Here is a 141193-nt window from a genome sequence, read left to right as displayed (position 1 = left end):
CATGACATCCGAGCTCTTCCCCAAACCCTCCACGACTCTGAGCAGCTAGCAGCAACCTCAAAGTTTCCTCAAAAAAAAATAAAAAAGCTGCAGGATAAAGAGGTTTCTTTACCAGTTCAGTAATTCCCAGCATTTTCACAGAAGTAAACAGGACACAAGCCAGGCAATAACCCTCATCACTTGAGAAAGCAGGGAACCTTCACTTTAGGAGACAACCCAAATCCCGTATTATGTTGCAGGGATGGTTTTAGGTGGCCGGGTGACTGACCACTACCTAGCACAGTCAGACGCAGCACATTTTCAATATCATAGTAGGCAAACAAACACGTTGAGTTTCTTCAAATTCTGAAATCTTCAGGTTTAATTACAGCTTACTTTAGGACGCCTGATGACACCGGGGTGCTGGAATCGAGCATCCGTCACCGCTGCCCTCCAGCAGTATTTAAAATGCATAAGCCACACTCATGCTCAGGGGACATTTAGCCCTTTTTTACATCTGACAGCCATCAACAAAAGCCAGAAAAAAATGCTTCGATTCAGCCAAAACCTGTGCGTGAGAGGGGCAGTTCGTTCACCTCCTTGCTACTAACCTTGGTCAGAATTTTTGGGGGAAAAAAAAAAAAAAAAAAAAAAAAAAAAAAAAAAAAAAAAGAAAAAAACCAACACACTCACTGCCAAGCACAGCTCTCCAAAGAGAAGTACGCTGAAAAGTTGTCTCAGAAGTTTCCTGTTATCAGCTGTTGACAGCAAAGTCTGGTGAAATTTTATGGAGGGGGGAAAAAAAAAAAAAAAAAAAAAGGAGGGGGTGGGGGAAAAAGGGTGGGAGTCAGTTCCTGAAAAGTTCCTGAAAGAGGCCTGCAATCACAAAGGGTTACAGCACACGGCCTTCTTGGGAAGTGCACTCGCTGCCCTTTCTCCTTCTCCAGCTTGTCAAACGTGCTTGATGCATGTTCAAGCTCCACAGCCAGCCCTCGGAGCATCAGCACGAGGCCGCGATCCTGGGGTCTGCTCAGGCCTGGGCTCTCAGCCCCTCACTGCTGCATCAGAGGCGACAGGATCTGGCAGAAACTGAGATCTGCACAAACGCTGGCGCTGAAGTTAACAGCTCACAGTTCTCAGAAAGATGCTATCTGACGACTCGAAGAGCAGCGCGTGCGGCACCCTCGTTAACATTAAATTTTCATTAGCAAGTTGAGCATACACTTCAGAAATGCAAATGCCACGGCCGCCGCCGTAAGTTTTCATTTTGCAGAAGGCCTGCCAAGCACTGGGAGCAAAAAGGTTACCTCTGGATGGTGTGCTCGGGGTAAAAGAGGCAGCTAGCACAGGGCAAAGTGGCAACGCGAAAGGCAGAGATAGGCATCGCCATCTAGCAGCCCCCCCGATCTGTTCCAATCTGTAAAACTTGTCAGGAGATCGCATCGCAACGCGGCAGCTTGCTGCTCGCATGTCATCCTCTTACGGCCAGGAACAGCACCAGGAGGGGGAGTTGAGGGACAACGATCATGTAGTTGAAATCCTGAAGCTTCAGCTTTTTCCTTCTTTTACATTTACAAAAGTGCCTAAATCCCGCTATGTTACGTACACAGTATTCTGAACACGGTTTTACATAAAACATCAAAATGAAAAGGGAAAAAGACTCTTTAAAATATTTTTTTTTAATCCTTAAATTGTTCCTCATGACAACAAATTTGGCAACAGAATAAGTTTCGCTGCACCCATAGCAGCAGCGCTCTTACCTATTTATGCAACCTTAAGAAAACAAATGAAACTTAACAGGGCATTTTTGACTACGTAGGATTAAAACATCACGCTGAAAAATACTCTTCTGCTCAGTAACACTTACACACAATAATATTTCCTTTCCTAAAAGGAGAATCTTCATCCAACAGCTCTCACACAAGCAGACCCATTCATTTCAACAGCACTGATCACACAGCCAAAAATTTGCAGGACTACTTGCTAACACAGCTGTCATCACAGCTTAGAGTTTATGACAACGCTACAATAATCTTTAGCATGACAAGCATGTTCTACCACACCTATACACAGAGTATTTTTTTTTTCTTCCCCTCTCAACTGTAAAAACAAGTGCTCCACTAATCACAAAAACAAGAAGTTGTTCTACAACAGCAAACTCTGTGTTTGCTGCACAGGGAGAAAGTTTTAAAAACACGGCTCTACTCCAAGAAGTGTGTTTTTGCACCTTGTTTCTTCTCTTTCAGAACAATCCCCAGATTATCATGTTTCATCACGTCACTGAATTAATCCACGAGAGCAGTAAAACGTGCATATATACAATCATCTATCATTAAAGAAGCACATAAATTCAATGGAGTGGTGAGCTTGAATATTAACAGAGCTTGGAACAAGTCACAACTGTACCTTTAGCACTTAAAGCAGTACAGAGCAAGGTTTAATTTCTTAATACAGAAACCAAGAACAAGCCAACTAACTCCCTTACCTAAAAACATCTGAGAACCTTACCCATAGTTAGCTCCAGGGTTCCCCTATTTGACATCACCCACTGATAAATGGCCTTTACAAATAAAAAATTTGCACTTTCCTTGACCAATACTTCTCAAGTTTTAGCTTACATTCTTCCAGAAAACGCTATCTGCAAGTATAAAAACCTCAGCTTCACCTCATCTACGTGCCATATTTCGACCCTGAGCTTTCACTTTGTGGTCCAGCTCTCTTTGGTGAGGACAAGTCACCAAAAATGGTACGAGAAAACAACATCTGTACCCTGCCTGCTGTATCTCACCTCACTTCAACCTGCAGTATCCTCACCTTCACTACTCTGACTGCAGAGAGAAGAAACTTTCCTGCATCCCCTAACCACGGTGGTGGAACCTAAAAGTCACAGTGACATCTGAGTATAACAATTCAATTTCTTGCATCAAATATTACAAGCATTCACCTAAATATTTTAATTATGTATATGAATTACATTCATTTGTTTTTAACAATATCATTTTAGAGATTCTAATTTTTGTAAACTCGTGCTTCAGGACGTTAAGGGCAAATCCTATTAGCCCAGGGACAGAAGTTTCAGGGACTGTAGTTTCAGATTATAATTTAAGGAAGACAGAAAGCGGTTCTTGCTAAATAATTTCATCGCTGCATGTCATGAAAACTTGCGTCTAGGTGAAAAGACACTGCCCTGCTTCCTTCTGGATGACACGACAGAGAAACAGATCCAGCTTCCTCAGCTCCAAGTTTCTACTCACTGCCTTTCATTTAGCATTTCAGGGACTTCCTCTCTGTGGTTTCCTACACAGGACTCAACTCACAACCACTCCAAGAGCCGCATGGCCTAGCTGCGTTCAGAAGCAAGAATTTGGGGCTTGTGCTTACAAATGCTTCACTTCTGCTGCATTTTGGACACCCCTGGATGCCGTTTTGAACAGAAGCAGCACTGCCCTAAAACACCCGGGAAAGCGTTGCTTTTAAATGCCACGTCAATCAGCTCAGTTTGTTAATTACAGAGGGATTTCTCACCGGATTAGTCAACAGCATTCAGATGATAGTTTAAATGTAAAAACACTGCTTGCTGTGCTGAAGAGCTGCCTCCTTTCCTCATGGTTTGAGTGCACGCACAACAAACCTACAACCCTCAGAACCGATCCCATTGTCACCCTTTAAACACTTCCCTTCCTTCAGCCAGCCAGCCCTGAACAAACCCGTGCAATTCATAGAACCGAAACCTGCGCTCTTACTTCTCCTTACCTCAGGCGGCAAAGAGGAATTGGCGGTCTGGGCTCTGAAACCCCTTCCAGATCTGAGGGCCTGCTTTCAGGCTCGCTCCACCTGCAGCACCAACCCTTAGGGTGTTGGGCACCCAAGCCCTCGGGCACAGCCTGCCCCGTACCCCCAGCACCGCCTCAGCTCCATCCCAAGGCAGGCAGGGGATGCTGGTGGCTGCTGAAGGCAGCTCCGGCTGCCGAGAGCTACGGGACCAACACCTAACGTCAAAACTTGAGCCACGAGCTATTTTCCTCCGTGGGGACAAACTAGGTGCCAGGATGCACCGCACAGCAGGCTAATTCCTTGTTTTCTCACCCCATTTAATAGTTTAGCCGTTTATAAGCACCAGTGCCCTGACACACAGCGTTTCAAGGGAGGCGAGAGGGAAACCAGGCGGCAGCTTCACACTGCTCGCTCCGCTCCGAGAGGGCAGATGCACCGCCCGCAGTCCCACAGCTTTTATTTTTTGGGGTGGTGGGGGGGACACACAGCCTCCAACACTTTTGGGCAAAGGGGATTTAGGGTTTTAGGGCCAGGCCGTGGGGCAGCTGCCGCCACTCCGCGTCCCCGTGCGGGCAGCGCGTCAGGAGCCGAGGAGTTCCAGGCACTTATATAACACCTCGAAGCTGGCTGTTGCTTGTTGTTATTTTTTTATTATTTAATTCCCCCTTTCGGAGGCGAACTGCTTTCAGACAGCCCCGCGGCGCGGCGGGACAAACGAGCGCCCACCGCTCCCCGCAACTTCCCCGCAGCTCCTTCTTCACCCCCTCCTCCACTCCCTCAATCCCTCCTTTATTCCTTCTCTCCTTTATTCCTTCTCTCCTTTATTCTCTCCTTTATTCTCTCCCTCCCTTCCCTCCGCCCCAAGCCCCTCGCTGCCGGGGCAGCTCCCCCGCCGCCCGCCCGGCTCCCAACATGGCCGCGGAGCAGCGGCCGGCGCTCGGGCAGGGCACGGCTCCGCCACCGAACTTTCCCCTCCTTCTCTCCCCGCCCGCTCCCGGCGGCCGAGCCCCGAGCTGGACAAGCGGCCGAGCCCCTCGCCGTCCCCAAGCTGGCCTCCAAAGCTCACCCGGCTCCGCTCCGGCTGCAGCCGCCGCCCGGCCCCGCCGCGCTGTCCCCGCACCGCCGCGCTCATGCAGCCGCCGGGGCCGGGCTCCGGGACACCGCCCGCGCGGGGCGGTGCCGCCGCCATCTTGGGAGGAGCCAGGCGGGCGGGAAGGGCTGAGGCGAGCGCCCGCGGGTGGAGGGGGATCCTCGGGATACGAAAACATCGCTTTTGTTTTTTTCTTTTTTCTCTTCAAAAACACGTTTTCCTGCCCAGCACGCCAGCCAGGGGCAGGTGGCCGAGGCTCCGGGCGTGATTTCCCAGCAGTGGGCGCTGAGGGTGGTCACGTTTTGTCACACAAACATTTGGCAGCGCACGGAAGGGAGGCAGCAGCTTGTTTTTAGTTTGAAGAGCTGCCAGTCGGCTCGGAAAAACCGCCCCGGCTTGCTAAGCACAAATTGTACCAGAAACACTACCGAAGGCATAAATACATAGGGGAGGCGACAGCACGGCACAGTCCTTTTGGCGTTAACTTTACGCTGGGTGGAAGAAAGGATCGGAGCCCCCCGCGATACCACAGGAGTCTGCAAAACGTGCGCTGTGTAAAGAAAGTTTCCCTCGTGTGAAATACAGCAGGGTTCCACGTTACAGCTAATTATTGGGCAATAAGGCAGCTGGCTTTTCTGGGAAAATAAATAAATAAATAAATAAAGTTGGACATGCCCAAAACCTTCTGCATGGGTGTGTGACGAGCAGCGTGGGCCACTGCCACGCATCCGCGCCAAACGTGTTGTTCAGCTCCGCTGTTCAGTGAGTGAATTTCCTCCAGAACAAAAACAAGCAGGGGAACCAAAACAAAATCCCGTCTGGAAGTTAACAAATCCGATCCCTTTCAGTGATTTCTGGAATTTCAAAACATTCCCTGATGAAGAGCCAACAATCTGTAACACAGAGAGAGAGCCTGTTGAAGGACAGTAAGTCTCCAGACAAAAAAACTATGAAAAGCCATCAGGGTCCTATGCAGAAAACAAATAATGGCCACAAAACCACGTGTGCATGAAAACCACTTCTATTAACACTTTTTTTTTTTTTTTTTTTTTTTTTTTCTTAAGCCATATTGTAACTTTTTAAGCTCTGGTGTGGACTATGCAGTCCACCAGCAATAGTTTTCTTTCCTACAGGCTTTTTGTAAAACGTGGGAGTTTTCTTTTTCACTCCTATCATTTCTTCACTCCTTTTTGGAATCTGTTCATTTAGTCAAAAGATAGAAGGGAAAATAATAATAATGTTTTAAAGCTCTATGATGCCCCAAACAGGCCTCTTATTGAAAATTAACAGCAGTCATACTAAGCCCTGTTTGACATCTGCTTAGCTTTGTGCCCTGTCCCAAACAGCGCCTACTAGTGGAGGCTTAGGAAAAACAAGTGAAAATAGAGCAATTACCTTGAACTGAGCTTCATGTAATAGAGGTTGCAATTAATATGTTCCTTAACAGACACCGAGTGATAATGAATCCTTAAATTTATCTAGTTCCTTTTCTTTCAGCTTCATAAAGTCACATGCAAAGGTATTTATTCTTTAAACAATCATTAGTTGATGATTGAATTATTCGATTCAAAATAGAATATATTTAATGATATAAAATTAGCAATATAAAATGTATAGATGATCTATAAACATATGCTAACAAAATTTCACTCCCTTTTGTAGGAGCTGGCACACCCACTGCTTGTATTCTGAAAATAATCACTGCTTGCTAACCTTTGATCAGTTACTTCCTGGCAAACCCACCACAGCCAACTCATTGACCAGCCAGAGCCAAGGATGAACTGTGGAAACATGCTGTTAATCATTTCTGAACACCTTGATCCTCTGAGTAGGATTCAGGTCAGCAGGTGGTTTAACTGCGGGCGGGTCAAGGTGGGATTAGAATTGTACTCTTGCCATAAGAAAAAAAAAAATCATTAATGGCTCATAGCAAACTGACCACAGCTGCAATGGAAATAGCTGAGTGGTAAATAAGGATTCACACATCATTTTAATGGAGCTGTATTTGACATACATAAAATTGAAAGAATATGGCTATTATTTTGCATGTAATGTTAATGAGAAGAGGCATTCAAAAGAAAATCAGTTTGATATCCTCAGATACAACTGGTTTTAAGCATTTCATTTTTAAAATATCTGAATGTATGCATTTCTTTTTTTTTTTTTTTTTTTTTTTGCTGTGAAAGAGCACATTTGTCTCTTTCATATATTATAAGCAACGACCAGTAAAATTACATCAGTAATTGTGCATCTTTTAAAAATAACTTCATCAAGTTTACATTAACAACGTGGATTTCTGTACATTAGATGTCTACAATTTTTTTTTCAAAAGCTGTGAAAGTTGCTTTAGAATTACATAAACCACTGCTGCTTACTGGAGACCTTGCACCGCTATGTTAAAGAGCCAGTATCTGTACACGTACAATAGAAACTAAACTTGGGGATTCAAATTCAAGACCTCAGGTCAATTTGTAACTTCTCTCAGTTAAAATTGCTTAAATGTGTTCCGTAAATTTAGCCAGCCCCCAGCTGTGAACTGGAATTCAGGTGGATATCTGCAATTTTTGGCCTCAGTTTTCAGTTGAGCTATTTCCATTTACATCTTTTGCAAGCATTTTACACCTTAACCTACCCTAAAAGCCACAAAGCACAAACAGATCAGTTATTTCTGAACAGAGCTCAAGATACACTCCAATGTAATGCTTTTTCTTTCTGCCCCTCTGCTGCACTCACCACACAGACGAGGCACAGCAATAACCATTTAACACCGTATCTTAACAAATAACAGAGCCAGAAAGGCTCAAGCCAAGCTCATTTTCTGATGCATCGTCTCTCCTGACACTGTTTCTGCCTGTTGCTCACCATCTGTGTATTCAAAATCTCTTCGGAACTTGAGGGCAATTTCTGATCAGTCAAGGGAAAAGCAACAAAACCCATTGTTTGTTTTCGTGTGGTGAGAATTCGTAACCAAGAGGGCACACTCACACACCAAAGGTGTGAAAGAATTTGGAAGGGTAGCAGCCGTAACAACTGATGCCTTCCCCTAATGTTTAGAAATTAACATAAACACAGAACTTTTCATTTATTTGGTGTTTGTCCCATCTCTTCAAATATTCACGTTATTTTTTCTGCCAGCTTTCATTAAGTAACCTGTAACGCTGAATTCCAAGCTTGCACTGTTGAAATCAGAAGACTGTCACCACCTCTTTTAAGAAATTAATCTGTTAAGACAGATTTTTTAAGGAGAAAGCTTCAGCAAGCCCAAAGTTTTGTCTTTTCTGGCTTTCCAAGTACCATGAAGGCACAGCATTTTTGCAGTTCAAGTGTATCTTAGTAAAGGTTTAGACTATATGATTTGTAACCATACAAATCACGTCAATTTGTCAGGAATCTGGCTCTACGAAGTGCTCTGCAAAACACCGAAGGAATCCAGTCCCGTGTGTTCATTCCTGAGTAAACCATACGCTGAAATTTGGAATTCCATCCTCAAGGTGTCCTGCTCGGAGCCGTGGGTTAAGAGGCTGAACTCTGGATTGAGCGACTCTGCCTGGACAGAAGCAAGCAATAACTCGGTGAGGAAAGCGTGGATAGCTTGTAGGGTGCTTTTACATCTCCTGACGTTAGGAGACAACAAACAGATGTTACGCTGTATTTGAATCTTTGTTGCTTTTGTGTTGTTTTTTTAAGCAGTGATAACAGCGTCTGGTTGTGGGCTGGCAAGGAAGGATTTTCAGACCTCCATCCCTGCAGCAGCGCTTCGCAGCAAAGCTTTCCAGCGGACTGAGGCCCGGATCCCGATCTCAAACGCACATAAACACCCAATTCCCAGTCTCGGGAGAGGAGCTGGCTGAGGTCTCCATTCCTGGGACACCCATGAAGGACCACAGCTGTACGCTGTGCTCTTAGGTGCTCAGCTTGCCAAGGGTCTCCAGAGGATGCTGCATACGCAGAGCCTGCACGATGTGGTCATGAGATGAAGCTCGCTGGGACAGCTCTGAGCCTACCCAGACACAGCTCCAGGCACCACGACGACTTTAAAGGTAAGGGGCTGCAGAGATCAGGGGCAGCTGCTGAGCAGCAGCTCCTTGCATCGTGGTTTTAGATTAAGCTGATTCTTTGCAGGCAAGCAGATCTCACACAGCTTCTGCAGCTACTGCTCAGACCTCTAATTTCTGAAAACTGCATCCATCATCCCTTACACATTGCCACCTTTGGCTCAGCTCCCCTAGGGAGGGTTTGGCTTTGGGTTCTTTTAAAGCTAGAGTGAAAATATCTGGGGGCAGTTGACTGAATCTGGGAATCTCACGGATTTGCACAGAGGGAAAACAGCCACCAACCTTTGCTGGGCTGTTTTGGGGAGGAGAGAGACCAGGCTGCTAAAGCAGGATGCCACATGCAAGCACTTTGAAGGCGCGTGGTCCTTCTGACACTGAAGAAGGCTGACAGTGATAGCTTAACTATTTCTCCTTCCCCCTCATTTAATTTTATGCTTATTTAAGCATGGCAATCTAAATAGGCATGGATGCTCTAAACCCCAGTGTTTCGCTCTGCCTGCAGTATCTAAAGAAGGTGTGAAATTACAAAATCTAAGCTTTCACGCTTCAGCCTTAACTGATTACACGCAGTCATAAGTCAAGAAACAGCATCTAGATACACTCTGGCAAAACTAAACACGCTCTCTGATCTTTTAAGAGTTTGGAGGGGCTTGTTTTGTTTTTTTTAAACTATAAACTGAGAGAAGTCTAAACAATCTCCCCAGCCCAGCCCCAGCATTTTGGCTTTGATTCTCCAGAGCACGGTGATTCTGATGTAGGAAACCGGAGGAGATGCTTTTGCATACAAAATTTCCCCTCCCTGCTAAAGTTCCTGTCCTGCTGGCACAGATTAGAGACCAAAGTAGGAGCAGGAAGAAAACATGACGTCTCCTTATAGATATTGCATCATTGATAGCGTTACTTAAAACATCCTTTACATTCCTTTAAAATAATCCCAGAGAATAGCTGTAAATCCAAAATGGACAACAAAAACTGAGTGCTTCCTAAACTATAGAAATAACAATAACAATAAAAATAAATAAATTAGCAAAAGGAGACCTTATAACTTCTTACAGCAACTTGTCAGTGAATATGAAGAGTAAGTGGGCACACTGATTCCTTAGGTGCTTAAAGAAAAAAAAGCAAAAGCTATTTTTTTAATAGCCGATAAATTTTTAAGGCTGATAAATTACAACACAGATTATTTAATACAAGGACAAATCACTTAGAGCTCAACTAAAGATGCCCCATCTCATCATACCACAGCTTGAAATATGAGTGCAGATTGTGTGCATTACAAACAACAACAACAAAAAAAAGGATTTCTGTTTTAAAGCAAATTCCAGCCTTTTGCAGCGACTGAAAGTGAGGTTTTTGTTGTTGTTTATTTTTAAACAACAGGCTGCACTACATGGGTAGCTGCCCCCAGCCCTTCCAGCAGGTTATACACAAGTAGCTACCGCTTACAAGCTGCCATCCACTGCCAACTTGCAAAAAAAAGCATCTCAGCCAGTTATTACTGCATGATTAAAGGTTCAGAAGTCCCCTCACAAGCATAAAGAAAAGGAGCATCCTCCATTAAAAACTCTCAGCTTTATTTTTTTTTTTTTTTAAATCTGTGAAATAGAAATGGACATCTATGCTGCATTTCAGACTTCAGGCAGGTTTGGAGAAGCCCATCTGAGAGCAGGGAATCGAAAATATCCAGAGCAGATTAACCTGCTGCATATCTAGCTTACTCCTACCAGAGCAGGTTTCTAAAGTTCACTTCAGATGAGAACATAAATCAGTGAATGATTATCCATGAATGGCTGCCTGTCTATAAAGGTAAATACCAATTAATTTATAGCCTGAACGTAATGGTTTGATTGTAAATTTTGTCCTGTTCTATGTACCTGTGGATGTTATTTTTTATTTTTTTTTAATATTTTTTTAATAATAATTTTTTAATATTTTTAAAAACACCATTCAGTGCTTAACCGAAAGGAAGCAAGACCATAAAGATCAAATAGATACACAAAACACATGGCCATGGAGGAGCATACCTGCTAGATCGCTGTTTTACAAGGGCTGGTTAACTAGCCGTGATGCAATTAGGCATGGAAATTATTTTCAGAAGTGTAATTAGCAGCCAGCAACACACTTGCTAATTTTTTTGATAGGTGCAACTGGCAGGTTAGCACCACTGTGAGGAAGTTGTCAGATCCAACAACAGGATGATTTTTTTGTAGTATGGGGAATTGTACATTGCCAGAATTGGTGAAATGAGTTTCTTACATGGCACCGACTGCAATGAAGAAATAAGTGGGGAGAGTGCAAGCAGCCACCCTACAAGCACCTTGTCTGCAGGTATTTAATGCCCCCGTTCCCAACGCTGCCCCTAAGGGCAGGATCAGGCCCTGCGATCCAGGAAAGAACTGCTTCTGGAAGGACACAGAGCAGACACAGATCGCTTATTCAGGCAGCCTCCCAGCATCTGCACTTCAACGCGCTGCTTTGCTTTCTAAGATCACCGAAAACTCTCTCGTGACCGAAGTCATAACTTGAATTTCCTTACTCCGTATCCTGTTTACTAAATTCACTGGTAAATTCCTCTCGCCATGCTAACCGTTTGCTGCCATCACATGGTTTCTTCTCCACCCTAGAACAAATCAGCCCTTCCACTGATCCCTTTGTACGCACATCGCTGAGATTTGTTCCACTCCAACACCAAAAGCGGAGCACTGGCCTCGCGGCCTGGAAGCGAGATATCAGCAAAACAACCCGATGCAGTTGTTATGCTGCGTGGCTTCTCCTCTTTCCCTCCTCCTCCATCCCTAAGTTTCTCTAAGTTCCTGCCAAAAGTTAACTTTACAGGAGGGTGATTCTTTCTCAAAGGGAAAACAGGGCTGCTGCTATTGTCCTGGCTCAGCAAGCGAGGAACAAAACGAGGAGCAACTACAGAAAGAGACATTTGTAAGGCTTTCTCCAGAACAGAAACAGAGTGAACATGCAGCTGGCCTCATAGTAGCAGCAGAGCCTAAGCCCTGGCTCTTCAATTGGCAGGAAGAGCTGTGGTGCCTACAGAGGAAGAAAATATTTTCTTTTAGCCAGACCCCTCTGCCAAATTCAAGAACACCAATGATGCGATAAAGCAGCCACCTTCAAGAGTGGATACAGACTGAATCCACTGTATCTTACTTTTAAAAACCATCCAGCCTACTCCTGATCCAGTCTACATAGATTTTTCTAGGTTCATATCACCCTTGAGTCTTTACTATTATAGATGTAATGAAGCAAGATCCAGAGCTGAGTACATTCAAAGGGAAAGAATCCACTGAAAGAAGGATTTAACGTTGGGTTCCTAAAACTTCCACCACGCTAACAGATTTGGGGATTAACAAAAAGCCACGAATTTTGTTGTCAGAGATTTGTTACAGAGCACCGTACACTCAAATACAGCAGGCCGTTATACAACCGAGCATCTGGGCAGATTAACTCCGATGAAACAAAATCTCTGGGAAAAAAAAAAAAAAAAAAAAAAAAAAAAAAAAAAAAAAAAAAAAAAAAAAAAAAAAAAAAAAGCTTATTTAATAGAACAAGGATGATGGCAGAGCAAACTACTGGATTTGTGTAACTGAATCACGCTGGATGTCAGGAAGCACTGTTTCACCAAAAAAAAAAAAACACACATCAAACATATTTTGCACTTAATCCTCAGAGATGCTAAGTACAAAGCTCCCAGTAAATTCCCACCAAAACCAGAGAAATCTTTCCAGAGAGGGAGGACTAAAATGACCTGGAACATTCAGGAATATGTTTCGTCAGACCACTGAAGAGAAGGAAATCAGGGAAGCCACGTAGGAGGGCATCCTGAGAGACACGGGGAGTATCAACAACGGGGCAGCCGAACCCACCTTACAGCAGCAGCTGCGGGCAGCGGCAGAGAGGGATAAGGGGGCAGGAGGAGGACAACGCCAAGCTAAGAGCACGGTGAGAAAGTGTTTGGCTGAGTTGGAGATTAAAATAATAAAGAAAAACCTTGTAAGAGTTTTCTTCGCCTGTTGTAAAGCGATCCTTCCACTGCCTAGAGTCACTTCAAAGCTCAATCTCAACACAGTGAAATAATTTCTGTGCTGCGGCTCTGACTAATTTCACCACTTTGAAATACTACGTAAACACTAGGTAACTGGATCAGCTGGAGCTTTTCCTGACAGTTTTCTTGCTTCCAAATCTGTGCAATCATCCTTCCAACCATGAGGCATCATTAGTACTTGCACGGAGTTCACACCTTGCACAAAACAGAACTGCTGAGCTGATACACACCGAATGCATTGTAACTGCTTCAGGGCACAAACAAAGGTGGGGATTTTTGTTGGTGTTTGTTTTTTGGCAGTGAAGAGGAAGCTATCAGAAGGATCCATTAGCACAGAACTTGTCCAAGAAGAACTCTGTCACATTGCTGTTATTACAAGAAAAGAGACAAGAAAAGTAATCTCAGACAAGGACATATGACTTGGCAGACTTGTGGAGCAGAGAGATCGGCCTAATATTCCAAGAACAAACTTAACTGCTGCCAGCAGGCTGACAGCTACAGCTCATGCACATCTGCTGCTTCCCAGGAACAGCAGCTTGCTCAAGGGTGAAGTCAGACACTTAACACGTCTATCAAGTGAAGACATTAAAGAATAAAAAAGCATCAGCCTGAGAAAATTTCATATTAAGAAAATTTTAATATGTTTTTTTCCAAGATCTAATATATAAATACAACGGTAATAATGTACTCCTCTTTTGTAAGCTTGGATGAAAGATATTGAAGTCCACTTTCCGTATATTATATAAATAAGCATCTAAAGCAACCTAGAAAAGAAAAGAAAAAAAAAAAGCTTAGTCCATATGGTGCACACAAACAATTGGGCATTAAATTTAAAAAGTGCTACATAAACCCGAGAAGGAACTGCAAAAAGGCTTGACAGTTTGCCTGTTTTAGCAAGTGGCAGTGTAACCATCGCATTTGAAGGATGCAGAGAAGACAAATTTTGAGAAGAGAAGCATTAATTTCTACTAGACCAACTAGCAATGATAAAAATAGACAAGGATTTGGCCCCTTGCATTAGACAGGCTACGAATACACAGACACCTTTGGAGAAATTACGTAGACAAAGAAGGATTGAAGCATTGATCAAAGCTACAAGGTTCCACAGAAGGGAACATTATGACTTTCAGAAGGTTTAGGATTCACATTCTCCCATAGCCACGTGAAGCATTAGTTAACAATGTTTAACGTGGTGCTCTCCTCTTCACAAACACACTTGCACAAAACCAAGGCCGGCGTTTCACCAGCGCACGATATCACACCCACCGTACAGTAAAAAGCAGGATATGCCTTCGCAGGGACTTTCTTCCTGAAAGATCTAGCCTGAAAGTAAACGGGGTGAGGAAAAAAAAAACAAAAACAACTCATCAGGAGAGTTTAATGTTTCAGATTAAACAGCAATTACTCTGTACAGATTTAGAGCCAACAGAATGAGCTTTGTCCCTGCTTACTTTGACATACTGAAGCTGTAATTTTTCACTACGTGCAAGCCAGCACCATCCCTCACATCCCTCACCCTATGCAAAAGTAATTACGCGAAGTATGTAATGCTGGGAGACGCCTGCTACAACTCTTTCATCTTTTGACAACCTTACAGTTTACGTAATAAATAATAAAACAATGTAAATTAGCATCCCTCACTCCTACAAAGTTCCAAGTTGCATCTGATTTAATAAATGTGGCAGAGCGATTTTTTTCCCAACCAAGTAATTCTTTGCATCCCAAGGGACAGAACTGAGGGAAGACCAGCAATGCCTTTCTCTGAGTCTTTTGTTCTGGACCTTTTTGGTGCAGCCTTACCATCAGTCCCAGCACTTCAATTATGCTTCATTCATATTCATGGCACTCTGAAAGTATTCAGTCAGTGCCTCAGGTCCTCAGTGTCTGTGTGTAAACAGCCCAAACCACAGCTGTATCAAATCTACAGTTTAAACACACGTACGACTCAGCTACCTCTAACAGAACTGAAGCAAACCTTCCGTAGTGCTTATTTATAAATAGTGAGTCCCTTCTAGTTTTGTCCTTTCTTTTGCTAAAACAAACTAAAAAAAGCCCTTCACAAACACTGATGAGTATGAGTGAGTTTGTTAATTTTCTAGATTTCTTCTAGAGAAATCGTGGCTGAAACTTTAGGAAGGAAAAATACCAAATCTTTTCAGAGGGCAAATTATTTTAAAACTTTGAGATGAAATAACGTGCATATATATAAAAGGAAAATTACGCTCCTTGATCTTATATTCTGGCTTACTAATTGTGAGATGAAAAAAAAAAGAAAGTAATCTTGCTTGATCTTCTTAATTCAGAACGGGTTTGTATGATTGTCATTTAGAAAGCATGTTATCTTCCCTGCTAAACTGATATAGCATAGCTGCGATAAATTATGATAAATGCTTTTTGCATTTATCTTTTATCATAAGAAGCACGGGAGACCATCCTAGAGGAATGTGGGAGACACTGCTTAAGAGAAAAAGGGGAACGAGTAAAGCCTGCTAGTACATTTCAAAGGGTTCACTGTGGGACCGACACAACACTTTTATTAGATGCTTTTATTCTAATAAAACACCAAAGTCCTAAAGAAAACTGCAATTTTCATTATCTTATTTTGCCCTCTGCTGGTCATTGGCAGCAGTCTCAGAAGAGCTGACCATGTTTCAGAAACTTCTCTCCCAAGATTCAGTGCCATATTCCTACAATATGCTTCATCTAATAGCCCTGACACTTTTTTTTTTTTTTTTTAAGCAATTTAAGATTGTTTCTTTTGATTTAGAAAGATGGATGATAACTTATCTTCATCCTCCAAAACACATGTCTAATTCTGAGCAGGTTAAACCCTCTGCAGGTTTAAGCTTCACCACCCCCCACAATTCCAACCAACACAGAGGGCAGTGGCTGAGAATCCCTTAAGCAAAACCAAATGCCACAGAATAGATGCATTTCAAGGCACTAGCCCATTACTTTCACCCCAAGTGTTGAAATCTCCAGAAAGCATTGCCTGCAAATGCCTATTTCGTCCATTAGGGGAAAAAGTATCTTTATCTTTGCATTAACAAAGACCATCTGATCATTAATGAGGCTAATACGCTACTATTACTGCCTCTTAATGCCAGTCTCAAGTAGTTTGAACCCTCTAGAGACCCCCCACTGCCCATTATTCTCCACTGATGCTGATGGAGATTGGGGCAAGTACTCAGCGAGGAATTTTTTTTATTAAGATTATTAAAAAAGGATGGGGAGAAGGTGCCAAGACGAACACTCAATTGAACAAAATGTTAATTATTGCCCTGATCTGTTTTCTTTGTGTTCATACATTTCTTTATAGTCTTCAATTACACAATCACATTGCATATTTCCATAGAAGCCTCTCAGCGTGCAGTTTGGGCAGGGTTCTGGGAATGGGGTGGGAGGGAAGAGAACTGAGGTTCTGCTTAGTTAAAGAACTGACTAAAGAACTGCCTTAAAAAACTGAATCGTCTCTGTCGCTTGTTTTCCTTGCCTCCCACCACTGATAGGAGGCATTTCAGGCCAGGTGCTCGGTGTTTCTGTAACCACAATCACAACCCAATTCAACAGGTTTTACACAGTGTGCACTGCAGGTAGAGGAGTAATGGGAAAAAAAAAAATCAAAAGGTTTCAGCTTAAATATCAAAGATAGTGGGCAGCTGTGACCTTGCATTTTCTTCCTCTGTTTTCTGCTTCAAAAATGGGATAAACAGTTTCCTTGGGCATGTGCCAACAAAACCAGAGACAGCAGGTGAAACAACATGACCAGGAATGCACCTAATTATAAATAGTCTGCATTAAAAGTAATGACTGAGGCTGCATGTCTGTGACAAAAAGAATTACTCAACTAACTGCATTTGAACAACAACAACAACAACAAAAAAATCAATCAACTAGCTAACAACTCATGGAACAAACGAGGGATGCCCCATTTTACCTTCAGAAAAATGAAAATGAAGGGCTCTCCTCCTTGGGCTGAGGGAAATACTGTAATTGTTTCAGCACAGCTGGCCAAGTTGGGGAACGAATCCTCCCTCCCCACACACTAAGCAGCAGTTAAAGCCAACGTGCCCTGCTTTCCTGGCAGCCATCCCGCTGCGCTGTGCAGATGGTACTTCACCAGTGCCTCCTGCGGTGCTGATCCCATGCTGGCGTATTCCTAGAGAAGTCTGCTGGAAGTTTCTCTCCCAGCAGTAAGGCTTTGAGGCAGTGTTTATATACATGCAACTGGACCTGGCAGTGAGGAAACTGTCTCCTCTACATCTGTACAGACGGATAAATATCGTATTCACACAGAAGTAGCTGTAAAATATTTAAATGTTTTGTGTTTCTTTTTTTCCTTAAATTTGAACATCTCTCAAAGTAACTAAGCTTGAAATATCTGAAATAAAGTATCACACAATCACAGAACAGTTTGGGTCGGAAGGGACCTTAAAGCCCACCCAGTCCCAGCCCCCTGCCATGGGCAGGGACACCTCCCACCAGCCCAGGCTGCCCAAAGCCCCATCCAGCCTGGCCTTGAGCACCTCCAGGGATGGGGCAGCCACAGCTTCTCTGGGCAACCTGTGCCAGGGCCTCACCACTCTCTGAGTGAAGAATTCCTTTCTAATGTCTAATCTAACTCTCCCCTCTTTCAGTTTAAAGCCATCCCCCCTTGCCCTATCCCTACACCCCCTGACACAGAGTCCCTCCCCAGCTGTCCTGTAGCCCCCTTTAGGCACTGGCAGGCTGCTGTAAGGTCTGCCCGGGGCCTTCTCTTCTCTAGGCTGAACAATCTCCAGCCCTTTGATGCAGCTCTAAATCTTCTAACAACACATTCACAATGTTTTGTAAAAGGTTAGCATCAATTATATTTATTGGAAAGAAAAAAAAAAAAAAAAAAAATAGGAAGGAAACTCACATGTTCTAGGTGAATATGGGCCTGGCTGGCAATGTCATAAATGACATCTCTCACATTTTTCTCTTGCTTGCCTCTTATGAAATCCTCTTGTGAAACGCCATGCTAGACACGGGAAGGAAAATCATAAAGTAAAAACCCTTCAACAAATATCAAAGCCTCCGTTTTAGCTTCACAAAAGATAAGAAACCTCAAAAGCCCAACCCAGCAACCAAATTGCAGGCATATGGCTGAAAGGGCCTAAATGTGTTTTGCTGCTGCCTCCTCCCTGCACCACCACCACCCCCTATTTTTTTGGTCACTTAGAAAATAAAATCATGAGAACAAAGAGAACAGTTGGTACTGTTTTTTTCTGCATGAACTCTGCAACGTTCAGACATGAAAACTGCACAAAGGCAGGCAGGTAGGCTCCACAGGAGGTAGAGCTTCAAGTGCAACTCCGCAGTACTTGCCAGCAGCTGAAATGCTTGCAGGATGCTCAGCCTGCACAGAAGGGACGCAAGCTGCCTGCCAGTCTCCAGATCTTTAACTATGCAGTCTCACTGTAAAACACCCTCCGCAGCAAGGATGACTGTGAATTTTCAGGCTCTGGCTGAAAACCAAAGAACTTGGAAGGCCTCCCGTACCACCCAGTCCCAGAAGGGCTGAAAGCGGGGAGCAGCTCCTTTCTGCAATCCCATAAACCCAACCTACTTCAGTGTCTGTGCCTTTTGCAGACTACTTAAAGCTAAAATACTACTGGATTTAACACAAGTTTTAAAAAAAAAGAGGGTGGGAGGAACAAGATCACCCTGGAGTTTCCTGAAGGTCACTCCTCTCTCCCCCCAGAAGATATAAAACCATGACAAATGGGTATTACAGGGGCACAGCAGAAAGTGTTGTAAGAACAGATTAAGAAAGGCATTCTGTTTCATACAGGTTGGAAAAGACCTCTAGGATCAGCAAGTCCAACCTTTAACCTCGTACTAAAACCATGCTACAAAGTTCTACATCTACATGTTTCTTGAAGACCTCCAGGGACGGTGACTCAACCCCTTCCCTGGGCAGCCTGTTCCAATGCCTCACAACCCTTTCGGTGGAGAAATTTCTCCTAATATCCAACCCAAGCCTTCCCTGGCACAACTTGAGGCCATTTCGTCTTACCACCTGGTGCCTGGGAGAAGACCCCAGCTTCGTTGCCCCTTTTTTGGGCACGAAATTTCTGTGCTAACAGAGTATGACCTATCTAGTGTTGAGACAATTATTTGAAACATTTTATTGTTCAGATCCAGAGAGCTCCTTTCTCTTACCAACATACAAATGTCCATGGGAAGAACGACCTTTCGTCTTGCGCTGTGGTAGGGAGTTGCTCTTAAACAGGTAACTATGCCATGCGCTTTCCCAACGTGACTGGCTGCGTGGTCGGCGTGGATGTCCCTCACACCTGAAAGTGCAAAAATAATGTTTAGAAACACACTGCCAGGCCTTCGGAGGGGTCTTCCTGATGTGTATTACAGCGCTATTTAACTATTTAGCTAATGAGCGTACTGATCCATGATAGAACTGCCTACGTTCGTGAGGATGTAGGAAAATTACATGGATTTATGTTGGCAATGGCAGCAGAAAGCAGACTGGGGCTTGGAGGAATCAATAGGTACAACTTACTGACTGTGCAACTCAGGCTTTGCATGTAACTAGGGATGAAAAGAAAAAAAAGTCTCAAAGAATAAGGGTTAATGACTCAGCCTAGACACTAATGTTTAATCTACATTTAGGAAGCTGCGAGGATTCAGACCCAAATTTGCAACATTCCCAAGGGAATCTTACAGGTTTGGAAGTCAACTGTTCCAAGATAGCTAGTACAGATCACAATGATACAGAACAGTAGCTGCAGAGCACTTTGTGTTCTGCCACGTGGCACAATCAGAAAATACAGGAAAGTTGAATTTACCACACTCCGTAATAGGGACAAGAAAATAGAAGACATTGTTAAGAGAAAGAACAACGTATGGAACTACACTTCAATGAACTTTCCACTCAACAGCTTCTAAGGAAAGCGCGCAGTTTTAGGAGAGCGGCAGTTACAATTCCAGGTTTACGGCTGAACATTAAGATTGTGCCTGAAGTGACAAATTCTACTGAAATTAAACCTTGGTGGAAAAAAAGCGTGCATTTGTTTGCCTTGAAACATCAATAAATATCATACCAGCACTAATGAGTCATCAACAAGACCTAAAAAGGGGAAGGCACCTACCCAGCATTTCCAAAGTGAGGTACAGGAGAGCGCTCTGCGTGTTCTCAGCATATGTCTCAAGCTCCTGGATGTTCCTGTAGGCTCTGTCATCCAAATTCTTCTCCTGCAATTTGAACGCAAACCTTTAGTAAGAAGTACACGTAACTGCTATTTCTGCAAGTTTATTATTGTACTCACATTAATTTACTATTAGAAACAAACGACAAAATTAAGAGATGGGGAACATACACTCAGGTAGAAACAGGCATTAAAACCTGTAGCTACTCTACCAGAAACTACTGCAGCTGCAGCCAAGTGCAGGTACTGGAGCAATTATAACCTTCTGCAAGAAAGACATCAGAATTTTCCAGAAAATAAAAAAGATACAGCCAAAACAAAATGATAGAGGTGCCCATTTTAATACCTTATTAGAAACTGAAGCAGAGAGAAATTTAGATAAACAGGAATATGTTCTTTAGAATATGCACACACACACAAAAAGCAATCCATCAAATACACAAGTTTCAAAGCTGTATGCAAACACCTCAAAAATATAACACCCTCCAACGTTCTTCCTGTCCTAGTAGCTACTGTGGTTAAAATACACCAGTTTTGAGATTTAAAAACTCTGAAGCCTTTCAGTCAATGACTCGCAGAGTGTTCCTGCTATTTTAATGTTCTGATTTACAGCACTGTTCAGCAAAAACTCCACAGCCACAAGAGGAATAAGCAGCAAAGTGTGGCAGAAAGGTTCAAAGGGGTCATTCCAATTTTGAGGTTTTATTTCCAAGACTCATCATAAGAGAAAGACTATTTAGGGGCAAAATGACATGGTAAAAGAGGTGAGGAAGAATAAAAAGATGCCGATGAATGGGGCAGGATCGGAATGGCACAAAAGCAGACTATGAATGAAGTTTGCTTCTTTTATATCTTCATTTCCTTTTCTAATAAAATGCAGTTTTCCAAAGTTCTTAACAGGTGAATAAGAAGATCTTACTGTTTAATCTCATCTGGTAGGACTTCCCTCACTTACATACAGAAAGGTACCCAAGCATAACTCAAAATGGATTTACAGTGGGGGAAACCACTGTAAATCACAAACAGAGGCCAACAACAGAAATCATGGGCACAGATACACTAGTTATCAGAGCAGAGAGAAAGAAAGGTGTAGACTCACAAGCTACATTATTAAAATTCTACATGGATCCTATTAGCCTTTTTGGCCAAAACGGGCAGAAATTATAAGTAAGAGCACTAAAGAAGAATTAAAAGGAAATTAGAAAGTACCATTCTCAGGAGAAATACCACTGTCTGGAAGAGATTAATTACTTAAGCTCTCATTTTTACATACAAACTCATAAAATTAAGGGGAGAAATTCTAATGTGACTGAAAACGGAATCAGACTTTGAGTGGTAAATACTTACTCTTTCATCAATGATCTTTGTGAACCACATTTTAGTCAAGTTATGCCTCTTGACAGCCTGAAAAATATCAAATAAAACATTCATGTTGACATATATAAAACGATGATAGCACTGCATTCTGAAGGTTGAAAGATATTTTTTAGATTTTATTTATTTACTTATTTTAGATCTTACTGCTGATTCAACAAATTCTGCTTTGAGAAAGTTCCAGGGACAAAAAAAAGGACAAATTAAGTTACATCTGCAACTCAGTTTTGCTTCTTACTCATTCACCTTAGGTACAATTTTGCAAATAAATCGGTCACAGAAGGTCAAGAGTTAAAGAACCAAACTGAGTTCTGCTCAATTTGCACATTATATCTATTCTGAACCACTGTCATCCAAACACACCCTCATTTTTCAAGTTTTCAAAAATAACTGCAACAGAAATGAAGAATTAGGCTCTTCTTATGTTCAAAATGGACACAGAAGCAGGAAAAAAAATATAAATATATAATTGCTATCTAGGATTACATGAAAGTCGCTGAGAGTTGAGCTATTAATAATTCTAGAAATATTTTTATAGCCTATTTATACACTTTACTGGCATAAAACTCTCGGAATCCAAATATAAGTACTCTGGAATATACAGAACTTTTTTTAAAAAAAACTTTTAATGTGATGAATTAGCGTTTTTTTCCTGGAAAATCAAAGCTGTCTTCATACAAAGTCAACAGTGAGAACACAGGATACATAAAAAACGCCGTGCCAAAGGCATGCTAGTTCTATTAACAGCTCTGCAACACTTGAAGAGTTCAGCCAATCTATTTCCCAACATTACTTTCTAGGAAATGCAATGATATTCACAGAGATTTGTGAAGCTGCACTCTTTAAATAGGTCATTCTTGGGCATTTACTGAAATACAGAAATATGATTTAGAAATATGGGAGAGGATTTTCTTGAGCGTAGAAGTCACCAGGGCAGGCTGTGCTGTTTGCTTGTTACAGGGTTCTGCAGTGTTCAGAGGTAACAAAGCTCCTAAAAATAAGCTGTTGAGAAATAATTCCGAAGTTATTTCACAACCAATTCTGTTTGGATTGCTTCTTGTTGGTCTGCCTTCAGAGAAATCACACGTAAGGTCAACTCTTACCAGAGAGATGGGCCATTTCTTTCTTCCACTTCAAAATCAATTTTCTGCTTTGTGAGAAAGGACTACGACTTTTGCAGCAGTCAGAGCTGCTGCAAAGGGCTGCAATTTGTATCTTGCTATCTGGATGATTTATATCTGAAGGATGTTTTTCCTAAGTTGAGCTTCAGCTAATGAACATTTCTGCCCCCACTGATAGACACACAAGCAGCCTGAAATTAAAAGTGATGGAAAAAGTATATACAATCATACCCAAAACTGACTTGTACCTAATCTACTCAGACAATTAAATAAGAGGACATCTTCAGAAACAAAAGTAAGCTGCACAAAAGCAAGTTCCTCCTTGGAAAGGAGATGAAGGCATTTGGGGAGAAAACCGTCTTGTTCCCTGGCAGTATGCCATAGGCTGGAACGGAGACAGAAAGAATTAAAAAAAATAAATAAAAATCAAAGGCACAGAGATAACTGACACGCAGAACTCCCAATCCTGCATTTTAATGTTTGTGTTAAAGATCCAGCCAGGGTGATATGCTAAGTCCTGTAACTTTGCAAAAAGGCTCACAACATTTGCCAGTCTTCATCCTAGCCGTACAAACATTTTGTTACAGCACAGATTTTTTATGAGCTGGAGATGCTTATGAATAGCTCTGGTCTTCCTGAAAGTGCCTATAACAGGTGTTTTTCCTTTATTTTATTTCTTGGCTTTACCTGGCTTTTCTCTTAGTTAAACAAACAGCACCTCGTTTAAATCCAATTTTAACCTGAGTGCAGGTAGACAGGAACAAATGCTTGCTTATGTTTTATTTCACATTTGAAGGAGGAAGAATCAAGGACAGGCTGCAGTTTCGGCACCGCTAAAATTCATTTAAAGATTTGGAAAGGACTCATTTTCGTGCTCTCAGAGGTGCAGCAGAGAGCAGGTGTGAAGCCAAGACGGCAACAAGTGAAACGCTCCAACCCCACAAGAACTGTGTTGTTCTAACCCCGCATTAGACAAAATTCAGCTCTTCCAGTCCAGGCCTTACAGAACTTGCATATCTTTAGAAGTTAAACTCAGCATGACCCTGAACACCTGATAGCTACCAACTGAAGTCTGACCTGCTTTGAGTGGGAAGTTGGACTAGCTGACAACCAGAGGCCCCTAAAAATTAAATTATTCTGTGATGCTGAATCAGCATCGAGGGGAAAAGCTTTGGCTTTTCCTCATATGCTATTTGCTATATCAACCTCTCTGCTTAGTTTCCTGCCTTTTTTTAAACTTATCTCCTCAGGAAGGACTAGAATTAGCTCAGGGAAGTTTACTTACACATTTCACTCACTATCAGCTTTCAGTCTACCACAATTTCCTTTGCCCTTCTCCTAAACAGCAGAGAAAAAAAGCAGTCGGTTCACAGAAGTCTGAGCCTCCAGGTAAATCCTACCTAAATATTCTCCTTTTCCAACTCTGCTCTTCGTAGGTACCTTGCAACATCACAGACAGACATACACACCCTTTACATTACCTGTCTGACATAAAAATAAAGCTGTCAGCAGACACAAAGCAATAGAATTATTTCTCAGAGCAATAATCTGCTCAAGTGAATTTTGGGACAATAAAGGTGTCTTTTACCCTCCACAGTGCTACAGCAACTGGCTGATGGGGTGGGTTATCGCAGTATATATCTTCCACAGCTTTCCTCCAGAACTGCATTCGCATCAGACCGGTGGTCTTCTGAGTTATGGAGTCCTTGATCTGGAAAGGATATACCTGGAGTGAAATTCACAGCCTCCTTAAGGCACTTGGGTCTGTCTGGACTGGAAAGACAGACACAGGACGGTCAAACTCACTAGGGGAAGGGCTCAGAATTTACGGTTACTCCTAGTAAACCATATGAACGCCGCAGAGAGTAAATAAAAATGAAACCTTCACCACAACCCGACTTTGAAACCCGTGGAAATGAATTTCTGGACAACTCCCACCTTCTTCTCTTGGGAGAAGAAGCAGAGATAAGAGTGGTGAGGGAGCAAAGCCCTGCGAGGGCTGCCAGGAGCACAGCCCACAGAAGGGTTGCTGGGTCAGCACATCTCTGGGACTGCTCCTTCCTGGCAAAGGTTGCCAACCGTTGTGGTTGCCCCAGCAGTTTCTGGCCGCCCAGCAGAAGTGGGAGGGTGCAGCCACTCCCCTCCCACAGCTCTCTAATTCCAAACTTCCCTCCTGGAAGCATTTCCCTTACCTAACTCCTGCCAGGAAAGACCTGGGACGGGTTACATCATTCAGGTTTTTGATTGACCTTTTAACACAGGGGCTAGTTACACTTCCCTGACCCAACCACTGCATTTCAAGCCAGGACATAGGTGCAGTTACATCATAGTCGCAAGGATCAGCCTGTCTGTTAACACTTCATTTCAAAAATGAAGGCATAAACGAGTCAGAAAAGCTACATACATGAGCAAAAGAAACTGGGGGAAGCTGGCTGCTTCCCAAGGGCCATTCCAAACCAGAAATTTGTATTGGCTTCTTTATCCATTGCGCTTTAAGTTAAATCTCAACAAAACGCCAGCTACTAGTGTAATTTAGGGTGCCGAAACTGTTCCTTCACATTTCCAGAGATCACAAGTGTATTTTAATACCTGCCTGAGCCAGTTCCACATTGAAGGCTCTTAAAGCAAAAGCAGAGGTTCGCGATTCCGCAGGCAACAGCAAAGAGCACAGAAACCCTTCGTAGTCACGCTTTCTATAAAAAGGAAAGAAAATACACCCGTTATTTATAGCACCATGTAAATCAGGCAAGCTATTGCTTTGTACAGAACTCCTAAAAGAGAAGGAAAGTTATAGTTCAACACTCTGACTCTGTAAAAGTAGCAGCTTTTAAGCTTATTTTAAAATCAGGCAAGCTCTGAGAGAGGGGCAATGCAAGCTGAACTCTCAACACACCTCTCAGATCCAGATCTCAAGGTATTTGGCTGAAGGCATGGAACAAACCGGTGGCAGAACTGCAAATGGAATCCAGATTGTCTGACCTCCAGGCTTCTGCTCTAAACATGAAGTCAAATTTCTTTAAAAGCTTGTGCTGGGGGGCTTGGCACTAGCATACCTGCTTAACCACCAAGTTTTTTGTTTGCTAAAAGCATAAAAACTCTGTGCTGCAGTGGCAGCTTCACAGCAGGTAACTCGCTGCCAACCCGAAGTGATATGCTTTCATTTGACCACTTGGGTGTGCCATTCAATTAAAAACAATCAGGGCACACAGAGAACGATTATAAATCGCAAAATCATTCATAACTGTATGACCAAAAGCATTTGGCCACCTCAGGAAAGCTAAACTGCTTGTTTTGAACAGTGTTTGTGTACCTTCTGATAAACCTAAAACTCAATTCTTCATTAGAAGAAAAGCAGCAATGCCTCCAGAACGGAGAAGTAGGCGTCAAGTTAAACATTTACTTGTTTGCAACAAGTCTGCAGTTCTTAAATGTCCTCCTGTTTCTTCTGAATGTTGGCTTAAAACAGGAAAAAAAAAAAAAACACCTAAAACCAGAGGTTAAAAAAAAAAACAAACTAAAACTAGAGGTTAAAATCAGGGTTGCTGCTTTTAGCACCAAACAAAAAGGAAATGAAACGTACCAGTTTCTTACCCCTACAATACACAGCAGCTTGATAGCTAGCAAATGCTTAGAAGTTTTCTTAATACTCGTGAAACTTGTTTTCCTGATGCAAAGCCACAAGCATCAACGTGAAAACAGCATTTGTGGATTTTAGCAGGCTTTAAAGGCCACATTCATAATAAACAACAGATGCATCAAACCTCCCCCAGTTCAGACTCTCTCTGAAAAGTATCATCAGCTCAAAATCCAGCATTTCTTTTTTTTTCTAAACAGACTGTAAAAATACCCAGAATTGCCCAACCTGGGCAGAGCTGCAAGGTTTACAGCCACTTTTTCCACGTCCCAGGGATGCTGCTTGCCTGGGTTGTTCACACAACACAGAAACACCACTACCTCCTGAAAATACATTTCACAAAGCAAACAGCAGCACAAGGGAGGTGTTTGTCTTCCCTCTGGTAATCTTCCTCCAATTACCCTAAGCTTAAAGATTGCAGGTACCAGAAAAAAAAGTTTTAAAAAAAAAGAAAACACAGAAAAGCGTGAATTTTATGTTGACAGTGCCCCCTTGGATATAACAGAAGAAAAGGAAATTTTTCTGGAACCTTCAGCGAAGCCTCAGCATGCAAAACAAAGTTCATAGTGGTGCAGATGATGTTGCAACCCAACTCTCTGTGTGTGTTAGGGTAAGGAATAAAGAAAGGAGGGAACTTAAGGTAGCCTGCTATTTAGTGTTTCATAGTTTCCCTCTCAAAGAAATATAAGCTTACATATTAACCCACAGCAGGAAGATTTTATTAGGACCGTTACTGGTCTTTCAGTGTCATTAAAAGTTTATAGAGTCTTAAGAATTTCTTCCACATTGTAAAACTGAGCAACATCATCAGGTTTTAAGTTTGTCTTCCAGAGCAGACATCATCAACAGCAAGAATCAGGAAAACATATCTACTACAGAAAAATATTTTGAATCAAACAGCTTAAAGTGAGTTTTAAAAGACCTATTTGAACTGCAGCTTCAATTAAATGATGCCAAAAGCATAACCACTTTTCATTTTGCTACTGTAACACTCGTGTATTTTTATAAGTATTTTTTTTATGTTTTAATATAACATTAAAACAACAAAAATGTTTAATAGGAACAACAAAAAATGCTAACCAGCTTAGCTTCGGTGACTTGGGACCTAACTATTCTGTTCACAGTTGTTTGTTACTGAAAATATTTCAACTGTATATATGGCTTGTACTCTCAGCCTTTGATCTCCTGAGTAACAGGTAAGCCCTGGGCAGAGTAACCACGAAAACACAGCCACAATCTCTAATTTTATCAACTAAACCACAGCCCAGCTATGCACGCTGAGGCACCTGAAGAGGTCTGCAGCTTGCTGCTTCACTGAAAATGTAAGGTTGTCACATTTCTCTCCATTAGCTGTCCCACTTCAACCATTACTGCTGACCACGAGTGACTTTGTGTCTTTTACACCTGTCACTTGGGAGATGACAACCCTGTTCCACTCCTTCCATACACACTTGGAAGCCTTCTCTCTGCTTTCATCAACAACTACAGTATCCAAATAGAAACCAGGAGTCTTTACACAGCAGGTGGGTTTCTTTCTCTAACTCTACCTTTGAACTCTCGGGGACTAGGAAGCAAGCAGAGGGCGTTGCACATCGCTTGCAGCTCCAGAAGCCAAGTGGAAGCGTCCCTGACCTGAAAGCCTCCGGGCTGTGCTCCTGCTCCTTGGGCTTTGACCAAAGGGAGATGTTTTTGACCAGAAATGCTTTAAGGTCAGGGCAGCTACTTCAGGTCTGTCCAGCTGGGGGATTTCCTCTGCTCATTTTTCCAAGGAGTCCTTGGAAAGTTTGACCACTTCCCAGCAACCCAGACCTGAAACCTTTCCTGCTTATTTTTAAACACCCATTTCGATGATTTCTCCCTCCATAATCTGAAACAACAAAATGGAAATGCTCAACGCTTCAGGAAGAAAAGCAGCTATGAAAGAAGGAAGAAAAATAATAATAATTAACACTGTTTACAGATTAAATCAGCCTTGCAGTCCCAATATTTATCCACCGCGGGCTTTTATTTGCGGTCCCGATATGACCGAAGGGGAAAAACACCACAAGAGGAGCAGGGCCTGGGCGCTCCGCGGGGCACTCCAGGACCTCGCACGTCCCCCAGAAAGGCGTCCCCACAGCGAAAGGGGCCGGCTCAGCTTAGGATTTCCTCAGCCCCATCCCGGGGCCGGGTCCCCCTCAGGGCTCGGGGCCGGCTCCCCGGCTCTCCCCACCCCTGAGGCGGGCAGGGCGGGCGGCGGAGCCCGACCTCCCCCCCCTCAAGCACTCACCGCAGCAGCTCGGCGCAGTACTGCACCTCTCCCCCGGGCTCCGGCCGGCTCCAGCCCGCCGCCACAGCCGCCCTCCCTTCCCTCAGCCACGGCTGCCCGCCCAGGGCCCCCGCCGCCCTCACCAGGCGGTGGCTCGGGGTTTGCCTCAGCCCCGCCACCGCCATGGCGGCGGCCGCCATTTTGCCGCCCCGCCCCTCCTGTCGCTCACCCCGGCCCGCGCAGCAGGAGGGGGACGGCCCCTTCCTCACCCCGCAACGGGGGCGAGCCCTCAGTAAAATGGCAGCTCCTCCAACAGGGCTCGAGGGTTGGGTTGATTCTTTTTTTTTTCCCCAAACGATTCCCTCAGTGAGGGTCCCGCGCCCTCCTAGCTCGGAGGTGCTGGGACGGGACCCTGAGGTAGCCCCAGGCGGAGCGCGGCTCCGTAAAGTGCTGAAGGGTCGCAGACGGCCCCGGTGTCAAAGTGCTGAAAGGAGAAAGTACCGGTAGATGGCACCCAAGAATGCCTTATTTCGGTCCGGGGTTTTTGGCCCTGCAGCCTTTTGTTGTCCTGCAAATGGCTTCCTCGGCGCCGCCCTGGCCTCAGTTTACCCCGGCTCCCGGGGCGGGCGCCGCTGGCATCGCTTTGAGCTGAATTCCCCTCCAAAAAAAAAAAAAAAAAAATCCGGAAAACCCGGCACTCACGTGTTTAAACCCTACGAATCTGAGGGATCTGAATTATAAAAATACCCCGTTGGAGCAGTCCCAAGCTCTGACGGGCTGGGCACAGCAATACTTGTCCCCAGGACATGTTCGGGCAAGGGAGCCGGCACAGCACAACACAGCGGTGGCACATGAACACGGGGACAAGGGAGCCCTGACACACTGGGATAGGGCTGACATTGCCAAAAAACACCTTAAAAGCTTCCAGGTGCAGGCTGGGGGACACTGCTTGTGCTGGATATGGTCCCTCTGCAGAGCTAACTCCCATCACAACACGGTCGTTATAGTCCTGTAGTCACAGTCATGTTTGGCCCTCAAAGTTTGGCCTGTCTGAGGATAAGCTAACAAATTAACAGAAGTGCCAACACGCTTAAGGGCTGTTTCATCTTAAAATCTTGCCAGCCCAAGCCATGGGTAGTTATTAGCAGAAATAGCAACGGGGCAGTTTTCCATCCTCAGCCTTGCCATCCTCCTCCCCAGTGCCAGCTTTGGCCTTCTTTTAATACTACAGGGAGCTGATTCAGGGGGTTAAAACAGCAAAAAATTCACTGCTCGCTATTTTCTTGAGGAAGTTTTCTAGCAGTTTGGTGCTCTGAATCAGTTCACTACGTGGTCAGGTGAGGATACATGCCAGCACAGGGAATTGGCACGATCAGGAGACTGTGAGCTGGAAAGTGAGTAGGATCTTCCTGATCTGGGGCAGTAATATCCACGTTCATTTGCTTAGCTGAAAATTATTGAAGCCACACAGTAAATATGGGGGAGGTTTTGAGTGGGCAGTGACATTCAAGTTACAAGACATCTGTTTGGAAGTGAGAGCAAGCCTTTATTTTGTGTGATGACAAGACAACAAAGGGAAGAGGAGGAGAGGAAGGCTGGGAACATCACTCCAGCATTATTTGGTTTCTCGATTAGTGGCTCCTGTGGGTTTGCCCTGAGTCTTTCTTCGTCCCTTTCCCTCACTTCTTTCCCTCGGCTCTGAGGTTCTCTTTGTCTTGAAACTCCGGACCTTGCTTTAAACCCTTGCTATGCCTTGAGCAGGATTTATTGTTTGTCAGGGCACCCAAAGGAGGTCATTTAGCTTTGGTAGATTTCTGGGTGGAGGCTGAAACTGCTGTTGTTTAAGTTTTCAGAGAGAACCCCTAGATAAATGAATCCAGCTCTTTCAGCTGCTGCCAATTCCTGGCAGAAGGGTTACATAAACATACTCTAAACCCCAAGGGTATTATAAATAAATCTTATAAAATATTAACTTTTGTTAATCTCTGAATGAACCAAAATGGTGTTAATCTGATTTAAACCCTTAGTAAGAAAAGAATTAACCAGGTATCTTATAAAAAACAATAATCCTGACCTCTTTCTCAGTTCACTGCATTTGTTTCTTGCCATTCTGTACCTTTACTGTTCTCATTAAATTACACTTTCTTTTTTTCTTTAAACAAATATTTCACATATCATGTATAGTTATTGAAAAGCTTCTTCAAGTCTGTTTTGGTTCTAGCCAGTTAGACTTTTGTTTTGCCAGTGCAGTGAAAATAATGATTGGAGTTAATGTTTTATGGAGTTACTTTTAACACTGTGTATGAAAATTTAAGCTTAATAAGGGGCTTTATGATTTTTTAATGATAAAATTGTGTTAAAGAACTCATTCTGTGGCCTTTTCCAATACTTCTCTCAGAAGCTGAAAGATAGTGCTCTCTCTGATGTGTACTTATAAATTATTTTGTCCAGCAGATTCCTCAGATAAAACTCTGAAATCCTTGGGCAGAAATGCTAGTGACAGCAATGACTGCTTTAGGAAGAAATACGTCAGTTGTTGCTGTATTATTGAGTTTCTGGAGGAAAAAGAAAAAAAAAAAAAAAAAAAAAAAAAAAAAAAAAAAAAAAAAAAAAAAGGTCAGAAAATCCTGATCAGTTATATCCAACCCTTGTTAAAAACATCCAGATATTATTTGTTACCATATAAATGATAAAGAGAGAACCTCGGTTTTCTCATGATAGCCAAACAGAGTCTGAAATACAGGAGGCCTACATTTATTCAAGTTCTTGTACCCAAAGAGTGATCTTACAGAAGAGAACGAGAGAGAAGGAGACCCACCTCAGCATATCCAGCAGGCTGGAGGCTCAGCTATTCACTGGAAAATGGGATACCAACACCAGCATCCCTAAGATGTAGTGATGAGAGAAGAAATAAGAAAAGGGATCTGACAGGTATATTCTCTGCACTTGCATGAACAAGGATATATTTTCTTTCTCTCATTTTCCTCCTCTGAATATTCCTGGATTCATTCCAGTATGAGAGTTAAGGAAAAATCTTTGTGGAGTAGCAACAGTATTTCCTGTCCAGTTGCATGCCACAATGAACAGGCACATGCAGTTATTTTTACCTGGACTCCTAAAAATATTCAACCAAAAATCTTTGTTTAAAGGAGTGCACTAACAAAACATGACTAACAAGACATGACTAACTGCAGTCATTCCACTCCTGGCCACAGAATAATGTGCTCACACATGTGGAAACAAGCAGTGGGACATTTTCAAACAAAGTTTTCCCATTTTACGTGGTTTAAACCTCTAAGTCCTTAATTGCAAAGTAGATAGAAAGTTCCAAAAGGATGTTGCAGTTTTCATCTTTGTTGCTGCTGTATGTTTAATTCTTGTGGTTTTGTCTGTAGATAAATGTGCTCATAAACCTTTGTTTATTTCTTGTTGCTATTTCACTCCCTAGCTTCAAGCACAAAAGAAGATTGTAAAAGATGCTGTACAAGGGACAACGAAGGTCTCAGAACTATGAAGTGTGAGGACCACTGTGTGCTTCCCTGGCCGTGTGCTGCAGGACTGAACTGACTGTCCTACAGAGGGAAAGCAAATGGCTTTTTTTCATATCCAACAACAACTTTGCCCTCCACTGCACTCAGAGGAATTGCTGCTCATCTGACATTCTCAAGCCTTCTGCAGTTTCATGTGAGGTTCAGTTTTACTCCCATGGGTAGATCTGTCAACGCACCTTACCTATGCCATCAAGCAAAGGCTGGATATTGCCAGCTTCCAATTATTTCTGATTCAGACTGCAAACTTGTGCATGAAACAGTGGGTATTTGGGTTATGCAACTGCTGTTGCATGACACCTTTTGATACCTATCGTTTGTAAGGATAGTCTCTTATCTCCTTTTAGCCAGTGGAGTAAAACAGGACTTTTGTAGAGAGAAATTCAGAATAAGGACACAGCTTTAGCACTCAGATCACCCTGATTAACCTCAGACTCTCTACTGGTTGTAGGTGACTGATCCTGTGACCAAGAGCCTCCCCACGGCTGCACTGCGTTCTCTGAACACACAAACAGGCAGAAGCAGAACTCGGTGCCAAATTTTCAAGAGCTTAGCACGTAACTGCCCAGCTTCCAGTTGGACATCAGAGTAAGATTTGAAGAATTGAGGAGGCATTGCTAGTTACCTACTTAGCTAGTTATCCTTTGAAAATCCAGCTCTCTGTGGGGACGGTGCGCTCTCTGTGGAGATTTGGCTCTAGCTTTTCCAGAGCCACCCTAAAAGCTGAGTTCTGTCATGAGAAGAGCTGACTTATCTGTCTGCCCTTGCGCAGCAGCGCAGGCCCACACAAACACAGCTTGGTTCCATGTTGTTGCCCGGGGTGATATCAGATGCAAATAACGTGAGCATTTGAATGGAATTCACCAAGTGTATGCTTTTAAGATAAAGTCGAGCCAAGTCCTGCTGCTGCTGCTGCTCTGGATGCAAATGTATTTGTAATGAACTCTGGTTTTGTGCGTATCCCTTATCTTGCACCTGTTATCATCTTTGTTGTAAAAAGCTCGCAGGCAGGCTTGCCAAATGATACGCCCCATCTGTGCTACCTGGATAAACACTGTTAGCAAGAAACATGCAAACCGAAAAGCCACAGGTTCTTGACGGGCAGGTACCGGTGCTGTTGCTGTGGCGAGCAAGGACAAGGTCTTTGTGTTCTTTCAACAGGTTGCCAGCCTCTTCTTGTTTGCAATTCTTGTGAAGCTGTTGGGAGGGAGATGAGAGAGAGAGAGGAAGCTGGGGGTGTGCAAACTGGTCTTTGGCACGCAGCTGAAGTCAGTCGCAAATAGAATGAGGGTTTCAATGGAATCTACAAAGCAAACGTGGTTTTGCAAGGGCCAAGATAGAGCTAAATGCTCGGCTGTGTTGGAGGGAGATGCATTTGTTGTCAGCGTTGCTCTTGTTTATGTCTTTTTGCTCAGACCCCTGCAGACTGGACCAGCCCCTGGAGGAAGGGAAGGTGAATAATGGGAAACTGCATCACTAGGACGTGTCCTTGGGAAGGCTGGGAAGAAGTGACACAGGAGATGTGGCAAGGTGAGAGTGTTCTAAGGCAATTTCAGCAAAGAAGCAACAGGAGGGGAGAACAGCTTGTTCCAGGAGCTTATCATGCTCCACTGAGATCTCTACATTTCCCTGTGTTTTTTTTTTGTTTGTTTGTTTTTTCCTTTCTAGGAACTTGCAGGAGGGAGCACTACTGAATAACCAGGGCGCGAGGCTGGTAGGTTGGATTCTGAAGTCCTGTCACTCAGTTCCTGTGCCAACGTGTGTACTGCCTGCGATGGTCACATCTAAGAGTAGCTGATGCTTTGTGGTTCCTCGACCAAGTCATTTCAACAGCTATTAACAGCTATATATAACAAATATCTAAGTTAGCAGGAACCCAGGGTGCTACGAGACCCGTCCCAGCAGGGAAACGTCCCCAGGCCTGTTTCCACTTTGCCACCGGAGACAGAGGGGATGAGAGCAGCAGATCTCGGTGTTCCTGGGCACGGACCACTCCCTGCTCTGCCATTCCCCCTCTGCCTCCTGCTCCCTGCCCAGGCGTGCTGCTGCTTGCTGCCTTTGTGCAGCAGGGCACGGGAGAGGGTAGAACTTGGCATGGTGAGCACCCCGTCCTAGGCCCTGAGTTGCGAGGGAGTTCATCCAGCGGCATTTTGCCGAAACAAGGCACAAACGGGGCATTTTCTTCCTATTGCAGCCTGCCACGTAGGGTCTGTATCAACAACTTGGAAGGGTACCACGCCTTGACCCCCCCCCGAGGATAATCAATAACCTGGTTACTCTGGCAGAGGCTGTGCTGGCGGCGTCTCTCAGCACTTCCCTTCCACGAGAGGCAAGCCAGGAACCTCCTCCTCCTGTTGCTTAGAAAACCAGTGGCCTGAGGGGATCCCACTTCATTACGGCCAGCCCCTGACCTGTCCAGGAACTTTAACCAGGCTCCAAACTCCTGCAGGGCTGAGCGTGCTGCTGGGCAGCTGAGCAAAACACCACATGGCTGCTGGCAGTGATACAGCACACCGAGCACCCTCGACACCTCACCTATCCTCTTCTCTCTCCTTCCTCCAGCAAAGCCCCTCACGGCAAGCACGAGGCTGTCCCCATTATTTAGACCAGGCAGCCTTCAGCTTAGCAAGAGAGTGCCAGAATTGATGTTTAACCTTGTCTTTTTTTCCCCTCTCCTGGCCCCGAGCACGTGAGGAAGCTGTGAAGCAGAGCTGTCACAGGTAGGAACCCTTCAGCAGCTAGCATCCCGCTGTGTTACAGGTGCTGCTCTCACTCCTCAGCCAAAATCCCTCCCAGCTCTGCTTGGCCAAAGCGATTCGTCTCATCTAGGGGGCCGAGGAGAGGGGACACATCTGGGCAGAAACTGGAGGGAGGACTTCAGGGGATTTAAGTGCTGACATCTGCAGAGAGAGGTAGAAATGTTCTCCCCCAAAAGTGCCCCTCACCAGCCAGCCATAATAACTGGTTACAGCACTGCTGGAGGAACGAGATTCCCTAGCTTTTCACCTAGCTTTTAGCCCTGCTTTTCACTTCTCCCCCCCTTTTTTTTTCTTTTCTGGTGGTGTGGATCCAGAAGCATTTCTCAAGCACCGCTTAAAAAGCAACTGTGTTCAAACCCACAAACAGTCCAGAGTCCAATTCTGAGCGTTGTAAATGGCCGTGCTAATTAAATGCAGCTAAAACACTGAAAAGAGTCGCAGGGCAGGCACGATCGATGACAAAACACCCTCAGAGAGCGCAGGAGGGGAAAAAAAAGTGCTGATGGAGAAGGGTGATTTATGGTTATTCTCTGGTTGCAGAAACAGAAGAATTATTGAGAACCTTAAAGGAGCTTTAGGGTGTAAGACTGACGACTAAAAACCAGGGGGAAGTAATCCTTTCTGCACCAGCGTGGCAAAGCTTCAGTCCTGGGAGGCAGGTCAGTGCAGGGCAAGGCTCAAACTGGAGACACGAAGCTAGGGAACTTCTCTGGTCGCCTCCTTCCCCCTCGTTGCCTCTTCCCCACCCCCTCTTTAACACAAGGAAGCCGTGCACTTCGGTGTTTTCCACTTCTCGACTCCTGGAGCTGAGCTCCCAGCTGCACAGCCTAGCTCCTAACCAAAGGCTTCAGTGGTGGGCAACCTAGTGCAGATCTACAGTAAGTTACTGTGCCCTATCCTGGAGTCAGCAAGTCATGAAAGGTGGCTGCTCTTTGCATTTTGGCATATGTAGGGGGCCATTTTCTTGTCTTTTATCCTCTATAGGACTTTGGAATCTCTTAACACAAAAACTTTTTGAGATCCATCCATTCGGGGAATTCACACACAACGGTGAGTTACTTTGTGTTGTCCCCCCTGTAACTGTGTTACAAAATAAAGCAAGGAGAAACTTTTCTACCATTTTTACACTTTCCTATAATCAAAAAACATTGTATGAAGAGGCAGCCACTCTACCCCAGAAGTAATACTCCAGCACTTCCACTGCGACACAGGATGGCGATCTGTGAAGAGCTGGCATATGGATTTTTGAAGCTTTCCCGTTTCTTTTGGTTGAATGGAGTTTGGATGATCACACTGCTGTGTTTGGACAGTTAGGTCATTATATGACCATCACAGGCGGTAATTAACGTGGTTGTCTCACTCTAAAGTTACCGTTTTCTTTGTTTCAGGAGGTTTCAGGCAGCAATTACAGCAATTGGATGGCACTCGGCTGGCCGGTCTCTAGCAAACGCCTACCATGAGTCAAATCATCAGCAGAATGTGGCAAGTGTGGTGGTGTAATGTCATGTAACAGCAAGTCAGTGTCTTGTTCTAATGTTTTAATGACAACCCTCTGAATTGGAACAAGTTTTCAGAAAGTGTTTGTTATTCACACATAATGATCTGGGCTGCAGAAATGCCCTGGGGAGGGTAGAGCTAATAAAATCAGCAGCTAGTTAGCACAAACTTCTTCATTTAATTTTATTGTGCGGAGGGCAGCACAGTTTTCTCACATGAGAAAGGCACTGCTGTTGCCTGGAAAGTTTCCATACAGCCTTGCAGCTTTTGAATTGCTCCGGTCAAAGGTGTCAGTCAGAAGTTTGCTGCAGTTTCACCGCTGTTGACGTGAGCATCCGTGTGCATTTCATGGCTTGGCTTTATTTGAAAAGCAGCGGAGAGCTGTAAAATATCAGTCATTAATTCGGCACCACTTAGCTGCAAAATATTAATCATTAATCTGGCATTGTTGCCAGGTTGGTGCCCTAATTTAGTTGTTCTTGATTGTAAAATAATGTACTGCAAATGAAATAGAAGATCACTTTTCATTTCTTCTGTTGCAGGGATGCGTTTAAGAAGCCATCTCTTCTGTTCCCTTCTGTCTGGGACGTTAGCAAACCTGCACAGCTCAGTGAGAGACGGGTGCTGCCTGCTAGCCATGACTAACCCAGCATGGCAATTACAGCAGAAGGAAGTTTAAAATCATTTGGTTAGTGTTTGGAGCACGAGGCTCATCTCCAGCCAGACCTCAGACTCCGCTTTCCACAACGTGAAGATCGCTGAAGTACTCTTATGTAAGCCTAATTGACACAATTAAAAGGCTGACTCCTTACAGATGTGTGTTGCTCTAGCAACCTGGGGCAAGGGGAGCCAAAGTGCCCTCCACACTCAGAAAAATAATATTAATCATAATAGGTAGAAGCACTTTATCCTTTTTACAAGACATTTGCTCTGGAGCCAAGAGCCTTAGCGTGTTGCAACAAGGATCACTGCACTGAAGCTGAAATAATTTGAAGGCGAGCTAAAATGCTCTCAGTAATAAGCAAAATTACACGGAGACAGAAAGATATTCAAATGGTGTCTAACCCTCCCGGGACGTAGGCAGCAGGATTAGTTGTTCAAGGTTTTGGTTCTGCTGCCATAGGAACACTGGGTGAAGGAAAACACCAAAGGCATCCGTGGATGGAGGACGAGGCCTGAACTGCTGAGCTTGGCCAGGGTTTGCCTTACCGAAGGGTCCACGGACAGGCTTTAAATCGCCCTGCAACATCCTCTGTTTCAGATGGGCTCTGAGCAGCTCCACGTTGTTGACAGAAAATGGCAACAAGTCTCCTATTTTCCCTGCAGCAAGCCAGAGCTGGAACAGGGCTTTGTAGACTGGATACGAGTGCCTTTATTCTTGACTCTGCCTTGCTTGTCCCGCTGAAACCACAGGTTTCATCCAAGCAGAAGTGTCTCTGAAGTGTCAAAGGGACCACACGAATTACCTGAGACACACGACTTAGGACTTGCTTTAATGAACTCTTTTGATGTAAAGCCAGCGATGTGTATTTTGACCAGGATGAGTGCGGCTTCAAATGTATTATTTTAACTAACACAGTTTTTAACTTGGCCTTGACAACTTTGCAATTTAAACAGAGTCACGCTGTGTTGCTACGGAGTACAAGAAAAACCTGAAATCGGTGCCGACTGGGACTGAACAATCTGATTTCCATTTCCAAAGTGAAGAAGCAAGTGAATAGCATGGACAAACAAGCAAGTCTGAAAAACAAAAAAAAAAAACAAAAACAAACAAACAAACAAAAAAAACACCCAACAATAACAAAAAAATAAAATAAAAAAATCCCAACAACAACAACAAAAAAACACTTGTCTTTTGAATGATCATTGAAAATACAGACGAGAAGGGATCTCAAGAAGCCATCTCTCCCATCCCACTCACTAGAGATGGATTCATTTTATCTCTGTCGTTACAGACCATATTTTCTCTGATCGGTTCTGAAAAAGATTTACGATCCCCAGGCAATCTAGTTTAAGGCATCACTATCCTTATTTTTAGAAAGTTTTTCCCCTAATGGCTAACCAAAGTATTTCTGCTGAAACGGAATGTCATATTAATCTCTAACATCTTTGTTTCTGAAGGCTCCTATCTCTGTCAGGTTTCTCTTCACGAAAGCACGCACCCTCATTGCTGCAGTCTTCTCTGGTAAGTCGTGTTTTTCTAGAACTCCCATCGTACTCGTGGCTCTCCCCTCTAGCCTGATTACTGTTTTATCTCTGCTGAGCTTGGTGCCCCAAGCCAGACTCTCGAAGCTCCAGATAAATTTTGCCAATATAAGAAAACTGGAAGAGTCACTTCAGGTACTTTATAGCCTCTGTGTTATAGCCTTGTCTCAGTGTGAAGTTTGCTGGGTTTTTCTGAAACAGTATGAAACCTCCAGAACATTTCTGCAGGGCTGCTCCCTACCCATTTGTTCCTCAATCTGTGCTTTGGCAGTTGACTGTTCTTGACCAAACTTAAAACCTTGCATTTTTTATTCCCTAATAGCATCTTATTTGTTTTCACCATCAATCCCAGATACGCGGTTCATTAATGATTGCATTCAGTTTGAATATTAAACTCGTATTTCTTCCAACTACCTTTTTTTTTTTTTAAGCTTTCTCACCCTGCTTTGTGCCTGGGACCTACAAACCTTCAGCCTTGCTCTAATTATAGTTGCAGAGGTACAGTGTGTTCATGTTCAGCCTGCACGTGGCCCTTCGCTTAGCCTGTTCCAGGTACAGTGGTGTGATTACAGCTGTTTGACCTGTTGCACCATTGGAAGCTCAGCCTGTCCTGATAATGGCGCAGTTATGTTTACTGTCCTTGCAGCTCTGGCAATTACATCTCATTACACCACTTTAATTATTCAAGCCCTGACGTTTCAATGATAATATTTAGAAAAATTCAGACACACAGGAAAAGAGTTCTTTCAATTCGAGTGTCTTTTACTGAACTCTTCTCTTGAACTGTCTGTTTTCTCCCAACACATTCCTCTCTCTGTCACAACCACAGCCATGATGTTTTTCCAAAAACCCTGGAAGACGCTCTCAGGCCCTGCTTCTGCCAGGATTGCTTTTATTAAAAAAACATTGCTAATACTTGGGCCCTTTCTCCATGTTGGAGTGAAAGATGCATCTTTAAAGTACAAGAGGTAGCGTGTAGTTTGACGTAGTGGCACAGAGGAGACGAGTGGATGTCAGCACGTCGGCTGTTTGGGTAGAGCCTCAGGACTACCGGGGGCTTGGGCACTGGGGGCAACAGCACTGTCACGTTGTCACACTCTGTCCCTGTCCCTCCCAGCCAGAAGTGCCGTTTTGGTGTGCATGTACAAGAACTGAATCCGATGTGTAACTCTCTCCAGGGTTCAGCCCTCACGCCAGCTGAACCGCCACCCGGAAGAATAATCCCGGAGCAGTTTCCCTAACCTTATCTCCTGCAGTTCTTGGAAAAGTTCTTCGACAGCCTACAATAAAAAGGGTTAAGAGCGAACGAGGCTCTTGCATCACGGCTGTGGCATGCCTGACTACCTGACCACATCCTACGTACGAGGAACTCGGGCAGTTCTGTAGCCTGCCCAGGGCAGCACAGCAGGTTAGCCACTAAACCTGGGGCGACAGGTCTCCTGCCGTGGTGACTGGACAAGGCTGGAAACCTTGCTGGCATCCGGGGAGCCAGGCTGGGATGCAGGGAAACCATACCTCGCTGTGAAAGCAGACTCTTCCAGCTGGGAAGGGCATGTGGCAGGATCTGTCTCTTGCCTAGAGGCTTCATTAGCACTAATCTGACAGACACTGAGACCTCATTAATTTGTTGTTGTGCATAACCAGTTTGAAAATGCGATCTGAACAAAGCTCTTCAGTCGAATGTAATACCAGATTTGCAGTGGCAGTGACTCAGTGTGCAATGATGACTCTTGCACCTGGCTTCTATGAAATGCTTAGCACAACAGACAAGACCTCCCACGGGATTTACTCATTCAGCAGAGCTTGGCTGGCACCGAGCGCTGGCATTCATCACCCATGTCCTAGGCGAGCAAGGGAACCTGTCAGTAAGTGCCTGGGATCCTGGCGGTTCCTCCTTGGGTAAAGCACATACGCATCACACGCTGTGTATATAATTTACAAAATACATACAGATACACATATATTTGTATATATAATGTGCTGAAATTAGTTCTCAACATGCTGGCTAAGGATATTGTGAAGTATCGATTGGCTTTGTTACCAACACAGTGCCTGGAAGCAGCACAGGCCGTGTCTTTTATTTTTTATCTCCTGGGTCCACTCTGAGTAATGTTGAGAAACGCTGGACTCAGAATTTGCAACAAACATCCACGGCTGAAAAGGATTCCAGAGCAGAATCACATGCGTGGTTCTTCTTCGGGCGCTGCAGAGACGGAGAGCTCTGTCGAAGATAATGGAAACTTACAACTGGGGGGAGGCTTGCGGTTGAAACGCAAGCACGTTTTAAAATGACCTGATTTTTTATGACTTGGTTGCTAAGCTGATGTTGCTAATTCCTTTGTAACTCATCGCAGCAAAACAAAGATAGCGCTCGCTATTTTAGGAAACATACGGATCAGTGGGAGAGCCAAAAGGAAACAAGGGGATCGCTGGTCGGGCTAGAAATGCCTCAGAGATGTGTACAGTGTGTGTCCACAGATAATGTGGCTGTGCAAAAAAAAAAAAAAAAATCAATAAAGGGCTTTAAGCATGGCTAGCCACACAACAAAACATGCTCTGAGCTGACAATTTAAGGAGGAAGCTCTCCGCACACACACTTCTGTTACTTCATCACCATCTGTCATTCCCACATGATTTAAAACACAGATATGCTACCAACAAAGAGACCTACTTATCCCTTCACTGAGCATTAATCCTTACGAAGATAAATCCAGCGCAGGAAAATAAATCACGGCACCAAGGTAAGTTCTCCCTGAGCTCAACTTGTAGTAGGCAGGGAACAACTCCTTACTGACATGAAGCTGCAGCAGCTGTCCCCAGCACGGGTTGAGCACGCTGGCCTGTATGCTGACTGTGGGATGCACATCATCGTAAGATGACCACTGAAACAAAGAACAGAAAATTGAAGGGTTAATAACCACGTTAATAACCCATCGAACACTGATGTATTAGGAATTTCATAAACGTAATAAACCCAAGTTCATGCCAAAGTGAAAAATCCCCGGGTGTTTTCTCCTTTGAATGACAGGATGGCTCTCCTTGACGGTCTTAGGCAGGAGGTGTGCACAAATATGAAAGAGGGCAGCCAGTCCCAATGGAAAATGACTGACGAGTGCCTCAGGGCTAAGGTGACACCGTCACTGAAGGCACCACAAAAAAATAAGCCCAGAGGTATTCGGACCAGCCTTCTGAAAGGGTTTTTATTTTGGCTGAGTCAAGAAAGATGGCTGGAAGCATGGCTAAAGCTCACCGCTATTTTTTAATCTGGCTATGATTTACAGTGGCTCCCTGCCAACAAAAATGCGGAGACAGCATCGTGCCTGGTTTTGCTCTCTAACAATAGGAGAAGAAGGATTTGCTTGCTGACAGCTTCTAAGGAAAAAAGTATTCTCCCCTGTCTAACCCAGGACTCTTTTTCTGAGAAGGATCACGGGTCTAACGCTTGCAGATAACAGTTTTTCCCCAGAAACCCGAAGGCCCAACTTGTTCAGTCTGCTTTGGAGGATCACATCCAGTAACTTCTGCTTCCTTGGCTCTCGCACAGCCAAACTACGAGGCTCCGAGTCAGGGCCAAAGCGGATTCTTGAATTTGCTGAGTTCACGCTCTAGAAATATAGGAACAGGTCCCTGACACCTGTTTCGCATAAAAATCTGGAAAGGCCTGGCCTTGCTCGAAATCTTAACTTGCTGTTTGGGAAAGCAGCGTTACGGACGTGTGGCTTACAATGGGAACGATCAACCCGGTATCTTTACACCAACATCGCAGACAGCTTTGAGCTAACCAAAGCTGAAGCAGAAAGGGAAGTGGCCATTTGAACCGAGACTGATGTTTAGGTCTAAAAGCCCTCTTTCGGGACAGAACATTTTGTACAGAGACACCAGCGCTGAGACGGGGCTTGGCTGTGCTCGGACCCGTCCAAACCACCCGTGCTTTAAACAACAGGGACAAAACAAATTTACGTCCTGAAATGTGAGGCGGGGAAACCTGGAACCTTTTGAACCTTTTGGAATCTGTTACGGACCAAGTGAAACCAGCAAGACACTTATGGGGAGAGATGAAGCGTTTGGGGGTTCCTGAAGGGTTTGGGGGTTCCTGGGCTCGCGCTTCGTGCACACGATTAATTTCTTCATACAAATCGCTCAGGGCGATGTGGGGAGGTGCGTTAGGGGCAGCTTGGGCAGGTTTTTTGCACATCTTTGTCTGGGGTTTACGCCTGGGGATCTGCTTGGTGCTTAACTCGGGCTCCCCGTGAGGGGGCACCTCAGGCACCCCCTCAGCGGGCTCCCCCCCTCCCCATCCCCATCCCCTCCCCTCAGCCTCGCGGGGGGCCGGGAGCGGGGCGGAGCCTCCACCCTCCCCTCCGCGAAGCCCCGCCCCTTTTCTCCCCCCCCTCCCCGTCACGTGCGTTAGCGACAGGCGGCGGCGGCGCCTCCCATTGGCGGAGGGGCGGGGGGGCGGGGCCTCGCGCCCCCCCTCCCCACAACAAAGGGCGGCGCGGGCACGGCGCGCGCCCGGCGCCGGGAGCGGCAGCGGCGGGAGCGGGAGCGCGCAGGTGGGCGCCGGGCGGGCACCGGGGTGGGGGTGGGGGTGCGGGTGCGGGTGCCGGTGCCGGGTTTTGGGGTCAGGGCTCTCGGATTTGGGGTTCCCAGCCCGGTGCCTCGCTGCCGGCACGGAGCTGGAGCCGCCGGGGTGTGTGTATGTGTAAGGGAGGGGTGGTGGGAGCCGCCTGGCGGCGGCGGGGCTGCTGGCGCTGCCTCCGCTGTTGTTTATTTATTTTTTATTTTATTGTTATTTAGTTTTACTTTTTCTGCCTTATTTTGGCTTCCCGGAGCTTTTCCGGGTCCGCTGTGCACCCCTCGTTTGTGGGGTCGTTGTTTGGGGCGGGGGTTGGGGTCCCTCCCTATCACCCCCCCCCCCCCAGGAGGTGGTGTGTGTGTGGGTAATTAATTTACCTCAGTTAATAATAAATAACACAGTCCGCTGTGTTATCGGAGCGGTGTTGAGCTGTGAGAGCCCTGACGAGCAGCAGGAGTTCAAATAATGAACAGTTTTAAGGTAAGTTGTATTGTAACGGTGCCGTTAAGCACCCTTGGGTGCTGTCTGAGGCACTGGGGGTCCCCCCCCCCCCCACCCCGTATCCCCCTCCCTGCCCCCGGGGAGGCCGGCGGGGCGCTGGGCAGCAGCACAAAAGCTCCCTCCTCACCCGGCAGAAGGAGGGGTTGGCGGCTGGGCAGGGCTCTGTGCGGGGAGGAGGACCTGGGAGGAAGGCTGTCCTCGCCCAGCAGGCACCCAGGCTGCCCCAGTGCCTCTCGCTGCGGGGAGAAACCCCCACAGACACCTCCGGCAGCACCAAGGGGAGGGTTTGCATTCGTTTCCCTGAGAGTGTTATTGCTGCTTGGTCATTAACAGCCTGTTTTTGTTTGTTTTCTCGCAGTGTTTACCAGCCATGACTCTGAACGTCCCGTGCCGAAGCTGATAAAGCATCCATGCACTTTAATCTCCAGTTGATGCCGCTCTGCTAGCGTGGTGTGAGCTGTGCCTTGCTCCTGGGGCGTAAAGATCCACCAGCCAAAGCCTTGTTCCTGCCTTAGTGATGTTCCAGAGGTTAAATAACATGTTCATGGGAGACATTGACAGCCTGTCCAGCCAAGAGCCAGAGTTCAGTGAGAAGGAAGATGATGAGTGGATTCTGGTTGACTTCATAGGTAAGATGGTTTGTACTTGTCGCCTTTCCACGTGAAGAAACCAGTCACTTAGCAGGATTTTAGGCTAAGAAAAAGGAATGTAGATAGAAATGTAGGTCTTCTGAGCAAACAGAAGGTGTCTTCTGAGCAAAGGCACCAAAACAGGTTATGTAAACGGATGAGAAGAGTGATGTCAGGGCTCTAGACCTGACACAGGCTTCAGCAGAGCCACTCCTGCTGATAAACCCTATTTGACTTATTACACAATTGCACTGCTCTGCTGATAACAGTTATTTTACGTGTCTGGTGTCTAGCCTGGATCATCAGGGAACTCCCTTTTCCCCTCCCCTTGCTCGTAAAGCAAATTTTGTGTACATGCTGACAGGGGTGTATTTCTGCTTCTGCCTTCCTCTATCCTGTTTCTGGCTTGGTTTGACCTTGCTGGCTGTGTCCTGCTCTTGCCAACATCCCTGGCTTCCTCCCCTGCAGCAGACACCTGCACCAACTGCTCCGCGGAGGAAGGGGACCTCGCCGAAGCGCCGGCCGCCGGCAGCTCGCCCGTCTTCCCCTGCTTACCGCCCCCCTTGGAGCACCTGCCGGAGGCCAGCGAGTCCTGCTTCATCCACTTCGAGTCGTGCCCCATGGAGGAGAGCTGGTTCATCACCCCTCCGCCCTGCTTCACCGCCGGCGGGCTCACGGCCATCAAGGTGGAGACCAGTCCCATGGAGAACCTCCTCATCGAGCACCCCAGCATGTCCGTCTACGCCGTCCACGACGCCTGCCACAGCCTCAGCGAGCCCGGCTGCGGGGACGAGGAGTTCCACAGCCCGGGTAGCCCCAGGTATGTCTTGCCTCGTTGCAAAAAGATCTGGTTTCTACTTAATCATTGTAGACACTTAATACTGAATTTTCCAGCTTATCCTGGAGTGAGTGAATAAAGCATGAATCCTGCACAAGCAGAGCAGGGCGGGCAGAGCTGCCTGCCTAGGAAAATGGGAGGGGATGACAGGGCTGTGGAGGACTTGGGGATGCTGTTTTGGCACTGTGGTGCATGTTTATGGAGCCCAATTGTTCCCTCAGGACACACTCCAGGTCTGGCAGTTAACTGTAGCTGGTATTATACACTTAAAAGCATTCAGACCCCTCGAAGCTATGGGTATTTTTCATTAGTCAGTACCTCTTCAGTCACCTTGAGGTGAAAAATATTACTTTAACAATCCTGGCAGGAAAGTCCTTTTGTTTTTCTAACCTAGTGATGGATTAGGGCAAGAGATTAAATCTCCCACGCACACCTTGTGGAACAAAATTAAATTGATGCTCGTAGATTTACTCCCCACAAGGTGAAAAAATTGCACTGTAAACTTCTAGCAGGAGCTGCGCTGTTTTAGCTTTGGGTCCTAAAGATCTGGCCACGTGGAATTGCTGCTGTAGTGCTTGGTGCACTGCTTCCTTGGTGCTAAATGGCCAGTGCATCCATCTACACAATACAGACATCTATATAATACAGCATGTGTACAAATAGAGTGTATCTGTGCCACCGTGGCTCCTCATTTGCCTGTGTTCCCCTAATTAGAAATAATGGGATGGTTTGTGAGTCCTGGCTAATAAAGACTGACTCTTCCTGACACCTGTAGCAGCAATAATTAAAAAAATTGTAGTCTAGTGAGCTTTGTAGAGGAAAACAGTGAGTGCAGTGATCAAGCTGCTATAGGTAGGTACCCACTGACTTTTCCAATCAGCCCCTTTCCACGCTTCAAGCTCTCAGTTTGAAGAACGAAGTGACTTTGAGATGGTGCACGCTGCTGTGTAACGAAGCACAGCCCTGGTATCTGTAATCCTGGGTTGCTGTAGTTACTTGGGGAGGGCAGTTTGTGGTGTAAAGCATCAAGGGCTGAGCTTACCTTGGTAGGAGGCGATGTGCACACAGCACCTCTTTAAAAATGAAGATCTGAGGGAATCTGAGGTAAGCACAGGGAGTCAGGCGTGGCCTGGTGAAGGGCAGTAGGCCAGTTTATCTAAACTGTTAATCTCCAGGGGATAGGAACACCTGAAGTCGGATACGGACTTCTCTGGTGACTTGTGAACGAGAGATGCTCCTCCCAAAGAATTTATATCAGTATCTTGTATTGTGTTAAGCTAGTTTAATGCATTGGGGAGCTGAAGCTGAGATCCTCAGCTGGCGTATCGCTAAGTTTCTTCACACTGACTTCTCAGTTGCTGCTTTATTTAGATGACCTGGGCTTGTGTGGAAAATGTAACTATTTTGGGTGGCAGAACTGGGAGCAGGTTAAAGTCTAAAGCTGAGGTAAATCACAAACGGGGAAAATCAATGACACTGCAATGAGTCTCAAACTGTTCTGCAGTCCCCAGTGATGTAATGGTTGGCCATTTAACATTGTAGGGCCAAGAAAAGCTGTTTAAGGCACGCTGGCACAGTAAGTACTCCTGTTTTGGGACAGTGCTTCTTGTTTGATCAGCCTGCTAGCAACATTGCTTCCTCTAGAGCCTTGTATGCCGAAACAATACTCATTTTTAGGACTAACCTTTGTGCCAAATAATGTGAATTGATCGAGCCTAACTCCATCTGCTTTAACAAGCCAAAATGCTAAGGGCAGAAAAATCAGTTTAATTGTTGCGGGGTCTGGATCCCAACATGTTCCTTATGAGGCCTGGCTGTGTAGTGCAACTAGCAGGATGCTTAGCTTTCTGGCAAAACAGAGGCTGAGGACACAGCAGAGTGTGTGTAGCAGCAGGCTGGCTTTAGCCACAACCTCTCTAAAATGAGATCTGTGAGGATAGGAGGTTGTCAGCCCACTTCCAAAGCCTGGGGCCCACTAGTGCCAGACTACCACGAGCAACCAGTAAGGTACAGGAGTGCATGGCCTCCTGGATAATTCACACATCTGCTATCCCAGTCTCATTTTTTCATTTTTCCACTTTTTATTACTCTTCCAGCACTGGTTTGTAAAGCATGAGGGGTGTGTGAAATGAAAACCATCCTCAGCAAGAATTTTAAGTTGGTCTTTTCCCTTTTTGTGGAGGAAATCTCCGTTTGCTCCTTCCAAATTTCTTTCAAAGCAAAAGGATGGTGCATAAACTTCCCTCTGTTCTTTAAGCTGGTCATGTTTTTCCATAGTAAATCACAATGCTTTATGTTAGCAGCCGATGCCCTTCACTTGTTCCTTGCTTCATATTTCAAGTGTTTAGGATAAATCTGTTGAGGGAAGAAGAGAGAACGAGCGTGCCATATGTGACTCTTATGGAGTCTGTAGGCTTGAGTGCACCTGTACCCAGAGAGCTAAAAAGCAAGTAGATGAAGTGGATTTTTACACTCAAAAGGTGAAAATTAGAGTGGAGGGGCAGGGTGAGGTACCACACTGACAGCACATCCCTTCCACGTGGAGTGGGGAGAGGCAGAGCTCATGTCTGTGCTGATCGCCTGCAAGGGCAAGGCTGAGAGGGTGTACCATGGGCATGGCAGCCCAGACTGGCTGCAGGCTCTCCAGGAGCTCACAGATCTGGGACAAGAGGGGCAATTAACCCTCCCCAGGGTTAACGGGCTTCACAGAGTAGTAAGATTTCCCAACAGGTACTTTGCTTGTGCCTGAGCAAGCTCCCGGCCCTGCAGACACCTTGCTGGGCAGGAAGGGGGAAGGCGAGTAGTGCTGGTGCCACTGGTTGCACTCAGACTTGGGGTTTGCTTTTTCACTTCTAAAACTGCACATTGGGAAGTTTTTAGGAAATCCAGTGGTTGTTCTGGGAAGTAGGGCAGTCCTTTCTCAGTCAGTCCCCGCTTGCATAGGCTGCTGTTCTGTTCCTCACTAGTGCATGATGGAGTGAGGGCTTGCCAAAACTGCTGCCTCCCTGCTCGTGAAATCAAGAGGGCTGGCTGGAGAACGACCCTTCTGAGCTGCTCCCAGCGTGTGCCACCACTGGTCTCTCTCCCACTCTCGTGCATGAACATTGGTTGGGTTTACTCGTGCGGCCAGTGACCCAGCTGTACGCTTCCATCCGTGTGCTTTTGTTTTCAGACCGAACAAATGATGTTCAAGGTGATGTTTTTTTTAAACCAAACTTAGCCCCGTGGATAAATCTAAGTCTTCTAAAGCTGGATCAGTGACGCATGCAGCCTTGTGGCTCTGATCCCTGCTGCATCTCGGGGTTGGGGAGGTGGGGCAGGGAAGGAAAGGCACAATAGCATAATAGCTCGAGGCTATTGTGTTCCCTCTGCAGAAAAAGTGAATTGGCAGCACTACACCCTACTTACCAATGTGATTTTTTTTTTTTTCCTGAATTGACTTGGCCTAAACTCGGCCCAAATCGTTTCTCAGTAGAATGAGGGTGCCCCTGCTTGACCTGCCCGATGCTGAAGTTCTCATGCCCTGTACAGTTTGCCTCTTTTCAATGCTAACTCGGTGACCATCTGAATTTCCTTGTGTTCTCAGACTGGAGGCCCAAAATGAAACGGGACAGCGTGTTCACTGCTACGTCGCGGCCCTCGCTACTCGTTCAGCCTTTCTGGAAAAATCCAAGAGCTTTCGTCCTACCCACTGGATAAAGGAGCGCGGCGAAAGACACTATCTCAGCAGGAACGGCCTCCGCCGCCAAAACCTCACCAGGGATTGCCACTCTCGGCAGCTCAAGCACAACGGACTCTTTGTTCACCAGCCTTGCCAGCGTCAGTTCAATTACTGACGGCTCTCGGGGGTTTTTAATCTGTGCTCTAATTGGTTCTTAGGTCGCTCCTGTTCTCGCGCGTAGGTAAGTGTGGTCAATCCGAAGCTGATTATCGTTCCCTCAGACACAATCATAGCTAGAGCTGCGTGCGTACCAAACGACACCTCTCCAGACATCTCGCTGCAAGTCCTACACGGTGTTTAATGTCAGTGTCCTGGAAGCCCAGCAGCACGACAGGTTGGGCTGTTTTGTACGCCGATGGGGTCTTAGGTGGCCTCTGAGGGCCACCTAAGGGGAGGAGACTTAACTGAGATGGAAAATCAGTTGCATCTTTGCATTAATCAAAGCGGAGTTAGAGAATCTGAGGTTAGCCATATGCTTTAATGACAAATACTTGACAGCTTGTGTATCTGTCTGTATTCAGCATCTGTGATCACCTTCTAACAAGGAAGTACCGTAGCTGCCCGTGGATTTTACATAGCAATGCTGAACTGTTACAAGAAGGACATCTCATCCAAATTGCCTAGTACCTGTCTGTGTTTGAGAGGAGTTGGCGTTGCGTTGGGTACGTGATGTGGGTGTCAGAAATGGGCTAAATGTCCCCTCGATGTTCCTGCAGTGTGACGTGGCACTGGTTTTGCAGATGTAGTACCTCACAGTGGAGTGAAAGGAAAAGTGGACCTATGGGTTAAGTGCAGGTGTGTAACCCAGAGAGCTGAACTGTTTTACCTGGTACAGTTTGAGTTCTCTTCTCCCCTTTCTCTAACTCTTCTTGTCTTCTAAGACAGACATATTTTCCCAAACCCTAACCCATTCCCTTTAATCTGTCTAGTTACAGAAAAAGATGGTGGAACAACTGTTCTTGTTCTAATCCTGTCAGTAGATGACTGCTTTTTAAAGAAGTCAGGCTGATGCTCAGCTATTTCTGAGCTGCTATTTGCTGTTAGATTTTTTTCTTGTTTACGGGTTGAGAGTTGCTCAAAAATAGCTGAAAGTTTTTTGTTTTTTTTTTTTAGAAGTTTTCCTAACTAACTTTCTCTAGTCCCCCTCTCCAATGAAGTCTGAGTTTTTAATTGTGAGTGGAAATGAAGGGTGGTGTGGAAGGGAGAAAAGAGTGCTGAAAGCCTTAACTAATCACAGAGATAACTGTATGAATTGAGACACATCAGCAGTGCTTTCTCTTCCCTTCAGCTGGGCAGAGGAGGACTGGACATGAATTCTGTAGACCAACAGGGAAGAAAAGCCATTCAAAACCAGCAAATACTTGAGAATTCTGGAAGGAGGCAGGCACTTAAACTTTACCTGTTAGCAGAGTGTATGTGGCACACTGAACCCTGATAGATATATCTAGGAAGTAGGTTAAATGGCTTTGGAGGTGAAGAAGCAGAAAAGGGGGAAATATGTAAATTTATCTCCTTTCTGTCAGTGCTCAACTGTTTTTCCCTGTGTTTAGTGCCTAGGGCATTAAAGTGTTAACGTTGCAGTCATGTCTTCCAGTAGTCCTTATACAAAAGCTAGTATAAGGAGTCATGTGGGGGGTCTCTGGAAATTGGGCGAGGTCAAAAATGTGAATTATTCCAGGCCTGCGTTGCTTTATTTTCTTTATTTTCAGTCCAGCCAAATGCCGTAGTTCTGCAGAAGCCCAACAACCTGAGTTAGCCCCAATTTAGTGTTGGTGTTGCATGGAGTGCAACTGGAATTGCTGTGGAACATACCTAGGGTATGGAGAACAGCACCTAGGATCTGTTTCATTTTATAATGTTTCACTGCAGTTTTGCTGCTTCCCTGAGTTTAGTTCTGATTGTTGCAAAGGGATATTGACAAATAGTTAAATGTGTAAGAGCAAGTGGTGCTTTCCTGGATATGCTAGATTTTTAGACACATGGAGTTCACATGGACTGTGAAAGAACAAAATTGGTCACATCGTGAGCCTCAGGTAGGGGTTTTGTTACTATTCACAGCAGCCTGTACCTGTGTCCATACAGGAATTCTTCTGTGGTCCAAATATTCTGGTTTACCTGCAAGTAGCTGTAGTTTCACCAGTCTCACATCTGTACACTGGCATAAATACTTCTACTTGTCTCAGATTATCTACCTTTTATCACTCCAACTCTTTGTCCAACTTAAACTTCCTTCTCCCCGACAGCTTTCTAGCTCAGGAAAATTCTGTGCTTTCCTGCGTTGTTTCTCTTGATGCGTAAGTAACTACTTTCCTTCAGCTTTAATTTTCCTAAAGTTAAATGAAGGAAGATGGCGTCTCCACCTCCCTGTGTTGGAAGGAGTAAGTAATCCTTTGAATCTCAGTGGGGAGATGGAGTTGAGAGTACAAAGGCTCCCAGGCATTAAAATGAGAGCCTTGGTTTGTTCTTAGCAGGCAAGTAAATGCAACTTCAGACTGCTCCTAGAGTTGGGAGAAACTGATCTTTTTTATACTACATTACTAGATAACTTTCTGGTGATGAACGCCTATATCTTTCAGGATATAAACTGTTTTGTTGCACAAAGCTGTGCTTTTCGATTTGTAATATTGGAAACCATATTATTGTGTGAGATAGTACTGCATCAATTGCTTTTTGTTAATTTGTTTTGAATATTTATGTTGGTCTAGCCCCATTTTATGCCTGGAGCTATTGGGCAATTAGATTTGTTATGGTTTTCTGTTTTAATAGTGAGCTGTGTGGCTTTTTATATGGTTTTTGAACTGTATTAAAATGTGTGTTTTTTTTCTTGTAAAAGTGGAGGCCTTGCACTGTCTCATACTGATTGATATTCATGAATCCTTCAGAAATGGTATTTTCATATGTATTGGTCAATGGACAGATTTTGCATTTTAAACTGTGCCTTCTCGGTGTAACTTTACACAGCAAACTTGAAGATTCAAAAGGGACATTTCACTTAGGGTCGATACTGTACATCAGTCTATGCATCTATGGCAGCTTCTTTCTAGAGCCACTTCTCTATTTGTAGCAGACCTTTTGATACGGAAGAATGTCTGGCTCTTACCTTTAATAGCTTAACACAAGCTGAAAACCGACAAAATACAGCACTTTGCCAAAAAAAAAAAGTAGCATTGCTTAATAACCAGTGTGCATTTACTAAAGCGATCCTCTGTATTTTGTTTGCGTAGTGCGTGACGCGCACCATGGGAGACGTGATCCAAACTCAATAAAAAAAAATGGCCTATCAAAAATCGTCAGTCTTATTTTGTCTTAAACTTGAGATGTGTGAGCACCACCCCTTGGAGCGTGGTAGGTATGAATATGGTGAGCGCAACAGAATTCTTGCTGTGGTATGAAGATTTCTGGGGGATTTGGCTTGCATTGCTCAATCAAGTGACAATGCGTGGTCTGAGGGATGTTTTGGCTACAAGGCGGGTATGTGAAGAGGATGGGGACTAAAAACATCACTTAATAAAATACACACAGGGAGAGGAGCTAAAGCCCTGGAAGGGAAGCATACTGTAGATGGGACAGGTCTTCACAAGGTGACTGTCATAAGGAGTACATGGGGAAGCACTGCACTTTCTACAAGGACTGTGTTATCTTTGTCTTAAGAATGATCTCCAGTCCCCTAGTAAGTGACCAGAGGGGCAGCTTCATTTCATCCTACAAACATCCTAATAGTATCCAGGTATACATCTTGATACCTTCCAGTGGTTATTGATATCATCCAAATATTGTCTGCTTATCTCTGATGGGTGCTGATGACCAAGCTGGCTTCATCTAGTGATGGGCCTCCTGCATCAAGATAACAAAGCCACTGCTCAGGGCTTGGAGCTGGTCCTGCCTCCCTTCTGGGAGGTTTTCCACCCTGCACAGTCTCTTGGCAACCTGTCTTGGTGCTTAAATACATTAAGTGTAATTAGGTGGATAAATACATTTAGTAAGGCATTTAATGTCTCCTGTAGCATCCACCTAAACCTGTGAATTATGGACTATGTAAGTAGATTGAGCTGGTATGTCATAAAACAGCTGGACTGTTCAGCTTAAAGGGTTGTGATCACTGGCACCAAGTCTAGCTTGAGGCAGGTTGCTGATGGTGTACCTGAGGGGTTGATTTGGGTCCGATACTGCTAAATATCTACATTAATGATCTGGCTGCTGGAGCAGAGTGAACCAACATGCTTGCAGACAACAGGAAAGTTGTTGGTGCTCCTGTGCTGACACTCAGAAGGACCACGACAAGCAGAAACCTCATGAAATTCACCACAGGGAAATGCAGACCTGTACCTGGGGAAAAATAACCACTGGCAATGGTTTAGGCTGGGGGCCAATTGGCTGGAAAGCAACATTGCAGGGAAGTGCTTGGTGATCCTGGTGGGCACCAAGTTGACCTTAAGCCACTAGTGTACGTCATGGCCTCAAAAAGTAAAAGCTTTCTGGGCTGCTTTAGGAGAAATGGTGATAGCAGGTTGAGGGAGATGATCCTTCTCTGCTCAGCACTGGTGAGATGTATGAGTGTTGTGCCCAGTGCTGGGCTCTACTGCAAGAGAGCCATGGACATAGTGGAACGTATCCAGCAAGGGGACAGCAAAATGATAATGGGGCTGGAGCCCCTGAAATAATGCAGAGATCTGGGTTTGTTTGGATGGGAGAAGAAAAGGCTCGGAGGGGGTCTTGTCAATGGGTGTAACTATCCGAAGAGGGCTGATTTAAAAAAAAAAAAAAAAAGCCAGACTCTTCAGTAGTGCCCAGGGAAAGGACAGAAGGCAATGGGTATGATCTGAAATAAAATGAAATGCCACTTAAATGTAAGAAACAGGTTCACGAGCCTTCTCTGGATTGTTCTTTTAGCTTTTTCCTGCAGTCAGAGATCCTTGATCTCCACACTTTTTCAAAACCCATGGAGAGTGGCCTTGCAAGGACATCAGCCAGCTCTCTCAGCATGTTGGATGGGGTCTGCCTAGCCCCATGGACTTGTAGGGGTTCAGTTCCTGCAAGTAGTCCCTGATTTTATCCTCACTTGCTGCTGGTTCATCTTCTCCTTCTTGAACCCTTTCAATAACCTTGGAGTCCTGGGAGACCTTGCTGGTCAAGGGTGAGGCAGAGAAGGTGGGGAGCACCTCGGCCTTGTCTGTGTCCACCAACCCTGGCCTCATCGGTGAACGATTCCAGCTAGCTGGCTGCTAACTTTGTGTGGATTCAGGCTTTTTCAATAGAAGTTTTGATTGTTCTTAAGTGTTTTTTTTCAATCCCTGGCTCCTCCAAACAGAAAATACACATCTGAAAAATCCACAGAGCAGCTTAGCTTCTTGCAGCACTAGAAATGATGAGATACGTTCTGTCGAGCCTCACTTCATGTGTAAATGAAAGTGGTGCTAGTATGAAAAGCAAACAAACAAACAAAAAAACCAACACTGTATCTACTCTCACTTCATCAACTTGCATTATCTGCAGATATGTGTGTTTCACAAGTCCATCTTTTCTGAAGAAAATCTCTTGGTCTCAGGGTTTTCTTATGCTTTTACCCCCTCACTGCCCATGGTAGGGTGGAGAGCAGGTTCCAGGTAGTTACATTTTTCCCCACATGTGTTTATCAAGCATATTGTTAACGTCAAAAGGCCACTTCTGTCGCCTGTAGTTGCTGAATTGTTAAATTTGAACAAAGCGGGGGACAAAATGATCTATTGCACTGGTGGTGTTGAAATGGAATTTGCGCAACAAAGCATCCGTCGTCCCAGAGCAAACACTGAGTAAAAACTTTCATTTTCAGATGTAGATTTTGTGACCTGTACGTTTATCAAAGCAGTGAGCGTGTGCTGAGACGTAGTTTCTACAGAAGAGAGTTCGATCTATTATTTTGTGCAATTGTTTCCATGCAGATTACACAATGTAGTTATACTCACAGTGGTCCTCTTGGGGCTTAGTTCAGGCCTAATACTCCTTTTTTTTTAATATAGGTTGGATGTTTTCCAAAGTACCACAAGAAGTGTTTGTGTTTAATTTCTCTGTGCCAAAACAAAAATGTTCATGTAAAGAGTCATATCAACAGAACCCTATTGACTGAAGTTCTCACCTTACAACCCAACTTCCTGTCCATACAAATCCTTGTACATCTCTGACGAAGCTATGATACTAATTACTGCTCTCTGAAAAGTAGCACTGATGGAAGCACTTTGTTTTCTCATCGAGTTGCTCAGTATCTGCTTTCTTTGCCTCAGTTGACTTCTTTTGGGGCATGTTTATAACCACAAAAGGTTGCCACCTCCAGAGTTCAGCCCTACTTGCAAGTAGGGTTCAGGCTTCTTAACGCATACAGAAATGACTCATCAGAAGAGCAAACTGGTGCTGCTCTGCCATGGTTCTTCCCATGGCATAGTCACAATAGGTCAGTATTTGAATAAAAAGGAATGAAGCGAGACTTAACAGGGGGTGCATAAAGTTTTGTTCCTCAGCCAGCCTTTTATTTCATGAAAATGCTATCTGGGAGCTACTGCTGTATGACTAATACTGCAGAAGTTAAAGTCTCTTGACTTAGAATGACAGGTTTGGGTTGGAAGGGACCTTAAAGCCCACCCAGTCCCACCCCCTGCCATGTGCAGGGACACCTCCCACCAGCCCAGGTTGCCCAAAGCCCCATCCAGCCTGGCCTTGAGCACCTCCAGGGATGGGGCATCCACAGCTTCTCTGGGCAGCCTGTGCCAGGGCCTCACCACCCTCTGAGTGAAGAATTTCTTTCTAATATCTAATCTAACTCTCCCCTCTTTCAGTTTAAAGCCATTCCCCCTTCTCCTATCACTCCACCCCCTGAGAGAGTCCCTCTCCAGCTTTCCTGTAGACCCCTTTAGGTACTAGGCCATGGTAAGGCCTCCTCTGAGCCTTCTCTTCTCCAGGCCAAGCAACCCCAGGTCCCTCAGCCTGTCTTCATAGGAGAGGTGTCCCAGCTTTTTGATCATCTTCATGGCCTCCTCTGGACTTGTTCTAATAGGTCCATGTCCTCCTTCTGCTGGGGGCCCCAGAGCTGAACGCAGGGCTCCAGGTGGGGTCTCACGAGAGCAGAGCAGAGGGGGACAATCACCTCCCTCGCCCTGCTGCCCACGCTGCTTTTGGTGCAGCCCAGGGTAGGGTTGGCTTTCTGGGCTGTGAGTGCACATTGCTGCCTCATGTTGAGTTTCTCATCAACCAACACCCCCCAGGTCCTCCTCAGGGCTGCTCTCAACCCATTCTCCACCCACTCTGTATATGTGTTGGTTTCAAAGTTTTATAGGCAGGTAGGTATTTGAACCCCAAAGTGCCTTAATAAGGAGCTATGTTAATTTCATGGATGACCAAAGGAAAATTAATAATAGCAAAAACAAACAAACAAACAAAAAACAGGTAAGAGTAACAAAACCAGGCCAGGAGCAGACTCCAGATCTCAGCAGACACGGGCTGTCTCTGAAGTCTATATTTTCTCCTCAAGTGCAACTTTCACTTTGTTATGTTGAAGCAACAAAATGACCCAGTCAGGCAATATAACAAAAGCATTATAATGCCCTAAAATCATTCTGAGTGCTAAAATAATCCCACATTCCCTGAAGTGGGGCTCTGTAGAGAATTGTTAGAGGTAGAGTGAGGTGGGAAGGGGTAGGGAGGCCTCAGGTTCGGGGGGGCATATGGTTAGTGGCCTACTACTAACAATTTTTGCAAGAAAAGAACCTGTGATTGTGAATAAGAAAGGGAGGACTGATGTGGGCAGAGGTATCCCTTGGCTATACTCTGTGGTAAAGTTTGCCTCTAACTCACCTATCTGTGGTGTGAAACTGAGGAATAGGAGGTGGACGTAGTCTGTATTAAATGGGGAGGAAAGAGAGGAATTGGGCTTCTGTGGCTGGTGAGAAACCAGCAAGCAGCTGAATTAATAGATTTATCTTTACCAAATATCTCCTCAGAGTGGGTTGTTTGGTGCAGTTATTATTGCCTGCGCATCATTCTTGCCTCTGGAGAGGTCCATGATGTGCCCTAATCATAGCTAAGGTCAGGGCTATGGTGAGTCATAAATAAAGTCTTAGTCCCCAGGCATCGAAAAGGTTTTTGTTACAGTGCTTGGAAGCTGGAGCATCAGCTGTAAACACTCTTCACCTTGCAGGCTTGGGAGGGAAAAAAACTGAGCTCAGGGCCCAGCTTTTGACCAGGTGATGTGAGTCACCTGCATGAGGAACTGCATCCACCCACAGTCAGAGGCTGAGCCAGGGAGGAGAGGGTCTACCTCTGCAGCCTGCTGCTCCTGGCAGCAGGGGGAAGTGGTATATCCTAAAATGCCTCATGCTGTAGAAGAGCACAGTGAGGATAAATCTATTTTGACAAAGAAGGCACTGTGTTACTGCTTTACTTGCTTTCTTGTGACCAGAGATTCCTTCTTTTTCCATACCTACGCTTAGCTCCTGCTCCAAAAGGCTTTGTGTTTACAGCCCAGTGGTGAAGCAGTGCTGGAAAACATGAGGTCTCGTTATTTCTCTGGGATGCAGACAGGAGATCGAATGCCGTGGTAGGTAAAGATAGATTTAGCATTTGGCTGTTAGTTACAGGTGCTGCTTCCTGCTGCAGAGATGCTGTCCTTACTGGAGTTTGAGTGTGGGCTTTGTTTAGGAAATCAACCATCAAGTATGAGGAGGGTTGTTTCAAAGGTGTTTCCCCCCTTTATGTGTTGAACGTGGGAGTTTAAATGTCTGGATACAGGAAAGAATAAGGATCTTAAACAGATCATGGATGGAGTGCCTCCTATATAAACGGGCATTAAAGAAAAGGTAACTAGTGAGAAAGTCCCATCATCTCAAGAAGAAAGAGGCTACTAACAAGAGTCAGAAGAACATACTCCATTAGCGTGGTTTATGACTGCTGGGAACGTGATGGTGTGTACTGCTGAACGTGGGTTTAAAAGGTTGGTAACTATATCTGGCCTTCCTCACCCCACCCACTTTTAAAAGCGTGTATTGAAAAAGAAAACCAAGGCAAAAAGGAAATCAAGCATTGTATTGTGTTATGTTGTTGTAGATCCGATTCTGCAAACAGCTAGCTTACTACTTGATCTTTCTGCTGTTATAAAAATAACTTACTGCCGGTTGCCATAACTTATCTGATTGTCATACAGGCTGCCTATCAGTAATTAGTCACTGTCTGCACTGTTGCTGGTGTCGGCCTTAGAAAGGCATATTCCTATGCTTACAATTAAGAACTTTACTCTATTTTGCTTTTATCTAACTAGTTTTAATAACTATAATATGGACTCTCTCCCCTTGAAATCATTAAGAAATAATAATAATAATACAGAAACCAATCAGACAATTTTGTAAGGTCTTAAAATATTTCTTAATGCATATTAGAGTGGATTGTGGCTTTCTGGAAAAAAAAAAAAAAAAAAGTCAGAAATGGAGCAAGCATGAAGCTAGTAGAACTTTATAGGTTCTAAGAGAAAGCAAGGATTTTGAAATCTTATGGTTTCGAGTTATCACATGCTATTCTACAGAATAAAAACAATTTGGGAAGGGTATTACTTCCTACTAAAGGATTCCTCTTTAGAAGGGGTATGAGCTTTTCATGGTGCTTTGCTTAGTCGAGGTAGCTGAAGCCATTCTGCACTAAACAAACTCAAATCTCCTCTTAAAAGCAACCTAGTTTTTCCACGTGAAAGTCCTGGTTCCCTTTCCTTTAACTGAGTTATTGGATGGCTTTGACAACATGGATGTGACTCAGAGACAAAGTCTAGCAGCACAGGCAAATTGACCATGCTAAAACTTTTACTGCAACAAGATAGGAATGCAGAGGCCAATATCCCATGTAATTTTGATCACAGTGTAGCCATGTGTGGATATTTATGATGAAATATAGCTGCCTTCTTTAGGACCAACCAGGTGGATTCAAAAGCCCTGGGAGAAGAGCAGTATTGAGCATGCTTGCTAAGCAGGATCTGGGCTTTATAGATCCCCTGTAGGCTGTTAGCTCCTTCCATCGGATCCATGAACAGGCAGCCAAGAAAAGCATCCTCAGCTGTGTAAACTTGTGAGGAAGGCCCTGCAATTCCCACTTTTCCAAAGGGGTTCACATCTTCACTGGAACATGTCTAGAAGTGGTTGTTTGAAAAACTTGAAAAACACAAGCTAATCTAAAGGGGCTTACAAGATCCCAGCACAAATACCCCTTAGTAAGTGCAGTGTGCTTCAAGAAGCTTAAAAACCATTCTCTCATTTAAACTCATCCCCTTTAAGGAGGCATCCACATAGTGAAAGAGGATGTACTGTTTGTTAACTCATTTGGAAATGTCTCAGTGTGGGCTAAGTCACTTTAGTTTTATTGCCACATCAAAAGGTCAGCACATTAGCTTGCATTAAAATCATAATTTCATTGTCTGCAGCAAGATCTTATTACAAACTAAATCTGTGGGTGGGTTTTTTGTTTTGTTTTGTTTTTTGTACTGCACAAAATTTAGGGGAGAAGTTGCTGGCAGGGCCTCAGAATGCTTACAGGACTGAGCCAGAATCACAAATACAGCAGCACACAACCTGCACCTGCTCACAGCAAAAGGCATGGAGAAACAAGCAGCAGAGTCATTGCTGCCTTTGCACCGTGACCTGTCCATGTTAGGCCTAATCCATTCAATTTTTAAATACTATTTATTCTGCACCATTCTCCTTTCACGATGTGCCACACCATTTGTTGCCAATATGCCAAAACTGCCTTGCTGTTCTCATTTTGGCTTAATTTGACATCCCCGAGGCATGGTGCTTTTTTTTTAGGGAAAAGTACTTTGTCTCTCCTCTCCTGCCTGCCTGTTTAGCAGTTTCCAGATCTCTTCAAGAAGTTGGATGTGGCAGGGCTTGAACTGCAGCAAGCCACTTACAGGCCTGAGGTGAGATTTACACCAATATTTGCCCAAGTGCAGGAGACTGTCTGAAGTCAATGGAGTGGGAGATGCATCCAGACAGCAGGACGTGTCCTGCTTGTGAAGCACAGCAGAGACCACCTAGCAGAGCTCCTTGCTGCAGGCTGTGTCTGCTTTGGGCACCGTGCACTACAGCAGAGGTTATGTTTCCTGAAACAAGCTGGTGGAATACAGACAGTTCACAAAGATTGTTTCTAAGCATCACTAGGCCTGAAGGGATGACAGTGATTTTGCTTTTCATCCTTTTTGAGCCACAAACAGAAGATTTCCTTCATGATAAATATGGGAATAGCCGTTCTGCAGAGCTGAGGAGGCTGGGCCGCTCAATGGCCACCTCATGCCATGGTCGTGCACACTGCTCTGCTTGAAGTTTGCGGGAATCATCATCTCCATGCTGCCAGGAGCTGGAAGCACCACAGGTAAGATATCACCCTGGCTGTCTAAAACCCACGATCTGTTAAGACACTGTTTGTGATGCTGTCATAATGTCTTGGTGGGCTGCGCTGCCTTTCTTCTTGCTCCATAAAATGGCAAAGCCATGAGGAGGTAAGCACCCAAACCTGGTTATTGTGGTTAATTACCATAATAGATACTGTAAGATACAGATATGTTTACTCTTTGGTAGCATTACACTTGGGAAAATAAAAAGCAGAAGTGAAGAAAACGATGACGAGGTGGATTTACTTGAAGGCAGCTGTGGCGTGTCTTCACGTGTGTTTTGCCCTGCAAAAGAGAGAAAGCACCAGTGGCTTCTCGTGCCTAAAATGGCCGCGTGCAGCCTTGTGTGGATGGCATATCTCCACGGCATGCTTTTATGAAAAACGAAATAAAACGAAAAAGAGGGTTTTCTTTGGTTTAAATAGCACGAGGCCCTTGCTTGCCAGTGGTCTGTGTGGGATTAGCAGCTCCTAGAAGCGAGGTTTAACTTGGCTGGGGGATGTTCCTGCTGGGCCTGCAGGTGCCCAGGTGTTTTGGGGTGACTCCAGACGGATGCGGGCTGTGTGTGGGGAGGTGTGGGGGCAACAGGCGCTCCTGGGGCACAGTCGGGTGTTGGAATGGGTTGTCCATGGAGGTGGTGGCATCACTGTCCCTGGGGGTGTTCAAGGAGAGGTTGGACGTGGTGCTTGGGGATGTGGGTGATACCGGTGGTAGGGGGGTGAGGCACGGGGGTGATACTGGTGGTACTGGGGTGGTGCCTGGGGACATGGGTGATACCGGTGGTAGGGGGGCGGTGCTTAGGGACACGGTTTAGCGGGTGACATTGTTGGTAGGGTGATGCTTGGAGCAGGTGATCTCGGAGATCATTTTCCGACCCTAATGATTGTATCATTCGCTGTTCCCACACGGGACTGCACTTTGACGGTCCAAACCCACATTTGGGGTGGAATGCTGAGGAGAAGCCCCCTTTTTTTCCCTCAGATCTGCCGATTTCGGGGCTGTTCGCCCAGCGGGGGAGCCGCTGGCAGCCTCGCTGAGGGCGGGGCGGCGGGGCCATGTTTACATTCCGCCGCCCGCTGCACGCTGCCGCCCGCAGCCGGGCCCCCATTGGCGGCAGCGGGCGGCGGCTCCGCCCCGGGGCGGGGGGCGGCGGGCGGCGGGCACGGCTCGGAGCGACCCCGGCACCGGGCACCGAGCCCCGAGGACGGGACGGGACGGGACGGGACGGGACGGGACGGGATGGGGGCTACCGGAGAGGGCACGGCGAGGGGCGAGCGGGTGGGTGAGGGGGGTGCAGAGCGAGGAGCGCGCGGGTGAACGAGGAGGAGGCGGCGGCAAGTGGGGTGCGGGGGGGATCGCGGGGAGCGGGGGGGGGGTAACGGGGAGCGGGGGTCCCGGTGCGGGCGGCGGGCGGCGATGCGGGGCGGGCGGGGCGGGGGCGCTGCCTGCCGCCCTCGCACATGCGCAGCGCGGGCCGGGGCCGCGCTATATAGCGGCTTGGCGCCGGCGCCAGCTGAGCGGCGCGGCACGGGCGGAGGCGGCGGAGGTGCGCGGGGAGCGGGGATTTGGGGGGGATTTGGGGGATTTTGGGGGAAACCGGTGTGAGGAGGGGGCTGGGGGGGATGCTGGTGGGGATGCTGGTGGGGATAGTGCTGCTGATACTGCTGGTGCTGCTGCTGGTGGTGGTGGTGGTGGTGATGGGATGCTGGTGATGGGATGGGGATGGGGGTGATGATGATGAGGGGGATGGGGGTTATGGGGGTGATGGGGGTGCAGGCACAGCCCCCTGAGGAGCCGAGGGCACCGCGAGGGGGATAGCGGCGAGGCGGGCAGCCCTCCCGCCCGGGCAGCGTTTTGGAGGGAGAGCGGCTGGGAGGGAGGGAGGGAAGGAGGAGGTGTGGGGACGGCTCCATCCAAACCCCCTTCAGCCCCCCCACTCCTTCAACCACCCCCCTCACCCCATCCAACCCCCCCTGGGGGTGCTGATGTGAGCGGGGTCAGCCGCCCCCCGCCCGCCTTGGGGAGGTTTTGGGGAGGATTTTGGAGGGAGCCGGGCGCGGTGGGGGCGGGGAAGCCTCTTGGCGGGCTGACCCCGGCTGCCCGCCCGCCTGCACCCCCCCCATGCTTTGGGGACCCCCCTCAGGACCCGGACCCAGCCGGGGGGGGCTCGCTCCCTGCCCCTGCAGTGAGGGGGTGCGGGTCCCATCCGCCCCCAGCCCCTTCAGTGAGGGGTCCCCATTTGGGGGGGGGGGTCTCAGCGCTGCCCTGCCCCCCCCCCCCCCCCCCCCAGGCACCCCTCACCCCAAAAGGAGGAGGAGGAGGAAGGGGAGGATGAAGAAGAGGGGGGCGGCGGGGGCTGGGCGCTTTTTGGAGGGAGAAGCGAGCGCGGGCAGCACGGCAGGGGCGCCCCCCACCCCCAGCTCCCCTTTCTCCCCTTTCTCCACCCCGGGACCAGCCGGGACCGGGACCAGCTCGGCCCACGGGACCAAGCGGGCCCCCCCCAGCCCTGTTCAGCCCAGTTTGGCCCGGCACAGCCCGGCTCGGCACGGCGCAGGCCCGGCTCTGCCTCCCCGCTCGCTGCAAATTGGCGCGGAACCGGCGCGGCGCAGCGCGGGCGGCCCCGGGGGGGGGGGGGGGGAGCCCCTCGGTGTGCCCCCCTCTGCACCATGCACAGCCCTGAGGGGCTCAGGGTGGAAGTGAGGAGAGATTTCTGCTCAGAAACAGCAGCCAGGCACTGGGACGGGGTGCCCAGGGAGGTGGTGCAGTCACCGTCCCTGGGGGTGCTCGAGGAGAGGTTGGACGTGGTGCTTGGGGACACGGTTCAATGGGTGACACTGTGAGGCTCCCTTTGAGAACACATCACTCACCTTCTGTGCTTCCTCCGGTCCAGGTAGAGATCCCAGCACCCGAGGAAGATGTCAAGGCGCAGGTAAGCTCCCTGCCTGGCCGTGCACCCGGCTGGTCCTCGCCCACCTCGCCGCCCCTCTCCTAACAGCGCCCGTCTCTTTGCAGCAGCCGACTGCAAGCCAAGCAGCAGCAGCCCCTGTCGTGCCAGGAGGAGCCTCCGCAGGAGCTGCAGGCACCAGAACACCTCCAGACCAGAAAAAGGAGAACAGCAGAGGTGACCAGCCTGGATGACTTAAAAAAAAAAAAAAATAATAATAATATTAATAATATTGCAGGTTTCCCCAGTCACTTGGATGGGGAAAATGAGAATTAATTCTCTGTAAAATTAGAAAATGGGGCAGGAGCAGCAACGATTTCTTTAGCTGTAGAGGTGGGTGTGCTGGTCATCATGGTCAATCGACTGACGTATTCCTCTCTTTTCAGCAGGAGGTTAAGAAGAAAGAAGATGGGAAAATTGCTAAAAAACATCAATATGAAATTAAGGTAACTCAGTCCTGAATGCTAGGTCAAACTAGGTGAGGGAGTCTGGTTAATATTGGTGGGTGTGAAGTCATGCATTCCGTGCTAGGAGGTATTGAACAAGGCAAGTTTATACCTTCAGGTGTAGAAAGTATGTCAGCTCTGCAACTTAGCATCTCTTTATGCATTTTTCACTTTTTACAGAGAGTTTGTGAACTAAGTTAACTCCTAGGAAACTTACTTGAGTCTGGCTACATAGCTTTAGATACAGTAAAGAAATGATACGTATCTTACGTAGCAAGGTGGCTGTGTAGGAAATGCTCCTGTGTTCAGGGACAGGTGTTGCCATTCTTTGTGCATGGGATCCCCCTAAATGCACAGAACACGATTAAAGCTCACTTGTCACCATTTTGAAGGCTGTCAGCCATTACAGCACTACGTATGCTTCACGCACCTGATGCCTCCCTACTTGTATTGGTTATGCACAACCAAATAACAGTGAAACAAGTTACATTAGCTAAAGCAATCTAGAGTTCTTTCTCTGAGGCTTTCTGCATGAAATAACTTCAGGTTGCTCTCCTTTGGAGTCATTGCATGTTTGGCATTGGCAAGCTGAGAGATAGTTCACAGCTGCTGCTTGCTCGGTGGGTATCTAGCTCTGGAGCTGAGATGGGTGGCTCCTCCCTGGAGTACTAAATTGGAAGATAACCAGTTGCTGAATTTCCACTGAGAAACAGTAGAACCTCCACCCTCTCCTTTTTTTTTTTTTTCCCTCTGAATAGATAAGTAGATAGGACCAGCAGCCGACTGTCTTGTTTTCTAGTAGCAGTAAGTACCTTTTTGTTAGGTGTTGTAGCTGTAGAGCTCAAGCAATAGATATATTGCATGTGGGTTCATGAACCAGTGACAGATCTCTCCAAGTTGAGTTCCTTGGATCTGTCAAATTTCTTTGTATGTTTTCTGTCTCTCGGCTGCAAAAGGCTTTGGCATTTAGTCTGTCTCTTTCTTTGGTTCCTCAAATTGATTCTGAGGTCCAAAAAAACTGACACACATTACAAATGTTGTTACTATAATCTACATTTCTATCCCAGTAAAACCAAGGTTTAAAACACACCTTGTTTATGTTGCAGAGCTGTTGGCCGCCCACGATAACAGGAGGCATCTCACCGTGCATAATTATCGAAACGCCTCACAAAGAACCGGTAACCACTGACTTCTCAAGATTCAAAAAATACAGGTTCAGAAACCTCTTCATAAATCCATCGCCTCTGCCAGAACTCAAGTAAGTTGACCAGATACAGCGGATGCTGATGTCTCATCACACGTGCTGAACTACTGTTGTAGCATCTGATGTTGTGTTGTGTTTGTATAACAGTGGACAGTACACAGCCCATTCTTCTACTTATCTCCTCATCCCACAAACAATTCAATGTCCAGAAAAAGACAGGATCTGTTCTATTGCTTATATTATAAATGCACTGCACAGATCACTTTTGCCTTTTGGATTTATCCTTTTATAACTTATAAGCTCTTAAGAGGCGCACAGTGGTTAAAACTGACCTGCTTTGTGTTGTTGAAACTGAGTGACCAACAAGGTGGCCAAAATACTAAGCAAAGTTTTCTGTAAGAACTTAAAACATTTAAGTGAAGATGTTGCTGAAGGGGAAAGGACAATCACTCAGAATAGAATATTTCTTGCAAAACTTTTATGTTAGTATTCAAGTATACTGACAGGAACAGTTTGCCTTCTGCAGAGGACAGACTAGCTGACTAGAGAGGATTTCAGTAGGTCTATCAGTGGCCTTTTTCACCAAGCTTTGAACTTGACTGCTCTTCTCAGTATGACTCCCAAGCCTGCTGTACGTTGCTGAACTATGTTTTAAAGAGCAATATGCTCTTCCCTATATCTGGCAAGTAACATTTCTGTAAATGTTGGAAAGCTTAATGCAAAGCACTTCTTTATTTAAAAAAAAAAAAAAAAAAAAAAGTGAAGGGAGGAATCTCATGTATGCCTTCAGAAAGTTGCTGGATCCCGAAGACGTGTTCAGGCACAGAATTCCACACAAGGAGTTTCATCCTTGATGTTCCCCTCCTGTCAGTAGGCACCTGGTAAAGCTGTGATCCAGCCTTTCCGATTACCCAAAGGAGAAGGTTGTTTACTCCCTACTGCCTTATTCATACTTTCCTAATTGCAGCAGGAAGATTGTGATAGGAGATTTCTTGATGCCTGGCCACTAAGAGAGAGCTGTGCATTAAGCAAGTATCTCTCTCATTTATTTTTTTTATTTATGGTGGCAACAGAGTGAAACTGATCTTGGTTAAAGTTTGTAGGTAGTGCCAGTGATGAGGTCTGTTCAATTTCTCTATGCTCTTGCTTGGGGAAAGGTAACTATGGAACTCCAAGAACTTCACCAGGAGATTGACACTATGTTAATTGCAACCTGTCCACCTGAGTGGCTGTAGGGTGAGGAATACTGAAGGGAAAAAAAACACATTGATTCATTATAACAATTCCAAATTAAAACCAAATTGTATTTATTATATAGGCATCTTTCTCCTTCCCAGGTAAGCTTGGCTGCTGATAAATTATGTTAGCAATAAACGAAAACTTAATTTTTATTTCAGTGGCCTGTTTCTAAGCCTCATCTGTCCCTTCATTTTTTTTTTAAACACCAGCTCTCACATCTTTCCAAAACTGAGGTGGACAACTTTGTGCCTGCTGTTTCTTAGGTGGTAGGGTGGTTGTTTGTTTGGTTTTGTTTTCTGCCTTGCTCTCTGGAAAGCCAGGCTTTAAAATGGCTGAGCTGTGTGTGTTAATGGCCACCTCACTAAGCAGAGCAAGGAACTCCGCGTGGTTGTATGTGCAACTTTTGGGATGCACGTGTTCAGTTTTATTGGCTGCTCTGTAAAACTGGGCTTGCTGATGATCTTGGCAAGCTGCTGTGGTGGTGGTAAGTGTTCAGTGCGTGCCTGCAGTTTGCTAATTCCTGTAAGGATCTTTTAGGCTGCAGAATTTTTCTTTCTGTTCATGAATATCTGTAAATCGTGTTTTTAACACTCTTTTTGTGAAGGTGCGTGTATACTTACAGTGCTCTGTAACTTTACTCCGTAGCTGGGGAAATTCCAAAGATGTCTGGCTCAACATCCTGAAGAAGGAGAACAGATACGCTCACTGCAAACACTTCACCTCACTCCACTCCAGTTTGCAACCGCACATGCGATCGATACTGCTAGACTGGCTCCTAGAGGTGTGTTCCTTTTCTTTCCTTGTGCTGTGGTATGCCTGTGAAGCAGGCAGATGTAAGCAGAGCTTCTATGTAAAAGATTCAAGAACAAAATGTACTGGAAATGCCCAAACCAGCTTGCAACAAAGGGGTTACAATTACTACTTCTGATCCTCTTGATGAGCTACGTTCAGTATCTCCTGGTTGGAGGCACCCAACGTCCCCAACAGGGCAGCAAGCAACAGCTGGAAATGTTTGTTCTCACCATGCTGCATAACTGCCTGGGAACAGGGGAAATCTGGGTTTGGGATGCTTCTATTGCAGTAGCTGTAATCAGGTTATTTGTGGAGCTTCAGTTTTACATCTTCAGGTGTACCTGAGCTCTGAGACAGCTGCATCTGCAGTGAGGACTGGGGTTATTGTCCTGGCCCTGTGTAACATCAAGAGCCTTTAGATGTCTGCCCCGACACTATTCTTTTCTGACTTACTAGTAAATGTTTAATTATATCCTTCAGAGGGAGCAGGAGAAAGTATGTTAGTGACTGCCACCTGAAGGCCCTTGCTGCAGACAGATTCTCTGAAAAGGATTGCAGATAGATCACCCCTGTCCCAGGCTGGTTGCCGTGCTTCAGCCTGTCCCAGCTGTCAAAGTGGAGGTTCTCACTCTTGGCAGCCAACCCCATGCGAAGTGGTGTGAGTGCTGCAGAGAGCTGTGTTCTGGAACCGATTCCAAGAACACTCTGTCTTACAGAATATTCGATGGCTGCTGCCAAGAGCAACCTTTGCCTCACGTAGCTCTCGCTCTCCAGCAGAAGGGATCGGTGCAGGTTTATCGGTTCTGTGACACCAAGGGCTGCCGGGGAAGCAGATGTTGGGGTGGCACGCTTGCTGTCTTGATTGAACGGTGCTGATAGCAGGGAGTTTGGGGGGAAAGAGGTGTGTGTCTTTTAAATATGGTGTGAATACAAAGATGGTTGCACTTCTGTGCTTCACTGCTTCCTTTAATGTGCAATTTACATCCAATTCAAAGGTGATACGTAACTTTTATCTTAAAATCTTGAGCTGCTAGGAAATAAACATTTTGGTTCGGAAACTGATCACATTGATCTAATTACTGTTGTCCAGCTCAGTGGTTCTGTACGCCTCAGCCGAGTAAAATCACAGCAGCTTCCAGTTCTCCAGTAGCTCCTTACCTTGTCTTCTGTGACTTCATGTTAGAGATAATACTTAACACGACCAAGTAATGTTAATTTATGCTTGGCATAAATACAAAAGTACTCTTTTATAGAACTTATACCATTTATTCGTGGAAGGGCCTGGTATAGACCTTTTTAGTTGTGACTCTTGCTTGCAGCCAGTAGTTAATCATTTCATAGTAGCTCATCAGGTTGTGAATATTACATCAGCCCTTAAAAAAAAAAAAAAAAATAGCTGTGATATTACTGCCAACTAGTTGCATTTTCAAAGGTCAGGAAGGGATGTATCCACAAACAGGCTTTCAACCTTTTCTTGGGAAATAACTAGAAATAGTGAGATTTTTATTCTGACTTTGTGTCCAAGCAGAATAATTGAGTGAGGTGGGAAAGTCAGAGCTACTTGGGATGCACTGCCTGGATGTTTTTTTAGCATGCATACATTGGGTTTTATAACAGAAAATTTATTTTTTTCTTTGTTGCAGGTCTGTGAGGTGTATGCGCTCCACAGGGAAACCTTCTACCTAGCTCAAGACTTCTTTGACAGGTTCATGTTGACACAGAAGAACATTAACAAGAGCATGCTCCAGCTCATAGGAATTACCTCATTATTCATCGCCTCCAAGCTCGAGGTAAGACATAAGGAGGGGGATATTACATTTGAAATAATTGAAGGCGGTGGTAACATATTTATTTCTTCTGTCTGAATCTTTTGAACTTGGTGGCACACACACAGCACTGCAGGTCAGAAGGGGAAATTCTTTTTCTTTTCCTTCAGCTGTGCTTGTATCAATCTCTTAGAGCTCAGTCTTTGTCCTCCCTTTCCTCTGCAGCAGGGAGGGAGACCACATAAAGTTAAAAGGTATGCAAACGTGCTTGGAGCAGTGCTGCTTTGTTTTGTCTTTTGCAAAATACAGAGCAGTTGGCAAACAATCTCAGGAATGGGTGTGGGACTTGAACAAAACCAAGGCTGTGTCTCGAGCCCATACAGCAGGTTGATATCCCTTTAAACCCATTTAGTGGGGTTTTTATTTCGAGGGTAATGTAATCAGTGCAACAATGGCGATGCCTTGCATTGCACGCTACAGCTCTGAGCCAAGACCATGTTTTCATCTGTCTCCTAAATAGGCTACAGCACATGGTAGGCTAAACAGAGAGGGAAATTTGGGATATTTTTATACTTGGAAACCCCCCAATCTAGCTGTTGCTCCTAAAGCAAGGTGCTGCACTGCAAGCAGGTCTGTTGGCAGGTTCTTGTTTACTAAAACACCTACACATAGCCCAGACCGGCCTGATTAGGTTAGGTTGGTGAAATTATTTGTTAAGTGTCTCTGCACCATTTTGCCAGCTGTGGTGGCTGTGGGATTTTCTGTTGTCATTTTCTAGCTTTCTTTTTTAAATCTGTGTGATTACATCAGCACTAGCTGATGTTATGCCTAAGCTGTGTCAGTGTGCTCTGAGAACAGGGTGGTATTTACTCTTTTATATCAAATGGTAGGGCTGAGAAGAAAGCAGTTTTAATGAAAGGTGGCTCCGATTGCTCAGCATTTATTTCCCCAAAAGCTAAAAAGGTTCCACTAAGTTTGCCATGTTATGCAACAGATAACATACAACCTACTTGTTTGATATCTCCTATCACGCAAGTTTCAAGTCACTTCATATAACGTTTTGCTAGTTAATGTTAATATTCAATATGGTGTAAGAAGCACATGCCAGCATTTTCTCAAGCTTTCCTAGACTCATAAGGCTCTCTAATCCTGACTTTTTTTTTCTTCTTCCTTTCAAAGGAAATCTACGCTCCTAAAATACAGGAATTTGCTTATGTCACTGATGGTGCTTGCAGTGAAGACGACATTGTAAGAATGGAACTTATTATGTTAAAGGTAATAGCTTTGTGTTCTTAAGTCCCAGCTGAAATCTCACTTTGGCTGAAACTTGTATTTTTATGTCACTTTCTTCAAAAAGTGGTAGGCACACAATCTACAATGAGTACTTGGGCTTGAAATTTTTAGGATCTGTGCAACAAATGGAGCTAAGTCAGAAGGGGGTGGTGTGGGGAAGAAGATCAGAGCACAAAGCAATTCTTGTGTGCTTTTAGGAGCTTAAATGTTTAATCTTTTGCAGGCTTTAAAATGGGAACTCTGTCCTGTGACAATCGTCTCCTGGCTGAACCTCTACCTTCAGGTGGATGCTCTGAAGGACGTTCCGAAAGTGTTGCTACCTCAGTATTCTCAGGAAAAATTCATTCAGATAGCACAGGTGAGTGGTTAGTTAGTAGTAGATATCTGAGAGCAGGGAGACCAGAGACACATGGATGCTTCTCATCAAACTAAGACTTTTCTGTCCACTAGAAATATTACTGCAAAATGCAGTGCTCTGGGGACAGCAGGCAGTGGAAGAAGCTCTGGAGGGTGCACAGCAGGAGCCTCTGTGGCCAGTTAACTGTTTTCCCTGTGTCCCTTGTAACAGTGTTTCTGTGTGCTTGGGCTAGAAGGTAGCATGAGGAGGGTTTGTGTTCTATCCTGAAACTACCCTGGTTCAACATTTATGGATACATGTGCAGGCTCAGGGGCTTACTACAGAGTAGATCTAATTCCCTGAGCTACTCTGTAACCTTTCAGCTTAAGCAAATACCTTCCCGGAGCTCTGCTGAGTTTAAAGCTGTGCTTCAATCTGCACAAGCAAATTGCCTTGCGTGTTAGTGGTAGAAGTGCAACTTGGGTTGCACTGCACCACTCTCAGCTGAAATTGGTGCTGCAGATAAACCAGGTGTGGGCAATTGATACCGTAAAGAGCAGGACTACAGACCATGGACTGCAGGAGGGCTAACGTATAGAGGGCAGTTCCTGGGGCACGAATATAATGAAGTTATCCTCTTGTTGAAAGGCGTAACTCTTAAATCCTCAACTCTGTTTCCTCAGCTCTTGGACCTGTGTATTCTGGATGTGAACTCTTTGGACTTCCAGTACAGAACACTAGCTGCTGCTGCACTCTGCCACTATACCTCAATTGACGTCGTTAAGAAAGCTTCAGGTAAGAAGCTGCTGCAAGTTTTTATCTCGTTAGGCTGTGGCTTCTGAAGGCTGGTACACACCTGATGCTGCTGAGAGGGTGCTGGACAATCATGCTGCAAAAGAGCAAAAGCCACACAGGCACTAATAATGGTTCATTCCTCTGTCATGTGGGTTCCTCCCACTCCCCCAAATTTTGCTTCCTTTTGTTTCAGATGTTACCAAGACTTGAAAGAGAAGGAAGCACTTTCAGAAAGCACAGCTGTATCTAAGGAAACTAAGGAGATTCTTGCTTCTGGGTTGATACTGCTCCTCTACGAATTAACTGTTTTGGGAGTCATTAACCGTACATGGTGACTTTGTCTCCTTAGATGTAATTTTAGACAGTCCTTCCTGGCTGCCAATGGCACTGAACCTTTGTGGCTAGTTCCCACAAGTGTGTCCTTTACCAAGTCCCAAAAAAAACTGCTTAAGTTCAGCACTTGTGCATTGCATAAAGGACAATGCTATGATGCAGGTATTCTTGTAGTGTAAAACAAAAATCTCACTCAAGTGAAAAAGTCCCAGTAGGGTAAGCTGTAACTTAAATTGTTCCTGATCACAGAAACCCTAATGGCCACGTTAGGAGATGTTCCTGATTTTCTTTATGTGCAGTATTTTTTAAACTTACAATACTATAGGATTTTTAGCCAGGAAAGACTGTGCAACTCCATGTTTTTTAGATGTTATTACTGTGCTTTATCCTACAGGCTTAGACTGGGACAGCATTTCAGAATGCGTGGAGTGGATGGTTCCTTTTGTCAACGTGGCGAGAAAAGTCCCTGTGAAGCTGAAGAATTTTAAGAAGGTTGCAGCAGAAGACAGGCATAACATCCAGACGCACACGAACTACTTGGACATGCTGGTGGGTGGCTTGGCTGTTTACAGTGTGCATTGCACACCCCTTGTCCTGAGGCATTTAAGACTGTCCAGACAGCCACCTGCTAGCACCTGGGCTGCCTTGCCTGACCCAATGTGGTTACAGAAATAAATTAATGCACATCCTTTAGCATAACATGCACGAGCCATAAGCAAAGACTTAAATACCTGAGAATTACTTATGAAAATGTTTAACACAGTAATCTTTACTGTGTTGTTTAGTATCTCTTTCATTTTATATTCTGTGACCTAACTGTATTTTTAAAATTGTACCAGCACTATGAGGAAAAGCTGCTGCCAACTACTAAGATTAAAAAGTAGAACTTGCCCTGGTATTAACTGTTGTCTGTCCCCCCTCCACAGGAAGAAGTTAATAGTGGCGTAGTGTCTGCTGCCCCAGGCCAGTTATCACCTGTATCAACAGCAGGAATAATCACGCCTCCCAAAAGCACAGAGAAGAAATGAAAGATGGGCAACAACCTTTGTGATCAGTTTCAGAACCCAGTCCAGGTGCTTCAAGACAAGCCCACAGTAAGGTTGACTCACTTCAGTGCTCTTTAATAATACTCAAGACTTTGGCAGTAAGACACGTCCAACAGAGCATCAGATGGAAATGGGGACCAGCATTTTCCTGCAGCCTTGATAAAAGAAGTTTTAGACCAAGCAGCCCTGCCTGTGTCATCACAGGAGGCTGGACTACGTTAGTCTCTTCTCACATAGGACTCAATTCAACTCTGAACATTCCTAATTTATGAATTTCAAGAACATGTTTTGAAAGGGCTGAGTGGCAAGGTTGGTCTGCTCAGCTTGTTTACTTGTCACTGTGCTTTAACTTGGGATAGCCATACCAAACCGGTGCCAGCTTGTACATATTTACCTCTTCTTGACCTCTCTTCTCCTGCCTGTCAGTCAGCTCCGAGCTCAGGTGCAGTATTACAGAGGTCAGTGAGGAATTAGTTTTACTGTTCTGAAACCACTCCGCTGTTGGGCTAAGCTAGAGCCAGCCCTGCAGCAAGGTTTAGTTCCATAGCAAGGGGATAAATCACCTTTTAGGGCTGCCATAAGCTTAAGATCCAGCACACCCCTGACCTCAGGGAAGAGCACAAACAGAAGCGTGCTGCTGAAGTAACTTAACTGGAAGAAGTGCAGTCCTTGAAGGAAAGAGTTCTATTTTACAAGACCCACCCACAAACGTGCAACAGTTAAAAAGTAAAATAAGGAGAACTGGAGGGTAGGAGAAAAGTGAAGTGCTGGTGTTCTACAACCACTCAGTTCCTAGGAGCAGTATTTTAAGTAGCAGGCATAGAGCAATGTTTTATCAGTGTTCATGGGCAGCATTAACTAACTACTGTGTTTTCCTTGGAATGTTTACTACCTCCGCCTGGGAGGTGCTTAATTAACTTCTGTTAATGAAGGGACAGGGCTGGGAAATGCAGCTGCCAGTCCTCCCCCTCTTTCAAGGTGCTCCTACCCGTGCCCCCTTCAGGGACAACTCAGCGCTGAGCAGTTTGTGAAGCTCTTTTCCACTAAGTTCCCAAACTTGAATTCAGAGCTTCTCCAACCACTCCCCAGTGGAAACAGCTGAAGTTGTTGGTTCAGGCCTTCTGTACAGTTTGTAAAGATACGGGGTTTTATTATAAGATTTCATCTATTTCTAAATGAAAGATACCAGACTGTAAATGTTGTATAAAAGTTTAAATGAATTTTAAAAATAAAGTTGTGGAAGAATTTTTCTCTTCATTTTCACAAATCTCGGAGTGGTCTTCCAGCATTAGCCTAGAAGTAAAGCTTTGCCATTGCTTGAAGGAACTTCTTCTTTCTTCTCTGTGCAGCGAGTTGTAGGACCTCCTCGGGGTTACTGGCATTCAGCTCTGTCTGCCCAATGGCTTTGATCTTAAATAAAAGAGGAGAGAGGCATCATGAGCAGCAGTCAGTCCAGTAAAGCTGAAACATCTGAATACAAGCTTAATTCTTAGAAGTCTGGCTGCTGATGTATGTGATGAAATTAAAACTGGAAGTGACAATTATTATTTTCAAGGACTGCTGCAGGGAAGGAAAGAAACACTCAGGAAGTCCCCGCAGCACCCTCTGGTAACTCACCGCTATCTGCCTCTTGTCGGTCTCTCCTCTTTTGTGGTGGAGATCTGAAGGTAAATTAAGGAGATACTTGTGCAGAAGGCACTCTCTCCAGCCGTGAGCACACCCCCCCTACAAGCTAGCAGCATTCTAACAAAAGGATACACGTCAAGTACTCCAAAATCGTGACATCCCAAATGTATTCATAATAGGAATCCATGGCATCGTGACTGAAAGAAAACACAAATTAGTGACACATTTACATATGGATGTTACAGGTAAGTGTCCATAATGGAAGCTGTACAGTAATAATTACCTGTTTTGTTCCTGCAGTGCCTTGAATGCAGTTTTATAGTCCACTTCTCTGAGGAACTGGCATAAAATAGCTACCTGTAAGGAAAGGCTCAGAGGTGACTTCACAGCCTTAGTGCCCCACAAATGGAAATCTGCCACATCGGTAACCCCACCCAGCTCTGAGACCTAACCAAGGGCTCCTTCCCACCCCAAGCATCTCCTAAGCACCTCAACTTCAAGGGCCTACATAGCTCCTTCTGAAATACTGACAGGAATACCTAAAGGAGGAAAAAACAAAGTTGCTTAGTCAAATTTGAAGGGATGCACCTGGCTTCCAGGGTTCTGGATGTATTTACTAGGCCCTGCTACAGGAGCTATTATAACTTTGTTACTTCCTGGAGAACAAACAGCCCCGCTGAACAACACTTGCCACGTGTGGTTATCTTGTAGAACAAGGCCACCTCTGCAAAAATTAAAAATATATAACCTAAGATAAAAATAGGACAGAATCCCCTCAGACTATTTCTACTTCTGCAACACTTCCAAGCACTTACTTAGTTGCCTGTTAATTTGAGTCCCTTTATGCATTAGATGCAATAGTGACAAAAGGTTTTAATACAGATTGCGTTGGCAAGGGAAGTCAGAGGCAGTTTTACTCATAATAAGTTCTCCCCCCAGCTTTTGAATATAGACACATTTTATTTAATATCACATTTCAGCTCTTACCTGGGTGTGACAGTTGAGTAAAGAACAACACTTTATCATTCTTTTTATCACCTACAGAATGGTTAAAAAAAAGAGTTTCAGAATGCTAGCATAGGATATAGGAACACAAACAGCAACAAATTTGTATTTATCTATTTATTAACTAAAAGGGATCAGTTAAATAACCATCTACAGTCTTCTAACCCCTTTCCCTGTCCTTGGGTTTTGTGCACACTCCACTGACCACCTGAGCTTTCACGATGCAGGAGAGTTCTCCCAAGTGTGATGTGTGCTACAGAGCAAAGCACAGCGTTTCTGGCAAAGGAGCAGGGCTGCAGCTTTGACTTTCGATAAAAGCTTCACCTTTTATCCTGCTGCCTGCAGGAGCAGCCTGACGCAAGGCTTGGATGGGGCTGTGACCGGTCAGAATTAACAGGGGAAGAAACAGCAGTGTGAAATGCTCACTTAAACACGAACAGAAACACAAGGAGAAGCAATGGGATAGGGCATGAAAACAGCCACTTCCCCTGGGCTTAGACAGTCCTGAAAAGCATGGGCCTGTCATTGTTACAGTGCATTGCACGCACACTTTCCTGTGACTTCTAAGGTTTTGTAGTTAGCAATTCTGTATCTTCAGAGGATTAGGGTGCTGACCAAACCCCAAAGGTTATTTCTGTACATCTAAATCCTATTTCAACACCCCAGCTCACCTGGTCTGTGAACACATCGGGTGGTACCATCTTGTTAAAGAAGTCTGAGCAGATAGCTCCTGCCTGCAGGTAATAGTGGAGGGCTGCCGAGTATTGATTTGTTGCTGTAGTGGGAAAAAAAAAAGCCAAAACAAGGACTTTAAAGTAAACACAGCAGTTAGTCCTAAGACTCAGATCAGATGTTTACAGAATTATTTGGACATTAGCATTTCAGCTAAATTCCCTTTGGAAGCTTCTGGGATGCTGTCCCACTTCATACAAGCACTAAATGTTATCACTTCATGACCTCAAATCGCTCCCCCATATTTAAGGGGAGAGCCCAAACCTTACCCCACCCTCAGCAAAAAATTGTCTTCTAGACAAATCCTTCTCCTTTTAAATCAACAGGCTAGAATTTCTGCACTGCAGCTTACCGCACAGCACAGCCACGTTTCCAGCTCAAAAAGAGGTTTAGAAACACGCACCTTGCCTCCTGCAACAGCCCAGAGCACCAGCTTTGCCTCTGCTATCTGCTTTGTTGCCAGAGAAGAACAATCTGGCTTCAATGCTAAATTCCCCTAGAACAGAGCCTACAGAAAATTTCGGCCCAAGAAATGCCCGCGTTCTTTTGAAGATGGCAATGACAACATCCTCCTCTAGCACGGTAGTACTGTGCTTGTGTGGCTGGCTTCTGAAAGCCCATTCCTCAGCATCTCTCTCTCAGCTCATATGCCTTCCCTGTAAGTAGCGGGAAAGTGGGAGCTGAGGACAGAGAGATAGGAAAGAGCTTCCCATCACAACCAGCACTGGATCAGGAGTTCACGCTTCCTCATTTACAAACCCTAGATATTTCCCTATATAAAACACAAAGCACCTCTACTTGAGCAGAGTAAAGCTGATCTCCACCTTAAATGTAAGCACTAGCCACAAAACCTTCATTCACTTAGTAAGAGACTCTAACGTTACAGGTTTGCATGACTGTATCACTCAAGAACTGACTGTACCCACTAAAAGAAGCAAAATTAATCACAGCTCTTACAGTAAAGTTTCCCTTACCCTAAAATCAAGTCCCCACTGAAAGCTCAGTCTGGCAACTTAGATACCTCCTCGGTGAATTCACCTACACAACCGCCCCCAAAGATTTTAAAGTTTTATCACTTAAGCTTCTTTTCATATAAGGAGATACACCAAAGGTTATGAAGGTAGGCAAATTTCAAAAGAAGAAGCGCCCCTATAGACATGCCAAAACCCAGATGTTGGTTTCACTTACCAAAATAAATATCTGCCTGGATAATTAACCAGAAGTGGTTGTTTGGGTTGATAGTCAACGCATAGTTGACCAGCTCTTTTACTGTTACAGCCACCGCTTCAAAATCCACTGATTGAAGGCTAAAGGGAAAAAAAAGTAGAAAAAATCCTAAGTAATTGTTTCTTTTTTTACAGCAGTAATCTGAGTTCACATCTAGTTTAAGTCCAAACCGCTTTTTGCATTAAATGTCAAGCAAAAATAACATCAGTAAAGATCGTGCACCTGAAACCACCCTCAATTATCACAGCATCTGCACAAGCAGCCACAGACAGCAAGCTCTAGAATTTATGGAACTAGCTCAGAAAGGAAAGCTGCTAATATAGCTTGACACATTGCTTGGGCAGCCTTTCCTAAGCGTCACATGGAATCTCCATTTTTAAAAACATGTGTTTTTTTTCTTCACCCTATAACTAAGTTCTGGTAACAGACTAAAAACCATCTTCTGCTTGGCTTTCTAATATACACCAAAATCTATACACACCAAAATATATATACATATAATCATATATACACCAAAATGCCCCCAGGTATGACACACACACAGAGGCTGAAACAATGAGGTTCTAGCCCCACAGAGCCTATGAACTCTCTGAACTTCTCTAAACTGGAGAAGCACAGCTCAATCTGGCCAGGACAAAGCCATACACACCATATGCCACTTAGTATTTTGGCAATTAATCAAACATCTCTAAAAAAAAAAAAAAGTATTTTATGTTAAAATATTACATGGCTCACAGCCATACAGCTCAGTGAAGCACCCGAAAAAAAAAAAAAAATCCTGTTTCTTGCATCTGCTTCTCTATCACTACCATCAAATCAAGAGCAGAAACCTCCACGCACCCAGACCAACTCATCTGCAAACAGGGGTCAGTGATGGCAGAAATGACACTAGCACACAGTAACTAGTCCACAGTAACTGGAACCAAACCAATTAATCTAAGTATATTTTGAAAACTGTATTTTGAGTTAGTATCGTCTTACTTGGGAATAGAGGAAGGCCAGATGGAAATGTACTCTGCTGTAATATCATTCACGATATCTTCCTAAGAGAAGAGAGAGAGTAAAAGAATTTACAAAGGGAAATGCTTCAAGAAATCCCAATGTGATCTTTATACGTACTAACCCGAACATTATGAAGCTTGACAAACAGGGACAATATCGTAGTTAAAACCAATGGTTCCTGGAAGGAAAAGGAAAAAAGAGATGGACGTTCCCATGAAATTAACAGAAATCCACTTTCTTCCCTAAGCTTTAAAGCTATGTCAGAAGTTCTGACATCATTATTTCCTACTGAAATAGGACAGTACTTCATTAAGAATCCTGCAGCACAGGAAGACAGAGAAAATTTAAGGAGTTTTCAATTATTTTAGACCTTCCTGAATAACTCCTTGAATATAAAATTTATTTTGACTTTGTACACCTCTCCCCTCCCACAGACTAACCTTAAACTTATGCTAGGTATACTACATCTTTCTGTGCATTTACACACACACACACACTGAGCAGTTTCCCTTCCTTTTACTTCTGCTGCTTAATTTTGAGGCAAGTAGCAGCTTCCTCCTCCCTCCAAAAGAAATGATTTCCCAAGAATTCCAAGTACATAAATCTGCATGATAACTGGAATAAATTCGTGTTAACTAAATTCTACTGTCAGAATTCAGGATCAATTTGTTCAACATTAAGCTATTCAACACTGCTGTGTCAGGTGAAATAAATTTAGTTCTTCAGCCATATGAAAACATCTATATTGCTATTACATTTTCTGGACATTTCCTGTTAAATTCCAGAGAGGTGTTACACCAGAAGGAAGTTCTGACTGTACACACATTCCCAAGTCAGCTCTAACTTACCCGAAGCTTTTTGATGAAGGACAGCAATTCACTCCTAAATCAGGGACACAAAGATCTGTGTAAGTAATCGACCGCCACTGACAGCATATACAAACTTAATTCACTGGAAATAATTGTCAGCAAAGCAAATTCTTCATCTGCCAAAACAACCCGTCAGCTCTAAGCTTACAAATGCAGAGTGTATAAGTGGAAACGTTCAGTCAGGTCATTCACTTTCAATACAGTCACTGAAAAGTTTGATTTTTATAATTACGAAAAGGTTAAAATAACAGATTGTGTCTTGTTTATCAAGCTACATCAAGGAATGAAAATCATTTTGTATTGAGTCCAACATTGAACTGTACTGTAAATCTCCAAGTTAGGACTGCAACAACGACCTACAAGCTTACAGAATAGGGTACACAGTGATCGTTTGTAATGCATATTGATTTATTATTTTTTGTCATGCCACATCAGAAATTGTCACCATAAGCAAGCCAGACAAGCACAGCCTGTTTGGAAAGGTTTTGCTGATTCTTTCCCCACAATAAAAACAGGGGCACTGCCCTTCACTGTCTGAATTACAGGGGTCAGAAGAGGTTCAGGATCCTAAAGTACACCTGTAGGGCCTCCTTTTTCTTGCCAGGGTGTACAATTAAGACATAAAACAAGCAGGAACCCTCTTCTACCCATCCCACATCAACGTAAGCAAAAGCAGCTGGCCTTTAGATGCATGTGGACCCGATTTACTCAAGAAAGGCAAAGGAGAAACCCATACTTTTGACAGAGGAACATTTGTTCAAGTTTTTAGTACATAAAGCCGTTCTGTATAACCACACATTTCAGATTTTATCATAACAGGCAGTTTATAGTCAGTCTTGGACTTAAGGAGAGGCTGAACATACTGTTTGGACAAATCAGAGTCCTAAATCCATCATCAGTTAACACTAAGGCAAGCAGAGATCAGGTAACTAAAAGGAAAAATCAGAGTTCTTCAGCTGCTGCCACCACTACGATGTGGAATACAGTCAGCTCTTGACTGGGACTTGGGGTTAAGTATACAAATCAAACAAAAAATCTTAAAAGTAACTTAAGAAAAGATACCTGTACATAATGCCTAGCGTAGACTCCCTGTGTTTTATCAAACTCACTCTGCCATCGTTCCCCCGTTTGTGCTGGTTGGATACACTGCAGATTTGTACAACCACTTCCCAGAGGTCTTTAGCTGTCCGTCTGCTTTCTTTGGGACCTGGAAGTTCTTTGCATGTAGCAGCCAGCAACTGTCCCAGCTGTGCAACACAAAAGAAGAAATACAGTAAGCAGACAGAACTTCTCTGAATATTGACTGGAGCAAAGGAATTATCGGTATTTAAGATGGCTAAGCAAACAATTTTAAGCTCCCAAACTACATAGCAACAGAACTAAGCTTTGCAGCAGAGGACCCTGACCTGTAATCTGGAAGATGAGAATTAAACAAAACATTATCCCTTTCCTACTTCCCTTATGGTGTATTTCATTATGACAAGTTGAATGTAAAGCTTGTTTTCAGGAGCTTACTCAAATATACAGATTTTTTTTTTTAGGTTGTATATAATATAGTTTTACAAAGACTTGATCCCTCGAATACCCATAACTGTCATATAACAATTAATCTGAACTAAAGGAAAAATGAAGTTGTGCTGGCACCCTCTGCTACGCAGAGAAATCTAAGGGTCAAAAGGGAATTTACAGGAAGCACAACAGGCAACCAGAGCAGGCCAAAAATGTGTCCTGTAATACAATCAGCATTCAGCTTCAGCTTTATTGCCTGACTGATGTAAAAACACTACTATAAAACCAGTTTGAAAGCCAGGTTTCAACAAGAGCAGTGTTTGAGTGTCCCCAGAAATTAAACACTGGTATTGGGTTCAAAAATGGAACCCTTACAGTGCATTTGGTGTCTTTAGAACAGAAAGATGACAGAGACAAAGCCTGATATCTTTACACTTCTCAGCTCTGCCACATAAACCTAGGCTGAATCCCAGCTGAGAGGCGAGTCCTTCCCCGAGGTGCTGCTATAGGGTTTCAGCAGCCAGCTCGGGGGTTGTTACCACACGTGCCTGATGCTCAGGGACCCAACCTCAGCTGGCAGATGACAAGGGCTACGATGCAGCTCGGTTCATCTGTTCTGCAGCATAGCCCACAAATCTTCTGCCAGCTGTCAAGCACATTTGTTGTTTAGCCTTGCTCTGTCTTCTTTACCAGACTTTACTCATTGTAGCAATAAAAACATGACAAACTTGTGGCAGAAATGTACGTACTTCTAAAAGTACAAGAGGCCTCAAGAAGAAAAAGTCAGTTACATCAGTTACAGTCCTACAAGGATTTGAGACAGAACAGCTGTTACCTTTACGTAAGGATTGGTTTGAACCAGAGGTAATGGAACTTGCATGGTCAAATACTCATTTTCACGCCAGTTTAACAAGAAGGCAACACATTCTTCAGCTATAACTTGTCGAAGAGGAATATCTGGAAGGAAACGGGGTCTTTTTTATTTTTGAGGAAAACAGCATTATATAAAATCAAGCAAAATCAATTTCCTTTGATTAACCATTTTTGTTTTGTATGACCTGTCACAGAAAAAATGATGCCCAGCCCTCCAACAGCAACAGCACTACTCAACTCCCTCAGTGTGAAACCACATGGGCTACTTCAATAACTAATTAAACTTTTCAGATAAAGTGCAGACACATTTATCCCCTTTGAACTCTTTAAGTGGCACTAAACAGAAACTGTCAATGTTCAGCAACACGTAGGCATCATGATGTCGTTGCTCCCATTTCCATCTTCTAAAGCTAAATGAATTTCTAAAGACTCATGAAATAACACATCAAACTTCACTGTTTTTCCAACATACTACATTGGAAAATACACTACATATTATAAGTTATATAAATATATACTGAAATGTTTTATCTAAGTACAAAGCTACTGCTTTCTCCTTCTCTTTGTGTTTTATGGTGTCTCAGGAAAAACAGCAACGCGCTCACCAGGTACTCTCATTTCCAAATATCCTCGGACTCTGCTTATCAGATCAGAAGGAGGACGCTCTCCGTTGGCACCAGGTCCAGCTTCGTGAGTGTAGATGTCCAAAAGCAGCATTTCGTTCAGCATGACTTGACGGAGTTTTGGAGAAAACTCTGTCACAAGCTCCAAGCAAGCAGCAAAAAGTTGCTTTGCATGGACAAAATCCTGCAACAAAGAGGATACACATTAATAGTTCTGAGTGGATTCATGAGGAAAATGAAGTCTAAGAGCTAAAATCCTGGCTGAAGAAGCCTTTGCATCCATTATTGTCAGCATTCCTTAAGAAACTACCAATAATCATTTACATTTTTGGGTCCTTTTGGACTTGCTGTTTAGCTTAATAGCTCTCACAGGTCCAAATCTTTCAAACAGAACAAGAAGTTTTTGCTTAAACATACCAAAAAAGTTAACTACAGGCATATTACTTAGACAGTTCAGTTCTGCCTTGTAGTTTTAACAGACTATACTATAGTCAATTACAAGGCAAGTAAAAGAGCATTCCAGCAAATTCTTTAAGTAGAACAGCCAAAAGAACATCAATGTGTCAAATCAACGTTGGGTTTAGGTGCAACGTGATTTAGTATATCCTAAACAAGACTTTGTATGAACTAAATTATCCCCCAACCCAACTCAGTGCAATGCCACTACCCTTGCTCTGGAACTTTGTGAGACAGGAATATTTAATTATGATATTACACCCAGAGCTTGTTACTAGATCTCTTTCACCTCCCGTTTCTTCAGTTCTTTTTCTCAAAAAGGGCTTTCCATATTTTTTGTTCAAACTAACTCACCAGTAACTTCAGACAGCTTGCTCACCTTGATTGCGCTGCAGTGTAATCCCTTCGCCATAAGGATGTAGACCAAGTCCCTAGTCAGGTTATCTTTGATTCCTAAAATAACATTGCCGTAAACATTTGGTACTTCCCACTGAGAGAGAAACATGCAAGACATTTGCACAGGGTTTTAGAATTCACATCTTTGCTTAAGCACTGAAAATAAAACTCAGATGTCAAAAAATGATCGATTTCTAAGTGCCGTTTGCAGAAATGTTTACATCTAATCAGCAGTAATGCATAGCTCAGACAGACAGAATTACATTAAAAATTGTTGCCTACCCCACTTTGTTCATATGCACATAGGTTTGTTTGTTCATATGTGAACATGCAGTAATTTGGAAAAAAAAAGAAAAACACAAAAAGACAAGAAATTCTTACCTAAGAAAAAAAAGTACTCCCTCTCTTGCTCCCAGCTAAACAGCTACATTCCATGACAGAATTTAAACTAAAATAATATTGCTAACTGGTCAGAGCACTGAAAGCAAAAATGACAGAAATTTACTTTTTCACAAGGCAAAGTTGTGATACAGTCAGTTTAGCGTGAAGGTTCCACCTTTTTCATTCAAAATATGAGTTTAGATACATCTCATTATTATTACTGAAGGATTGTGCAGAGAGAAAATTGAAAAAAATCCATTTACATTCCACAGCAAAATATTTACTGTTCATTGTGATATGATGCCTAACCAGTCCTCAAATTAGTCTGTCATATTGAAACAAATTACCTTGTTTGAGACTGTCCAGAATTGGCGTTCTGAAGTCATACCATGCAATTCAATTAAGATCTGGCGAATCCTCCAAGGGTCTACTGACAATATGAGCTGATGTTCAAGCTGGCCAATATTGACACTTGCCGAAGCTAGGAGCAACAACAACAAAAAAAACAAATGAGGTCTCCAGGGCACTCCTTGATAATGTAGAGCCTTATCATTCCTGAGTAGATGACATTTGACTGCTCACCAGTCACACAAACATTAGTGCTGGTGTAAGTCCAGAGGCAGGAATACACCCTCCCTGCAAAAAGCTGCTAGTCAGATTCAGTTCAAACCAACTGCCACACCTCTCTTTGGCTTGGTCTAGTAGCACACACTTATTTTAGCATATACTCACTTGAGATACAAGCAGAAGAACAATGTTCTTGAACAAGCAGGACATTCATTGGCTAAAAGTTGGAAGTATTTGCTCTAAAACCCATTCTAAACTAGTTCTAAACTAGAAGACAGATCTGAAAAGAGATCTGCACCTATTTCCATGCCTGAGGTTACTGTGTAACTGCACAGATATAAATTTATGGAAACACTGAATATTACCTGGGATATCATAAAAAGAAGTCACAGGTTTTGTGCACAGGTTGATCCTAGGAGACCTCTTCCGCATTTCATCAATGAGCAGTTTCCGTTCATCATCTTTCAGAAGTTTTATGAACAGATCGTGAGATGAAATCATGAAGACAAGCTGAAGATCTTCCAAATCCAAACACAAGTTTCTAAGTAAAGAAAAAAAAATAACAATCAGAAGGAGGAAGTTTATCATTTTTCCAGTTATAGGTTCTCAAAAGCATTTATTATGCTGCATTACATTGCTTACAACATGCAAATTCAGGGTATCAAAGCCAGTACATACTTGAGAAATGATGCCATTTTTCTCTTCAAAGATTCAGAAGCATTTTCCAAGTTTATTGATCTTGAACAAGCCTGGGGAAAAGTTAGCAATAACAACTAAGCCAGGGCTTAGAAATCTTAAAATATTTAGCTAGATACAGTGTGCTGATTCACAATTACCTATTAGTAACCCTCCATCTCAAGGGAGGCAAGACAGTTACCCGATAAACACCGCAGCTATCAGACAGATCAAAATTGCTTTCTCTGTACACAAGAAGCTTTTTCAGACAACTGATCTTCCTTGACACAATCTACTTTTTTTTTCAATCCAATTCCTGATATTTAGGCGTGCTGACTGAACACCACAGCATGAATCAGTCAAAAAGATCGTTACGTATATAAAGTCCTTTTGCACAAGTTTAAAAATGAACTGAAATTTCTGAGCACAAAACCATAAGATCCACTAGGATTAACTTTAAAGAAATACAACAGTTTAAATTCAACTGTTTAGTTATCTTTAATTGCCAGCTTACATGGTGTTGTTGTTTTTTTTGAGAAATATGCTCAATACGAGCAGTTGATGGAACAGCTTTTGCTGGCTCTGTATTTCAGAGTATTATTGGACAATATTAGCTACATACTTGAAGAGAGCAGCTGTGACTGACATGCAAAAGACAAGACTCAAATTAAGCAGAAGATATGAAACTAATGGCACAGCAACAGAAGGAGTAAGTCCAGTCCGAGCAACAACTTCTAAAAAGCTTCACTGAGAGCAAAAGTCTCACATATACAGAATGTCAGGATAGTTTCATGACTTGCTAGTTTTTACAACAAAGCTGGCAAGAGCGGTCCTCTTTCACAAATATTTTTTTCTAGTATCTCTCTCTCTGTCTTGGAGAATGTTTCTTTGTTCCTCAAAAAGAGATGTTCAGTAATATCACTATATATTTTAGTGAGGTCAGGAAACCCAGCAATTTCAAATCCCAACTGAAACAGTAAATCAACAAGGGTTCCTCCCGAACAGATGAACTAGCAACATAGATGCAAGACTGATTACATACAGCGTATTTGTGCTATCTAAAAAGAAGTTGAATAAAGTTTGAGAAGTTATTGCACAAAGTATTTTTCTGTCTCAGAAACATAAGCATTACTTGCAACAGTTACACAGTTACATGGGGAAAGAGATACCTCCTTAAATACTGTCTCGCCTTCTAGTTTCAGGCAGTAATTTTCTTACCTCCAGGAGGAAGTCTATTTTCTCTTTGTTGGGTTTCAGGAACAGCAGACAAAACTGAACATCAATTATTTCACCCTGCAATATATCACGGACGGTGTTGCACACGCAGATTTTGAAACAAACTTCTTCCAGAGCGTCGTTCCTGCATGAACACAAAACCCAAGCTCACAGAACTTCTCTGACAAATGCAGTTGGTATCAAGGCAAAGCTCCACGTGTCAGACCCCGAGACAAGTCTGGAGCATGTGCCTCTGTCCATGACTGCCCTCTAAAAAAATTTACTCAGGATCTACCTAAGTTCACCCAAGACCTCACTTTTTTTGAAAGAAAATTCCCTCCTTGCTTACAGCTCTGTTTCACACACAAGCTTCATTTTTGCTTCAGCCTGAGCACCACTGGGACTCCAACTAGAGCAGTGACCAACACACAGGTGCATCTCCTCTTCGTAAGCATTCCCCGCACACGGCTGACAGCCAAGATGACTTCAGGCATATTCACTTATCTCAGGATACGCAAACTGGGCTGGTTCAGCAGTGCACAAAGCTCCTAATCACAGGTAACTACGCTGCCAAAGTTCCCAAATGAAGTACACATCCCCTACAATATTAACGCTTAGTACGGCAGCCTGATTGGCTTTGACTTCAAGTTTTAGAAGTCCTCTACAGAGGCATTAACCTAGTTATAAATTTAAAAATGTGTATGTAATTTTTTTTTTTTTTTTTTTTTTTAAAGACTTCATGTACTTGAAAATCTTAACTCATCTTCTCAACCACCTTGAGCAGACCATTATTTAACATCTCACCCTTGTAGAGCGTTTTGGAACAGCTCTCTTTGCACCGATTGCCTGAACTGAACAGGTAAACTGAGGGCTAGGTTATCTTCAAGGAATATCTTCACCAAGTCCTGCAACACAAACACATTGGAATGAATCACCAATGGATAATTCAATAGTTACAGATAACAGATTAGATGGGATCGTCAACACATAACAACAAAAACAAAGAACTCCACTAGAAGCAGGCTTTAATTAAGTGCAATACCTGATAGTTGCCAGTTTTCAAACAGTTATCGATTTGACTGTAAGGAGTTGCCTGTTGAGATGCATCATCATCAGACGAGGTAAGAACTCCACAAGCTTGACAGTACCCAGCCAACCGTTCTTCATCTATGGTGCAGTGAAGTGATGATGACCCAATCTGAAAAGGAATAGTCGATTCAATCTGAGTGATGAAGTATTATGAAACATAAACTTAATTCTGAAGCACAAATGGAGACTCACAGTTTCTCCCAATAACAATGAAACAGTAGAAGAACATGCGTGTACACACTTATGTTTTTGTCTTTTTTGCAGCTTACACCACGTTTTGTCTTTTTAAATGAAAATTTGGGTTTTGCAGTTTCAGAAATATTAATATAATATACATAAAAATGTCATCTTTTGTAAACGGTCAGAACACAGATCTCATTTCCAATAGAAATTTACATAAACACGAATAGGAAATGCTGTATGATTACCTTCCTCAGAAACACAACAGCACTACCAGAATAGCACAGTGGGCATGGATTTAACTGCTTAGTCAAGTTAGTATTAGCACCGGAGATGTTACTCTTGCATCAGTACTAGTTGTATAACCAAATATTCGATGCACAACAGAATAAAACAGTAACACATCACACCTGATCAATATCGTTTTGAACAAGACCCAAAGTAAAACAAAGCAATGGAAGTTGCTGCCAAAATGCCACGAAGTTTCTTTTAAAAAAATGTGTGTAACATAACCTTTACACTGCTGAAGAAGGAAGTAGTGTGATTTACTTCTTTTTTCTTTAGAAGAGCTGAACATACACAGTAATAAAACACTCATTACCCTTGCAATCAACTCCCTTGTTTTGAAAAACTTCTCTTTTGCGTTTTCATGAAGTGCTGCATTCGTAGCTCCTTGTTGAAAGTAGATTGCACCCAAGTCATAGCAAACCTGTAAACAGCATTGATACAGAACATGTTATCTTGGAAATTTATATAACATTTCAAGTCAACATTAAGTATTTCAGCTCAGTTTTTACAGATATTTAAACTATTCCCAATTTATTATATTGACACACGCTGCATATCTTTTCCCCCATATTTTGTTTCCTTTGTAACTGTGATCTCAGTGTAAGTAATTCTGCACAGGCATTAAGAAAATTACAGAATGATTTCCACAGAATAGTGAGAAGAGTGCAATAAGCAGTCCTTGTCATACAGTGGTTTACTCCAGACTAGGAAAAAGCTGTTTGTGAGCAACAAATTTATAATGTTGAAAGAAGTTTTAATAACATAAAAATGACCTCAATAACATTTTACTGCAGTGAAGAAAGAACACAAAAATATCAGTAGAAAAATACTGCGGTTTATTTCAAAACATCACACAACATTTTGTCTAAAGAAACAAATTGAAAGCTTCAGTCTAGAACATAAAGTACCTGGCACTGTATCTCCTCCGCACTGATTTTCAGTCCAGCTGTGGAACTCTCTGTTTCTCCATTCACCATACCAGGCTCCATGGCTAATAAATCCAGGGTTCTGATCGTGTGGACATAGAGATCTTTATTCAATTTAAGTGCTCCTTCTAGCACCAGGATGGAATCAGCAGCCTGCTCCTTCAACTGTAATAGTTCACATACATTATAAAAAATAAATTAATGGTTTTCAAGCTTAGCTTGGTGTTTAAATACTAGAAATTTAACAGCATAGTAAAGTGATAGCAAAGAAAATTTCCTTAATACGCTTCTCTGCTCCTGTATTTCTTGTACAATAATGAAATTTCAGGTACTTAGAGAAACAAGATCAGACCCTTACTTCCAAGAGGGAAACAAAATATTTTTCTCCCAGTTTCACCTATGGCTGTTTATCCACTTCTGGAGCATTAAGTTATCCAACAGCTGAATTGTAAATTCTCAGCTATTATTTCATAGATGAACTAAAAGCAGCTTCTCTTTGAATAGCAAGATTTTTCCAGAATTTAGGACAAATTGGTGAAACAGTTAAACATCATTTTTGTTCACTTAGTTGAAAAAAAAAAAAAAAAAAAAAAGAAAGAAATTAAGTATAAATGCAAAGCCTTTAACTTATTCTAAGTACAAGAGTAGGGAAAGGAGCTAGGCTACTTCTGAAATAAAGGTTTTATTTTTCCTCTTTTCTTGCTTGTCTCAAAGGAAAATACTTTAAGCACATTCTGTTGAGCACATTGCATTCTGTTGAAAGCAACATACAGAAAATGCACCTACTAAATCCTCTTAAGAAAAGTTAAGCATTATATTTTGTTGCCATATGATTGTACACCTCAAGCACAGCATGGTCTTACTAACCACACACTCATTTTGTAGAGGCTTGCTTCATTCATATGGCTCCAGGGATGGACTGATGAAAGAATACTTCAATCTCGCAAAACAAATGCCATACTAAATTCACTACAACACTGTCCAAAACACAGCAAAACTGTTGAAAATGCTAGAAGTGGCTAATGTAACATAAATGTACCAAATCCAACAAAATTGTGATGCAATTGTTGATCTCCTGGCCATTCATATTTACATATGTACATATGTATATTTACATATACATGTTATATGTAGATTCAAGCAAAAACTAGAGGTGGATGAAGTCTTACCACTTTCAAAATATTTTCAGTTAGTTCCTTTTCTTGTTGCATCTGGTTCATCCTGAAAAAAGAGAGATGTGGTCAACACCTTAATTATAAAGCAAGCCATCCCATTATTTTACTTCATGCTCTAAAGCACAACTAATTCCAAAAACGTTTTGCTTAACTGTTTTTAACATCATTGCGCTGGACCACCAAACATTCTTGGTTATCTCTCTGAAATACAGAATTATGTAATTTAAAGATATAACGAAGAGTTTAAGAATATGATTTAATAAAATGAAAGTTTCGGTCTTCATTTCCTTGTGTATTTGTTTGTTGTTGTCTTTTTATATCAGATCGTTAATATTAGCAAAATCATCATGAAGCAATCAGCTTCAACAGCCTCAAGCTGTTGAAGCTTCACTGCTAAAACCTTCACAAGCATACATGAGGGGCAGGAGCAGGGTTTGCATGATTATGTAAAAAGTAGAAGTATTTTAAAACTATTTCCCCATATAGAATCTTCTGATTCAGGATCAGACCCAGATACAGATAGGACAGTTCAAGATCTCTAGCAGAAATATGAGCAGGGTTTCTAATCAACAAACTTATCAGACTCTCTCATACAAGCCAGAATATTATTCATCTAATACTAGAGTACAAAATTAACATAAAACACTTGCAAATTACCACTTATCTATAACTTTGTGAATTGTTGTAAAAAAACTGTACTAAGCAAGCCCATGTAAGTTCAAACAAGACGCAAAAAAATATATTGTTTCAACTAGAGAATAAGCTTTCTGCCCGGAGAAACTGCCATCTCCCTTTCTTCTGCTATTTTTCATGCCTCTACAAAGTCACAGATAACAACATAATAAAAAAGTAGAACCACAGACATACAGGTATATTGAGCATGCATGACAGGAAAATAAGAATATACTTGAAATTAATGCAAGTTTTCAATCTTACAGCTAACCATTTTAAGCAACCGTAGATGATTTATTTCAATTACAGATTCTATTTCTGATTATAAAATACACATGAAGTTCAAATGAATCATACTGCTAACTTACACGTTCAGTTGAGGTGGACCAGGTTTCACTTGCTTTACAGGAAAACTGCTTTTAACAATGGTCCTTATTGCCCTACAGGGGGGGAGAAAATTAAGCAAAGAATGGCATTAGCTTCAGAAGTGTAATAAGATGACACACCTCTTAAAAATATCAGTTTATCATTTCAGATACTTTAAACCATTACTATACACCCTCTACTATTTAAGAAATGTTCTTAAGCTGACAAAAAGCTAAATGGTAATAAGATTTTTATTTTTATCTTTATGAGATGACACTTCAAACCACTACCTTGACCATTTTGTCAGGGAACAAACCCAGCTTTAAAATCACTTTTCAGGCTTAAGCTCCTCACTACAAGCCATTTACAGGCCACAACTCTATTAGTACTTTAAGATTCTTTCTCATTCTACATACAGGTACATAGAAAGAAGAAAACAATGTTTACTTCTAAGACAATAATCTTAAAATCACTATAGAAAGAGTTTACCATCTGTTGTAGAGCAGTATGGCCATTGCAGTGGTTGGGGGTATGCTGGACAGGTCTACATCCACGTGCTTAGTCCCTGGGGGAACCTTGCTGATACACAGCAGCTCATTCAGGAGCATGTTCAACACAGGAACAGATAAACTGTCAGAAAGAAGAGAATCAGGTACTTCATACAGTAATTCTACTTCTGGAATGTTTAAATAATATACACTACTACTTTGTACTAGTTAACAAGGCATGGTTAGTATGGTTAGTATGTCTGCTTAGCATAACGAAATGCTCTGTATCTGATGATGTTCTAGATCAGAATGTAAAGCAACAACCACTATTAGGAATGACAGTAAAGCTCGTGGAAGGTTATCTTGACAGAGCTGATCTGCTTCTGTGCACACTGCATTAGTCTGTTCAGACACATCCCAAAAATAATTCATTCATTTATAGCAATAGGTCCCAAAGAGTGAGAAATTCTCCTCAAACAAGCCCCAGATCATACACCCAGAAGGTAAGCAATTTTCATTTCCATATTTGCATTTCAAGTGGAACTTCACTCATGTAAAGGAGACATTTATCTGTGCAATTATGTCTTTTTGAGCCATCATCTGCCACCAAACGATGAAGTTAATAGCAAGAACTGGAACAGAGCATTGTAGTTCCACTGTAAGCTGTGGTACATAACACCATACATTAGGTGGGACAGAACCTTCCCTGATAAAATGGGAAGGCATGCAGGCTGGATTGCATCACTCCACGCTTTTGAGGTGTAATTTAACACAACTGAAACAATATTGCTAATTTGGACATTGGTTGAAATTAGCAGTGATCTGCTACTCTGCCAAAGTACCTTGAACTTTTTCAAAGTTGCATTTTTTGCAACCAGCATTGAAAATAACCAGATGAAACCATATTTGTAGCAACTAAAGCCAGAAACCTTGTTTAATAAATTGTATGTCTTGTGTTCCATTAGACTCAACGTCTGTCACCACGCCATGATTTTTAAACTAACACACACACTGGTTTTTACTAATGGCAGGTCCAGGAATCTTGTTTGCATTGGCAAGAGCAGAACATTATTCGATTAACTATAACAGCAGAAGTTTTAGAAAAAGCTGTGCTCAAAAGCTGCTGTTCTTTTTTAAACTACCCTGACTAAAACTATGGGTATTGTCAGTTAGAAATCAAAAAGCATAGTTCTTCACTGAGAACAATCTGAGGCTTCGTGAGCTCACAGAGCGAGAACTCTTCCTAGCATATAGAGAGATGCTGAATTAGGAATTGAAATGGCTTCAGATTATTTCTCAGAATAAAAAAAATTTCTGTGCTGAATCCCAGAATCAGCCCAACATTGTCAAACAGGAAGGCTGATTTTTTAATCAGGATTATACCTATATTTCAAAAGTAAGAGGTACTAACTGACAGAAAGTATGCCACCAATAAATGCCAGTAGAAGTTCCTCCGGCAAGAAGGGAAGCAGCCTTAAAGATGCCCTCTTGTATGCACTCATATACATCTGATTTCAAAGCTAAAGTATGTATAAAAAACCCTACTGTATGCCAGATATTTCTTTTAGTACAATATTTTCATAACTAACCGCAATAAGGGTTTAAGCTTATTCTCTGCAGTTGCGTAGCACCTTGCAAAAGTACTTAAGGATGCAGTAATCCAGCCTCACAACACTCCACTACGGCAGATAAATATAACATAACAGATATGGGAAAAAAAAGGTAAAGAAGTTCATAGGTAAAAATCACGGACATCTCATCCCAAGTCATTTTATCAATCATGATAGCACATTATTTAAAAAAAACATTATGATCTTTATATATTAAGAAGCACAAAGAAAAGTTGGAGAGACAAGCCTCATCACTACTTTGAAGGAAGAGTTTTCAAAATACTTCTGAAATTAGTGAATTTCTCTAACACATGATAAGGAACATGCAATTTTCAGATTAACTCCACAGAAATAAGACAATAAAATATGATTTAAAAAACACACCCCAAAAAAATCAATAAACTGAGTCAACTTAAATTTTATCTAACAAAGAACTTTCTTCTTTCAAGGTGTCTGCAACTCTAACATACATTGAAGAAGTGGAGAACAAGTCTTGCCCCACTAAGTGTAATTCCTTAATGCTCAGCAATGCCAAAGCAAATAGTTCCAGGCCTTGCAAGACCATTCAGTAACTGAAATTATTGGCAGGAGGAGGAGCAGTTTGTCTATTGCCCATTTCAACCACAGACAGTTCAGTGATCTAGCTCACAAATATATGGAGCGTTTTGCAACTATAAAGCTGGAGCAAGAGCTCCAACTTAATGCATTTCAGAATGGGGAAACTTAAGGTGTTTTTGTCATTCTAGAAAGTATAACCTAAAACTCATCTTTACACAGTAGGCATTTGGATGTCTTAGAACAGAATGTTTGCACCTAAGCATTTTATCTTTAAATTATTAACAGCATTGGTCTGTTTATGTCTAACTTGTGGATGTAACAGAATTTGATTTCAGCTGGCAGACCCAAGACGCCTCTTAATCTCAGAAAGATACTGCCCTAATAGCAAGCACAGGAAATATCCATTTGTCAAAATAAAGAAATTAAGCCACAAGTAGATCAGGTTGATGGTTGGACTTGGTAGCACTGAAGGTAAATGATTCTATGATTCTAAGTTTAGTAATTTCCATATGAAGAGAACAGACCATACCTTTTCTCTAGTACATCCAAATCCCACTTCAAATGGGCAGCAACTTTAAGAGCAAGAAGTTTTAAAATGCGGTTTCTTTTGTTATCAGGTGGTGGCTGGACTTGGTTCTGTTCGTTCACCGATGGCTTGGAAGCTTGTTCCAAGAACTGGACGATCAGCTGTACAGGTGGTGGATCTGCAGAAAACACAACAAATTCTCTTCAAATTCCACGTAAGCCCAGAAATTCATTTCTTATTGCAGCCATGATCACAAATACCTTATCTCTTAATCATTTATACGGACAACATTGTCACCTGATGGTTCTAATCCCAAGGGGTATTTTGTTTATGCTGAATCAAATCAGATTAACTTCTCTTTATTTAAACTTCAAGTTTATTTGACTACAAAAACTGCATTCTTACACTTTCATTTATTTTCCTTATTTTGTAATAATAAAGTTTTAGTACTCATATCTACAGAAAATAACTGCTGTCCATTTAAATCAGAGTTAGCTGTTGTAAGAATACATGCCTGCTTACACTTCTTCTCTGTGCCTTAAATGTATTTATGAGCATCTTCTGTTATTTCTGTGTACATTTAGGAAAAAAAAAAAATAAATAAAAGTATGATTTTAAAAGATGTGAAAGCTGCAAAATCTCTCCCTTACAATAAGGCAGTCTCCCCAGGACCTTCGGGCTGTTCTGAAGAACCGAAGACAAAAAAAAAAAAAAAAAAAAAAAACCTGTTCATTGATATTTTTTATTGGAAAATAGCAGAATAAGGTCTGAGCACACAAGATATGGCCTGACTGTGCTTAAATCTATTTTACTTAAACCTACAATACTGTCACTGGCGTGCTTCCCATCTCCTCCAGCTGCTTGGAGAATCTAGGGTCTGAAAAAAATGATTTTTCTCTCCGATCTTCAAAAGATCAGCTACTATAAAATATTGGTTTTAAAAGTTATTTACAATACACTTTGGGTTACAGCTTTTTATTCGTTCCAGCCCAAAGCAAAGCAACTCCATCCAGTCCAGCAGGGAGCCCTCAGGGGGGCAGCAGCTCTTTATGCTCGCAAGCCGTAACTGGGGAAACCCGGCTGCACACCGCACTCATTTTACCCAGCAGCACTTTCCATTAAAAACGAAAACAACAACAACAAAAAAACCTTTCCTGTAACATTTCCGTAACTTATAAACGCAAAACGAAAACACGGCGAGGAGGGGACGGTGAAACAGCCCCCGTCTCTGTGCCTCTCCCCCCCACCCCTCCCACCTCCAGCCACGCACCGGGCGAGGGCTTCCTGAGGTGCTGCTCCAGCAGCTGCTCCTCCAGCAGGAACTCGAACCAGGAGGTCTGTGGCGGGGTGCATGGCCGGCTGGACGTGGCCGCCTCCCGATCGGCCGCCTCAGCGCTCATGGCGGCGGCGCTGCCCCGCAGCCGGGCCCCGCAAGCCGCCGCAAGATGGCCGCCGGCCGCGGGCAGCGCGGGGCGGGGCGCGGGAAGAGGCCCTGCCCTCCGCAGCGGTGGGGAAGATGGCGCCGCTGTCACCTCAGGCGGCTGAGGGGGGTATTGGTGGTTCTCCAGGGCTTTGGGCTGACTGCCTGAGGATGAGCAAGGAGGTCCCGAAGTGGGAATGTCGGGGGAGAAAGCACAGCTCGACCGGTGTCTGAAATCGGTGGGAGTGTGGGCTGGTAGCACCCCATCACCACTGCTGCCTTCATTGCCTCCGCCTTGGTGCTGGCTCCACTCTGTGCCCTCTGTGGTGCTGTGGCGCTGAGGTTAGGGTCCAACTGAAGGAGCATCCCTCACCACACACACTCACTACTGGAACCCACACCCCATGGGATCAGGAAGCCTCCCCTAAGCCCTCCTCTCCTTCCTCCCTTCCCCTATGAGCCTCTCAGGTCCACCTAAGCAAGGTTCACCCATGAAGAAAAAAGTCTTGGATGCTGAGGTGGGATAACTTGCTCACAATGTGCTCCCACCTCGCACATCTTGGGATGTGCTGAGTCCTACTGGCCTGCTTCAGCCCACACTGTCCCATGCTTCCACTAGTGAGGAAACAAAACTCAGCAGGGAGGTTCTGCCCTTGAACAGCATTGCTAAGCCCTTCTAACACTGAGAAGAAGGGTGTACTGCATGCATTTAACGATTGTCAAGAGAAATCCATGGACTTCTTTGTTCCTTTCCCACCATATATGATGGACAAGTTTAGAAAAGACAGTCTTCTGAAGTGGGAATGGTGTTTTATGTACGAAAGTCCACGCTTTCGGGTCTTTGTGTTGAAGAAAATTAAGAGTAGAAAAAGGTCAGATTAATTTGGTCAACTTACCTGAGGAAACCCCAAAACTACTTAAAACAGATTTGAGCTTTACTAATTGCAGTTCATTTTAAGTTGGCAAAATTCACTTCTGAGAGGGTAAGACACATGATCCCATGACCATGGGCTAATACTCATCTCCTTTTAGGAGGTCAAAGAGCATTCAGCTGCTACAAAGAAACATGACTCGAGGTCAGATGGTGCTGTCTGTAGCTGAGATTCACTTCTGTAACCCTTCCTAAGAACTTCTGAGAAGTATGACAAAAAAAGTATCCTTTTGTATCAGGGACATCTGACAAAATGAATAGTGTTAATAACTGCAGGATGATCAAAGCATTTGTGATTCAGAAACTGGCACACCTCCTTCTCCTGGAAGAATGCCTTGCTATGAGGTTAAAGTTGAACCTCAAGAGGTAAAGCAAAAACTTCACCATTTCTTCCGCTTGGCTTCAGTAAAAGAAATTTTATTAGTTCATATTGGAAGGTAAAACATAGAGTAACATGTCAGGGTAATTAAAGGTATTTTGGGTTTCTTGCCAAACAGATTTTAGCTCCAATACTTTGTAGTGCTCTACATATTCTTATTAGATGTTATCAGCTGAGAAGAAACATGCTGCCAAAGAGAATCAGGATTTATGGCAAAACAATTAGCCCTACCCCAAACATCCAAAGTGAAAATTACTTACCTAAGTAAATTATTTTTATTTACTGTCTTAAATGAGGAGTAAAAACAAACAAAAAAAAAGGTGAATCTTCCTCCTGCCCAAGCACACCTTAACACTTTCTTTCCATAACGCAAAGAAACTAAGGCCTTGGTCCATGAACAAGGGCAGATTAAAGTCCAGTGACAGAAGCAGCTGCTTCTTTTCAGGAGTAGCTTTTATTGTTAAAAAATATAAAATAATTATTTTAAAAAAATATGCTAGTAAAATGTTCACATTTACATAGTCTGTGGCTATTTATGTCAGCTCTAAGCTACAACTAGCAGGCAGCTGTTTCCCATGTTTTTCAGACATCCCTGTTCCTAGGGTGTCAATGTCTGGGGAAGGATGAGAAGCAGGATGATGAATAGCAGAGGATTTTGACTGTTTCAGTCATATGGCTGAATTTCTCAAATATGTTACCAAGAAAAAAGAACGCAGGTTTTCAGTGAAGATATACAATGAATACCTCTTTTGTCCCATTCATTGCCTCAAGTGATTGGGCTGTTTTTCCTTTCCTACTCATCTGCTCAACAGACACAACTTCTGCAGCAGGTGGAAAAGCAAATGCTGCATCAGACTATTGCTCTGTATGGCACTTTTACAGTCTCAGTCCAGAAAGTGCTCTCAGTGTACAGTGACTGTAGGGTCAAAAAAAAAAAGAGGTCTGCTGTATCATTTGCACACACCTGCACACAGAATCACAACTTTGAGAACACCATTAGCTGTCCTGTTCCAAGCTCTTCACTTTCTAAATGTCACTTACGGTATGCTGCTGCTGCTTCTTCCTTTTTTCTTTTTTAAACCTAAAATGAGACATCCACTACATTAAACTTTCTAACTAGACAGCAACCTGCCAGCCATAAACATTGCGTTTTGCAGTAAGTGACCCCAGGGGACAGAAGAGATTTCTTCTTTCTCATCTATCATGACAACAGAAGTCCATTAAATGCCCTAACTACAATGCAGTTTATCTTCTGTCATGTGTGCTACTTCATGTTTTCAGTTATTTGAGGGAAAAATCAACTACTGCTTCAACTTTCCTAAGTCAATGTTTAATTCATTCATATGTAAAATGTTTGGTTTCAGAATATGGATTACAAAGTAACCCTCTGGGATCACAGTTAGCCTGTCTCAAGTACTACTTGTAAAAAAAAACATTGTATTTTTACAACAGCTTCTTGTCACACCTTTTATTATTCCTCTTTTCCAGCTGCAGACCTTGAAGCAGGGTTCTATGTGGAAAGCAAAGTTGGAAATAAAAGTTTGCTGAGAAGAAATTTTTTGAAGTCTTACAACCATTTCTAAGAGTGTAAAATTCTTTAAACAAGTAAAGAGGCATTCAAAATTAGGATCTTTGCACTGCTTTCCCCTCTTTAGATTTAGTTAGAAAACAGAAAAACAGACTTTATTCAGAGACAAAATTCTCACATTTACAGGCTGGGCTGCGTGTAACAGCGAATGAGAGTTGTGTGTCATATCAAGAGAGATTACAGTTTAGAAGGATAAGAAAAGAGCTGACAAAAAAACAGAGAAAATTAAAATGTTTTATATTTAACATTTATTATTTCACCATCTAAAATGAATGTAATTTAAAATAAAAATGCCCTACCTGTTGCTACCTGCCCGATACAAGTTATGTTAATACCAGGGAGAAAATAATTCAAATTCTTGCATCCAGGACAATTCTAGCAGCCCACTGTGGTCTACACAAACTAAAAGGAATATTATTATACTACATGTATTCTATAAAAATCCTACATTTCGATGTTTTCAAGAAAATTCATGATTTAAAAGTTTACACTTCTGCCATTAAATAATTTATACAGTGCTTATAAAAAGGATTGTTCAGATTATCACTTCTGGGAACAGTATTTCATACCACTGTAATTGAAAACTTGCATCAAGTTACTTGATGTACCTTATGTATAAAAGGGGCATTTTTTAAAAGTAGTGTCCACATGTCATGGCAACACTTTGAGTTACTTAACTGCTGTTAAAAAAGTTCATTTGAGAGCTCACAGAGTTCTTTAAGTTTGTCAAACTTTGACCCCCACTCGTGGAGGCAATCATAATTTAGATCTTCGTCATCACTAATGGAGTCTAAGGAACTAAGGCTCCCTGCAAGAGAGCATTCTCCTTCGAGGCAGTAAAAATGAACAGTGTCAGCTGGGAAACTCTGTAGGTCATTGTCTGCATCACAGATGATTTGAGAAACATAGTCCTTGAAGTCTGGAACACTGTCAACAGCTGATGTTGCTTGTTTTTGATGTGCACATTTTGGTACTGAGTCTCTTTTTCGGCCAGTGGGCGTCCTGGAGTATGGAGAAGCTGACCTCAAGGACAGGTGGGGAAGGTTACGGAGAGGTTTCTTCAGTTCATTTATATCGTAAGCAGTCTGGAAAACAAAAATGCAAATGTCAGAAAGAAACAACACGAGAGGAAACAGGTTCCCAAAAATGTTTTAAAACCAGTGCAACACAAGCCTGTATTCTGTGAGTTTTCTACAAACTGAAAAAAAGAGGAAAGTTCAGATACACTCTTTGAGATACGGCAGCCTCGAGCTAAATCAAGAACGCTGTGTTCAGAGCAGCCCTCTCAAAAGTGGCCACAAATAACCAGCATGAAAAGTATAGCTTGTGTTGAGATAGAAACCTCCAACTCAGAAAGCACTTCAGGTAAAAAAAAAATAAAATAACAAAAAAGGCCAATTGGCTAAAGACAATAAAGAAAAAAAAAATAAATATAAGGCCTGGAAAAGGAAGAGGAGTAGAAAATAGGTGTGCAAAGACTGGATTGAGACTGCATCATACCTGGTCACGTTCTCCACCTCCTTCTTCGTTATAATTTAAGACATTTTCTCTAACATCCTCCCAGCTTTCACGCTCTTCAGGAATGTGGTAAATTCCTCCTTTCCGAAACCCTGAACTTCCCCACTGACTCCACACCGTGTAAGAGACCAAGAGAGCTGGAAGAAAAAAAATAGACATATTTGTTGTATGAAGTATGACAAAACACGATGCATGACAAACAAGCAGTTATGTGACTCCAGAGGTATTAAATCATCTCTTAATTTGACAAACAACTACCCATAAGAAAAGTGTAATTGTTAATATATAAACAGCTTATATTCAGGAAGGTAAAGAGTCATCTACGTATATTACATCATAAACTTCATTAAAAGGGTATTTTACTTACCTAAAGGAATCCATTTAAATAGAAGGCATTTTGGCCAGTCTCTGGCCTTTCACCAATCCTGAGTAAATAAGATACCCAAAGTAAGTAAAACACTGTTTTAATGAAGGTTACAAGTGTAATATAATCACTGGAGTCTTTACTATTCTAAGATGCAGATGAAGTTTTTCTTATTGATATGAGAAGCAGTTCTACAGCAAACTAAAATTTTGGCCAAGGTGTGCCTAAAAGTGCACACATTGTGAACATTTCTTTCTGCCCTGCACTCTTAAATAGGCTGGCTTTTGGGAGTGTAAATCCTCTAGAGAAGGATCTCTGCCTCCCTAATATGTGAGTAACACATAGCAGCTGTAGGCCCTAGTAAGGGTTTGGGGCAGGTGGGAATTTCAGATGGATAGGGCTGCACACATAGCTGGAAAATCCTTATTTAAGAAAGACTGAAAGCAAGTGATTCTGGAAGAGAGAAGTCCTAAATTTGCTTGAAGTGACTTCAAGCAAGTAAACTGTAAATATGTGTCGATTCCTGTCTCTTAGCATCCTCAAATGAACTCCCAATTAGTGATCTCCAGAAAAGGAGAAACACTAATCACAACATGAGGGTAAAGCAGACTTGATTCCAACAAAGAGCAAGGTACAAGATTAAAAAACAAAAATTAAAAAAAAAATAGTAAAACAACAACAACGAATACTTGTTTTCCTACCTAGGAAGACAAGGAGACACATGCTGATTGCCAGAATAGAGCCGGAGCTGAGCCCAACAGGTCTTCCAGCCTTCACCTGGCTAATTTCACACCATCTTCCCTTGTAGCCTTCGGGGCACTGGCAGATGGTCTTGTCCTGGGACTGAGCCACGCAGGTACCCCCATTCCTGCAGGTCCAGTGTCCGCAAGGTGATGAGGTACAGTGTCTGAGCCCAGTAAGGCTGTCAACCACTTCCACTTTCCCAGCTGGACACCTGGCCAAGAAAAGCACAAGGGATCTTTCAGGCAGGCGATGCACATGGAGCTGCATGCTGCATTGTGCAAAGTTTGTTACTACTTTGTTAAAGGCAGCGATTACAGAATGCTCAGGCAAACCACATGTTGACATTGAGAGCATCAAACAGATGCAAAATCTAACAGTGAGCTAGTGGACTCATGAAAATGTGAACATATATCCAGAAGATAAGCACAAGAGCTTCGTTCCTGCCTTAAAAAAGGGATTTATCAGCTTCTGAACCCTTTTTCTACAGAGGTCTTCAAAGCCCGTAGCAGGAAATGGATAGCTGAGATTAATGGGAAAAGGGCTAGTGAGTGCTTAGAATAAGCTTTGTGATGTTCATTTGGACCTTTGGGAAAGAGACAGTCATTGATCTGCTCAGAAGGACCCAGCTTGTCTTTCAGGACTTGGATCTGTAGAGAAAGTAATTTCTTCTGATGTGTAATTGGAGGCCACGCAGGAATACTGCGAGAAACACAGCTCTGCTCTCTGCACTCTGATGAAAAAACACTCATGAATAGATAGAAGAGCCTTCATGTTGTTTTTTTAACAACAGCACTGAAGAAAGGAGTGTCCCAAGGCACACTTTGGACCATCCTTCAGCAACACATTGCTAGGCCTCAGAAGCACAAATTTTGGCTGAATTGAAGGCATTCAAGTAGTACCTTCTCCTACTCATGCATGGTGTTTTGTTGTTGTTTGTTTTGTTTTCTGAGCATGAAATATAATGCTTGTATTTTGATTTGCATATTTTAATGTAATTTCTGAATATTTTCTTTACGAGTTGACTCTTTCCCAAGGAACTAACTGCATAGGATACCAGGTTGGTGGGCTTTGGTTCTGACCCTTGGCAGCCAATTTTAGAACTCAGTTTTGTGACAGTCTGGTTTTGAAAGTCCCATTGCTTCATACAAAGTATGACTAACTTCAGCTTCTTTACAAGACATATATATCATATATTCTCTCTATATATACATAATGTATACACAATGTATATATGTTGTATTAATACAATATGTATTTTCACACAGACTAGCAGAAAACAAAGCTTTTGCAATCCAGCTTTTATCAAAGGGCATTTCATTTCCACGCTGGCCTGTGATTTTCTCACCATGGGGAAAAAAAAAAAAAAAGGTAGAATAAGTAGGTTGGTCCCACCTCAGACTTGCAGGAAAAAGCAAGTTTGGCCCACAGCAGGAGATGAGATGTAGAACAGGCTATGTGCTTGGGATGCCCCCTCTGGTCAGAAGCAGCAGGGAGTTTCACTGTTAAAAGCAATTTGTCCAACCTAGAGTGGAAAAAAAGAGCTTCCCAACCACCCCTGGGTGAAAAAAAATGAAAGCTTAATGTACCGGCATTCGTATTTTCTCCACAGGTCTACGCAGAGGAAAGGGCTGTAACAGGGCTGGCTGCTGCAGGCACTGGAATGGCATCCCATCGTGACACCCTGCCGCCTCCGAATTAAGCCAAACTCTGTGCTCTTGCCTTCCACGAGAAGTGGCTGACCATTCAGCTGGACGTCACGCAAACAACCTGCATAAGGAAGGGGAGTGCACATAGGAATACGTTGAGTTAGCAACTTCCCTACCTTCCTTGCCCCCAACACATACGCAGGAGACCTTAAAGCATGCTGAAATACCGAAAAAAATATATTTGTAATGATCCGTAGATGACTTATCTGTTTTATTTTAGAAGAGCTATAGGACACATGCCCATGTGCTCTACCCCCTCTGCAGATTGACAATACTTCTCCAGAACAGCTTGATTGTACCAACGTAACAATTTAACAGAGCTGTGCTATGGACCAGAACATCTCCCCTAAATTAATCTAGACTTAAAATCTTAGAAGTGGAGCTGAATGAGAAGCAACACACTGGAAAAAGCTGTCTTCTATTCAGGCACAGTCTCGTAGTCCTAGCATCCCCACCCTAGGAAATGGAGACAGCACCACGGATTGTCTCCCAAGTCTTTCTTGTCTTTCCAGGACATGTTGTGTCTGTTCCTTAAACCCATCCAAGGGGAAAAGGGATTGAAAATCACAACACAATTTCCCTACTTGCAACATTTGACATGGGAAATGAAAATACGAAGTGCTACAGGAGATTTCACATCTTCACTAGGACCAGCTACAATGGTAAATGGAGAGATGAACACTAGCTCTGACTTCCCTAGTAGATGAAGTGGGGTTTCATGGGCACAGCAGTCTGTGTGGGAGTTCTTGCTTGTGTTTTAGACTCTCCAACATACTCAAAGATGGCACCTTTAGGTTGCAATTGCCTTCTTTTCAGAGTTCATCACATCACTTACCTTGGAAATCGCTCTCTGAATGACTGGGAAAGCGGTTTCCCAGCACAACGCTTGCCCAATCCATTTCAAACCATCTGTTCGTGCCCAAGACAGAGGTCACTTCTTGATCACCTCCACCGCTGTTAACACGCAGAGTAAATTCGTTGTTGTAGCGCTCCATGGTCAGCAGAACCCACTGGCCATTATTAATGCGTAACGTCGTCATTCTCAGAGAGTGATTCTTGTCCCCCAAGCTGATGTTAACGCAAAAGAAACCCTCATCCACCTAAAAGACAATAAAGACCTTTACTAACAGAAATGCACTCGTGTTATTGCATTGTCCTGTCTCAAACCAAATCAAACCAAAAAAAAAACCAAAACCCACCAACACGGACCTGAGCTTTTAAAATTGAAATATCACCCTTGCTTTTAAGGGTGTGAAAAAGTCTTTATTCACAGATAAAAATTGCCAAAAAAATACTTCAGGTCCAGGAATTATCAGCTTCTTTCTTTACAGGCCACTCTCTCTCCTAACTCAGATGAACCTTTTTATCGGTCTTCTCCCTGGTGATACCCATCCCTGTCTTCCCAGCTGACTGTGTCCTTACAACTGTAATAATTAGCCTCTGTCTGGCTAATATAATCCAGACAGCTTTTTTTTTTTCTTTTAACAAAAACAAATATGCAGAGAGAAGCTTTATTGCCAGAGACAGATAAAAGCAAAGGGAAAAGGCAAGCAGGACAAAACAATCTTCTGGCTGTGCTTCATTTTCACAACACAAATAAGAGCAGTTGCCCTCATGTGGTGAATTCTTGCTCTTTATTACGTTATAAATAGGTGTCCTTAACCAGAAACTGCATCTACGTCTCCCGTTGGGATACTCCATGACAAATGAAGAGGACTGGAGCAGAAGAGCTTTGGGGGCACCCACCTCCAGCCGCATGTACCCGCTCCCGTCTGCGGAGGCCAAGCTGAGCAGGGTGCTGCGGGAGATGCGGGTGCGCACCATCAGCCGCACCCGAGTGCTGCGAGTGCTGTGAGTGCTCCTCGGCTCGTAGTGGATCCAGCTGTCCCTTCCAAAAGCCCACTCTGGAAGAACTAAGCACAATGCACACACAAAAACAAGGAGGTAATCTCAGAACGAGCTGCTCTTCCCATCATCCCGGGGAATCCACTTGAGAGTCTTCCAGCAGAGACTTTGATGAATTTGCTTCCATTTTTGTGGAAATGAGTTACCACTAAACCCAGAGGCTGATGCTTTTATGCAGCAGGTTCCCACTTCAGTCTCATTACCTGACTGCAGTCCTAGATCTCCTCGTTCTGGACACAGCCTAGTTGAAAAAAGAAATTTCTTCCAAACAAGAAAAGATGTAATCCAAGTTTATGGCTACACAAGAAGAATGCTGAGTCACCAACATCTAAGCTGAGGTCAGAACCACTTAAATAAAAATGCAAAAAGTGCCAAAAAATGGGTGGTGGGGCACTTAGTCTGGTTCCCAGGACATGAAACATCATACGATAGAGACTTAACTTCTGCATTCTCTTTCTCTCACTGTTTCTCCTCTCTCTTTTCCTTCCTAAAGTTATTTTTCTCTTTTAATTTATTGCTTTGTATCACTCTTCCTACCCCACTGTTCTCTTTTGCTCAGTATCTCTGCAGCAGCAGGCTCAAGCTGATGAGCAGGGATGGATTTTCTCGGGACACTACAGTGATTCCTGACCCTCGCTGTCTGCTCCTTGCTGTGAGTGCGGCTCTGCCATTTGTAAAGCATCAGCTCAATGCCAGCATCTGCAGCCCAAAATATTAGAAGGAACCGGAACCAATCGGAGTTTTCCTAATACAGCAGGATGTGACTTGTGGATTTTAAGTAATTAGTTTCTGAGCACTTGGTTTCTCACACAGTGGTGTGGGGTAGGAATCAATACAGTTGTCCCAAAGAAGCAGCTGGGCTTATGAAGCAGCATCCCAAGATAATGCAAACCAGAATAAGACTTAAATATAGGCAGATGTTTAAAAACCAGCATCATCTGTCTGCAGAACATTAATACAAATAACTGAGCTATACTGACCGCTTACATGGTCATTATAAACACTTGAAACAATGAAGGCTCCAGGCCTAGAATGTGCCAGTCGTGATGCCAATCCTCACCGCAGCAGACAAGCTTCCACTGGGTAATTTAATGTCACCTTTTAAGTCTTGTGTGGGAGACGGAGAAAGAAAGAAAGGGGCTGGCTGCTTGCAGGGTGTTATTGTTCTGTATGCAAGATGGAAAAGTAAGAGCACGAAGCTGAAAGGATATGTGCAATACACCACAAATTGTGTCTATTAATCACAACACATTGATGCAATGCTACCTAGTGCGTGCTCCTTTCCGACTGATCGCTACTGCTCATCCTCTTCTGTAGCTCACTCAAATTAAGGGGTTGAGGGAGCAAATTCTCCTCTCATGCTACGCAAAGCCCCGGGTGCTATGGGGTGCTGGTCCTGATAGTTTGTTACAACCAACCCCATCATTCCTACCTAGAGGGATCAAGCAGACTCAGGGCAGGTAAAGTCCCAGTAAACACCTGCAACTCCTGTCTGCTTTCTGCTTCTGAGCAAAGGCTGCTGAAGGTATGTGCAGGCCAGAGCCAACCTCAAGCATGTGTGCCCTGCACATGGCTGCGGGCAACTAGGAGCACTTCACACATTAAAGGACTTATTTCTTAGATTTTTGAATTGTGCTAAAACTTTGTAATTTCTTACAATGCCTCTGAGGTTTTCATTACAGCTCCTTGTATGCTTTTGTTCTCTGATGCACATTTCATGCTGATTTTGCACAGGATACCACATTTGCTGGAGCTGGCCTCGTGTTATGTCCCCACATGAACCCACCGCTGTGGTCTAAGGGCATTGCACAACCTTCAATTCATTCCAGTGGCAGAGGGAAATGTAATTATCCCCCTTTTATGGATGGAAAATTGGACCTGAGGACTTGAGGGTTGTGTCCCCAGGTTTTACAGATAGAACATATCAAGCTGGCACCTAGACACTCTTAAGACCACTGCAAGCTGACGAACAGCACCGTGTTTATTAAACTATTATTTTTGATCAGTATGGTCAGAGGAAGAATGCCCAATGCAAAATGTTTCATCTTTCTCCACTGAGAAATAAGGTGTTGTGATGAAAAAGGCAAACCAACCCATCTAACCACTTGCCACAGGTCTCATCAAGACCCCCATCCGTGACATTACCTGTATTCAACACGCGTTAGGATATTTACATTGCTGCAGATCTAAATCACTCCCAGAAGGCAGCTCAAAGTGGTGGCAAACAGAGCTGTGTGTTTGATGCTGATCCCACAGACCCTTGCATGAATTTCTCCCTAGAGCTTGCAGTACCTTTGTCACAGGCTGGTCCAGCGTATCCTGGGGAGCAGTCACAGCGGAAGAAGTCCCAGCCACCAACACACTTGCCGTGGACACCACAGGAGGCCACCCCAGCGCTCTGACACATTTCATCCGTAAGGACGCACCCGGGAGCGCTGTTCAAGGACTCTGCAGGGTGCTCTAAATCATACATCTAGGCAAGGACAAAGGGAAGCATCACACCAGGTGTCCACAGCTGACACTGGTAGATCCCAGGTCGGTTTTAGCAGCCCTACCTTACTGTCAACAACGACGTTGCGAATGCAGCCAACAAACCCTTTGAAGCGCTTTTGTGAGGTGTGGTAAGGCGAAGTCTTCCTAACGCCCCCCAGCTGCAGGGGCTGATGGCCACTGAAGAGCCTGCCCATGTTGAGGGGAAGACAAAGAAAGAAATAATTAGTGGAAAGAATTACTACAGTTTGGCTGAATTTTCTTTTCCTTCTCCCTCATCCTTTTCCTTAGATCTTTTGAGCTATTATGTTTCCAGTTTGCTTGTTGTTTGTTTGTTTTGCTTGTCTGTTTGTTTTTTACCTCCAAGTTTCCACAGTCTCTTCAGAAGCTTCACAGGCAGACAGATCCACTGGGGACATCTTCTTACCAACACTGTTGCTATCTCTAACTGAGATGTTTACGCAGTGGTCAAGAACCAGCTTCACTTTCTGGAGAAAGGTATTATTTAAAACAATTGCATCTGGAGACACATGTACATTTTAACTACACATTTTCTTTCACTTAGCAGAAGGGGGATGTTAACTAGTGGTTACATTGTAGGAAACTTTATTAAAATACTAAAACAGTTCTATACACTAATCTGGAGAGTTGGCATATAACTAAGGAGCTGTACAAACGAAAAGTCTGATTCTACCATGACCGGGCAAAGTCTCTGACAGGGCAGAGAGAAGGCAGGATTTTCTTGGAGTTTGCTGCCAAATCAGAACCCAAAGAGCCAAGCTAGCAGAGCAGATATCTGCCAGGTCCCCTGTTCCAGATCCTGACATACTCACTGCTTTCTATTATGGAGGAGATAAAGGGGTAACCAAGCAGATGGCTTCACCAGTGTTACATCAGCAAGAAGTTCCCCTTACACAAAAGCATTTCTGTCTTCTTTGTGAGTCACCTGGTGGTGAAATTTCACTCCAAGAAATTAAGGATATTTCACTTCATCAGCCCAGCGTGCATCTCATCCCCTGTATTATCATAAATCCAAGTAATAGATCATTAACAGATCATTAGTAATAATAAATAATAGATGATAGATCATTAAACAAAAAACAGCAGGGCCCACGTCAAAGTTGGGTCAGACTTCTAAGGCCTTGTTCTGATTGACTGCCTCAAGACTAAGGGGATATCTGAGCCGACAAACTTCAGTCCCTGCCCTTGCAGTGATGGGATGATTGTTGAAAGAGCTCTACAGACACAAAAAGGGGTTCTGAAGGGGTTCTAGATACAGGAATCAGTGCTTTGCCAGGATTGCCCATATTCACACTTGCCTTTCCATCATTTATAATTTTTATGTTGTGCCAGTGGCGATCTGCGACATTCACTTTTGGGGACAGCTGCAGGAAAAGCTCGCCGGAGCCATGGCTCACAGTCAGCGCCGGGACACCACCAGAGAGCTCTGCAGAGAAAAGACAGTTACAGGATAAGCACCCACCACATTCCTGTATGCAACCGGCTGTGTCACCCTCAAATTTTAGTCTGAGGATCTCTTTAGCCAGTGGAGGGAACTCAGTTTTAAAACATTCAGCTTCTAACACGGTGACAGGACACACACTGGGCACGGTGGCAAATCGGTCTGCATTCTCCTTATTCACCAAAACTAACTTTCTGAACCTTTTTATTTTTTAAATTAAAAAAAAAAAAAAGCCACCAATACTTTTAACTACAAGTAATTCACATTCACGCAACCACACAGAACAAGTACCCATGAAGTCACTTACCCAGTGCCATGAAATCTTTCAGCTCTCCAGGCTGCCCCCATGCTACTGGTCCCTGGTACAACAGAAGGCCATCGGGGACCTCAGTGATAAACTCCAAGGAGATGCGGCTCTCAAAGCAAGGCTTGAGAGGAGGGAACCAGGCGTAACCATGGCCTCTGAAGCTGTGCTTTGTCTGCTGGCAGTCTGGCCCGTGGAAATTAGGAGAGCATTTGCATCTATTAAAAAGAAAAAATTAAGAAAAAAAATATCCGCCATGTGAGCAGAACTGGCTAAGGGCTTATCCCACAGCAGGACCCTCCACTCTGATCACAGGAGCCTCTGATGCCTTGGCCATGGTGAGAGTTAAATAAGCACTAGCAAAACTTCCATTATAAAACGTCCTCCGTTCACTTGTTTGTACAGACACAACTTATCTTTAGATCTAAATCATCTAAGGTGAGATTAATTGCCTAATATTAAGCAAGATAATTCTATGAGTAAACGAAGGAGCCTTCCTAAAAAAGACCCCTCACAAAACCACTGAAAATGGAGCAGAAGTAGTAAAGGAGCCTCAGAACTGAGTAGATAATACATGGCAGAGTGCTACCAAGGATAACAGTGTTTCTGGGCAGCAAAATTTCTCTACCTGATTACACCTGAGCAGCACTGTCAGGCTCAGGTCTTAACTACGACCAGGGCTTCTAGAGAAGAGAAGAGCTCCTCAGAAAAGGCTGGTTAGTTGGTTCAGCCTTCCTATGCTGGGATGACCATTTTTAAGCAAACATGCTTAAGGTTTCCCTTCTGGAAGGGTACTAGGCTCATTCTGAGCTAGCACAGTCCCACTGTTTTTTTCATCTTCATGCTATTTTCTCTATGAGACGTAATTTTTGAAGAAAAAAATCAAGGCAAGGAACATTTGGAAGATGTTATTAAGTGACGTTATGTGACATGATTAAAATGTTTAATAACATTGAGGTAGGCTGCACGAAACAAAAGACATTTTGCAGGGTGACCTTAAAGGAACCATGACTGCCTGAAAAATCCCTAAGGTTTCCCTGGAGGCTATGACAAACCAAAGCACCTACCTGAAAATAAGAGGTTTATTTGCAGGACCTGTGTGAAGTCCAACAATCAGATCTGTCACAGTGAGAAGCCATGCAATGACACCTCCCCAAGCCTCCTGTTCTCCTCCCCACACATCGAGCAGAAGCACTCTGCCTGCACCCCGGGCAAAGCCCCACCAACCTGTAGCCCAAATCAGTATCCACACACGTGCCACCGTTGAGGCAAGGGCTCGTCTGGTACGAGGAGCAGGAGAGATGGGGACTCTCCCGAGCCGCACAGCCACACAGGGCACTGCTCAGGACTGTCACAGACACCAGCGAAACACTTCCAGCTGTGGTGATTGTTGGCACATGACTCTGCTCATGCCTGCTGCTGCATCCGCTGCTGTGAGTGCAGTTTGCAGTCACACATTCATCAATGCCAATCTGGGTGATATTTATAGCCAAGATGTTTTCCAGCTGTGGAGAACAATTAGTTGCATTCATCTGACTTTTCCACAAAGGGGGAAGCTCACAGATGACAGACGTGAAAAGCCCAAGTCTTATTTATTCTCAAAACTGGTTGCTGTGCCATTTCCTTCCAACATCTACCTCACTCTGTCCAGTCAAAGGCAGTTCAGCCTGGTAGCTGTTAAGGCAAAAGCCTTGTTATATAAAGTCATTTACAGTGTGAGTGAGCATTTAGAAGACAAAAATATTGTCATATTCATCATAAGTAGAGTGGATAAGTTTTATTCACTCATAGTTCTGATGGATTATTTACATAGAATCTGAGTTGTACTTTTAATTTGGATTTATGCCTTAATATTGAGAAGGGTGAACTGGCCTTGGCAATGAAGAAACACCTTTTCTGGCAACAGTGAGTTATTACTGCAGCACTGATTATAAACATAGCTACTTTATTAGATTTTAAATGCACATTTCCAACCTGTTTCTCCATTGGGTAATAGTTATTTTACTGCTATGCCCTCTTAACCCAGGAAACTGGAAGTGTTGAGTGAACACAGGTTTCTGAGCTTCAGCTACAGAACATTTCTGTGTAGGAGAATATAAACTGAAATATTAAGACCGCATGTACAAAGGTAATTTACACACTCTTTATACAGGATTTTACACTCTCTTCCATAGGAAAAACATGTTTACATTCCTAAAAGTTTGCTCATGGTGTTTGGGTGACTCAATTTGTATTTACAGGCTGGCTTCTAAAGCATTCATATTCGAAACTTTAAATATAAATGTTAAAGGACTATTTGACTTTACTGATTAAAATTATCCATTTTTCTCACACATTATTCCCTCAGTCATTCTAAATATGCACATTCACTAGGCAGTGGATGTTATCTGAGTAGACACAACGGGAAGATGCTGTGGTTTCATATGGAGCATAAATACTTACCCATGCTCTGGAGGCTGCTACATTGCCATTAAGTTTTTCTGCTTTATAATAGGGTGGACCATAAACTGCAAACCAAACATCAACGCCTCGGGTTTGACTTGGGCTATTTAACACACTGAAAATGTGAACATTTTCAAGTGGGGCAGACATGATTTCTGAAAGCAGCTTCTTCATCTGGTTGTATTTACTCTCTTTTTCAGGGGATTGGGATATGAACTCCTCTGGGGTGATATCTGTAAACAGAATTTAAAAACCTGACAAACACTTATCTTGCAACTGTTGTAGCAATAAAAGAGAGACAGAACAAATATTAAGGCTGCAGAAAATGCACTCAACTGCAAATTTATGAGTGTTTTCATTTTTAGGCTCTGAAATTTTCTGTGCTGGCTTCTGCTTAGGATTTGTGTAATGAGGCTTTTTAATTCTCATTCATTTCTATTTTTTTTTTTCATTCTTTTAAATCAGAAACATGGTCAAGATTTTATTTTTTCACAATGATTGAAACAAGCTGGCGAATTTCAGGGAGCCAGTTGTTCAAATGAGGATTTTTTTCTGAAACATAAATTGCTGTTTTGTTGAAAAGTCGATGTAGAAATCTTGTACCTTTTCTCCTGCATCAGACAAGCATTTCTTGCTGACTTTTCTCCAGAGATATTCCTTACACGCAGTAAGGACATGTCAGAGAACCATGCAAATGAAGATGCATTTTCAAACCTTTATCTATCAAGCCATTAGCTCCTAAGTTTAAGGGCATTAGAGTTCTAAATAACACAGTAGTAACATTGAAGAGGTAGATTTCAGTATTACGATTCTTACATACTTCATCACCTTCCTTACCTTTTATTTGTACAGAACCAGCATTACGGAGGGCATCATCTCTGATCTCCTTCACTGTAACCTTTACGGTTGAGACAATGTCTGGCCAGACTCCATCAATGACTCTAACTCTTAGGTTGTATGTTCCTGGTGGGGTTCCTTCCTTAATAGTCAGCAAACCTGAGTTATCATTAAGGATAAAGTACCTGTAATAAGAGTTAAGCCAAGGAACAAGCTATGAGAAGTTAAAGAGCTGAGAAGTAATTACTATCACTGATAGTTCCTCTGATCCACTTCGTTTTGGGAAAGCTACCAAAGACAGCAGATGTGGTCCCTCATGCAGGGACAGTGCAGAACAGAACATTTTTACATTGCCTGTTGGCTCCTAATGACCTCCACCAGTACATTGAGAAAGTTTCTTCCTGCTTCTATGCCATAAAAACCATGTAGGGAGACTCAGGCTACTACAGGCATAACTTTGGAAACTGTGTGAACTCCTAGTTCAGATATAGTCATCGAGAGTGACTCACAGCAGGCACAACACACATCTCAACAGCACGTGGACATCTCGGCCCTGCTCATAATCCAGACACTGTGGTGGGAACACGTCCAACACACATAACGTTTAAGAACAGTGGTGACACTGAAATACCAAATTCCAGGTGCTTGGAGGAAAGAGGATGGAAGTCAGTGGGTATTTTTTCCGTAGTGGGTCATTGATATTTTTTATGGATATGACTACAACTGGGGGATTGTGAATGGTGTCCTAGTGGATAGGGCACTCCATCAGGCAATGGGAAATGGATCAGTTTGGCATTTGGCATTATTTACTGTCATTTCACACTCAGAAAGGTTTTTGGAGAGCTACGCACATGCATCTAACCAATAACATGCTTTTGCACACTTGTTTTCAAAGAGAGACAGTTTAAATACATTCTGTGTTTCAGGATCCAGGCAAGTTTTTCATACATTTCACCCAACTTCCATTTTTCTCTCTAAATACCTTGATGTTTTTCCTTCAAATTGGTAGATTTTGCGATCCCAGTCATCATTATCAGGGGCACGGACTTGTCCCAGGACGGTCATGGGTAGGATACCTAAAAAAACACAGCATGTAAGTGGCATAGTCAGAACGATACCATTACACAAACAGGTCAGCCACTCCTGTTTTCCTGGTTTGCCTTAGACCTAAAACCTCTACAGAAATAGTTGTGATGATTCTTTCCAGAAGATGGGCACCAGTTTGTAAACACCACGTGCTGTCCTCTGTGGGTAATAAGGGGTGTTTGTTTGCTGTATGGCTGCATAGATTAAACTCAAGCAGAGGCTGCACGGAAAAGCAGTCAGGAAGGAAAAAGCTGGCCACCTCTGAAGAAAGATAAAAGAGAGATTCAGGAACAATGCCACAATAATCCCTCCCATTATTTTAGCTGCCATGCCCAAGCAGCTTACAGAGTGGTTTAGACAGGGGTTAGGGTTTGGCAGAACAACCAAAATATTGACTGGATGACAAAGGGCAAAAAACAATAGCAATTTGGAGGAAATTACAGCAAGATAGAGAGGATGTCCAAAACACAGTAACCAGGCTTATTTGGAGTAGGTGGTGAGACTCTGGGATAAGAGGAAAAGCTGCATATATTCTGCTGTTTTTAAATCCTCTAAGAAAAACTCACAAATAAGTATTTTTGATTGTTTGTTTTTAACCAAAAGCTATTTCTGAAGGAAAGATCCACCAGTATCTCAATTCATTCTCAATATCTCAATTCATTCTCATATTCATTCTCATATCTCAATATGAGAATATTCATTCTCATATTTCAATTCTCAAATCTACTGAGTAAAGAATCAAGGACACACAAGGAGCAAAAGCTGTGGGATTTCACCTTCTGAAAGGAAACACCACAAACCCTGAAATCTGAGGGCTGCATGCAACAAGGAGAGAAAACTGTACGTGTCCTGCAGCTGGGACAACATTCATCTGATACTTTGCTGTATGCGTGATGCCCTGGTGTTTGATTCCTATATCATATGAATGCAACACACAACACACTGCTAGCCTTCTGATTCTGTTACCTTAAAAACATTTGCTATTCCCTCCCAAAAATTAGTAGGACAGGTGACTTTAACCTTTAAAAAAGCAACTAAAAGAGAATTCAGACGTAATAAAAAGATCTGGTACTTAGGTTAGAAGCAGAGGTTCTCAGTATTTGCAAGAGTTTCCTTAGCAAAAAGCAGCAAGGTCTGAACTTGAGAGTGAGCACAAAACAGACAGAACATTTTGATACAAATAGATATAATAACAGATATAAATAGATAAATAATAATAGATACAAATAACAGCGTTTGTCAGCTGAAGGCTGATAGGAACGTCTCAGGCAATTTACACGAGTTCAAGTTAAGAGTATTCATTGATATCTAACTGACTGTTCAGTTCAGTCTGTGCAGGGAACAAGGTTCTCTGAGTAATTCAGATTCATCCCAGCTACATTCTGAGTTCTGCTCTTTTCTTTTCCCCTGGAATGTTAACTCTGCTGGAAAACTGCATCTGGAATCAAGGGATCATTACTCAAATGTGACAGAGGTCAGCCTGCTAACCTCCTAATTCAAGGCTGGCTCAGCTTCTCCCACAAACCAAGTGGCCTGGAGTCCCTTCCCTTGCACACCTACTGTTCTCCGCGTGGGCTTGAGCAAACTTCAGTAGCTCTTCCACTGAGATCTTATGTGGAAGAGGCCAGAGTCCTCTTGTGGACCTCACAGCTGCTCCTTTGGCCTCGCTGTTACACCTGGAAGCAAGCACCAGAGAGCGCCTTACCGTCGTAGCTGTAGACGAGGCACTCCATGTAACCAGCTGAATGCGGGTGGTCGTTCTGGTCGCCGATATTCACAGTTAAGGTGTTGGTGGAGCTCATGGGTGGCACCCCGCTGTCTGTGATCAGGATGGGCAGGTAGAAGACCTTGTGCACTTCCCTGTCAAAGGTACGCAGCGCAGTGAGCTGGGCACTTCCATTATGGAAATCCTGCAAGTGGAAGTTGCCTAGACTGTCAGAATTGCTGAGTAACTGGAAGGAGAAGGGCGCTCCGTTAGCAGCAGTGTCTCGGTCCTTAGCATACAGCAAAGCAGATGTCTCGTTCATTTGGACTACCTGAGGAGCAGCTGTGTTTTCCCACACCACGGGGTTATAATGAGCCTCAAACTCCGGCCCGTTGTCATTTACATCCTGCAGAGTCACTACAACGGTGGCACTGCCTGCCAGAGGGGGCTGCCCCATATCTGTGGCGATAACGGTGAGCTGGTACCGTGTCACTGCCTCATAATCCAGCAGTCCTGCGACGACCACCCAGCCATCACTAGCCACAGAGAACTGGCCACCAGGGTCAGACTTGTTCAGCAGGTGGAAAGAAAACCTTCCGTTCAGGCCAGAATCCAAATCAACAGCAGAAACCTGAACAACTTTGGTGCCTACAGGCACGTCTTCCCCCAGAGCAGCCACGTCATAGAATTGGGGGTAGAAGACCGGGGCATGGTCGTTGGCATCCTCCACGTAGATCACGCAGTGAGCGATGCTGAAGAAATCCACGTCCTCTGCTTTCAGAGTCAAATTGAACACCCTCTCGTGAGGCTTCTCGAAGTCGATCCGCTTTCGCAGCCGGATGAACCCGCAGTTGTTGACTTTGTCTGTCTCCACGGAGAACTTGCGGTCGGTGTCGCCGTCGAGGATGCTGAACGTCACCATGGCGTTTTCCCCCTCATCTCTGTCTGTAGCAGACACCACTGCAACCTCGGTGTTAATGCTTGCGTTCTCGGAGATGAATGCCGTGTAGATTCTTTGCAGGAAGACCGGAGCGTGGTCGTTCACATCGGTCACCAAAATCGTGGCAGTGCCTGTCCCAGTCAGCCCCCCTCCATCCTTGGCCTCCACCACCAGTAAGTACCTGTCCTCCTTCTCCCGGTCCAGGGAGCCAAGCACGGTGTAGATGGTGCCGCTAGCGGAGTTAATTGAGAACAAGTTGAGGTTAATTTCATTTTGGACGTTCTGAATGATTCTGTAGGTTAGCACAGCGTTCGTGCCAGCTTTTGGGTCATCAAAGTCCACCGCAGTCATCTCCATAACAGCCGTGTCTGCCGGGGAATCCTCAGGGACGTGACCCACGAAACAACCAGCCGAGACACAGAGGAAAAGGGGCGCGTTGTCGTTCACGTCCCTCACTTCTATGATAACATCTGCGAAGCCAGTCAGCCCCTCTCCGCTCTCATCTGTTGCGAGAACGAGGAAGCGCCACGTTGATCGCTTCTCGCGGTCTAACCTCCTGTTTGTGCTGATCTCGCCCGTGTTCTCGTTGATGCTGAATTCGCTCCCGGCCCCCTGTCCGTGCAGGGAATAGCTGATGGCATTTTGATCAGCCGCTTGGTCGGGGTCTTTTGCAGAAACCTAGAAGAAACCACAGCAGGGAAGTGTTTATGCAACCGAAACCAGGAAAACGCCGTTCTTTTATTGATGTCGGTTGGTATTGTGCAGGCTACAAAAATAGCATGAAATTTAACAACAAACATCTCTTGGTTTCAGTCACTCAGGTCAAGCACTCTTTTAATAAACATCAATGCACAGCCTAGAGAAACAAAAAGATCGTGTTTAGACAGGCTAATGTATTCTTCTTCCCGTTACATTCTGGGAAGAGGAAATAACTCCAGAAAGAAGCAAGTGGGAATAATAATAATAATAGCTCTGCTGAGCACATGTTTCTTATGAAACTCTTCAGAGCTGTAATACAAAGACGAAGAAGGACTTTCTCTCAGAGCGAGAAGAAGAATGAAACTTTTCTCTACAGAAAGTTACTAGCTAACTCCTAATACCGGGGCTTACCTGTTCTGATGATACTGTCTCCTTAGATTTGTGTGCATGGATGGGAATGAGCCATTTTGTGTGTGTGAATGGCTCAATCCTGGGGAAAAAAAATTAAAAAAATCAGGTTTTGCTCTGCTGCATGAAAAGCATTTTACCTTTAGAACAAATGCAGGCAGATCTGTGAGTTCCTCCAGGACACTGCCATAATACTCATTCTGAGTGAAGACTGGCGCTTCGTCATTCTTATTCACAACACTGATGATGATAAGAGTGTGGTTTTCCCACTTCCCATCAGATGCTACAAGCTGGAGCTCGTAATGCTGTTCTTGTTCATAATCCAGAGGCTGAACGATGAAGACAGTTCCAGCCTCGGGTTCCACATCAAAAACTCCTTCCATGTTTCCTGACGTGATCTGGTACCTGAGTTTGGCATTTGCACCTACAAGAGAAAGCAAATGACCACAGCCTGCACGCTCCCTGAACGCTCAATTCACTTCTACATGGTGGACATATATCCAAGAGCAACCTTATTTACCAAGAACCAGGCTGTTACAATGTGTGTAGGAGATAAAACGTAGACACAGATGCAAACAGAACGAGCCATATATGTAATTTGATGGGTTTGTTTATAGTAGATTGGGCACAGGGTCTGCATTTTTATCCACAAATATAATTTGTGGTCACAGACAAGTTCCTGTTTATTGGTAATGAGGGAATCATGTGCCTCTAATTTATGTATTGTGCATTCACTTGCCAACAATAAAAAAGTAACACACTATTAAAATATTAAAAGCTATTTTTGCTTTGCCTTTCCTAAACCTCCTTCCTCAAATGCCAACATTCCTTAACTTTTAAAAAATTTTTTACCACTGGATGGTGCTAAAATATAACAGGATTGCTCTGCTCTAAGACAGAATCCATCTGAGAAGAACATTCTGCCTGTACAATAGTAGTAGTTTGCTGCAAAATGTTTAGGAATAAAAAAGAAAACCATTTGGTGCTTCAGGTTTACTTCTCTATTCACTTCTACAAATGCCTGAAGTGCTCAGTTGTCGCCTGAAAGCAGAAATTCGTTTGCCCAGGAGGGAAGTAACCCTAGGTACAACACACAGGGATACTAAGAGGACTTACAGAGAAAGACACGGAGGGCAGGTCAGCTCACCTTCATCTTGATCATTTGCTGTCGCCGTCACAACAGGACTTCCAACGTCCCTGTCCTCATCTATGCTGATCTCATACACCGACTGAGGAAATGCCGGGGCGTTGTCATTCACATCACTGACAAAAATCCTTACGTAGGCTGTGTCTAAGGAGATACAAGATGAACATGTAGACTAAAAATGGCAGGGGTGGAACACCTGATCGTATCCCAGACAGCTGACACATCCCCAAATCTAGAAAAGTTAAGGAATCCAGTCTCTGATATCTTTTACCCAATATATAATTTGTTACTAGTTTTACCTGTATTGGGCTGCCCATGGACACCAGGCCTAGCAGATTCTGAAGAGTCCTGAGACTGAACTTCTATCAAGTAGGAGGCTTTTTTCTCTCTGTCAAAAGATGCATGTGTGGAAATAATTCCTGTCTTGCGCTCAATGGTGAAGAACCTGTAGTCCTCACTAGCATCTTTCAATATAAAGTAGCGAACCTAAAAGGTAAATAGTTAAAGGAGGTTGTGTTTTCCTCTTTCATTTGTATGGCCGAGTGCTGCAACCTCTCCCTTCCCCAGCAGCCTCCTGGGCCTCTCCACAAGGTGGCAACACTTAGGAAGGAAGTTTGGACAGAATTTTTGAAGTTGTTTGCCTATTTCAAAATAAAAACAAACAAACAGAATTCTCTAACAAAAGAACAGCCGTAGCAGTCATAGCAAAGCCCATCAAACCAGTATCTCATCTCCAACTGTGGTCAGTAGGAGACAGCTCAAAAATAGCAGAAATACAGAGAAAGTGAGGAATGACACCTTTCCTGGTGCCTCCCCAGCTTCTAGCAACCCACAGATTCTGATACCAAAGAAGCAGGGCTAATAGGTAGAACAGTTTGGGTCCTGTTCAACAGGTTGTCCTGCCTCATCACCCCACCACCACAAAAAAAACCCTCAAATATGAACAAATCAAAATCTTCACTGATGAAAGCTGTCCATTTTTTTCCCCTTTAGCAAAGGTTTGGCTTTTTTCGTTTTTTCTGAAGAAAAACCGAAACATTTCCACCCAGGCATGGTTCCACCACATAGGTTACTCCACAGGAGCTGCAAAATGAGTTACAAACCAGCAGATCTCTACGAGCCAGAATTCTCTCCCAGGAGACTTTATAGGATTTTTGGAAAAGGCTCAGGAAAATGCACTGAAAATGCATGTTTCCTTCAACCCTGAGAATCACACAGCAGTGCTTTGCCACAGTTGCTGGATCAGGACGTCTTGCTATGACACTGGATCCCAAAATCCTGAAGAAGCATCTTCTCCACCTGCACCCCTTCTTATGCTAGACAAATGCTTGACAGTTGTTGCAAGCGTTTGTGGGTCATTTCCCTGTCACCTGCTGACTGTGCACTCTCACCGATTGCTATACTAAAACTTGCCTACTGGGAGGAAAAGAATTGGATGTGAGGTCAAACCTCTCCATGTAGACCAGAATCCAAGTCTGTAGCTAAAACCTGAAGCACAGATGTGCCAACATCGGCTCCTTCTGGCACGGACACCTCATAGCTGGAGGACATGAAGAATGGCACGTTATCATTGACATCTGCAAAAGAAGACGATTGGGACCACGGTGAGAAAATGTATTTTTTTTTTTTACCAGGGCCATAATTTTGCTTAGAGAAAGAACTCACATTGTTCATAGTAAGAAGCAACCCTACTTTTGTTCTTCCCATTTTCACGGGAGCTGTTAGAAGGCATTTTGTAGACATTGAGTGATTTCTGAGAGACAGTGGCCTAATCTCAGATAAGACACTAGCTAACAATTTGACCAGCAGTATTACTATAATAAATCCATGAATGCCAGGACCAGGAGGCCTTTTGTTCCTAGTCTGTAAAGAGCTGGTTATCTACTGAAACCTGCAGCAGAACCGCTCAGAGTAGTTAATTTCAGCATTTTATTACGTGTTGATTGACATACAAAGAAAATTCAAATTGCAGAGTCTGGTGTTGACAAAGAATGTGTGTCAGACAGTCGTTCTTGGTCTTTGCAGGGCAGGACAGCCAGAGCTGTGTTAGGCTGTAGGATCTAACGTTTATTTAGGAGGCAGCTACACATTAGCCTCCCCTCACCTAAGCACTGGGCACTCACAGGAGCAATGCTGACCTTCTCACTCTTGTCATCCTGCTCTAAGCAGTGGGATGCTCCCTCCCACCAGCAGCATTGTGTGCTGATACTGCTTGTTTTGTGGCTCTGACAGAAAATTGACTTTCTGGAGAGAACGGGGCTAGGTGAGCTAACAAACTGTAACAGCACAACCACTGGATTCTGTGAAAGAGTGGCAAGCAGCCTGGAGAAAAAAGAAGGCTGCTCTGAAAGTGGTCATCTGCAGCCGGATCAGATTGGATCGTGGCAATGCAAAGCCACGTTATGTTTTTTATCAGTGGTTCCCTTGCTTTTCTTCCTTGTCTGACCCTTGTAGAGAGCTAAACTGGGGAATATATGTTCAGCAATTTGATGGGCCAGCTTTCGATGCATTTTCTCCCTACAACTGTTGTGTAGGAAGAGTGAGCACAAGAGATGGGAAGGGTAGCTATGGCTGTGTTGATTTGGTCATCCCCCTGCTCAACCCATGATGAATCCAACTGGTGTTACTCTTTGTAAGAGGATTACACCCAGCAATGTTACATATTCCCCTAAACCTTTTTGCACTTTTCCCTAACAGCCACATTTTAAGAAGCTTTTTGCTTGTGAGTAAAACAAAGTTTCCAATAAATTCTGCTACCAATGACTGCACTGTCTGAAAAATATTCTGGGACAGGCTCCACAATCTACAGCTTGTCTTTAAGCACCCCTGCCTCACAGAAGGGTTTTTGCATTAGTGGACTGTGGAGGACAAGCCAACACTGTGATAAAGTGAAGCAAAAGCATTAGACTCCTATTCAAATTACCACTTAGGTCTTTCATTTCCATGGTGGTGACAGAGACAAATGTTTTTGCTGAAGACTTCATTTATTCTTATTCTAATCCTAAATGACTTCAAGTATCAAAGAAATTCCACTAAAGCTTCAAAAGGCAGAGATTAAATTTGGACTTTGTTTTATGTGGTTCTACAGGAGTAGAGCCTCACGAAGAGATTTCACTGTAAGGCGGGTTAGGTCAAATCTTAGAAAATTCTGTTTTAAGAACATTTTCATTTCCATTTCTACAGTTTTTACCTCAGTGTTAAATAGAAAATTATGAACTAAAAAAAACACTAAATATATCAACCACAAAAACAAGCTCCCTGTACTGTTTCTCCTTTTATAGTGCAGAATATTTCCAGTGATACACATCTCCTTTCTATAGCTTGGGGACATTTACTAGATTTCTCTTATTAAAATGAAATCTTTCTATTTGTGCTTATAAAAGCAGGTACTAGCATTGTGTAAACATTCACACAGCACATTTTTTCACTATCACATTTCCACATTTCCTAGTTATACTTAGAAACTGTCTCAAACAGACTTTTTAATGACCATACAACCTCCTTTTGCAGCATAGAAATGCACAAAGAGTTTAAGGTGTTTTGTAGTTTCATGGACGTTACCTTAATTCATGGTGTTACAGTAAAAACAACAACAGAACTGCTCTGAATGAGCTGTTCTAACAACAGCAGGCCTTACCTGTCACATTAATACAAACAGTGGTGAAGGAAGCAAGAGGCATCATCGCTACGTTTTGTGCCCGGACCCTCAGGGTGAAGAACTTGGTTGCCTCGAAGTCAAGTGGTTCAGCGACCAGAAGAGAAGCAGATCCATCGGCTCTGTTTGGCTTCAGGTAGAAACGAACTGGCATGTTTGCCTCTGGAACCTGACCCTCCTCCAGGTTATACGTAACCCTGGGATCACCAAGAGGGGATGTGGCTTTGATGGTCTGAAGGAGAAAAGAGCCACCACATACAGTGATGAAGCGCAGGGTTGCAAGTGTGCAGTGTTCAGTTTGATGGGGAGAACTGTGCATGCATGGCTACGATAACAGACAAGAGACAGTTTACATCCATTCTGAAGAGCTGAGTTTCCTTGTACAACATTTAGGCTTGCTGCAGGTCTTTAACTGACAGCAAATTTACCTGCCTGTAACATGTGGCCTGGAGAAGAGGAGGCCCCAGGCAGACCTTCCAGCGGCCTTCCAGTGCCTAAAGGGGGCTACAGGAAAGCTGGGGAGGGACTCTTTGTCAGGGGGTGTAGGGATAGGACAAGGGGGAATGTCTTTAAACTGAAAGAGGGGAGAGTTAGATTAGATGTTAGGAATAAATTCTTCATTCAGAGGGTGGTGAGGCCCTGGCACAGGCTGCCCAGAGAAGCTGTGGCTGCCCCATCCCTGGAGGTGCTCAAGGCCAGGCTGGATGGGGCTTTGGGCAACCTGGGCTGGTGGGAGGTGTCCCTGCCCATGGCAGGGGCTGGGACTGGGTGGGCTTTAAGGTCCCTTCCCACCCAAGCCATCCTGTGGTTCTGTGATTCCAATGCAGACACAGAGAGAGCACAACAGAGGAAGAAGATGAAACGAATGTAAGAGGGAGGGAATTAGTCATACTTTTAACGTACCACTACCCTGGTGTCACGGGTGGTGTTTTCAGGGATGGTTACCCAGTATCTGCTCCGCTCCCACCGGGGCGGCTGGCTGAGGGCGCTGGTGATGGTTACGGTCAGCTCCACCGTGCTGCTTCTGTTGCCTCCATCTGTTGCTACAACATAGCAACTAATGCGAGTGGCCTACGAAACAAAGCAGATGGAGGATATTTGCAAAGCATTTTGTACAAATCAAGAGACAGCAATGAACCCTGTGTGCTGGGTGTGAGGGGTCGGGGCTGCTCGGTTCCAGCAGGCAGTGACATTACCTGGGAGATCGGGCGGTTCACATACACCCAGCCCGTGCTGGGGTTGATCTGGAAGTACTCCACTTGACGCTCTAACATTGAATAAGTGATGGCCGCATTCATGCCTTGGTCACTGTCATGAGCTGCAATGCGGAGGAAACTCGTCCCCACAGGAGTGTCTTCGCTGAGGAAATCTTTGAGAAGACAGAGGTATTGTCAGCAGGACTGGTTGTCATTGACTGAGCTGTGTAACAGGAACACTCCTGCACATAACAATCAGTAAACATAAGAGGGATCTTTACAGGTCAATGCCAAATGTACAGCACAGCGCTGCCCTTTAGATAACTCCCATCCCAGGTTTTAGTGGTAATCTGGAAGAGAGTGAGGACGTGGGCTTCCCTGGGCCACTTCCTCGATGAAGCTGGTGTTTCAGAGCAGCTCGTTTCGCAGCAAAGCCAGGTTTTATCACTGCTTTCTCAATCAGGGTAGCATGTTAAACCTCATAACCCCCCTCACAGAAGAATTGCTGGCATTTATTTATCTTTTGGTGCAGGCCATCCATGACCACGTCAGCCCCAAGTCCCTGCTAGGCTCTATCAGGGCAGAGCTGGGGACTGTCACCCTGACAGCTGCTGGGTGCTGCTGTCCCTCTGCGACCACGTCTGGCATCACGAAGGGTTCTGTATGATCAGGATCAATGCTCAATGTGAGTGACTGCATCCCCACGGGGAGGCAGGAGGTGATCACAGAGCATAAAGCCTTGGGTCCTGAGGTCTTGCTCTGTGTTTCCAGCAATCCACCTGCAACAGAGGCTGTGTCTTTGTGCCAGTGGTCCTAGGCAGACCAACCCTTCACTTTTAAAGCCGTCATCTAAAAATCTGCCAGCAAAAAGCTGCACAGATGAGGTACCCAGTGCCCAGAGGAGTAATTCATTTTGCTTTCCTGATTCCTATCAAGGACACCAACAAAATCATGAGAAATAGTGAGCAGGTCTACTTCAGCATTTTTGAGGTGGGAAAATCAGCATTTCACACTATTTATAAAGTGGTCTGCTCATGTCTTCTGTTTTTTTCTCCCTTAACATCTACAATCTGTGACAATGGGGCAGTAAAACTGCAAACCACCACAACTCCATGAACACAAAGTTGAGCTTTAATTAGCTTCTCTTATTCCCATGACAGTTAATTGGCCTAGGATTCATGTCCCTGGTATGTCAGAACAGCCAAAGCTACTCTCAGAAAAGATTTACTGGCATTAAAATAGATTAATGAAAATGGAATTTATTGCTAAGAAACACTGTAAAATATCCTTTCGTTGTGTTTAAATTTATACTTTTATAGTCAAATCCTGTTAAATCACATTGTGAAAAAAAAAAACCACCACACATTCACAATTACTTGGAAGGGTCATTCTCTTATTTCATGTACTTCTACTTGCTGCTGGCATAGCTAGCGATTACTATGCCACACACTGCACAGAGATAAGCAGTTGTTTAATGCCTGCTTTCCATGCAGATGATGAAATACATGGCTTAAATGTGGGATTTGACCAACATCCTAGTGCACAGGAATCAAGAACCAGCAGTTCCCGAGAAGAACAGGAACCTGTGACTAATGGCGTTTGATCTCGTTAGAGGGGAAGCTATTTTTAATTCTGTGATGTACAAACATTGATTACTTACGTATACATGCTGGCAAAGTGCTACACATTAAAGTGACCTCTGCGTTTTCCCTGTCCCAAAGGGCTGCCTGTGCTATAGGACCTTTGCAGGTTTCCTGTGCTCATGAAAAAATCCCCCCAAAATCCACCTGTTCCTTGGAAATGCCAAAGTCATCATAACTACCAAATGCAACCTTTCAGCTTCACTACTTTTGAAAAACAATCACGGGCAGTTTCACCTGAAGAACATACTTGAAGGTACAGTAGAAAGGTTCATCTTTGCAAAACATGACTTTTGTCTCAGGGACTCCTCTGCTGTGTCCTAAAATGCTTTTATGAGCCCTCTTCATTTTAATAAGGCATTGGTCACTGCTTTGCCCTATGTGACATTTCCACTGAACGGTCAAAACCTCCAAAATGGACTTGCTGTCACCCACATCATCAGCCATTTTTTGCCATTCTTGGTGAGGCAATTATGCAAGAAAAGCCTGTCACAGTTCATCAGCTAGGAAGCATCCTTGTCATTTGTGGGTGACATAAAAAGTCCTGAAGTGCAGGACTCTACTGGGGAAGCAGCAGCTGAAGGTAAATCATTGAAAAGCACATCGTAGGGGGATGAAAAAGGGAATGGCACCAGGGCAAATGGGAAAAGCTAGCTCAGGAGCACAGGAGGGATCAGGGCTCACAGCCAACTGTAGGCTATAAGCCAAGGATTTCAGGCTGTTTGACAAGAGATAAACACAACTCTAACCTATTTGAAGCAGGGCACTGTATCAAAGAGACACCGATGATGACTGCTCTTCTCACCAGGGTCGTTGACTTCTCAGCTTTTGTCATGTTTCGATTCGGGGAATGCTGAATAAAAATTCAGAGTGCAGAAAAATGGGGCAGGAAAAAGCCACAGAGGAAAGGGATCAGATCTGCCTGGTTCATAGGACTGAAAACTGTCGGTGTTTTAGAGAGTATTGCAATAAATAAGACACTTATGAGATTTATTAATTCTGCATTCTTCCACTGACAATGAGATATGTAGTAACTGGCTTAGCTGGCAGCAAAGATCGGTCACCCAAAAGCTGACTGTCATTGTTAGGAACAACTAAACAGGTTCACGTTGTGGTAGCAGGAAAACCATCACTCACACTGATAGCGACTGTTCTCAAACTTGGGCTCGTTGTCGTTGACGTCAGCGATGAAGATGGGGATCTGACAGACGCCGACCAGCGGCTCCTGCGCTCGGTCGGTGGCGGTCACAGACAGCGTGTGCTCGCTCTGCTTCTCGCGGTCAAAGCTCTGCGTGGTGGTGATCACCCCTGGGGACACAGACACCTCAGGACTGAGCCTGCAGAAAGGGACCGGCGCTGCTGCTGCACAGGAGGGAGCTACACCTGCATGCAGCACAACCATAAAGCTCAATCCTTGTCCAACCCTGGAAGGCAGGGCTTGGACCAGAGCAACTGCAAGTCCTGTCTCTCCTTTCTTCACTTGCCAGACAGCACCAGTGGTCAGCAGCCTTCTCGAGAGATGTCCCTTAGGGCTATTGCACTGCTGATCCAAGTAATTGAGAATTTGAAAGATATTATTGCTCTGGGGAAGAGTCACACCACAGGAATCTTAAGTGATGTAGTCAAAGCCTTGTTGAACAGACTAAAACAGGGTAGAATCATGTAGCTCAGTTAATAAATTGAACATTTTTCGCCCTGTCTTCAGCTTTTCTTCTCTGATGACCAAGTCTCTCCCTCTCTCAGCTCTTTTTTTCTGGTTGTGAGACTTTAAAGTGGCCTTTCTGGGGCCCCTTCCAGACCTTCACCTGCATTATGCTTGAGACAAGGACTCTGCTTCCCTATTGTTGGCTCCTCCAGTCTATTGGGGGGTCCTGGACACCAACATGCAAGTATCCCACTTGACTGTTTTGACTACAGGAACATCAGCAACTTTTATAGCTCCTTCATCTGAAGTGCATCAAGACTGTCACTGTCTCAGAATAGCTTTTTACCTTCACATCGACCAGGGGTTTGTTACCCTACTCAATTTGCCATCTAAGTCACTAGCAACTGAATCTATACAGATGGTTACCCACTTACTCTATTTTTTTCCCATTATTTTTTATAAGCTCTTATGGCTAACCTACAGCAGCACTCTCACTAGAATACCACAGCGTTTTCATTTTACCTCAGTAACCTGGAAGCCACTGACCTGTGTCTGGATCAATGCTGAAGCCCAGGGAAGCTCCGTCGCGGTGCATGAGCCCGTACTTCACCTCCCCGTTAACGCCGAGGTCTGCATCGTAGGCTTCCACCTGCAGCACATACGTCCCCGGAGGCTGGTTCTCCAGAACCCAGGTGCTGTCACTGTAGTAAGTGCACTAAAAATAAACCCAAAATCCAGCCCTATGTATTACACCGAGCCGCACGAATTAGCTGCACCATGGCAGCACGTAGGAAAACTCAGAAGAAAATCACTTCTATTACACATAGTCACAAAGAAATCAAGCTCTAAGGGAGAAAAAGGATGGAAAAAAGAGAATGAAGACTTTGCTTTTTAAGCGTGAAGAAATGTGTTCGATTACAGACTCATTCAGCTTTACACAGTCCCTTCAGCCCAGCAGCTATCACCAGGAGCCAAGAAGAATTTATAAGCCCAGCTACGATGGGAAAAGAGTATCTGCAGAAAGACATCTTACCTCTCTGAAGACAGGCTTGTTGTTATTTACATCATTAACTCCTACAATAACCTCAGCAAAACTGCTGAGAGGGGTGGGCCCCCCCGAGACGTTGTCGTCTATGGCAGTGATGTTCAGAATGTACTGTGGCCCCCTCAGGCTGGGCAGCGGGCTTCGGCGGAGTTTAATGATACCTGAATTTGGAAGCAAAGTGCAATTTTATTTTACCACACAAACAAACAAAAAAAAGTCAAGACAGCATCACATTTCTTTGCCACTGTGTTTTTGGGTCAGTTTGTATTTTGGTTGCAAAGCACAGGACAGTCATCACGAAATCACATCAGTCACCACATCAGATCACGCAGTCCTAGGACCAAGGCACCAAATTTTGGTGATATTCAAGTCAACCATGAATATCAAACAGCTAATTCTAGCTGATATGACGCATCTCCACTTGCAGAATATGTGAATATGGTGATTCCTTTTGATTTTTGACATACAGGTGAAGCAGTCAATACAAACTAGAGGATATCATAGAATCACAGAATGGTTTGGGTTGGAAGGGACCTTAAAGATCACCTAATTCCAACCCCCTGCCATGGGCAGGGACACCTCCCACCAGCCCAGGTTGCCCAAAGCCCCATCCAGCCTGGCCTTGAGCACCTCCAGGGATGGGGCAGCCACAGCTTCTCTGGGCAGCCTGTGCCAGGGCCTCACCACCCACATAGTAAACAATTTCCCCCTTATATCTAACCTAAACCTACCCTCTTTTAGTTTAAAACCATTCCCCCTTGTCCTACCACTACAGGATCGTGTAAAAAGTCTCTCTCCATCTTTTTTATAAGCCCCCTTCCAGTACTGGAAGGCCTCTATAAGGTCTCCCCAGCACCTTCTTTTCTCCAGGTTGAACAACCTCAGCTCTCTCAGCCTTTCTTTGTAGGAAAGAAAACGTTGCACCCTTTGTGTGGCTGCCAGGGGAGAGAACTTTGGAGGACAAGAATGGGCATAAAAAGAGGGAGATAGAGGCCAGGTGGAGTTTTTCTGTGGTATCTTGTCTTCCCTGAACACATTCTGCATTGCCAGGTGGGGCTGTCCTCATGTTTAAGAACCAGTGTTACAGCTAGAAAAGGGAGCGAAAAGATTTTTTTTTCCCTCGGTGTTTTTAAAATGTGTTTGCTTTGTGCATTCAACAAATGTACCTGCAAAGAAAAGCCAGTCAGTTACTTCTCTTTTATTGAACCATGCTTCATGAATAAATGCAAAGATTTAAGTGGCTTAAGGACTACTGCTGAGGTAAGATGCCATTTATTATGAGACAGTTGAAACTAGACTGTAGTCACTTGGCAGCCCTGTATTGTATTTAGTTTATGTAAAAGCCATTCGCTTTTTAGGATCCATTTTCTCCCATGCTGAACTTGAATTTGGTGTATGGAAATTAAAATAGAAGAGGTTGCTTAGAATTAGTACCTATAATTTTATCTTCCAAATTTGTATATGAGGCAATTGCTGTAGACCAGTGCTGAAAAAGGGGTAGAAAAAAGGACACTTGGAAAAAAAGTTGCAGGAAAATTAACAATGGGATTTTAAAACTTGCTCTGAATCTGCCTGAGAGTAACCTGAAGATAAAGCAGGTACTTGCATTGACTTATAATTGTGTTGTATAACCTTTCTTACCTTTCTGGCTATCCAGTTCAAAATTGCCCTCCTCATTACCTCCAGCAATTAGGTAAAGCACCCCATCTCCATCAGGGTCCTTGGCCCGAATTGTGGCCACCAAGGCACCGGGACCAGCATCTTCTGAGATGAAAGTTCTGTAACTGGTGCACGGAAGGGAGAAATTGGAGGGTGTTTAGTGCCAGCTTCTAAAGCCTTTCTTCAGATACATTACCAGTGAAACCAGGGGGTACTTACAGATGTACAAAAAAACAAAACGAAACATTTAGCCAAGTGTTATCAAGGTTACACAAAGCATCTGTAAAAAGCAAAGTGGGCATTCAGGGTGGCTTACACGGGCTGGGAGAACACAGGAGCCTCGTCATTCACGTTGGCCATTCGAACGCGCACGGTCGCGGTTCCTGTCCGAGGGGGGTGTCCTTTATCGACGGCTATCACCACGAACTCATACATATGGTTTGCTCGCTCAAAGTTCAGCCTCTGGTTAGAATTGATGACCCCGTGGCGCGTGATGGAAAAATCAGTGCTCTGGACGAAGTAGGCGACCTCCGAGTTGGAGCCAGAGTCGCAGTCTGTGGCAAGAACTGTTAGGGAACACACTTAACACGCTGCAGCAGGGCTTTGGTTATGCTATTTCCTACCTAATAAACTTCAGATAGGGTTTTTTTGGAACAGAAAGTCCATAAAAAGACATCATAAATGCCTCATTTGCAGTAGGAGGCTGGGAACTCGGCAGGAACCCGGGACAAACCAAGCAAGACAGCTCTGCCCCAGCCTGGCTGCTCGCTGCAATGCCCTCAGAGCGCGGCAATCCCAGCTCTGCAACCTGCTTCCTGCAAACAGCAGTCAGCACTGGTAATTAACACGCAATCAATATGCACATTGTTTGAGCATTATCAGGCACAAATTGTGTCCTCGCTCTCTCTGGGGATGCCGTTCCAATTTAATTAGCTCCCGGCTACGTTACAGCTAATGTACTTTTTAATTACCTGGCGCTGCGAGGTATAAAGAGGGCTTAAACATTCCTCCCTGACAAGTGTTTGCTCAGTACCCACGGAGTCCCATCTGCTCCAGAGCAGCAAAGCAGCAGAGCAAAGAGCGAGAGCTTACATGTTGTATCAGAAGTGATTTGAAGAGCAGGAGCTCACCTCTTTAATTACCCTGCAGTTTTTCTAGCCAGACAGTGAGGCTTCGCCTCATCCCGGTATTAAACCACCTCCTCATTTGAGCAGGATCATTATTGTGGTTCTAACTTCCTGTGAAACACCTCCAAATCCATTTACAAAAACACATTTTACATGCTCAATTATACCTTTTTTTTTCTTTTTTTTTTCTTTTCTTTTTTTTTTTCCTGACAAATAGGGAATGTGATGCTGGCACGTTACGCAGCTGTCCAGTGCGCTGAAATAAAAACGTTTGATGACCAAACCCTGCGTTTACATCATCCACAGGTTTAACAAGTGGCACAGTTCATAGTTTTACCCAGTATTTACCATAACATACCCCATAATTCACCCGGCATGGCAAGACAACCAAGCTGGATGCGTTCATAAACCTTGCTGCACAGCTTTGCCATTCCGCTTGATTTGGGCGTGGGGCACACATTTTTTTTCCCACAGTTGGGTGAATTTTAATCAGCTTTACAAGTCTCATGGAGAGAACGGCATTCATCTCTTCAAAGAAAATCACATGCTTGGGAACTTCCAGCAGTTAATCGTTCTGATCGACTGGCAACTTACTTCTTCCCAGGAGCCATTAAACCAAAAAATGAGCTGCAACAAGCGGTGAGCTCTCTGGATAAGTTTGCAGGGAAAGCAGTCCCTGCAGCCCTGCTATCAGCATGTTGCCACATGCTTCTTATCACCACCGTGTCCTGCACAAGTTCAGCTTCAGATTCAGGCAACTTACAGCCTTGTCTTCAAAAGACAAGTCCTAGATGTGAATGTTTTCACTGAGACTTGCCTTGGTGCTCACCCATTTTAGAGAGTTCATCCCCACCCCGAGGTCTCAGCCTGCACTCCTGTTACCTGGCACCTGCCCGTGCTTCGCTTTGAATACTGACAGCGAGCACATGTGCGTTTTCCTGGTTTTAGGCAAAGCACATCTGTGCCACCTGTCACATCATGATGGGCTACATCAGACCTGGAGACATCTTCAAAGATGAAAAGCAGAAAGACAGGTTGGAAAATGGACTTTTATTCCTCTTTTTATTGGACTTCATGAAGTGAGACAAGAGGTGCAGCGCCATCCAAGTTGAGTCCTCATCTGTGTAACCACAGGATTTTAAAAGTGACTGTGAAGTTTTGGTTGGAACTTGGGGTTTAAAATTATTTCCAACAGCTCCATTTTTTTCAAGGGGATAATATTCTGAAAGTGGCTAGGTTTAGATTAGATACAAGGAGGAAATTCTTTACTCTGAGTGTGGTGAGGCGCTGGCACAGGTTGCCCAGAGAAGCTGTGGATGGCCCATCCCTGGAGGTGCTCAAGGCCAGGTTGCTCCCAAAGCAGCATCTCTGGCCCCCTTGTGCAGATGCATCAGCTCAGGGCTCCGGGCATCTCCCTGCATCACCAGCTCTCTCTGGTGCTGCTCTGCCTCACGACGCTGCCTCACACCAGTTGCAGCAGCTGTCCCTGGACCATTCAACTCCATCCTCACCTTAAGACACTTAAAAACCTACTTCCAGGACACCTAAAAGCCATCTAGAGACCCCAGGAAAGTGCACATTTTACAAAGTCACTGCTCACTGTGGAAGAGCATTTTCTCATGGTAGAAATGTGAACCTGTAACACCAAATAATGGGCCTGAAGGAAGAGGTGCTCACCTTGCAGAAGAGACGTGCCGACAGGAATGGTTTCGGGAATGTTGTCCCTGGTGTAAATGGAGCGCTGGAATTCAGGAGAACAGTCGTTTTCATCCGTGATATGGACCATGACCTGAGACAAAAGGACACCCTGAGAAGGAATATTGGTTTTGATTCTCAGGAAAACATGCCCCTCACCCTGGATACAGTCTGGGCATTCAGTGGAGGTATAAGGATGGGACGTTAAACATTTTCCCACACTACAACACAGAGAGATGTCATCTCCTCCACTTCCAAGCTGATGAGAGGCAAAGCCAAAGCCAAACAAGTATTTCATTGAGCCTAAATGACCCCAGATCAGAGCCCAGACTTTTGCCATGACCACAAGACATCCTCCCTCCCGAGCACCATCTCTCTTCACAAATTTTCTGGACTGCCCACGCATGTAACTCGCTCAGCTCATGAGGTACTGGAGCTGGACAGGACGTGAAGCGATTCCCATACCTCGGTCACGCTGCTCAGCTCGCTCTCAGCCTCCGTGGCTTTCAGGAGGAGGTGGTAGAGGTGGTGCTCGCCCTCGTAGTCCACGGGCTGGCTGAGGTGGAGCTCCCCGCTCCCCTGCCTGACGCTGAACAGCCCGCTGGGGTTCGTCAGCAGCGAGTACGAAAGGGGCTGGCTCTGGAAGGAAACAGCCTCGACCACTGCTATTCTGTAAAGAGGGAGAGAATAATCCTTCGCTTCAACTCTACAGGGAAAGATGTCAGGGGGTACCTAGAAGAGTGGATGATAAAAGGTGGATTCAGGCTGGAAGTCCCTGTGCTACAAGAAGTCCCCTTGCCTCTTGTCAAACTGATCCCTGACACAGCAGGGCTGGGATAAAAATGCTTTTCAATCCCCTTCTGACCTGAAATTCCCTTTTCTTCCCCTATGTACCCTTCCCAGCGCTTTCCAGCAGTTACTGTTCTGCTTCAGTTATACAGATAACTGCTACACTTCTGTCTTCCTCTGAAGTTTCAGATTAAGAAAATGAGATGGTTCAGATGGACAGGACAAACAGTAAGCACGGGGCCTTTCCAGATGCTGCTGTCCCCCCTGCAGGCAGTGAAATAAGTGCTTGCCTTTCTGCCATGACTTGTGCTCTGCAGCTCCATCTCTCACACCAGTCCCTGGCCAGCATGAGACACTTGAAGCCCATCTCAGTGAAAGCTCCAGGGAGGGAGCCAAACTTCCCTCCTCCCCATTTGGTCTCTTTTAAGGAGCAAGTGGCACATCTGCAGCAGTTTTTCCTACTTGACCAGCTTATTTGGAGGTTTCTTATTCCTTAAACGCCCTGTGGCGTGGCTGCACTCACTGCTGGGCACCTTAAAACCCCGTGCTACTCTCCAGCAGCCGAACAGACTCTCAAACACCAGAAAAAGGATCGCTTATTTCCCCCCCAGACGATGGTAAAGGAGCTCACCTGACACAGCAGGACTTACTTCTCTCCTGGTGGCGTATTTTCGGGGACAAACACGCTGTAGGACACGTTAGTGAACTGCGGAGGCCGGGAGCCCGCCAGGACGGAGATGGAGGCGTAGGGGCTCTTGTTGCCGTACTCATCCGAGGCCTGCACGGTGACCACGTACTCCTTGTTCCACACCAGGGGCAGGCCCGTCGTCCTGATAACCCCAGAGTTTGCATCAACTTGAAACCGCTCCTCACCACCTACAAGGTATGTAAAGCTGGTGTGAAAAGTGCCCTGCAGCAAGAGCGTTTGCATCTTCAGTGTTTTGAGGTAAGCTATCCTCAAATCGTCTACCTAGATCCTATTTCTTCTTCCCTCTCCTTATCTCTTCCTCACACCATGCTGTTGGCTGGTGTAAAAGAGTAAAAGAGACAGGACTGTACAAAAACCAGAGCCTTAAGCTACCGACTGAAAGGATAAAATGGGAAATTGATAAGAAAAATCTGCAGCTTGGCAGATGCTTGCTGTTTTTTTTTCAGACCGGACCTACCTGCAAGCAGTGTGTACGTCAGGCCAGCGCTGGTGTTCTCGCTGTTACTGTGTCGTGCAGCGAGCTGGTAGACGAGGGTGCCTTTGCGGGCGTCTGGATCAACGCGTGCCAGGTAGGGGTAGGGGTACATGGCCCAGGACAGGAGCTCCTCCTCTGGGGCCAGCAGGGTGACGTGGCAGAGGTACCAGTCATCGTCTGCAAGAGACGCACGCGCTGCTGGGCAGCTCGTTCGCAGACCCAAGACGAGGACTCGAACTGCACTGCCCAGAGTGGGTTTATAATGGAAACCTCTGGGAAGCTCAGAAGCAAAAAACGTGCCTAAAGATCACACCCGAGAAATAGTGGTGGTTATTTTGTTTATATCCCCTCTGGCAAAAGCAATCATTTCAGTGTAAAGCAGACAGCACAGCACGTGAGGATGTTTCCGAAGCACTCGGTTCTGTGGCACCAATTACCTGTTTTTTCCTCAAATTAAAAGAAAGTAATTGCCAGGAAACACCTTGTGGACTGAATAAATTAATAAACTTCCATCTCAAATATACCAAAAAAAATGGTTCTAGAAATCCTCCAAATGCTTGTCCTATAAATTTGCAGCTTTCCTTATGAATGACATTTTACAAGAGGAATTTTTAAAAATGTAAGCAAATAGACTGAAAACTATGAAAAGATCAGTGTGTTTTGGTAGAAGCAAAAAAGGAAAAAAAAGAAGAGGGGGGGGCTCGTTTCTTTACGTGGAAGCTGCCTTCAGGCTGCAGACCTCCCTGCAGACACAGCAGTTACTGAGGCAGCAAGGTACAATGCTTGGCGGGCAGGCAGCTTGCACAAAATCTGTTTGTCTTTAACACTACCCATCATCACGGAGACCGGGGGAATTGTCACTTATTTTCAAGATCCTTCTTGTTGTGTGTGTTCTTTTTTTTCCTCTTTCAAGCACTGCTCACTCCTCTCACTCAGAGGGTGACACATCTTCCTCATAAACCACCTAGGAAATCACAAATCAGATTGCTCAGACTTAGCAGTTCATCAGACTTTTTCCTAACTAGATGTTGCATGGCTGCAAGCCTCTCTTGTGCCCCAGTTTCTAGTCATTAGTCTTGTCTAACAACAGAGTTATTTATTTTTTTGCTTATTTATTTATTTATTTATTTATTTATTAACATTTCAGCTGCTTTTGAGCACTCTGGTCTTTGCTGTGCAGTTAGGATCGGTCCCAGGTACTCCAGTACTACCTAAGGATGGAGCAAGCATGGGCGTCAGATTCTCATAAAGCAGCTCCCAAACAGCCCCTAGCACCAAAACAGCTGCAGCCCAGTCCTCACCAGCTACACAGCATCCGAGAAGAAAAGCACTGGATCTGAAAAAAAAAACACGTATGGACATGGTTTGTGAAGACTCTTCCATGTGTATTTTTGTGCCTTTCAGAAATTTCCCCCAATATTTCAATATACACAGGAATTATCTACTTAAAGAGTATTTAAACTTACAGCAAATGTCTTACAGGAGTAATTAATCTCTAACTAGCATTCATCGCTGGTTTTACAAATGCCTTTGGGCCTACAGAAGTGGTATTTACACAGTCATGCTGCCAGCTGTGCCCCCTCCCTCCTGCCCCAATGGCCTTTGAATCCAGCAGCTGATTTGTTCCTACAAGCCTTAGGAAAGCCAGCAGGGATCCCAAATAATGGTTTGCTCTGAGGGAAAGGAAAAGAGAAATCAGTTTTTGCATGGTCTCAATGAGCAGACTGGTGCAGTTCCAGTGCATCACGAAAATGACGGGTCAGCTCCACACCAAACACTGACGAGAGACTGTAGAGGGTGAAAGTTCTGTTAGTGAACAACAATTGCTGTGCCTGCACTGAAACACCTGTGTGGAAGCCACCAGCACATGAGTGAGGACAGCCTTCAAAGGGGAGCAGAGATGCACAAATGGGATGAAGATCAGCTCCGCTTCAGGATCGTATTTCCAAAAGCAAAGGCTGTTTGCACACTTGCCTGGATTTGGGGCATCCCGTCCTGCAGCACCAACATCAGCCACACACTGTGCTCGTGGGGTGTGAGGCAGTGGTGAGGGCATGCAGGGATGTTTCTGGCAAGGTGCAGCATTGATCTGGGTCTGAAACAAATTTTTAAGTGCCTTCCTGTTGCTTTAATACCCTGACATTTTGGAAATATAAAATCATAGGCTGTATAAAGAGAGTTGCCAGGCTTGTGTTAAGGATAAAGGGCTGCATATTCTCCTCTGGAGGTCTCTGCTCCTCTCTTTATCTTGTTACAACCAGGCATCTGTTTAAGTGATGAGAAATCCTTATCTACCTTGCTAGGAATACATGTAACAAACTTTACATTTACCTCTTCACTTTTGAAGTGTTTTGCTTGTTTCTGATCTCTACACGTTACCACACATTCTTACCACTTATTTATTGCCTCTGGGTCACTACATATTTTTACAGTGAGATTCTTCCAGAGATACAGACAGACAGGGTAACACAATAACCTTCATCCTGGAGCTTGCTGTTTTGTCTAATGATCCCTGGCCACTAAAATGGTTTTACGGTTCAAGCAAATCCAGCTTTTCCTCTGCTGGCACCTGAACTTGAAGGCATAGCGGTGGCATCCACATATGGCTTTAATCAGCCCGATAGTGGGAAGGGAAAACAGCAGCGTGACCTCCGAGCCTGACTGCCAGGTCAGGTTTCTGCTTCTGGTCTCAGGTTTGGTTTGCTCTAAAAATGTCAGGGGGTGCCAGGAAGAAATGGGCCGTTTTTGCATGAAAAAACTAAGCTGTGTCTTCACTGGAAATCAGAGCTGGCAACGTACAAGGTTACTCATTAGTTTGTACAGAAGCGGATTAAGCAGATTAAATGGTTTTCCTTTCCAGGTGGGCATGCTGGCGGAGGTGTTTTTTCTGGCAGAAAGTGCAAGGAACTCAAAACCGCTTGATGTTTGAAAGCATGCTGTGGGCTAGGTGCATTTTCAGGAACTTTAGGATTTGACAGATGCCTTTTTAAAAACGTAGCTTGCTTTCGGTGAGTCGCCCGGCTCGCTGCTTTTCAGGCTCTGCCTACAACACCCCTGCAGAGGAGGGGGTCCATGGAGCCCTCTCAGCCACGAGGGCAATCCCATGCCCACCACTGCTACTGCTAAATCAGGATTCATGAGGCTTCAGTACCCCATACTCACATTTATTTCAGTAATTCAGTGCTAATACCTCATCTTCTAGGACTACAGTGAGACGCTGCCCTGCGTTACTGCCTTTTCCTTGGAAACAAAAAGCCAACACACAAATGTCACTGGAGAAGCAGCACCCGTGAAATGCCTATTTCCACTCACAACACTTTTATGTAAACCACGGCAATTAGTGAGGGTCTGGTGGCTTCGTTTCTCATTTAAGGAGAGGATAAAAAGTTGGGCGCATGTCCCATAGTATTGATTGCTGTGTCATCCACAGCTAATTGTATTTGGTATGTGAGGAGAAATGAGGAGCAGGCTCAAGTTAATTCTGCTTGGCTTTGGACAGTTCACCGGATTGCTTCAGATGAGAACAAGATGCTCAAAGCCTCTGAATCTTTAGCTGTCTTCATAAGCAGGTAGGAAGAGATGCCACGTTCACTGCTGTGCACATTTAGGAGATAGTTTGGATTTTACAAGTGGCTCAGAGGAGCGCCTGAATGACCTTGTCCCACTTGACCATCGAACTCCTTTCTCCCTGAGGCTCATCCCTTGTCAATACTCCATCGGTGCACAGAGAGGAGTAAAAATACATCGCACAGCGTGGGTGATTTACACAGCACTGCCCACAAGGTCAGTTCCTTTCGTGAGGGATAAGCGAGGCGGTCAAGCAGCACGCCTGTGGCTTGACTGAGGAGCTCTGCCTTCACTGCCAGAGGGTTTTTTAAGGTTCGGGGCTGGAAATATCGCCCAGCATTTCCCCGTGCCGCCCCCCAGCGCTGCCCTGTCCGAGGAGCGCACCCTACACCGCGCTGGGACCCGCAGTGGGAAGGAGCTCACAGCCCCGAGCACCCCAAATCCCTGTCAGCCCCCAACCCCATCCCCTGTCAGACCCCAGCCGAGGGTCCCGGCGCCCCGTTCCCTTACCTCGTCCCCCTCCCGTGTGCACCTTGACGAGAGCCTCGGCTCCGCCGCCGGCGGGCAGCTCCCCGCTGAGGTAGAGGCGCCCCGAGGCTCTGTCCACCCGCAGCGGGGCCTGCCCGGGGGCCGCCATCTCGAACCAGGCGCCCGGCGGCAGGGTGAAGACGGTGTCGCCCACCCTCGCCCCCGGGGGCAGGCGGGCCGCGTACCTCCGAGGGCCGGGGGGCGACATCCCGGGTCCCCCCAGCCCCCGGGTGGCCCCGCAGAGGGCCAGCAGAGGCAGGGGGAGCAGCAGGGCAGCCCGCAGCATGGCACGGCTCGGCTCGGCTCGGCTCGGCTCGCCAGCGGGCTCCCTCCATGTGCAGCCCCGGCCCGCCCCCGCCGCCGCTGCCAATGGTGTTCAGGGGGCAGAGCCACCATGTGTGGTGTCCACAGGGCTCCCAGTGGCGGTCCCAGCAGGGTCCCTCCTCATGGTGCACCCTCATGGTGTTGGGTTGAGGTTTTGCTGCTGGAAATGTGCCTCATGCTGAGCCCGGCTTCGGTGGTCTAGCAGGGGGCTGGTTGCCATCACCCCAGTGACAACCCGTTCCTACAAGCTCTCGGCCTCCATCGTTACCCCAAGGAAGGTGGTGGGATGAGCCACGTCCCATCCGAAATAAAACCCCAAAGTTGCTCAGCAGGGTGTGACCAGTGACAGGAAAGCACCAGCAGGATCCAAGCAGCGTTAACTTGCTTTCACACCTCACCTTTCCTCTTCGTGCCCTACCTAAAAATAAAACTTGAAAAATTCCCTATCTCCTAAAGGCACCGGAAAGATCATTAAACCATGACACCTACCCTGAGCCAGCCAGAACACTGGAATTTCTGGTCCAGTGTTTATGGTCCAACCATAAGTGGACCACAGGATGATCTTGGAGGTGTTTTCCAACCTTAATGATTCTGTGATTTTGTGGGCACACAGTTTAGGGAAAGTTCAGGTCAGAACTGAGATACAGGTCATCATCTTTAACGCATTGCATCCTACTGGCCTCATGCAACCTCTTAACAAGCAAAGAAACCCACTGAAAATCAAGCAGTCAATGTTAGTAACGTTGCAAGACACGCTATGCTTTCTGGTCTTTTATATTCTCATGCACATTTATAAACATACAGTTTCGTCTACAGCATATCAAGACGTGGGCTGGATTTTATTCATACTACTGGGATAAACAATCCCTCACATGTGTGAACCCATGCCCTCTTAATATGTAGCTAACATGATTTTCATGATGTAAACTTAGGTACCTGTTGGCAGAAACGTATTATATTTATTACCTTTCCTGGGCAGGACACTGCCGAGGCAATCGGATGGCTCGTTCCACATCGCCCCATTTTCCAAAGGAACTCGAGTTTTGCTGTGAAACTGAACCCAAAACCAGAGACTGACCTGGCGTTAAACAAGGAGGCAGTGCCAGCAGAAACAGCGGATGGCTCTTGGCTCTGATAGGAAACAACAGAGAAAATAAGTAAATAGAAATACATTAAACAAGCTCTTTAGGAATCTTCAGGACACCATCACCTTCAGCAAAACACATTTTTAGGATTCTTCTCAAGCAAACCTGATGGGGTGAGCTGGGGACCGTGCATCACAAGCGGTAAATCTAAGGCCTGCTGTTGTGAGGCCGAACCAGCAGCAAGCTCAGCGGCCCTGCTCTGACTGCACCCAACACAGGGTTATCACGTCAGGGAACAGATCAGATCACTACAAAATGAACCCTCCAAATTTAATTTTTTTTTTAAAAAACAAAGACTTCTGCTCTAGCATACATTTATCCAGGTGTTAGTAACGTGGAAATAGATTTAAATTACACTGCTAGTGCCTGCATGCTTCTGAGGTAAGTTTTCGTGATGAAATGAAAGCAAGACTTGGTTTTGATGCACTTTTCTAAAACTGTACGAACAGGTCGATCATTCCTGCAGAAACACTCAGTATAACCGTGTGTTATTATCCACATTTGATGTTAGGTCAGCCAAAGAAACAACACAAGCTCTTTCCTGTATCCACAGTTTCAATGGCCAGGGTTGGATGGGATGAACAGCTTCATCCTTGCCCATCCTTTGTCAACCTTCTTCAGAGGGAGAATGGGAGAACCCTCATTTTACAGAAAAGGTTGGTATTTATTGCAATGGTGTAGCAAAAAGGCAGTCTTGACATGTTTTGGGTCCTTCCTCAACCAGTCAATGTAGTACCATCAGCTTGATGGTCAACACACAGTCAAAACTTTGAGACCCAAAGAAAGACCAAGGCATTGTGAAGCTGTTCAGAATGCTGTAGGTGAATGTATGTACTGCGGGTGTGACATAACCTAGTGAGCCATTCAACAATACTCTATATTGCTTTACATTTTTATATTTTATACGCATTTTAATTCATGAGATGCATCTCGGCTCATTACTATTACAAAAATGTCTACCACCTTTGTTACCAAAGCAATCTGGAAGTGTATAGGAATAGAAGTGTGTGTGTGACTGGACCACAGCAAAAACTGGAAAATCTGGGAAACTAGGTCCTAAAGACAGATTACAGAACTAGCAATTAAGGAGAGGAAACAAAATGAAACAAAACCAACAGTAATTTTACCTAACTCCTCTCACTGATTAGGATCAGAATATATATTCTGTTATATATACACGTGTGCGTATGTAAAATACACAAACACTTTATATAAAAATATACATGTATTTATATGTACCTGTAAATAGTATTTTATATATAATAGAATATTTTGCATCTCACAGCTGGTAACCACGATCTATTTTGGATAAGCAGGTAGAAGAGTGCAGAAACACCAGCATGTATTTCACGGTGGCAGAAAGCCCCATTCCCATTTCATAGAGCCTAGGGTGCTTGAAGCATTCATGGCTAACCACAAATATGTCAGCATCAGTGTATTTCATCTTTTTAAAAATAAGTTTTTAAAATTCCTTTTAGACCAGCCAGGAAAGAGTCTGAAGAATTGTTCAAACTCAGAAACATTAAGAATTAAAGATGTAAATACGTATTTTTGGGTAACATGTGATCCTTTTTTTTTTTTTTTTTTTAAAAAAAAAGCACTTCATTGGATATTTTTATCAACGTTAGAAATTTTAACTAAAATAATCTCAAGGTTTTCATGTTATTACATAGGCAACTACTACAAAATAGTGTGCATTCACTCCTGCTAATATCTTATAAAATGATAGGAGGCTCCAATACATGTAATCGTGATCTATAAAAATTCAAGACACAATACACTAGTTGATTAAAAAAAATAAACCAGTAAGCATTGATGTCGCATAGCGATTTATTTCCAGCTGACATGCCTGTTGTGGGAGGATCTTTAGGAAGAAAGTTGGACTTCGATAACTCCATATGAGGCACCTGGTGTTCTGCCACTCATCTTCATACGCCCGGCGTGTCTCAACACGTAGTCAAAGTCAGCATGACGTGGATTCAGTCTGAACAAGCTGCTAATCCTCAAGGGTTGTAAAAGTGTTTATTCACTTTTGTCAAAGTTATTCATATTTTGGGCACAGATATTTTGGGCCAGATATCTGAGGTATAAAGTCTCAAGTCGACTGAACGTCGCGTATGCAAATAACACAATAGAATACAAAAATTGTTTTATTACCACAAGAGAGAAAGGAATTTAATTAGCTATGAACTCCCTCCCACCCGTGAAAGGGTATCAGAGTTGTCAAAAGAAAGCATAAAACGGTTTGTCCCAAACCAACCCACTCTTTCTGGACTTGGCTTTTATTACAATTTTTTTTTTGCACAGAAAAAGTTTGTCACAAGAGAAAAATATTTACTATTTATACATCATTTTGATAAAAATATGTCCAAGACAACAAACAGGAAGAAAGGAATTGGATTCCTTCGATTTGTTATTAAATAGCTGCACAGAGATATGCCCAGATGCCATCCACGCTGCTACTGAATGTCACCATTAACAAGTACAGCATCACCAATAATTCTTCCA

General features: G+C 44.1%; 6 protein-coding genes across 11 annotated transcripts in view; 2 read left to right on the top strand and 4 right to left on the bottom strand.

The window, feature by feature from the left end:
- Positions 1-4870, bottom strand: part of PLEKHF2 (pleckstrin homology and FYVE domain containing 2) — a 15803-nt gene extending 10933 nt beyond the window's left edge. Inside the window, exon 1 of the mRNA XM_032183132.1 lies at positions 4820-4870. The gene's annotated coding sequence lies outside the window, so the exon portion shown is untranslated. The remainder of the gene's footprint in view (positions 1-4819) is intronic.
- An 8716-nt stretch (positions 4871-13586) lies between these two features.
- Positions 13587-29052, bottom strand: NDUFAF6 (NADH:ubiquinone oxidoreductase complex assembly factor 6). Of its 2 annotated transcripts, XM_032183084.1 has the most exons (9): positions 29018-29052; positions 25228-25327; positions 24223-24345; positions 21487-21543; positions 20083-20185; positions 19139-19272; positions 17853-17954; positions 14219-14275; positions 13587-13716 (listed from the first exon to the last, which is right to left on the bottom strand). In XM_032183084.1, the coding sequence occupies exons 3-9, from the start codon at positions 24307-24309 to the stop codon at positions 13588-13590; spliced, it is 669 nt and encodes a 222-aa protein (XP_032038975.1). In that variant the 5' UTR covers positions 24310-24345; positions 25228-25327; positions 29018-29052; the 3' UTR covers position 13587. The 2 variants fall into 2 exon arrangements, with proteins under 2 accessions (XP_032038975.1, XP_032038974.1); XM_032183083.1 differs by lacking the exon at positions 29018-29052 and having other exon boundaries at positions 25224-25308.
- A 13991-nt stretch (positions 29053-43043) lies between these two features.
- On the top strand, positions 43044-51751 carry TP53INP1 (tumor protein p53 inducible nuclear protein 1). 3 transcript variants are annotated; one of them, XM_032182211.1, is made up of 4 exons: positions 43044-43078; positions 43961-44231; positions 44700-45051; positions 48656-51751. In XM_032182211.1, the coding sequence occupies exons 2-4, from the start codon at positions 44120-44122 to the stop codon at positions 48903-48905; spliced, it is 714 nt and encodes a 237-aa protein (XP_032038102.1). In that variant the 5' UTR covers positions 43044-43078; positions 43961-44119; the 3' UTR covers positions 48906-51751. The 3 variants fall into 3 exon arrangements, with proteins under 3 accessions (XP_032038102.1, XP_032038103.1, XP_032038104.1); XM_032182212.1 differs by lacking the exon at positions 43044-43078 and adding an exon at positions 43514-43581; XM_032182213.1 differs by lacking the exon at positions 43044-43078 and adding an exon at positions 46612-46645 and having other exon boundaries at positions 43817-44231; positions 48656-48746.
- A 9956-nt stretch (positions 51752-61707) lies between these two features.
- CCNE2 (cyclin E2) lies at positions 61708-73345 on the top strand. 3 transcript variants are annotated; one of them, XM_032181939.1, is made up of 12 exons: positions 61708-61728; positions 63073-63111; positions 63195-63303; positions 63516-63572; positions 64679-64830; positions 66661-66796; positions 68451-68597; positions 69753-69848; positions 70090-70224; positions 70887-70998; positions 71726-71880; positions 72258-73345. In XM_032181939.1, exons 2-12 carry the CDS (start codon positions 63098-63100, stop codon positions 72357-72359), a joined length of 1215 nt encoding a protein of 404 aa, XP_032037830.1. In that variant the 5' UTR covers positions 61708-61728; positions 63073-63097; the 3' UTR covers positions 72360-73345. The 3 variants fall into 3 exon arrangements, with proteins under 3 accessions (XP_032037830.1, XP_032037828.1, XP_032037829.1); XM_032181937.1 differs by having other exon boundaries at positions 63513-63572; XM_032181938.1 differs by lacking the exon at positions 61708-61728 and having other exon boundaries at positions 63056-63111; positions 63513-63572.
- Positions 73346-73462: 117 nt separating this feature from the next.
- Positions 73463-94836, bottom strand: INTS8 (integrator complex subunit 8). Its single transcript, XM_032181936.1, has 27 exons — positions 94682-94836; positions 93415-93589; positions 90719-90859; positions 90232-90303; positions 89186-89237; positions 87999-88181; positions 87404-87511; positions 86576-86731; positions 86338-86438; positions 85537-85678; positions 84322-84392; positions 84009-84184; positions 83424-83557; positions 82679-82789; positions 81826-82027; positions 81183-81304; positions 79901-80085; positions 78818-78851; positions 78091-78147; positions 77949-78010; positions 76929-77047; positions 75680-75783; positions 74991-75041; positions 74287-74360; positions 74136-74200; positions 73995-74038; positions 73463-73787 (listed from the first exon to the last, which is right to left on the bottom strand). Exons 1-27 carry the CDS (start codon positions 94809-94811, stop codon positions 73671-73673), a joined length of 2988 nt encoding a protein of 995 aa, XP_032037827.1. The 5' UTR covers positions 94812-94836; the 3' UTR covers positions 73463-73670.
- Positions 94837-98412: 3576 nt separating this feature from the next.
- On the bottom strand, positions 98413-137424 carry LOC116485659 (neural-cadherin-like). The gene is made up of 33 exons (XM_032181149.1): positions 137199-137424; positions 133104-133298; positions 132588-132813; positions 131614-131818; positions 131131-131242; positions 128643-128892; positions 128309-128451; positions 126656-126828; positions 126169-126337; positions 125115-125285; positions 122338-122510; positions 122045-122212; positions 121124-121373; positions 118936-119063; positions 117786-117972; positions 117487-117630; positions 116480-116763; positions 114293-115910; positions 112484-112577; positions 111502-111686; positions 110665-110897; positions 109450-109727; positions 108226-108440; positions 107776-107903; positions 106817-106944; positions 106522-106654; positions 106259-106439; positions 103808-103974; positions 102897-103161; positions 101942-102122; positions 100313-100566; positions 99230-99384; positions 98413-98814 (listed from the first exon to the last, which is right to left on the bottom strand). Exons 1-33 carry the CDS (start codon positions 137422-137424, stop codon positions 98413-98415), a joined length of 7821 nt encoding a protein of 2606 aa, XP_032037040.1.
- Between the last annotated feature and the right edge of the window lie 3769 nt (positions 137425-141193).

The sequence above is a fragment of the Aythya fuligula genome, chromosome 2 (genome assembly GCF_009819795.1).
Source record: "Aythya fuligula isolate bAytFul2 chromosome 2, bAytFul2.pri, whole genome shotgun sequence".
Classification (NCBI taxonomy): domain Eukaryota; kingdom Metazoa; phylum Chordata; class Aves; order Anseriformes; family Anatidae; genus Aythya; species Aythya fuligula.
Note: the sequence above shows the minus strand (reverse complement) of the source record. Positions and strands in the feature narration are given on the sequence as shown.

Bases quoted from the DNA above. Each gene is read 5' to 3' on its own strand.
- NDUFAF6 (XM_032183083.1), bottom strand. From the start codon at position 25,244: ATGTGGAACTGGCTCAGGCAG. The intron at 24,346-25,223 runs GTATTAAAATAC...TATCCTTTCCAG, and splicing joins TGTGGAACTGGCTCAGGCAG to ATCAAGGACTCCATAACTCA. The intron at 13,717-14,218 runs GTGGGTGTGATA...TTTCTTTTCTAG, and splicing joins ATCCTGCTTTTTACTGTACG to GTTGCTTTAGATGCTTATTT.
- TP53INP1 (XM_032182211.1), top strand. From the start codon at position 44,120: ATGTTCCAGAGGTTAAATAACATGTTCATGGGAGACATTGACAGCCTG. The intron at 44,232-44,699 runs GTAAGATGGTTT...CCTCCCCTGCAG, and splicing joins GATTCTGGTTGACTTCATAG to CAGACACCTGCACCAACTGC. The intron at 45,052-48,655 runs GTATGTCTTGCC...TTGTGTTCTCAG, and splicing joins CACAGCCCGGGTAGCCCCAG to ACTGGAGGCCCAAAATGAAA.
- CCNE2 (XM_032181937.1), top strand. The intron at 64,831-66,660 runs GTAAGTTGACCA...TTTACTCCGTAG, and splicing joins TCGCCTCTGCCAGAACTCAA to CTGGGGAAATTCCAAAGATG. The intron at 69,849-70,089 runs GTAATAGCTTTG...AATCTTTTGCAG, and splicing joins TGGAACTTATTATGTTAAAG to GCTTTAAAATGGGAACTCTG.
- INTS8 (XM_032181936.1), bottom strand. From the start codon at position 94,811: ATGAGCGCTGAGGCGGCCGATCGGGAGGCGGCCACGTCCAGCCGGCCA. The intron at 86,732-87,403 runs GTAATGAGTGTT...ATTCCTTTTCAG, and splicing joins CAAGGGAGTTGATTGCAAGG to ATTGGGTCATCATCACTTCA. The intron at 82,790-83,423 runs GTAATTTGTTTC...TTTCTCTCTCAG, and splicing joins TCTGGACAGTCTCAAACAAG to TGGGAAGTACCAAATGTTTA.
- LOC116485659 (XM_032181149.1), bottom strand. From the start codon at position 137,424: ATGTCGCCCCCCGGCCCTCGGAGGTACGCGGCCCGCCTGCCCCCGGGG. The intron at 126,338-126,655 runs GTAAGATGTCTT...GTTTATTTTTAG, and splicing joins ACAAGCCTGTCTTCAGAGAG to TGCACTTACTACAGTGACAG. The intron at 103,975-106,258 runs GTACTGCAAGCT...CATTGTGCTTAG, and splicing joins TGGACCAGCCTGTGACAAAG to TTCTTCCAGAGTGGGCTTTT.